Below are 105,894 nucleotides of genomic sequence, written 5' to 3'. Positions count from 1 at the left end.
ATCTGTTCTTGGTTTAATAATCTTCAAGTTTACCACGTGTGGCTGTTTGGTTACAAATACATTGTTGTGTATTGGAAAATGCATATTTATTTTATTCATTTTAATCAACAACTTGCAGAAATGTAATCAGCAAACATGGTTATTTTTGTTTTACTTGAAAATTGCGTGCAACAAAAGTAAAGTATTTTACAGTACTAATAATAATTTTACAGTAATCCAAGCATTAGACTTTTACATTTGTATAATTTTCTAACACCATCGACCAAACCACATGTGTTCATTGGGAAATAGTCCAGTGGTATAGTACTTGCCTGATACGTGGTTGGTCTAAGATTGATCCCCGTCGCTGAACCCATTGGGCTATTTCTTGTTCCAGCTAGTGCACCACAACTGGAACATCAAAGGCCATGGTATGGGTTTTCCATTCTATGGGATGGTGACTATAAATAATACCTTTCTACCAATGGAAAAATGTAGCAGGTTTTCTCTTATTATATGTTAGAATTACCAATTCATTAACATCCAATAGCCGATGATTAATAAATCAATATGCTTTAGTGGTGTTGTTAAACAAAAGAAACTACCTCTTGTCAATGTCATTCTTCTTAATCGAGATTTCTTGTTTTAGACTGGAAAAGTGTAACATAATGACCGATTGTTCATGAAACCAGAGCAGTTCAATATGATCTAAAACACAACACTGATCAATAAGACATCATCTATAATATGCATGATGTAATAATCCTGTATATTTGTTATTTTAAACGTTTGTTATCCCCAGGCAGCCCAACCATGTCAGTGAGAACCCAACCTATGATGTAATAATCCTGTATATTTCTTATTTTAAACATTTGTTATCCCCAGCAGCCCAACTATGTCAGTGAGAACCCAACCAATGATGTAATAATCCTGTATGATATTTGTTATTTTAAACGTTTGTTATCCCCAGCAGCCCAACTATGTCAGTGAGAACCCAACCTATGATGTAATAATCCTGTATGATATTTGTTATTTTAAACGTTTGTTACCCCAAGCAGCCAAACTATGTCAGTGAGAACCCAACCTATGATGTAATAATCCTGTATGATATTTGTTATTTTAAACGTTTGTTATCCCCAGCAGCCCAACTATGTCAGTGAGAACCCAACCTATGATGTAATAATCCTGTATATTTGTTATTTTAAACGTTTGTTACCCCAAGCAGCCAAACTATGTCAGTGAGAACCCAACCTATGATGTAATAATCCTGTATGATATTTGTTATTTTAAATGTTTGTTATCCCCAGCAGCCCAACCATGTCAGTGAGAACCCAACCTATGATGTAATAATCCTGTATGATATTTGTTATTTTAAACGTTTGTTACCCCCAGCAGCCCAACCATATCAGTGAGAACCCAACCTATGATGTAATAATCCTGTATATTTGTTATTTTAAACATTTGTTACCCCCAGCAGCCCAACTATGTCAGTGAGAACCCAACCTATGATGTAATAATCCTGTATGATATTTGTTATTTTAAATGTTTGTTACTCCCAGCAGCCCAACTATGTCAGTGAGAACCCAACCTATGATGTAATAATCCTGTATGATATTTGTTATTTTAAATGTTTGTTACTCCCAGCAGCCCAACTATGTCAGTGAGAACCCAACCTATGATGTAATAATCCTGTATGATATTTGTTATTTTAAATGTTTGTTACCCTCAGCAGCCCAACTATGTCAGTGAGAACCCAACCTATGATGTAATAATCCTGTATGATATTTGTTATTTTAAATGTTTGTTACTCCCAGCAGCCCAACTATGTCAGTGAGAACCCAACCTATGATGTAATAATCCTGTATGATATTTGTTATTTTAAATGTTTGTTACTCCCAGCAGCCCAACTATGTCAGTGAGAACCCAACCTATGATGTAATAATCCTGTATGATATTTGTTATTTTAAATGTTTGTTATCTCTAGCAACCCAACCATGTCAGTGAGAACCCAACCTATTTGTATGTGGATTTAACAACAGGCAAAAACAGGTAGTACATATAAAAATATTGCCTTTCATTTGGTTCAGGTAAAAGTCAATAAAAAACTCCAACAAATACAAATAATAAAAATAATAAAATATGAAATACCATACACACTTCATGGTTATAAAAAGCTAGTTAAAAAAAAAAAAAAAGCCCCACCCCCCACCCCCCCAACATTATTTCATCTGATAAACTGACACACTTAGTTCTACTTAATTTCAAGCTACTGTTAAAGAATATATATATATATTAATCAGAAAAAATATCACACAACTTTAGGTTGTATATGACCAGAACAGTTAGTATAAAATATTCATCCTCACAAACGTTAAAACTAGTTTACAAATAAAACTATGAAGTATTACAGCAACTTATCACAAATGTTCACAACTTGGGATAAGTTGGTGTAAAACACTAAAGAACTAGAAATGGTTAATGTTTTTTTGTCCAGCTATTCCATGCATGTTGTGATTATTCCATCAGTTTGTTATCAGTTCTTTCATGATCCAGATCGAGTACACATGCCTGTATGTATGTGTATTGTGTTCTGTACAACATGTTGTAAAATGTCATGTGTAGCACAGGACTGGGGCAGTGATGGAATCTGTCCACCAATTCTTAAAAGTTTAGAGCCAAATTTAGGAAGCCTATTTTTCTTAAACATGTGTGTGTGTTTAAGCATTTTAAATATATATAGTTACATGCATGCAAGTCAGAAATGTGCTTGGTAAATTCAGCCCTTATTTTCCACAAATTGTTGTCAAAGTTTACTAAATATTTTGAAATGTACACTATGATGTAAATTTGTGAAGTTTGTACTATTTTATTTCATAATAGAGCCGATAACAATTTGGATATTAAGCAATCTTCAGTTATAAATTCTTGAACTTTCATGTTTACTTTGTCCTGTCATCTTTATGACATTAAATGCTCAACATAACAGTGCTGTGTTTTGCGAATGTATACATGAGACATATTCTGCTACACTACTTTGGTTTGGTAGAAAGAAAGAAATGTTTCATTTAACGACGCACTCACCACATTATTTTACGGTTATATGGCGTCAGACATATGGTTAAGGACCACACAGATTTTGAGAGGAAACCCGCTGTCGCCACTACATGGGCTACTCTTCTGATTAGCAGCAAGGGATCTTTTATTTGCGCTTCCCACAGGCAGGATAGCACAGACCATGGCCTTTGTTGAACCAGTTATGGATCACTGGTCGGTGCAAGTGGTTTACACCTACCCATTGAGCCTTGCGGAGCACTCACTCAGGATTTAGAGTCGGTATCTGGATTAAAAATCCCATGCCTCGACTGGGATCCGAACCCAGTACCTACCAGCCTGTAGACCGATGGCCTACCACGATGCCGGTTTGGTTTGGTAGATAAAAAATAATATGCTGATGGTTTTGGAATATCAATTCTAAAAGTACATTCATACACTACTGGACAGGTAGATTCATTCACAAAATGTCTATATACAGTATGGTTGTAGTTACCAATTACATATACATATTTCATCATTAATGTATAATTGCACAAATGAATTTTAAAAAATAAAATGCTACTTTGTTTTTTTATTATATTTTCATTTTTGTAGAATTCAATGAAGCAGCTGTTAAAAATATGTTCTGCACCACTTCTTCTTGCCAATCCAGATTTGACTTATTGCATTCGTCAAATAATTGTCACCTATAACAGTAAATTTCACACTGTACAAATTTACAGTGCCCACACACTGCACTATAAGTCTACTTTAAATGAATACACAGGACGCAACATCCATGTCTTCATCTTGTTTGATTCATACTTCAGTTCACAAATGCTTGGCCTCGTTCAACTTTTGTCATCAGCCGATTTAGCCATTTTGCTTTCCTGTAAACAAAATAAGACAATTTTACAAATACACATACATATGGTATAATTTTCGGTCTACTACTATTACTAGAGTTTGTTTTTCTAAAGACACATACTGCAGTATTGAAAGCCCTTTTATAACCCAATAAAAAATCAATCTCAACAGACATTAGTTTTTGAAAAACCCAGGAGTGCTAAAAATCGCACTCCTCAAAATGCTTACGAGGGGAGTGGAAATGACACTCCTCAAAATGCAGAGGAGGGAAAAATCGCACCCCTCAAAATAATCTGAATTAGAGGCAAGCTTAAGAGTTAATGTTTTGTGTTCTCAAAATAAATATCCTAATTTAACTAATATGATAGTTGTTCTCAAAGATGAATGAATGGGCCATTGCAGTCTTTCACAAGAAAAAGAAACACCATGAACACAACATTTATCGATTTCTTATGTATTATATGCATATTATGTGGCATTAAAATTCCGAATCATGATAATCTGTTGACTATTTATGAATAAAGAACTGAAACTGATTTGTTTGTGTTTATTTTGTTTTATTTAAAACAAGTACAATAATTTTAATCTTCATCGCAGAATATGATTTCTTCATGGTCACAAACCTGTGATCTGAATGTGAATTGGCATTGTAACTATGGTATTGTAATTAAGAATTCTAACTGTAAAATATCTAATAAAACTCACAAAAAATAATGTCAGTAGGCCTATTTGTAAATCATTTAAACTAAAAAGAAATTAAATGTGTAACAACCACATGTCACATGGTTATCACATTTATCATTATATCATAATATACATGTCATGTACCTTCAAATTCTCTATTTAAAAATGATAATAATAATAATGTCATAACAGAGATAATGTCAACATCTACCGTATATCTTCGCCTATAAGTCAAATTTTTTTCACCCAAAAATTATTTTATAACTTGGGGGGTCGACTTATAAGAGGGTAAAAAAATTTCACCAAAAAATATTACTGTTTTGGGGATTATTTTACAAGTTTTATTGTTGAAGTATGCCATGTATTTATACTCAAATATGTTAATTTGACACATTTATTTTTTATAACCTTTTTGTTTTGGCATTAGAACGGTTTTGGTTATGCGAAAAGGCGTACGATCTCAATCACATGCCAAGACAACAGTCCACTTAGTTAATTTAACAGTCATCACTAATAGTAAAAATGTAAACAATACTAACTACCTGTTGCCTGAGTTTATTTTGAAATCTGGTTACTGGCATTAATGGTTGTTCAAACAATGTTTTGGCGGTGATTAACTTCATGAATATTACTGAGCTTTCCCTTAAAATAGACTGATCTCTGCAGTTCACTATCTAGAGCAATAGGGACACACATCATTTGGTACAAAAACCAGTGTACTTTCCAGAGTTATCCTCCTTACATGTATTAATATGGCGGCAAAACGTGATACTTTCAGTTTTATCGTAGTGATCTGTTGTCAGTGTTTATAAATAAAGTTGTTGTCTGTGCACAAAACCATCTGTACAGTACTATACAGTAACAGTCAAACAGCTTTCACTCTCTACTAAGGGAATATTTAATTTTGATGCTATGTAATAATGATAGTTTGATTGGAATAGTCTGATTATATTGCGATGTACAAAACGTGAAAACCGAAGTTTGTAAAATAATTTGCTTTTGTTCAAATATTATTGTTCTCATGTGCTGAAAATAAGAAATATTTCAATATTTATAAGTAGTTTTTCATGGGTCGACTTATAAACAGGTCAATAAAAAAATAAGTTTTCAGGGCTTGAAATTAGGGACTCGACTTATAGCCGAGATCGACTTACAGGCGAAGATATACGGTATTGTTTTCTACCCAAACAAAACCTGCTTTACTAAATTACGTTTTTGTTTGTGTACGCGTTTACTGTAATATCAATATGTATAAACATTATACATTATACAGTAAACATTATATATATTGGACAATGCGCCTATTATTTTTTCTGTACATTGATAAAAAGGACGACAGTGTAAATACATTTTGCAATCATTATGTCCATTGTACGAAATTAAACAAACAAAACCGACGAGATCTTAATAAGAAGTGAACTCCTAGCTGATTGGCTCAGTGTAAAGATAACCAACCAATCGTGTTTCAATATATGTAAATAGTATTCTAGGAAGTTCATTGTGAACAGAATGGAAAAAATTGTGGCGTTGTGGATTGGATTCAATAAACAACTAAAATGGCGGAGTTAAAAAACAAACAACACAAGCTTGATTTGTTCAATTTAGGGGCACGTTATTTCGCGCCCGTCAGATTGAGTTGACGGTGGGGGGGGGTCCACGAGCGTGATAGCGCTCGCGCCCGTCAAAAACAAAGGTCTGACTCAAGTTAAAAAGCAGTCTACCATAAGCAGCATTCTCACGTAACAATTTTTGTAGTAAGGACATGTAGTTGACATGTAGTTGTAACTCAAATCGTATTGTGTGAGAAGATGTTAAGTGAAAAGACTGACGTTAAACAATTTGTCGGAAATTGTAAGTGCATAGATATTTCCACTAAAATAAAGAAAATATTAATGTACAAAACACGTGTACCGGTGTTATGTTAAAAAAACAACCAAAAAACCCCATTCGGGCAATATTAGATTTCATGGTCCCATTAAAATGCAAAAACAAAAATGCAAAGGGACAGAACTCTTGACAGATGTATCTTAATTGTGAAAAGGAAAAGAGAACATGTTCTAACTGCTACGATGTTGTCATGACTTGTAGTACTTACAAAAGTTGTTATGATTTTGAAGTTCATACATTACGATTTGAATCTACTAAAGTTGTTACTACAAAAATTGTAAGGTAAGAACTCCCCTTTTCTTAGTTTATTAAGATTAACAGAAAATTTATGATGGATGTGAAAGAGTGCAATAATTTTATAAATGAACATTTTATGAAATTTATTGATGAGAAAATATCCAAAACTGTTTATTATATTCCACTATCTTCATGTACTTTGCTTTTGATAATACATACATACATACTAAATACAGGCATATAAATTGAACAGTCAGGTCTGGTATGACCAGACAAAGTAATCTAAAACTAACCATGCTAATAATGCTAGTTAAAACTTTAAAAGAGGGCACCTATAAAACCAAAAAAATGCATTGCATACTTATGTATTAGTTAGTGTTACTCTGACTGAAAAGAAATGCACTAAATTAGAAATAAAAACATGCAACACTTCACACCAATGATTTAAGATTAAAGCATTCATTAATGATTCTAAATGTTAGCAATTTTGGACTACTTCTGTATACCTGGATACTATGAAGGTCTGGTGCATGGGATAAACCTATTTCATGATGCTCACTTGGCACACTATAACTAGTCATAATGTGTTCATCTTGAATGTCATCCTATTGGAACAGAATCACAAACATTGTAGAGATAAAAATAGTAGTTTACAAAATTATTCTCACAAGAGAGCTGTTAATGAATTATTAATGTTAACATTTGATCAACAAATATTTCATAAATTTTGTAAATCCTAGAGAATCTGAAAGACAAAACTGTAATAAGCTATTAAAGGGCATCTGCAGAAAATTGGATGGTTTTACACCCTCTCACCCCCAAAATGTGCAAAGTGATGGGTGCACATTGATGTTCTTGGCAGCATTCTGGTTAAATTGTTTTTAATGTTTGCCATTCTCATTCTTTTTATTATTATTCATATATACATATAAAGCATTGCTTTGATTCCAGTATGACCAGTTATGGAATAGTTATCGATTTGCTTTGGATGTTGTGAATTTGTGCGTGTATTGTTTGTCTGGATTTTTCTTTTCTTTTCTTCAAAGGCCATGATATGTACTATTCTGCCTGTGGGATGCTGTGTATAAAAGCTCCCTTGCTGCTAAATGGAAAGAGTAGCCTATTGCACAGCGGCAGCAGGTTTCCTCTCTAAATTATCTATCAGATGCCATATAATCACATTAAAAATATTTTTTAAGCATTGATAAATAAAACATTCCTTCTTATTAAAATTGTACATAAAACATGCAACCCCCCCCCCCCCACAAAAAAGCATCCATGCCATGTAACAGGCTATTCTAGAAACTTAAAACCAATATATCTACACAGCTTTATAAAATCTCTGAAAACAATCAACTCACCTGAATGACTTTGACAGGGGAGACAACTGCTGCAATGTTCTTCAGTTTATTGGACAAGGAGGCTGCAAAGCTTTTGGGTAGATTATAATGTGACTGAGATTTAATTTCAAGTGTATCACTTTTTCTTTCTGTGGAGATGGAACTGCATTCTGGCGGCTGACTAACACTGCAAAAGGCACTGAAAACATTTCTCTCTTCTTTTGGTGGTGAGGTATTGGAGCCACTTGGTGAAGAGATTCTGTCCACTGAAACATTTCTCGGACCTTGAACAAGACTTTTTGCACTGGTTTCTTTTGAGACATCTGAAGATGGACCTTTCAGTGACGTAAGACCTTTATGGGGTACTCCAGTTCTAGACTGGTCAACACTCTTCTCAGAGGAACTTTTTTTCAAACAATCTGGTGCAGGCTTTGAAGTTTTTACGACTCCTACATTTGACTGTTCTGGTAAAGCTGGTCGCTTAAAAGGAGATGACTCTGTGTGACTATAGGAACTTTCTGAATGATTCTGTACAGAAGTTAACACAGAACCCGAAATCTTAGACGGTTGTCTTGTTTTTTCATTGCCCACTGATTGACATTTGTGTTTTGAATTATCAGTAGTATCAACAGGCATAGCATCAAGGTCACTTTGAGCTGAAATGCTGCCTTTGCTATCACTGTCAGTGGGTCTACTTTCTATGGAAATATCACTAGTGACACTTTCAGCAGAATTGTTGGATTCTTCACATAAATGAACAATTTTGCTGGTGACACCAGCTTCTTCAACAGAATCATCACTTGCTGCAGACCGATTATCATCAGATTTATCAACATTCTGAAGTGATTCAACCGTTTTGTTACCGCTAGAAGATTCAAAGGAAACATCTGGCTTTATGGAATCACTGTCATTATGTGTGAAAATGGCAGTGGTTTCAGAGTTATCATGCACTTCACCAACATTTGACAAAGATTCATCATTTGTTTCCAACGAATCTTTAAGTGCTTCAGAATCACTAACCCGATTTGTCTGTAGTTTAACCACACCCTTCTTAGTCAAATTAACATTTTGAGGATACCTAAAGCAAGAAACATAAACATCTTTTAGTTTGTGACTAGGTTTAATCAAAACTGGTGTTGTCCGAGTTGACGCAATATCAATATCAGTTTCAATACATTTAGAATTTTTGTTGGTATCACAGGTTTTATTTTCTTTATGCTCAGTTTCCACAATTTTTTTGCTTTCATCCACCTCAGAGTCCTGTTTTGGATCAATTTCTAGAGGTACTTTGTCTATGGGCAAAACACTAATTTTTTCATCATCTTGTTTTTTAATAAATGCATCACTGGGTAGGTCATCTGCTTTTTCAAGTATAGCAGTGTCCTTTTTTAACACTTCTCCAGTTTTACACACGTTTTTTTCTTCCTTTTGATGAATTTCTATTTTTCCCTTAGGCACAATACATGTATAAACAGCATTATTTTCATTATCAGCTGGCCTCGCCACCTCTGATTCGTCATCTTGTTTTCCAAATTCAGAAATTTCCATCTTTTTCCCTCCAGTTGAACACACATTAGTTTCTTCAAGATTTTTAACACCTTCATTTTTATCCTTTTCAGTGGATGTAATACATGAACCATGATCTTCAGAATTATCTGGACCTTCTATAGTTACATCTTCAGCAAGGTCATCTTGTTTTTTAAGATTAGCAACATTCATTTCTGTTAATTCTTTAGGTTCAGACAAATCATTTGTGTTTTGCATTTGATCAATTTCAATTTTTTCTTCATCTGTGGGAATATTGACCGATTCCCCAGTCTCAGAATCATCTAGATTTTTCATGGAAACATCTTCTGGAATGTTTTGTTGTTCAGGTGTTTCAACTTTTGTGGCCGCCTCAATTACATTAGCTAACTTGTCATGACTATCCTTTTCAATGGTTGTATTATTAGTAGTAATATTCTGAGTGCTCTTGCCATCAAGATCTTCCTTTTCCAATACTTTGACAGATATATCCTCAGGAGATTCATCTTGCTCTATCCTTTTGTTATCTACTTTTTGATCCCTACCACAACCTACAATCTTTGTAACCTGTGATTCTACATTCTCATCCAATTTGGGAGCTTGGACCACAGATTCAGTTTTTGAATCACAGCTCACTGGTGACGGGATTCTTTCTGTGGTCTTGATTCCTAACTGACTCTTTGACTGAAGACTTGAAGTCTTCAAAGCAAGTGGAGATGTGGTGCTAACAAACTCTTTTTTGCATTCAGGCAATTTCACTGGTGAATAAATGTTAGTCCTTGTCCCAGTCTTTACCTGTGCACCAGCTTTTAATGGTGAACAAACTTTTGCATTAAAAGATATTTTTGAAGTAGCAGCTCTTTTTGTATAGACTGTGGAACCAGCAGAACTACAATCAACATCAACGTTGATTGGTTTCCTCAGTCCCATTTGAATACCTCTAACCATGACCTGTGGCAAGTTCCTAACCTGGATGGTTTTGGTAACAACAACCTTGTCTTCACTAGGATTTTTATTTGAGACCAACTCAGTACACACACTGGGAATGGGATCTGCAGCTGCAGCAACTGATGTGATATAAGCAGATGTCACTGGAACAGAATCGGCAGCAGTGGTAACAGTTTCTGCACTGCTCTGGTTTTTGGAGAATACAGATGGTGCAAATGTTACCGATTTCTTTTTCTTAGCACTGGATACGTCTTTTACAGAAACTATTGATTTTGGGACTTTAACTTCTTTAGACTGTCTGGGCGTTGTTGCTGATGAAAGTGATGGTGGACATGGAATGTTTTTTGTTTGGACCTTGGTTTTACTGTCAGATGTCAAACTGTCACTTGAAGAGTCCATTTTGGAAAGGATGGGTGGACCCAAGTCCTCTGCTCCTGAAACATTACCAGTCTCTGGCAATACCTGAGGTGATTGAGCACCACTCAAATCTAAAGTGTAGTTTGACTCGTGATTCAATTTAGATTTTTTGGGTTGTAAATTGTTAATATTCTGTTCATGAACCCTTCTATTTACAACGCACTCGGCAAGTGACATGCGATTATATGTTTTTACGCTTGGTGAAGGTTTTAGTTTTTTGAAACTGTCCAACTGCAAAAGAGCTTCATCTTCTGGACCAGTGTACAGGCTAAAATCATCAGACTGTTTACGTTTAAGTGAAGTGAATGTGGATGTTGAGCACATATTCATTTCAGAAGGAAGTGTATCATCTTCCTCATCAGAATCAGTAATAAGTCGTCTGGCCAATTTAGGAACAAACGGCACATGACTTTCGGGTTGCTTTACAATGCATTCTCTCGCTAGTTTGGGAATAGCATCATCATCTACTGGAACTTCAGCTGGGATCTCTGGTTCTATGTCTACTCTCTCCAGTGTTGGAGGTAAACCATCTTCATCATCATTCTCCAGTTCGTCAGCAAAGAAGTCTGACTGATATCCTCTTTTTTGCGACCTTTCTGAACATTCATCTTTTGTTTCCATGTTTTCAGTTTCACCCAAATGAGGTACATCTAAACTACTACTCTGTTTTGAGTTATCACATGTAGTTTGGTCACAGGGTTTTTGTTCGTCAACACTTTTAGAAGCATCAGATGAGTCAACTGGTACCAATGGTGCAGGCACGTTTTCTGACCCAAACGCACCCAACAGATCACAGCTTTTTTCAGGTTTCACCTCTTCTGTTCTAGCACCAATACCTGTGAGAATAGTGTCATCTGCAGATTTGCTTGGTTCTTTCACAGCACAGGTTTCCTTTTCCTCATTAACCAGACTAGCAGTTTCACATTTAGGTTTCTCCTCACTGGGTATCTGGGCCACACTTTTAGTGGTTGGCAGCTTAAGATTACCCAAGTGAATCACCTGGGTTCCTGTTGGTGTCTTTACCACTATTGACGTTTTACCTTGAGACTGGAATTTCTTAAAATCCTCCAGGCTCATTTTAATAATTCTTGTTTTTGGTGTTGGCGTCTCTACAATTCCAGTTGGTACAATATTCTTTTTACTTGGTGATGTTGTTCTGCCTTTACTTGAACAACATGGTTCCCAAGTGAACTTGTACTGTCTCTGATTCGCCTTCTGAGCCTCTCTTTCCTGGATTCTGTGATGCAAAGGTAATGACTCCATTTCAGGATCAGATTTAACTTCTCCATTGACAACTGTAACATCTGAATTTGGAGACTTCATCTTATAAGAAGAAAATGGAAGGCTGGGTTTACAAAGATTCATTTTAGATTCCAGTGGAATACCAGATCTGGCTAACTTGATCAGTTCTGACCTCGACTTACAATTGAAAGTTTTAAGCAATTTCTGTTCTTCAGTTTCCTCTGTGTTTTGCTCTTTTTCCTGCCTCCAGCTACCATATCCTGACAATCTATGTCTGTTAGTAACAACAGCACGTTGGTGCACAAACTGCCGGTCATTAGAATCACGTATTTTAAGAGCAGGATACATAACTCTTGTTCCAACAGAATTTCCATCTGAAGACCGCTCATCCTGTAATACAAAAACAGATTGTTGGTCATTTGAATATTAAGACTACCCACTTCTTAATTCACCTGTTCAAAACAGATTTTAAATCATTATATTTTGTAGTTTTATTAGTCATTCACATTTATTACCGTCTGCCTATTATTCTCATTATCAACCTCTTTCCATCTTTCTCACAAGTCTAAATCACAATATCCTCAAACATAATTTATCTAACATAGATCTATATGCTTAAGCTGAATTTTAAATTTGTTCTTACTTAATGTAATTTAATTCATGTACCTGAGTCTGATACCCACCGTGTGTTAAATGTGTCAATGAAAGGTACATCAATTAACATGCCCTAAAATATAATGGGGTATTATTAAACAATAATTTATTCATGGGTGCTGAAAGTAAATTATCTTGAAACTGATACATTTGTTGACATCAGAACAGTTGTACACACAAAGCTTGAGTGTATGGTTTACACTCACTAGGCCAGTACATCTAGGACAAATCCAGCTTCCAGATGGGATCTCGGAGAGCGGCGGGATTAAACAGTACGTGTGAAAGGCATCATCACAGTTGTCACACAGCAACATGCAGTCTTCACCATCACCACGCCCACACATGTAGCACTGGTACAGGTCCACCTAAACACAACACAGCATCAGTGTCAATGCATCGTAGTTAAATCAACAACAGCGGGATGTTATGATATAAGCTTTTGAGAGACCAATAAAAGACAAAAGGCATCTTTGAATGTAGGGCTCTAACTGCGAGATGAAGTGTCATAGGTCAGGAGCTCTAACAATGGTGTTTGTTGTCGCTAGATAAAAAGGATTGCCATCAGTTAAAGGACAATTTTTTATTTTTTTATTTTAACGCAAAGTTACTGGCTTAAAGCTGCTGTAGGCAGGTTCAAAATGTGAGAATTTTGACTTCGGCAAAAACTTTATAACAATTGACATAGGTAACAAATTCTTCAGTTCAACGCTATATCAGCATCATTATAATAGTTATTTTTTCTGAACAGTAGGAACAACATATCTCTAGGCTCATACCATATTTAAACAAGACATCCTTCACGAACTACTCTTTTGTACTGACTGGACCCGATCAATGTGTCAGAATTTAATAAATACATCTACAATTCACTAATCTCTCAAACTAGATTCAGAAAAGCATGCAACAACAAAAGTCAATTCAGCAGGAGTTATGTAGGTTAACACTTCATGATGTAAGGTATGTACAAGTGTTTGTTCACAGTGCAGAAGTGATCACTGACCACTCATTAAATGGACAGACTATACACATACTAAATGTGTCATAGATGTTCACAAGAGACAAGCACTTGTTGCAACTGCAGAGACAAGGCTTGGGATGTGGACTTGGGATTGCTGAAACACAGTGCTGTCACCATGAAGAAAAAAAGGTGGATATCAAGGGAAAGGAACAACAACAAAAAGGAGTACTTAAATAATAAAGTAAATTTGTTCATCGTTCCTCTTGGAAATAATCAACAACATAAAAAAAAAAACACTAAAAGGTTTTTAAAATAATACAAGAGGTAGAATTTTTTTTTTTTTTAAATTGAATTAAATATTCCATAATTCTTCTGATAAAATGCTTGCTCAAATTAAAACACAAATAAAAGCAACAAACACTGAAAAACTATTATAAAATCTGTTTAGGTAATTATTTGTTCAAGACTATGACCAACTTACAAAATCATCCATGTATTGTTTCTGTCTCGTGTTGGCCTTTCTTCGCGGATGTTGTCTCCATTCATTCTCGCACACATAGTCTTCATCCGAGTCGTCTACTTTCTCAGGAAGATTCTGCCTAACTCGATTGTTGAATAACTTCTCTACTGTTCGAGACATATAGGTGAAGTCTGCAAAAGTATGAACATGATATAATTTCAAGTATGACACAGATAGCCCAAACAAATAATTGTACTCCAAAAACTTAAAGTTGAACTCTTGCAAATTAACAAAAGAATGAGTAATTATGAATTACTAATTCTAACTAACTATGCAAAAGATGAGAAAAATCAAATTTAATATAAATATATATTATAAAATATAAAACATTTTCTAAAACTTAAAAAAGTGTTTATGTTTTAAATCCAATAACTGAGTCACAGAAGACAAATGCTCAAATGATCGGAAGATGAATTTACAGAACTTGTTACATGCACATTTTTTTATGAAAATATATTTAAACAAGTCAAAACGTAAGTTTACCATTATCTGGACCATTGTATTTTTCACAGTTGTCAAACATCAATCTAAAGTCTTCAATAAATTCCTCCCGTGATGTGTACTCATTTCGGTCCAATTTCTTTTCAATGGTATTTAGATCAATTGGATGCTGAAAAACAAACATATAAACAATAAACAATACATGTATCTGTATTGAGCATCAATCCAAACATCAGTAGTTGTACAAATGTACCATATCATACTATCATACAGAGAGAAACTGGGGTGGAAAATTAGTATTGGCCTCAGTGGTAAAACAGTTTGGATTAGGGCTAGTAAGTACATTTTATATACATATGGAAATTAAGTATTTGCTCAGACTGAGCGACTTTAATGAACTGGTGCATGAAATGTGTCAAAGATTTCCATACCATATGAAATTTTCAATGAACAAAAAGGGATGAGGAGAAACAAAGCCAATAATACCATGACATAATGTGGTTTATTTGAAGATGGTACAGATTTGGGAAATGTCTTCATTTCATTCAAAAACATTACCAATTTCACTGTTGTTGCACAGACTTAACCGTCAGTACCATGCACACATCTGGTTCACGGAATTGAAGAATAATGTCTGGCAAATTCAAATACTGACTTTCCATCAGTACCTCGTGTAACCTCCCTGCACACGAACAACTGCTTCAAGACACGCCTCATTCTTTGGATCAATCTCTGGATTTGATTCTGAGGAATCCTGTTCCAATCCTCATGCAAAGCAGCAGTCAATTCATTGAGAGTCTGGACAGGTGGGTCTCTCTGTTGAACACGACGGCCTAAAATGTCCCACAGATGCTCAATGGGATTGAGATCTGGACTCATGGCTGGCTATGGAATGGTCTCAACAGCATTCTGTTGCAAGAACTGGGTGACAGCACGTGCTCTGTGAGGCCTGGCATTGTCATCCATGAAGATGGGTCTTGTGGTTAGAGGATGATTATCAAAATGGGGGACAACAGCTCTCTCAAAGATCTCCTGTTGATACCGAGGCCCATTAAGGTTACCACGAATGGTGATGAGGTCCATCTTGCAACCCAAGGAAATGCATCCCCATACCATGACTGACCCTCCCCCAAAGGGAACCGTCTCCTGGATATTGCGGGGAACCATGGCTGTGTTCCTTTGTCTCCAGACATGTGTACGACCATCCACCATATGCAATAAGAAACGACTCTCATCAGGAAAGTGAACCCTCCGCCATGATGCAATGTTCCAGTGAACACGTTGATTACACCAGGCAAGTCGTTCTGCTTTGTGAGCTGGAGACAGTTTTATACGCTTGATGGGTCTTCTGGCCCTGTATCCTGCTGCTTTCAGCCGATTCCCGGCGATCCTGTAGGAAATGGTTCTCCCTGGTAACCACTGTTGTTTTAAAGATGTGCTCGAGTCCCATGAACAGCGCCTAACAAGTCTCAACAATGTTCTATCCTCCCTTATTGCTGTCTTACGGGGTCTGCCAGGTCTTGGACGATCTTTAATATCATTGGTAGCCCTGTGTTTGTTCAACAGTCTTGAAATGATGGAAATATTGCGCCCAAGTTGACGTCCAATTTGTCTGAGGGACATTCCTGCATTTCTCATGCCCAAAAATTTGCCACCTTGTCGCCTCTGACAATTTACGACGTGCCATGACAATTATGGTACTGAATATTCAATGCAAATTGACAGGAGAGGGTGTGACATGTAATCATTACAAACTTGATTTCAACACTGTTGAGGGTATGACATTTCACGTGCATTGTTCGTCGTTGCATGTGCATTAAATATCTCCACGAAAGTCATGCTATTCAGCAAGATGCTTCATGTCAATAAATCATTCAAGAAAATGCTCTATTTTCGTAATTCACAGAATTATAGGTCTATGAATTGGGTGTTGCTTAATTTATTTCCATATGTATATTTTAGCAAGACTAAAAAACTGTGACCAATAAACGACTGCAAATATACATTAAAACATAAAATTCAAAGGTGCGATTCATATTACAAAACTTTCTACTGGCTCTTGTTTACAGAATAATACCTTAATAATTTCATAGTAATCTGGAACAGTCTCCTCATTTACTGCTTCCCAGAAAGGCCATGAATCCGAGTGGTTTTTCACGGCTTTCAGCACTTAAAGAAAACATAATCCAATATTAAATTATTATATATACATTATATACATGCAAACACTACTCAAAACAGATCAGAATACTCTAAAACTTGGACAAGTCAGGGATGTGAATGGCAACCGACAAAAACAACTGAAATGTTTTCAAACTATAAATTCTATCGATAGAGATAAAAATACCAACTCTTTTGACATTTTGGCCAAAGGCCTTTACCAAAATGGTCCACATGGGTAAATTATATAGACAGCTCCAAGTATTTTCATGATGAAAACCCCCACCCTAAACCTAAAACTCAATGTTATCATTTATAAGAAGTAGGGATTGAGGGTTACACTGCATACGATCAGTCCAAAAGCATTAGAATAATAAAAGAATGAGTCACAAACCTCTCTTCATTCCTGAAAAAACATCACTGTCCAGCTCTGTAAATCTAAAACAAAGAAACCATTTGATATTTTTACTGTGTTTTTTGTGTGCATTTTACATATTTACATTCTTTTGGTTATTCAACAAGCATTCTGACAGTACTGCTAAAGCAATACATGATCCTTACAAGGTGCAAAATTTGTTCGCAAAAAAAGAAGAAAAACAAAAGGTCCGGAAAAGTTTTTTTCATATCTTCTAAGTTCAAGGAGCATAGCTGTAAAAAAATGGGTAAATTGCCATGAAAGTCAAACCAGAACATGATAAAGCTCAATATCTTGATGCATTGCACACAAAAAAAAATTGGAAAATAAATTTTCTTATCTTTAAATTTCAAGGGTCATAACTGTCAAAAATGGGTAAATCATCATGAAAGTTTAAAGTTTGTTTTGTTTAACAACACCACTAGAGCACATTGATTATTATTCATCGGCTAATGAATGTCAAACATTTGGTAATTTTAACATACATCTTAAGAGAGGAAACCCTCTATATTTTTCCTTTAGTAGTAAGAGATCTTTTATATGCACCATCCCACAGACATGATTGCACATACCATGGTCTTTAATATTATCATGGTGCACTGGCTGGAACAAGAAATAGCCCAATGGGCCCACTGATGGGGATCAATCCCAAACAGACTGTGTATCAACTGAGTGCTTTACCACTGGGCTACATCCCGCCCCTAAATTATCATGAAAGTCAAACTTGATTTCTCCCATCCCTAACTATGCAAGATAGGCCCGGCCCATTCCATGACGTCAGTCCATACGGAATAAATCTTTCTTATATAGCCTACGACGTCAATGAGTTTAACATGGGGAGTATTACGTCCGTGGTAATATATCACGTCATATTAATGAGAGTTGGTTAGTTTAAGATCAATATGTTTTTTTTATTGAAACCTGCATTATAAAAGCTATCTTGTTAAGTTGTAGTGTTAAATTGTATTTAACACATGAAACAGATGCGGCAAATAGGATAGTGTAGTTTATTTATAATAAAATGGTCAAATAAAGAAGTTACTTTTTCAGCCATCTTTGTTTGTTTGAGTAAAATAATAAGTTTATTTATTGAATGGATGGGAGAAAAAGACTCCATCATATGCAGTCATGTGGGACAGAAAAAGTACACCCTCGGTGGTGGAATGTTTTACTCTGGGATTCAGCAAGCCTCGTCCCGGGTTGAACTTTCCACCACCAAGGGTGTACTTTTTATATCCCACATGACCACCTATGATGGAGTCTATTAATACAGCACAATAACTCCAGGCATTGTGAAAAGAACATCCCAAAAATTATATGTGAGACAGATGGACGAACAGACAGACAGACAGAAGGACAGATTGGCAAAGTGGATTGGCAAACAAGTAGTAGTCCTACATAAATGCTTTCCCAATTTTGCAAATAAAATTTACCAAGTATTTGTTGTTGATCCTTGGCAGTTTTAAATATTTCACTAAACAATATTTCTCATATATACTCTTCAAAAAAAGAAACGCAAAAGGGTACAAATGGGTTATAACTCCGATTTTATGTTTCCTACCGGTTCATGCTTTGTGAATATAAGGTCATTGCATGTCCCAAACACATTCCCACGGTTACATTCGATAAAACGCAGCTACTGTAAAATAAAGTTTCAAAATGTGAATATTCGCAAAAACGCAGCCACGTGCAAACCATGTCACCACTGCACGTGCGTTGTCTGCACGTGCAACATGAACACCGACAGTATAAAAGTGCAGGGTGTTCGCTTGGTTGGCCTCTGTATCTGGCCGACAGTTGACAATCCAGGACATGCCACGTCTCAGTGAACCGCAGAGAAACAATACCATCGGCCGACTAGACGCAGGCGAATCCAGAACAGCCGTTGCCAGGGCATTCCATGTGTCCCCAAGCACCATCTCCAGACTGTGGGACCGTTACCAGCAACATGGATCAACACGTGACCTCCCTAGATCCGGTCGACCACGGGTCACTACCCCCGGGCAAGACAGCTACATCCGGGTACGCCACCTTCGGGAACGATTGACTACTGCCACCTCCACAGCCGCAGCAATACCAGGTTTGCGCAGGATATCCGACCAGACCGTACGGAACCGCCTGCGTGAGGTAGGAATTCGTGCCAGACGTCCAGTTCGAGGTGTCATCTTAACACCACAACACCGTCGACTCCGACTGCAGTGGTGCCAGATTCATCGACAATGGCCTCAACTGCGATGGAGACAGGTGTGGTTCAGTGACGAGTCCCGATTTCTGCTCCGACGTCATGATGGAAGATGTCGCGTGTATAGGCGTCGTGGTGAATGTTATGCGGCAAACTGCGTGCAGGAAGTGGACAGATTCGGCGGGGGTAGTGTCATGGTGTGGGCAGCCATCTCACACACTGGCAGAACTGACCTGGTCCACGTGCAGGGCAACCTGAATGCACAGGGCTACATTGACCAGATCCTCCGGCCACACATCGTTCCAGTTATGGCCAACGCCAACGCAGTGTTCCAACATGACAACGCCAGGCCTCACACAGCACGTCTCACAACGGCTTTCCTACAGAACAACAACATTAATGTCCTTCCTTGGCCATCGATATCACCGGATTTGAACCCAATTGAGCATCTATGGGACGAGTTGGACCGACGCCTCCGACAGCAACAACCACAGCCCCAGACCCTGCCCGAGCTGGCAGCAGCCTTGCAGGCCGAGTGGGCCACCATCCCCCGGGACGTCATCCGTACTCTGGTTGCTTCAATGGGCAGGCGGTGCCAGGCAGTTGTCAACACACGCGGAGGCCACACCCGGTATTGACTCCAGATGACCTTGACCTTGGTGGTGTGTCCTATCACTTACTCACAATGGACTAGAGTGAATTGTGAACAATCCTGCAACATTTGGTAATTATCGGACTCACCATTCAATAATTAAATCAATTCTCCAAATGTTACGACAATGTGGTTTTGCGTTTCTTCTTTTGAAGAGTATATGTATATTATACAAAAATTAATGCAAACCCAGAATCATTTCGTCCATGATTTGATCCATCAATGTTCATCAAGTGTGGAGGAATTTCTTTGCCCTCTGCAATTAGTCTGGCTCGTTCTTCCCTTAACTGCACTCTTCTTGCACGCTCTGCAAAGCAAATATGAGATTTGTGATTAAAAACATTATAGAAAACCTGCTGGCCTCTGTGGCTCAAAGGTTATATCATCTAGTTTACAAGTAATAAAAACAAGTGCATCACTAAGATCACTGGAAACAGTAAGCTATATCCACTAGAAATGCACACTATAACCGGTATACTGCAATATAAATGTTGAACAATGTTTTGCAATATTTTTCTAATGTACCGATATATTGAGCTTATATATTTTGTATATGTTAGTCACACATAATATTTTAGAACAAAAAATACCAGATTAAGAAAAGAAACAACAGCTTCACTTGTTCGGCACGAATCATAATCGACTGGTGTAGTATACATGAAATTAGAGCACTTTGTAATTCTAATAGAGAAATTGTCTTTACAATATATTGTGGTACATATCTCAACTCTGGTTCCTACATCGTAGTATATCGCGATACGAAAATGTTGGCAATACCCATCACTAATATCCACTAATCACATGAAAGATATCGTCTTGTCACATAGGCTTCCTATTTTAACACTAACCCATTCATATTTCTCCTGAAATTACATGTCAAGATCAGTGTGCTTGAAGCCTAAATATAAATCTGAACAAAACACTTTGTGCAGCCAATTCCAAAATTGCAACAATACCTCATTTGTATAGCCCATTCCTAATTTATGAATGAAACCTCACATGTAAAGCCCATTCCTGAGTTGTGAATAGAATCCCATTTGTATTTCACCAACTGGTGTTTCATTCCAGAATTGTGAATAAGCCTGCATTTTTCAACATAAAAAAAACCTACAAGGACGTGGAAAAAGAACTAAGGGGACTAATAACAACAAAAATGTGCCTGTACAGAGCATTATTACCTGCACTTGCTCTTTCCCGTTCTTCCCTTTGTTTCTCTCTTATTCTCTCTCGTTCTTCTCTCTGACGACGCTGTATTTCCAATTTCTCTTCTTCTAACCTCTTTCTTCGTTGCTCTTCTTCTTCAGCTTGTTTTTCATCTAGTGTGCTGTCCTGAAAGTGGAAGTTATACAAATGATGCTTTTTTTCTGTTTTCAAAGTAAAAAATGGTTAGAATCATAACAATAAAAAATGCATTTATGTCTTAAATGTTAATTTTATAATAAAATTATTAACTACATGAGCTATGCGGTTTAAATCTATTTGACTCTGCGGTTTAAATCTATTTGACTCTATACTTTGTATTCCCAATAATGAGTAAAAAGTGTTATTCCAAATTTTGCTTTCACAAAGCATCTTACATAATACATGAGCTAACCACTTAACAATCCATACCACTTGTTGCTGCATCTGTTTTTTCTGCTCCAGCCTGAATGATGTCCGACGTGGCAAGCTCTCTAGCAGACGTTTCTTCAACTCCTTTTCCTTCAAAATATACACAAGTTAGCTTTAAGCCAATACTACTTGTATTTAAAACAAACAGGTATATGATTTATATAATTATGTAATCAGTAGTTTGGTGTAAATATTTCTATAAATACTGCCCACCTCAGTGTTCTCGCTGCTCCATGTAAGCGGAGTGGCCCGCCCTACTATTGCATTTTACTGCTCCGCTTTCTTGTTTTGCCATCCTCCTTTTATTGTTCTGCCAGTATTCATTTGCATGTTTGATACACACAGTAAAAACTTATATTTTATCGGTAATCTCCGACTGAAAAACCACTTATTTAGTGCCAAATTTGTCACGTGATCAGAACAGCCATTCTGTCTTTTGTGCCCACTAACTATTGTCTGATATTTTGTCCTCAGTTGCAGATTTAATTGGTTGTAACTGATGATTTTTACTTTCCATAATTTGTTTATTCAGCAATTCTTTATAAAATATTATAAACTTTTCATTTTTTGAGGGGATATCATTGATAATAAAAACAACAGAAGTTCATCATTAATATCATTTATTTTGGGTGCCAAATAATATATACACCACCTTTATAAAAACAAAACTACTTTTTAATCAGCTTGTGATATCAAAGTTATCGATTCATTTAATGAAGATGAAAATAAAACGAACAGAAAAACATTATCCCTAATTAGGGGATCACTTTGAAAAAAATCTTATTATTTTTTAGATATCCTGAAATTTTTATTAAAATAATATTAAAACCTTTGATTGATTCAGACCGACATCTCCAGTTCAACAAACGGTACATAAAAGATGAGTCATCATATTGATACCAACTTTTTTTGTACCAGATACTGAGGGCATAATAAGGGGTCTTTCCACAGTGTCGACCAACACACAATGATATACAGTAACCAAGCTTTACTTTTTTTCTTCTTTTTCTTTTTGATAATTTTTTTTATAGTTTTTTGGAAGGGTAGGGTGGAGTGGGGTGGAGTGGGGTGTCGCGCTGCTTCCCTTCTTTAATTTTCACCCAGCGAGAACACTGCACCTCTACATGTAACAAAAACTGATCAAGACCAGAGTGACTGTAATCCAGAGAACATTAATGTGGGTTATGAGAATCTTTCACAAAAGCTGTAGCCCAGACCTGTCTGCTCCAAATTTCTTTTATTGGGATTTTAGTGAACAAAATTACATACCTGACAGTTTGTTTAGAAAAAATTTCTAAACAATGTATGCATAAAAAAAATGATTATCACTTACTACCACAAAACACACCATACATATATCTTAAAATATAGAAACCAAAGCACAACTTTTATTACTTCAAAAACTTTGTGATGTTTTTTCTTTTTCAAAATATCACTGTACCAATATGATATACACACTTGACTGGTTGATACCGATACTAAAATGGGTTCTGCATTTCCTAATGACAATGATTGCTTTCTACAGATGTCTTTATATTATATGACATGAGGTGCAGTTGTGTTTCCCCATCCCAATCAGTGATTACATGTACCTTTCTTTGACACTCAATAGCTGATGTGAAAAATATCCATGTGGTCCTTAAACCATATGTTTGATGCCATAAATAAATAAAACTGCAGGTCCGGAAATAAAAATGTTGGTGGTGCCGGTCATAAATGAAAATATGTTGAAATAATGTTACTTAGTCCTTTATTAATCATGTACTAGTACATATAGTATACCTGTAGTACTACTTCACATGATGCAGTGAAATCCATCTAAACACCCATGGGCCAAATTGTGCCCAATGTAAAAACAAAAGAAAAGGTCTGATTTCTATGTTTATTCAGCTTACAGGGGTTTAGATTTAAATGTAGGTAAAAGTTTGTGTTGTATTCTGTTCACTACTATGAAGTACTAAAAAAATTTTTTTTAAAGTAATAAAACTGGCAAATAACTACAATCAAATGTGAATAAAATTATGCAATTTATAAGCACTTGGATTGGGGTGGAACGTTTTATTCATAATCAAACAAGTTAACATTTTGTCGGACTTTCTGACATGCTGCAATTTCATTTGGAAATGAAATACAGCTGATTTGGTTAAATATAAGTTTAAAAAATTTACAACTGAAAAATAAAATTCATGACTGCCCAGTCACTGCCACGGACATGTTACTTACGAGATGACAACAAATTCCAATCATGTTCAAAACTGAAATAACATTATAATAACAAAGCTCCTAATAAACAATGAATAATGTGCACTTTAGCTATTGCAAAACAAATATAGGTTTCCATTTAATTTTGATTTCTTAATTGACATTCGTCAAAACTGCAACAAAAGCTAAGCCTAAGTTACTGTTGATAAATATAGACTTAACAGGTAACCCGGAGCATGCACATATCACACTACCTGTCTAATCGGCCAGTGTAAATAATGACTGCTTCCTCTGGGACCATGCGGTTTCAGAGGTACAACTTACATTGAATAAACAAAATAGAACTAGATTATTTGTTGTGTTCAGTTTAGACCGATACATTTTTGTGTTAAAAGATGCATTGGTTGTTTGAGCCATTCGGAACACATTAGCTCATTGAGCTTACTAAGGTCTATTAATAGACGTTCTAGCAACAGTCTATATCAACAGAATATTTTTGTCTCTGTAAAGCTTTATTTCATGTTTTATATTTATTTTTTTAATGATTTGTCTATTTTATATTTATATTTTATGTTCAATGGCTTTTACAGAGACAGAACGTAATCTATATTAAAACTGGGAGACCCAGCGGCCCGTATGGATGGACTCGATTTTCTCACCAGTTATTGCAAATTCCACTCTAAAAAAATTACTAATACATTCAGTAATCATTTTCGCTGTCACAGAATCAATAAAAAAATCACCAAACGTCCCCTGTAGGAATGTAAACACATTTTAATTTTCAGTTGAGACTTCCCTTTCAAAGTAACAAACTCATGTTAAACTTTACAAATTATGGACCAATCAGAAACAAAATTCCGAACGACTCAGATTATTTTCCAGGCCAGTTCGCCACAAGTCAGTCCCCCCCACCAGTTTGACTAGTTTGCTTCAAGTGTCAGTTCAACACCAACGAAGTGTCATTTCGACCCCAACTATTTGTCCTTTTTTTTCATTATTATCTGTTTGCGGATACCAGTTTGGTATTATGCAATAAATTGAAAAACAAAATTGAATATGTCAGTTCGCCCCCAACTATTTGTCTGTTTGCCCCTCCCCCAATATTAATTATGTTAGGTAATAAAGATGATTTTAGCGCAGGTTTTATTTATTTAATTATTTTTGTCATGTGCTCACATGTATATGTACATGTGCGTGTGCGTGTGTGTTTGTATTTTTGTTTGTTTGCATGAAGGATTAAAGAAAGGAAACAGATCTAGACAGTTAAATATTAAAATTTAAAACTATATACTAACACCACAAATATCATATTTAATACAGAAATGTGTTGAAATGTTAGTCATGGAACTAAAACAAATAGGTTTATGCTTTGATGATAATACTATCATTATTATATCCGCTAATACCAAAGATTGCTTTGAACTACACAAATCATGTGGCCTCTGATGTGTATAGGTGGTATTCACTATGCCCTTTCTTTATTAGTGGGATTAACAAAAAAAACACGTAATTTTAACATATTGTCTGTAACCTGCTACATTTTATCAAGGATCATCCCACAGATACACAGGATAGCACATACCATGGCCTTTGATATACCAATTGTTTTGAACTGGTTGGAACAAGAGCGGGGATCGATCCCAAACCAAACACTTTATCACTTGGCTATGTCCCACCCCAATTCCCCACTTACAGAATGGCAAAATGCATACATTTTTTTTTTGCCTCTGGGTCTTACATTAACATTTTCAGGACAAAAGCTTAGCTTTTTTTTTACATGTACCGTCATTATGTCTATTTATAAGTGGATAAGTGAACAGACAGATGGGTGTCGTCAATTTTTCAATCAGAAAACATTCATCTCAGATTTATTCACCGGACTCGCTCGTGTGTGTTTGTCAGGGTGGAATATATTATCTGATGAGATATCTGCCTCAAGTCAAAAGTCTGAACAACAATGGCACTTGTCTAAAGATTACTATGGCAAGTTGTTAATGGAAGAGTATCAAGTTTAATGAGGAAGGATCAAACTGAACAAAAAAAACACCATTAAAAGTTCCAAGATGTTTATTGTACAATTTACATTGTATGATAGTCCTCTGAATTATATATTTTTTTAATGGTTTAAACAAATTCAAGAAAAATTATCAGTATCTATGTTCTTCTTTACACCTAAAAAAATTGTTCTTTTTATATATGTAATTGTGTATTATATAATGGAGCTTGGGTAAATTATTTATGGGTTATGCCAAAAAATTTAAAAGCAACTCATTTTGTGTAACCTAATGTCCACGAATAATGGGTTCTGCATAAAACTGCTGGATGAAAAGGTATTTTTACTAAAGAATGATGCATCAAATCACAATCACTGCAACTCTTATTTATATTTTTATATTACTTATGAAATAAAATCTAGCTTTTACAATCTGTCAATCTACCTTTCAAAATGACATTATTTAAACTGGGGTATATCTTTAACTATTAGTATAGCAAAAATGTCTAAACCACTCGGCCATCTTATTTCTTACCAAAGGTATATACCCTTACTTTTTTCTTTCATTTTTAAATTATTTATAAAAGTTTGGACCAGTCAGAACTTGTGCAGAATTTTCAAACTGATGTATCATTTCATTTCCCTTTCATGCATATATCCAATTACAGTTCATGCATACTGTCCTGGGCATACACACTTCATCAATCTGGGCTGTCCATCTAGGCCAGTGGGTTAGTGGTTAGTGAGAGAGAAGTTGGTGTAGTGGCCTTACACCTCCACACTGAGCCATTAAAGCTGAGTGGGACCAGTACTGGGATGTGATCCTAGTACATACCAGACTTAAATCCGATGGCTTAACCACTACATGCACTGCCGAAGCCAGTTCTGATGTAGCATTGAACAAGTTGGAACAAACTGCCTGTGGGTGGTTCCCACAGGTGTTAACACGAGACAACATTTTATCAGTTGTTAATTAGTTTATTGGATAAGAGACCTGCCATGGGGATGTGGACTTCAATTGTGTGGTAATTGCTGGCAACATAATTATAGGCCCTTGTGTACACAATTAGATCATCAAAGACCAATGATGAGACAGACTAACTGAAGTCAATGTCAGCACCTTGTTGGTGTGAAAAACTGTGTCTATTAGCCTATTTGCATACCAGTTGATGTGGGTAATTACAGTATTTAAGATGTTTATCAGACTGAAGATTGCACCATTGTGTACTCACTTTTTACTATTTTTTGTTTCGTACATGTATGGTTACAGATTCTCCTGAAGAGCTTTTTATTACAAAATCATAAGCAGAATAACACTGCAGGGAACCAACTGTTTTCACAATTTTGATAGTGACATATAATATTAGTATTATTAATAAATTTGGAAACTGATTTAATGGTGCAGTGATCTCTGAAACTGGCATAGTGATCATGTTATAACTGATCAAAATGTTAACTGCACTACATTTACTTGAAAGCATCTTTTTAAATTTAATAATATATTTTTTATAGTTTACCAGTGCAATCGTCTACATGACCCAGGAATCATTGTTTTGGGGGGGTTTTGGTGGGTTTTTTTATAGAGACCAATGACAATTTTACATAATCTGGTGTTATTAGAGTTGGCCATTGTACAACACTAAATATCTGGGGGTGGGTGGGTGGGGGTGGGGATGGAAGTGGTGGTGGTAATAAATACTTTCATAAAATACATTAACACATGACATACCCTTCCGGATAGAATAAAACAGACAAAACTTCTAAGTTATTATTCTGTTCAATTCATTATCTCCTGTAGCATATATAATGTAGACAAACGTGGCCCAATTTTCAGGAAATATATATATATATATTTAATGTAACACTGGCTTGTATAATGCCAATTCTCTATTTAACTGTTCATCATACTCACATTTATTAAATTAGTAAATGCTATATTTTGTTCTATTTTATATCAATTGTTTAAAATAAATAAGGATTTAAAAAAAAAATTGTATCTTACATTTATAATGACTGCAGACATAACTATGTAAAAAAAACAACTTAATGTTTATCATACAATATCATTATTGTAATATGAAGCTTGTATATATTTCATTAAAATGTACACCATGTAAAGATTTTTAAAAAGAAAGAAAAAAGCTGCATTGATTTAACATAAAAATCTTCATGTTTTTTTTTTTACTGTATTTACTGTAAAAACTAAATTTATGAAAAAAAGTTTTGAAAGACCATTTCCCACCCTTTTTTTTCTACTTTATCTTTCAAACAAAATATTTTTCAATAATCATTCACTGATGTGAGAGGTCAACTGTCAACGACATTCCACTAGATGTCACCAACACCATAACAAAAGAACAGAACTTCAACAGATGGAGAAAATGTCTTGCCAAAGGCGACAAGTCAAAAACCCAATGTCACATACAGAATTCTTTTAACAACCAATGGCAACGACCAGACATCACTGTTGTCCGGTGGTCAAAACTAACTAATTAGTTTTCCCCGCTAAGATTTTATCTATGCATTCCTTCACGCCAAGAGAGTGAAAAAGCAAGAGGGTCATGAAAGTTTTTTGTGCAAGGGACAAAAGGAGACACTGGACACATAGGGACTGGACAATGTCTGACCACCAGTTGCCACCTCTGGACACACATCAAAGCACAACCCAACCATCAAAGAATCATTATGGGATTTTGGTGGCCAACAATACTGGACCCCACATCAGTCAATACAGCCCTGTTGGGAGAAAGACCCAGTGACAGTTCTTAAACCTGTGTAAACTTTGTGTCAATACAGTGGTAATCGAAAACGAATCCCCAGCATGGACACCCCTGGATGCTGCTAACAGGACCCATAAAGAAGTTGTGCTTGGACAACTAAATTGGCTCAGACTGTTGCCGCTTGATTACACATGAATGGTTGTAGCCCCCTCACAAGGTGCCCGTTAACTGTTTGATTAGGCCAGTCAGACTCACTGAGATCAGATACACCACAGTTCATTGGACAAAGGAGGATCATTAAAATTCTCTTAAAGAACTCACACATTCCTTCAAACAATTGGCCTGTCAGTTTGTTTACCAATGGCTACTACAGGTAAAACTGTCGTACACAGCAAAGGAGTTCACTTGCAGCTTGGAACGCTTGCTGTGCTTCGCCCAGAGATCAGCACTTAATCTGCTCAACGTTTTTCCCATGAACATAAAAAGGTTTTTTCCTTTAAAACATTAGTTTGTTTTAGATTTTAAAGGAGTAAAACAACTTGTTTTATGTGTGCACAAACAAAAAACAGTTGAACAGAGCACAAACCAAGGGATTTCAGCAGTTCTTTATACTGAATTGGAGAGAAAACATTTCCTGACAACGGAATGACATTTCTGTTCTACCCAGAAGCGATATAAGTAAAACAGTGATATTAATATTCCAAATACCATCACAGCAGACCAATCTATTACAGACGATGTCTGCTTTAGAATTGTTTATCAAGTGGCTGGTCTTCAGCATGTGTGTATGGCATGAATTAATGTCAGTGTTAGCTCAAGAACAAAACATCACCTCGACAAATATATCTAGTGAAATATGTGTTAAACATTTTGACAGAGGAATTCTGAAGTGCATGGAACCATTTATAATGGCTTCTAAATCTTATACAGATGCCAAATTACAAGGCATGGACTCTGAGAAAATTCTGCTGAAGCACCTTTGTTTGTAAGTAGACATATTTTACTGCAACTTTATACAAATGCTCTGTCAACTGTAAATAATACATGAATAAATTTAATGCAGTGGATTGCAATTTAAAGCATTTTTTTTTAAATAATAAATTCCATATACCGCAGCTAATTTAACAGTCACTAAAATATACATGTATGAATGAAAGTTTAGGTAGTTCACTAACAGAAAACAATCCAAATGATCTGAAAAACAGATTTTTAAAAAGCCCAATGTGAACATTAATGTATGTTTCCTAATTCTACTTGGGAATCATTGCTCTAATGCCAATAGTTTAGCTGCTAAATCAGCAATGTGTTTGTTCCTTGCTAGATAAAATATTGACACAAAGGCTTTTCACAATGATGTGCAATGTGACTTTTTCCCAGACAAGATTTGTGTATAAAATCAGGGACAATTGTGTACACAACAGACACAAATTGTTGTCTTATTAATGCTGGTAAATAGTTTCTGTGTATAGAGTCACCAACCAATTGATAGATATTCTACCTAAACTCACTAACAAATAGTTGGCTTTACAGAGTACCAGTTAAGTACTGTATATTTCTGTTGTATGCTAACCATATGTTAGCCACTTCAAACTGAAAAAGTACAAATTAGTATTTGTATACAAGGTAATATATACACACAGATGACATACAAATTATATATTTTTATAGGAGAAATGTGGATTTAGTTCCAAAACATTTACTACTACTAGTACTTTGTAACCAGCAACATGTTAGGAATTCTAAATTTACTTTACTTTAAACTTAATTTAAACTTGTCTTTTAGTAAAAGTGTCTCTCCAAGTGTCTATCTTTAGACAGCAAAACATGTTTCATTAATACCAAAACTAATACATCACAACATAAATTCATTAAAAAAAAAAAAAATTGTTCACTTAAACCATATAGATTTCTAAGTGCTATTATGAACAATACAACTATATGTAATGTGTTTATATAGTTGTGCTAATTATATTTTCATAAAGGATATGTGATGATTTTTATTTTGTTTTAATTATAATTAACCCTGGCTAAATTTGCCAAGAGTTCAAATGTGGACTGGTATGAAATGGGACCCTTGGTTTGAAATGATGATGGATAGATGACTTAAGAAATGTTCAGCTTCCATTTCAGATATGTAGTCAATAAATTCCAACAATTTCAAATACATCTATAAATGTGTATAATTGTATTATCAACTCCTGCAATGGCCCAAGGCAATCGGCAATTATCATGATTTTTTTTTTTTTCTATAGTAATTTTTTTGATGCGAACTGTAATTGCATTATGGCAACATGTTCAATTATTTTAGCATCCTAAAAATGTATTGAAAAGCATATATTTGTTATTTAAAAATCTTATCATTTTTTGTTTTGTTAATTTAAAATATTTTTAAAAAGTAAATAAAAAATAAAAAGAAAGAAAAAAAAGAAGACATTTTTCTTGCTTTGAAGGCTTCAGCGCCCCCCCCCCCCCAAAAACAAAATTTCGAAAAGCAATATAGAAACTTAAAGAAAAGGAGTTTTAGAATATTAACTACTCAGTCCCCCCCCCCCCCCCCCTTCCAAACAGAAAATCCTAGCTACGGCCCTGCACATTTTACATTCTAGTAACAAATATATGCACAATTATGTACTAAACACATTTAACAGCATTAACACATTTATTTATTGCAGTGAATATGAGAAGATGCTTCAATGTCTCCATTCATCACTGGCTAACTGTCCCACACTGGAGAACATTCGCAAGGTACAACATAAACTCGGCACCAACTGGGTGAAAACCGTCAACCGACTCTGCATTATCCAGTCCGACATCAGCAAAATGAAGACTAATCAAACTGATGATAACGCAGCAATACTCAACAAGGAAAACGGGGATATTTCTCACCCAGGCAACACCAACAAACATGTACTCGACAATGCCATAACAAACCAACTGCCACAAAACAAGAACAAAGTAAGTTACTGGAAAAACCTGAAAATGCAAAGACAAACTCTGAAAGAGAGGTTACGATACATGTACAATACAGTGGAACTGGATACTTATAGTGTGATGAACTACTACCAACAGAGGACTGGGGCCCTGACGGTCACTGACAAACCTTCCAGTTCCAGTGGAATACTGATGAACACACTCATTATACTAACCTGTCTACTTGTGGTACATATTAATTACTAGAACACAACTTTCACATATTTCTGGTCAATTGTGTTGTTATGAAGCATGCTACTAAATACAGTGAAACACACTTGTTCTTTTAATATAGATGGAACACAAGATGAAATGGCAATAAAATGTTCTAAGAACTTAAAAAAATTAATACCTATTCTGAGTATATTACCAGATGTTCCTCGACTACTATAGGAAAGGCATAAACAGTGTCAGCATAAGGGCATTAAGATCAAAGAAAAAATGAACTTTGATCAATTCAATTTTCATTCTTGATTTTAGGCTAATACATCATGTAGTTCACCACAGCCACTTAATAAGTTCTAGAGACATTTACATGTCAGATGAAAATACAACAAATGAAAAGTTTAGTTTCTGTTACTTCAAACCATGTTCATCAAACATTTTATAGAGTATATGGATGTTCATGGCAAATACTACAGGAGTGAATCCAATTAAAAAAAAAAACCGGTTGTTGAAGTCACAGTATGTAGAGTTTTATTATATTTAAGAATGAATTTAACAATATATTTTTAATCAAATATCTCACATTGTTGTCCAGTTTAAACAATGAATACATGTAAGTGTCTGCACAATTTTGATCCAAAGGAAACAACAAATTGCAATTCAAATATACCCTGTAACATGTGTACGTACGTGTGTGTGTGTGTGTGTGTGTGTGTGTGTGTGTGTGTGTGTGTGTGTAGTTTTGAGAGATGGTAAAGAATAAATGGCATGTGTTGTCATAGTATGCAGTTATTTGTTAATGTTAAGTTTAATATTGTTATGCTGTAAAAGTATTAGTTATTCTGTTATTTCTGGATTTGCCAATAAAATGAACTGTTAACTCTGTCTCATGTTTGTTTTGTATATCATAGCGATTTCAATAAAATCACAAAAATGTTGTGAAAACTCTGCAAAGCCCAACACAGGTCTCTGATAATTGAAAATATGTGTGGCCCATTTATCGGTTATGCAGAAATAAATCCAAGTGACCCATTTCGTTTTTGCGTAACCTGTTATATCCAAGTAAATGGTGCTCCAAATTTCACACAACAAAAAATAGGTTGTGCAAAATTAGATTTGCACAAACGAAACGATCATTTTCGCAATTTACAGCTAGGCCTGCCATCAGTCGATATTTCATTGGCTGCATTATTAAAGTAAAACTGCACACCTAATGATTTACTATTTAAAAAAGAGAGTGGTTTTCTATGTTTTTGTAAATTATATTTGTTTTCCATTTCAGCAATAAAACAGCTCAAATTTATTCATTACTATGGTAAATATTTTCTTTGTTTAACTACATGAAGTTCAAGAAAAAATGTAAGCCCAGTTTATTATTTGAGTGCAACATTCTCTAGACCAGAAATTTAATTGTCTCAACAAAATTGAGGTCAGTAGAATGAATATCAACATTTTTGTTTGCTGTGACTGTCCATGCATATAACATTTTGAATAATCTGAGATAAAAAAAAATATCATAAAAACACCACAAAGTTAGTGATAGGTTTTGGTCAAATGAAGTCACCCCCCCCCCCCCCCCACCTTATTATTGGAGAGAAATAAAATCTGAAATTTAAGTGTAAGTGGTAAACAATTATTACTTCCAAAGTTCTGCTTTATTTCATAAAATAAAGGACAAATATACTTATTTTTGGTTATTTTATTTGTACCATATTTTCCTCTTATTTATAATGGAGCCATTTCTGTTTTCAATGCTTGATGTTTCCAGGTTTTCACTTCCACTAACAATAAGAATTCAAACAATACTAACAAAAGTTTTTTCTTAAATACCGGGTACAAAAAGAAATATTCAAAGTAAATATTTGGCAAGACTTCCATATTTCCAATCTCAACATCCTAAAAGCTTCAAAATTGATTTTAAAATGTACACGATTAGGGTGAACAAAATATTATGACATTCTAATTATACAGACCACAATATTAATCTGAATTCCAACTCAAGTGGAATAATTGGTGTCTTGTTGAAATAAATGAAAATTAGAGTAACACCATTAAAAGGCACCAAGTGTTTGACTTCATTGTACATAAACAAAGTATCAATTTTGCACCATGTAAAAATGTTTTAAAACAGTAAAAGGAAGACAACAATTGTTAATTCCGCCCCACCCTCGATTAATAAAATGAAAAACACAATCATTTGGCTGGTGTAGCACAAATACTTTCTCAAAAATATTTTGTGACACTATTTTGAATGGCTTTGAAGTTGTGCTCTGAATACAGGAAATTTGATCATTCTAGCTGAGTACACGGTCTGGTTTCCATGGTAAAAGAAAAAAAAATACCCCAAAAAACCACCCTGATAGCAATAAGCACAAGACTGATATAAATTCAAAGCTTTGAGATGTTATCTTGAAAGGTTTTGGAGTGGTGCTCTGAAGACAGTGAATTTAGTCATTCTGCGTTGTGGTTAGGCCATCGGTCTACAGGTTGGTAGGTACTGGGTTCGGATCCCAGTCGAGGCATGGGATTTTTAATCCAGATACCGACTCCAAAATCTGAGTGTTTCGCAAGGCTCAATGGGTAAACCACTTGCACTGACCAGTGATCCATATCTGGTTCAACAAAGGCCATGGTTTGTGCTATCCTGCCTGTGGGAAGCGCAAATAAAAGATCCCTTACTGCTAATCGGAAAGAGTAGCCCATGTAGTGGCGACAGCGGGTTTCCTCTCAAAATCTGTGTGGTCCTAAACCATATGTCTGACACCATATGACCGTAAATAAAATGTGTTCAGTGTGTCGTTAAATAAAACATTTTTTTTTTTTTTTTTTAGTCATTCTGGTTATATTTGTTTCCATGAAATAAAAACTGCCTTATAGTAATAAGCACTACGAGACTACAAGATAGATATGTTTTGTGAAATTATCTTAACGGTTTTGGAATTGTGCCCTGGAAGCAATGAATTTAGTCACAACTCGCTTAAAAGAACACTCAGGTCAAATATGAGCTGAGTGTGTAGAAAAGATGAATACCCAGACAATCAACACATACTGACAGTTTAAGAAATGAAAAACACATCATTTTAGAATTAATAAAAAAAACATCATTATTCCTGCAAACTGGGGGCAGCCATTTTGTTTAGTTTCCATCACGACCAGCACTCCAGCTCGGAAGGGAAGTGACATCAGCTCCTGTCAACTACTGCTGTATGCACAGTGTAAACAAAGGCAGTGATATAAGGAAAGGTGCTTCTCAAGTCATAATTTTAATCTGGTTAAATCAATATTAAATTGTCAAAGATAAAATCAACTGGTGATTTATGTCAAAAACTACTTTTGCATGTATCAGTTTGCACCTGTTATCACTATTAATCAATGATCAATTGATAATTAATTAGATCTGGGAAGCTTAAATCTCTTTACTACTGCAAGTCTACATTTTAGAGGTATAATTTACTCTAAATTAAAACATATAAACGATTTTTTAAAAAGATAGATTAAAACAAAAATCCTAAGTACTCATGTAAATACTATCTGTGTTATTTGTGGATTTAATAAACTGTGTTTCTCAACTGTGGTCTATTTCAATGTAAATAGATTATCACTGTAAACTTATTCAGCAAGGAACTAAACCTCCTCAGAACTAGAAGGGAAGTAACTCTGCACTGTAAAGAAACCTGTACTTGGTTAACTGGTCACAGAGAATCCTACCCGAGTGGCTCCTGGAAACCATTTATCGTACAAGTTGTTTAAAAAATGTATCTACTAAGTGAAAGTGAATTGGATATTTTTAAACAACAAATTATAAGAATAATGGTATCTAACAGACACAAATGTAGTATTATTCTATTTCATACATATTCTTAAAAACCATATTTAAAACAAAATTTAAATGTGTTTTTCAACTAAACTATATTTATGGCATTCGTGTGGCAGTTAACTTATGTCACTGAAAAATCTGTTGTCCTTATTTTATTGGATGGTAGGTATGGCTCTGGTGACCAGTCATGTCTCCAGAATTATCTCCAACCTCTATTAGAGACGATATTAATCTACAATGGGCCATCTCTTACATGGGTATGTAAGAAAAACGGTTCTAGCAAGATATGTTATCTGGAACATTGGTGTTTGCATGACTGTAGAGAATGCCCATTTTTATAGCAAACTATGAAGTAGAGCTGTAAAAACCGTTCAGTGTCGGTATCATGTCAATATCAATTTACCATACCGCAGTGTTCTTGCTAGGTGAAAATTAAAGGAGGGTGGCTGCGCGGCAACACACCCTTCAAAAAAAAAAAAAAAAAAAAAAGGGGGGGGGGGGGGGGGGGGGGGGAGCAGCTTGGTTACCATATTGTTGTGTGTTGGTAGACATAGTGGAAAGACATACTCCTTGTTTTGCCTACATAAAAGTGCAAAAATGTTCATACAAAATACAAGCACTCTCGTTTATTTAATTGAACCGGAGATGTTATCGGTCTAACCTTCACGGGAAGTTCCGGTTTTGCTGAACAGATCAAAGTTTTAATATTATTATTTTAATAAAGATTTCAAGATATACGAAAAACAATAAAGATGTTTGTAAAGTGACCCCCTAATGTCGGATAATTTTTTGTTTGTTATTTCCATCTTCATCGAATGAATCTATCGCTGTGATAAAATATTATCGCCAGCTGGTAAAAAGTAGTTTCGTTTTTGTAAAGGCAGTGTATATATTATTTGGCACCCAAGATAAATGATTTTAATGATAAACATTATCACTTCCATTGTTTTTGTAAGTGGTGATATCCCCCCAAAAATCAAAAGTTTACAATATTTTATAAAGAACTGCTGAATAAACAGAATGACAGAAAGTAAAAATCAGCAGTTACAACCAATTATATCTGCAATTGAGGACAAAATATCAGACAATAGTTAGTGGAAACAAGACAGAATGATCGTTCTGATCACGTGACAAATTTGGCGCCAAATAAGTAGGGGGGTTTTCAATCAGAGATTGTCAAATCCATAATTTTTTTTAATGCTTTCTTTGCTCAAATAAAATATAACTTTTATTGTGTGTATTAAACATGCAAATGGATACAGGTATGGGACAAAATAGAGACTGTTATACAATACTGTTAAATTACGTTACGATAACTGTCGTAAATTTTTCATCAATTGTTTTTTCGTACACAACACGTTATGTGGTTTGTTTCCTTTGATGTCCAGTGTACAGACTGATCGTTGTTTTTTCATGTGTGGAAAAAAGTGTGCATTTGGAAATAGCGGAGATAGGTGTTGGAAAATAAAGAGGGGCGCAGAAAAATAAAGGAGGGTGGAGAACGTGAAAGGAGGGTGGCAAAATGTAATAGCGGGGCAGGGCGCCCCTCTTAAATGGAGCAGCGAGAACATGGATACTAAGCAAATTTTTTAATACTGAAATTTCGGTGTTGAAAAATGTTATCCGCCATTTAGTAAAAACACTAACAATATATCTGATTAACACAAATGGCTGAAAAGAAGAGAAAGATGATGGTCTTGTGTATGGAATTTAATTTTATTTAGATGAAATTAGCTGGCGAGACTTACCTCAGGCATGCATTCAAAGCAGAGTATGAAGAAAATACTAACTGATATTGGTATCGTATCTATACTGAATACCATACAAGTACAGAAGTAAATCACTTTCAAAATACTGATAATGAATCTGAAATTTCAATACATACTGACCAGCTAGTTTTACTTAATTTTTCAACAAATTTAACTACATATACACATACCTGTTCCTCAACAATGCGAGGAATTTCTGGCAGAAAATCTTCAGACAATGTCTTGAAAAGAATTTTGTCACATCGTATAGTAGCATCTTTAAAACTATCAGCCAGTTTCTGCCAATCTTCCAGTGTGCTGCATACCACATGCCATCGGGTTGTGATGGAAATATCGTCCTTGTAAACAGAGATCTTTGGTGGAGTGGGAATTGGTTTTGGTGAAACATCAGTGGCTGCATATTTCTCATCTACAGTTTCATCCTTTACTTTACTATCTTCAGAATTAGCTTCATCCTTTACTTTAGAATCTTCAGGATTGGTTTCATTCTTTAATTTCCAATCTTCAGGATCAGTTTCATCCTTTACTTTACAATCTTCAAGATCAGTTTCATCCTTTACTTTACCATCTTCAAAATCAGTTTCATCCTTTACTTTACTATCTTCAGGATTAGTTTCATCCTTTATTTTACAACCTTCAGGATTGGTTTCATCCTTTACTTTACCATCTTCAAGATCAGTTTCATTCTTTGCTTTACCATCTTCAGGATCAGTTTCATCCTTTATTTTACTATCTTCAGGATTTATTTTCTCCTTTACTTTACAATCGTCAGGATTAGTTTCATCCTTTACTTCAATGTCTTCACTTGTAGTTTCATCATTTTCTTTGCCATCTTCAGGTATTGTTTCACCGCCATCTAAACCCAACATATTTTCTGTTGTCAAATCATTTTCTTGAATATTCACAATTTTTTCATTGGTAGCATCACTGTTCATGTCTTTCTCAAGTTCACATGTGTCCATTTTGTTACTGTTGTCGACATCGCTTTCTGGCTTTTCTGTAATAGTACATTTGGTTTGGTCTTCTTTGGTCACCTCTAAATCCATCTTTTCTTCCTCAATACTACTAGATGTTTCAACTGAAAAATTATTAACCTCATTTAGAGCTGTTAAATTATTTTCTGAACCGGTGCGTGTAGAATTCTTAGAATTGGTAGCACTGGCTGAAGTGCTGTCCAAGCTTTTAGATTCACTGTTTGAGGTCAGAGGACTTGAAGCACTGTTTGAATCTGTAATACTGGCTGAAGTGCTATCCAAACTGTTAAAACCAGTGTCTGTGGTCAGGGGGCTGGCAGGATTGTTAGAATTGACACCACCAACTGAAGAGCTATCCAAACTGTTCAAATCGGTGTAGATGATGGAGGGAGTTGCAGGATCAGTAGAATCCGTAACACTGGTCAAAGTGGTGTTCAGACAGTCGGTATCATTCTGCGTAGTACGAGGACTTGAAGGATCAGCATTCACTTTAACATTGGCTGCAGAGTCATCCAAGCTGTTAGTGGTGGTTAAAGGACTTGATGGATTACTGCTTGCATTAGTATTTGTGGTCAGAGGACTTACAGGATCATTATCATTAATCACTGAAGGACTGACAGAATCATTAATACTGGGTGAAGTGTCGTCTTCTGCTTCGGACACTTCCATATCATTTGCATCATTTGAAGTATTCACCGATGTTTCTACATCTTGAGCTGCAGATTCATCCAACTTTTCACCAACTTCCGAACCAGCATATGCTTTATCTATTTCATTAGATGTGATATCACCTTCTTGTGTTTCTTGTAAGTTGTGACATTCGGCTTGTGGAATGTTCTGAACAGGTTTAATTAAAGAAGCTAGAGGAATATCGTCTTCATCAGATGAATCATTTATTTGCTCCTTTTGCTTCTTTACCTTCTTCCGTTTAGGTCTTTTACTAAAATAGGAGTAAAAAAGCCAATGTAATGTTTTTTCACCAAAAATTACTTAGTTCATTATGCAAATTAGTTCATAACTCTAATTAGCTGGTGCATCTCAACATATTCCATAACTTTCTACCAGATTTCCAAGGATTTTTATACATCAATATAAAAGCACAATTTTGATATCTTTTTGTATTATTTTAAATGGGTAAAAATTAATTATCAACAAATTAATATTTTCCATAATTTTTCATGACCTAATGTCATCATGAAATCTAAAGCAATACCTGTCCCTTACGAGGCCCAACAAATGTTATTATTTCCTAAGTTCAAGGGACCATAACTCTATGAAACATGGGTACATCCAGCTGGATCGATAGGGGACTAATTAGCTAAGTCTCACTAGTCTTCGTCTACAAATAAAGATTAATTGAAGAATATGTTCATTTTTTATTTCAAAAGGATTTGACAAATTCTGTACAAACTATGCATGCCATTGTAAAAACACACACTGTTCTCCATTTATGACTCAAAGTCTGCGACAGTAAACAGGTAAACAGTGGTTTAATTAACCCAAAAATCTAATCGGATTAATTCTTACGAATGTAATGATTTAGAACAAAACTTTACAACACAATTAATCAGACAATGGTACTGAAATATATACTCACAGAAAAAAAGTTCCTGTGCATCATTAAAATTTCAGGACTTACATTTTTAAAATTTAAAAATATTGTGATTTACATAGATGTACTATTTATCTGTTAAAAGTATGGTGATCCTCTCCTGCCTTCTGAACCTGAAGTACTGTCTACACAATGCTTGGTGCGCCGTCGGTGATGATGTAACAGAACAACGTACTGATGTACGGTCATAGTCATACTTTGTTATCACCGAATCGGCGTTCAGTTCTTCCACTAATTGGCCTTAACTTAGAGATGTTAAACATATCATTTCCAAATGATTCCATATGTGCACCCGCTTAATACTGACGATTTGCTGACGTGGCGTCACATGTCGACTCCCTAAACATGGAAGATCCCTAGTACCCCTAAACTGTCGAGAACATCTCTGCAGATATTGCATAGTGTTCTGATGAACACCAAAATTACTAGCAACAGCGTTTGTGCCGTTCTAACCTCAATCATACCCATCGTTCGAAGGAGTCCATTTTCTGGGAGGCGTGGCATTACACTGACGACGATCAGATACCAACAAAAAAAAATTTCTGAGTGATGAGAATCCATACAATAGTTTTAAAGTCCTGGGGAAAGGTCTGGATAAGAATGACTATTTTTTAAGTTCAGTATGGTGCTAATTTGATTATCAATTGTCTTTTTTTTTCTTCAGTGAGATTTGACATGTAAACAAGTCTATCCAGCTGTGATACCCTGTAATTATGTGTATTTTCCTCTCCAGCTCACTTAAGAGTTGTCGTGGGGTTGTTTTATAGTAATGAAATATGTTTGGAGAAAACAATCATTAATTAAAGGGAAATTTATAAATAAAATTAAAGTAGAATGACTGATCAGTTCCAAGTTTAAAATATTATATACTCACTCAGGCATATTTGGTTCTGCATCAGTCATTAATTTATTGGGCTCTGGATTTGATAATCTGGTACTGCGTCTTTGTCTGCGGTCATGTTTATTGGCCTGTCTATCCTGTTCTACATTCTTTTTCTCTCTTTTTCGTTTCTTCTTTTTCTCAACCATTTCTTCAACAAGTTTTTCTTTCTTCTTTTTTCTATTTTCACAAAATAAATCAATTTTTTTTTGATAAAACAATAAAAACAATCAATTCATTAAAAGGTTAGCAAAATAGAAAGGTGATATGCATCCATATACTGGTGACAATTACAATTATTTAAATATATTTTAACTTGTAACGTTTTATCTTTATTATGATTTTTGTTTAACTTATATTAACAAAATTATATCAGTAGGTACCATATATTGCTGTGTATTAGCCGACTCTGTGGATAGGCCAACCCCTCAATATCTGATACAAAAAGGTTGGTATGATGTATAAGCCGACTCAACGTTTATATAGTTGTAATGGATAAAAATGTAGGTATATCGATATAATGTTGGTCTCGTGCAACAGTCAATTATAGCAGGCATTTGTTTTGGTGAACCGATCAAAGTACAGTGTACAAAAACTATTTTAATAAATATTTAAAGACAGCTAATAAAGATTTTTAAAAAAGAGAAAATTTTCTAATGTGGGATGACATTGTTCTGTTCTTTTATTTTTATCTTTCTCGAATGAATTGATCGCATGGACATCGCTGGCTGATAAATGTAGTTTCACTTTTATACGGCAGTGTAAATATTATTTAACACCCACAATAGATAATTGCACTACCTACTTCCATTTTTTTAAAGTCATAATATTTCTAATAAAATGTAATTTCTATTCACTGCAGAATAAACAATGATGGTGAGTAAAAATCATCAATTCTGACCAATTAAATCTGCAAATGGGGACAAAATATCAGCAGTCATAAAAGATTTAATGACCGTTCTGATTGACAAATTTGGCACCAAATACTGGTACTACTTCTCAGTGGCTTTTGCATGATAAAAATAATATAAATTTGTTTTCATTTCTCAAATAAAATAGAACTTTTATTGTCTGTATTAAACCAAACAAAAGAACACTGGTATGGGACTTAATAGAGGCTGTTAAAAATACTGGTTAAATAACACAACAGTACGGTTTAGAAGCCTACAATGACCAACAAATTTTCATTAGTGTCGTATTTTCCTACACGTCAAAATTAATTTGTATTTTCTTACAACCGGCCTCGGTGGCGTCGTGGTTAGCCATCGGTCTACAGGCTGGTAGGTACTGGGTTCGGATCCCAGTCGAGGCATGGGGTTTTTAATCCAGATACCGACTCCAAACCCTGAGTGAGTGCTCCGCAAGGCTCAATGGGTAGGTGTAAAACACTTGCACCGACCAATGATCCATAACTGGTTCAACAAAGGCCATGGTTTGTGCTATCCTGCCTGTGGGAAGAGCAAATAAAAGACCCCTTGCTGCCTGTCGTAAAAAGAGTAGCCTATGTGGCGACAGCGGGTTTCCTCTCTAAATCTGTGTGGTCCTTAGCCATATGTCTGACGCCATATAACCGTAAATAAAATGTGTTGAGTGCGTCGTTAAATAAAACATTTCTTTCTTTTGTATTTTCTTACACATTTTTTGTTGACTACGTATTTGCCAACCTATGGCCAGATGATGGTATTTAGAGGCTTGACAAGTCAGCTAATACATGGCGATATATGGCAGATTAATATTACAGATTGGCCTCAGAATAGTTTAGTCTTGTGGTCAAATATGTTTAGTCAAATATAAGATCTGAATATGTATAAAATTGTAGGGTTTTTTTTGTTTTCCCTCTGACTATAAGCATGGCCAAAGTAATTATTTGGTGGTCTCAGGCCACCATATTCAAGAAGCCCTACAACACCTTGGCATTACCTTACCAAAACTGACGTACTAAGTGCAATACTAATATATTATTTAACAAAACAAACCGTTTGTTTCTAGGTGGTGGTTCTTCAGGTGGGTCCAGGTCTTCCATGTATAATCTAGTCCCATAAAAATACCAGTAGGTGGCGCCTCGAGAGTCAATACCAAGTGGCTCCACTCGTAGATTGTCACCTTCCAATCCCTACAAATGAGAAACAAAAATAGAACTATCTTTGTCAACCGTACACCAACGTTAATCAATCCTGAAACATATGCACAAGGGATTGTTCATCTGGTGGATTATCATGGCAACTAGAAAAACCTTTTATGTGATCCCAGGGTTCATACATTTAAAAATATTTTCATTTCCCAGGACTTTTAAGCACTATTTTCGCTGGGTTCACTGACAGTACATATGCCAAAATTAATTCTTTTTATGTGTAAAATCTATTCTTCTAGTTTTGACGATATACTTCTCAGCGAGGAAGATAAATTTAAATCTCTACATGCGAAATGTATAAAAAGTGTAATCGCGGAGGGGTGGTGAAACAATCCCTGATTTTGTGCATAAATACTTTATGGATGGCCCCCAATTAGTAGTCTGAAAGATCTACTACACATTTTACAGTGAGATGGTGCACACCTCTCTGCATACTTACTTGTGCAAACATGTGGTGGATATTAACAAATGTGACATAATATTTAATAGTTAGCACTCTAAAAAATTTCACCTCCCCCCATTTCAAATTTCTATTTCTACCCGTAACAACAAAACAAACATGTATTCATGTCTTAATGTAGTTTACTTGGTGTCCTTTCCTTTAATATGCCACATGCCAATATTTTAAAGAGATTATTTCACTTAGTGCCCAGAACAGATATATAGTGGTGACCTTTGGTGATCTCAAAATGACCTTGATACTCATAAAAAAAAAATGGAATCAATTTTTTTTGAATCTATGTACAACAGCAATTATAAATATCATTAGTTCCAAAAATTAACATGAAATTCCTATAAATATACATGTTAAAGGCACTCAGTCACGGAATTAGTGAGCCTTAATTTTCTAAATATGGATTATAAATGAAAATTACATTCATTTGGAAAACCAAACCTCACTATTGTATCATCCAAAACATTTTAACTGAACCATGATCGAGAGAATTCCATGACATGCTTAATTTTAAAAATTTTTGAAATTTTTTCATGAAAAGTGATAAAACGTACAGCAAAACCGTGTACCCTTGAATTTCATATAAACGACCACCAGCTATATATATGGCAAATAATAAAAAATATATTATTTCATGATAAATAACAACGAATAAGCTAAAATAAAAGAATAAACTTCCAAACCATGAACTCACACATTTTTTTATCATAATTTGTTTGTTTGGATTTTTTTTTTATATGGAGCTACTGTACACAGGACCACTGCAAGCATGTATGCAGGGATTTTATCAAGGGGGTCTAGACTGAGGCAAGCAAAGTTTATAGTGGGTGGGGGGTGTTGAGACACACTTCTCCTGAAAATTATCAGGGAGAAATAATTGCTGAAGCAGACAGTTATAATTTTTAAATGTGTTTTTTTTTTTTGGGGGGGGGGGGGGGGGGGGGGGTGTTGTGGTTTGTTTGTTTTCTTGGTTGTTTTACGGAGCATGGAATTTAGCTGGCCTGTTATATATAATACAGTTCGTGAGATTGCCACCATTCTTCGAAACTTGCTAAACCGTTAGTACTGTTACTGAATCATAGTTATAAATTATGCTTATTCGTAACAATAATGGCACAATGGTGCTTCAGGTCTGTGCTCGGTTCGAAAACGGGTAACACGTTTTCCTGCGTCGCCAATGTGGCCTACGACCAACCAGTAGTTTTTCACTAAATGTTTACTAATTATTTTGACCAATTCACAGTGGTCATTCAGTTTAATGTATAGCGTAAAAAACAGTGTACTGTAGCATATTTTGCCATCCAAAGATTGTTTTTTAATTATAATTTACCCGTTAAATCCAGTTGTACATGCAGCAGCAAGTTCAGTCTGCCGTTTGTGTGTGCACACACACATTAATCTTCCATTTTTATAACCAAAACAACAAATAAAACAGCTCTCTTCACCCCTAAAAGGTAGTACAGTGAAACTCCTCTAAACCAGACACGCTCAGGACCAAGTAAAACGTCTGGTTTTAAGAGGTATCTGGTTTATAGAGGTTCTCTTCTGCAGATATTTAAATAGGGACCATGAAAAACATCCGCTTTTGAGGGAATTCCGGTTTAGAGAGGTTTCACTCTAGTATTATTATTATTATTATTATTATTATTATGTTGGTAAAATCATGTCACAGTGGGGGGTGGTTGTTACAGAAACATTACATATTTGTAGACGAGGACTTAACATTACTGATAGAAAAATAATTTTGAGTTTCATTGGCCCTTGCAATTTTTGTGCATTTGAAATAGGACTACATAAAGCAAAATAACCTTTTAGTCATATTTACTGCAATCAGTGAAAAATTATTATGTTCAAGCTTTATTTAGTTAATATTATTATTTTATTTTATTATTATTTTTAATCTTTTCTGACTACTGCAGGGGTAATATTACACTATTCGTATGGTAGGCATCTATGGAAAGGGTCCGCTAGATTCATATACACACACCCCTCTCCTGTTCAGACCATGCACTATTCATACTTAGTGTGTATTCCTCCTGTTCCAGATGGTTTGGTAATGTGGATCAATCAAATACTTATTTACACCTATATAAATTTTTGCTGTGTATATAGCCATCCCTCACCAGCGGAGGCTATATACACACGGCCGTCGTATATATAGCTACTTCATATATAAACAGCATTCTTTAAAAATGTAAGAATTCCTATCCTAAGCCAGCTGTAATTACCCATGGGGTTATGGCATATTTTTCATAATAATGAATTTGACAAGATGGAAAATGAAGGTGTTTGTCATCCAGATGTTTAGAAATTTCCATGTAAAACAAACGATAAATTTACCTATACATGGAAAGGTCTAACTAGTTGGGATTGACGTCGTTTAAAATGCTTCTGTTACTAAAATAAATTAATGCATAAGCTTATTATCATTCAGTACATGTTTTTATTAATTTTTAATAACTTATTTTCATTGTTTTTGTTTCGATTTACCTCTGTGGACGGTCAAACGTTCTTGTAACACAAGCTTGGTAAATCATTTTGATACTGCGGTTATTTGGGGGATGCCCGTCGTGTGATTAAAAAAATAATACGTCACACCTCTGCCCTCCAAATAGCCATTATTTTTTGCTGAATTATAGTCTGTCAACATAATTCAATAATTTTTACAAAATATCAATAATAAGTGGAATATGGTGGTTATGTAGATGGTTCAATAAAGTACTTTTAGGTACAAATCAAGCGTATATATTTTCAGATATTTTGTTGGGTTATTAATTAGGTCAATCATCTATGACCGAGTGCCTTTAAACAATATATTTTTAAAAAACTTAATATTTTTATGGATGGATTTAAGTAGCTGTACCACGACTACAACCTATGAAATTTCAGATATAATAATGTGTGTGCTTCAAACAGGTATTAATCTGCATTATGACTTTTATCATGAACATTAATTTTCATTTGAAGTGGTTAAAATGCAATATCCTACTTTGAGGAATTCAACAGCATCATCAGCATCGAGCCTGAAGTCACAGAGAGCATGAAGTATTTCGACCTTCGTTCTGATCGGCAAGGCAAGGAATTCGCAATCCTCCATTGGGTTGACCTTCTGCAGGCCTACTTCCCATCGCTGCTTCAAGATGTCTTTGAGATACAGTTCAAAATTGTAAGATCTACAACAGATAGTTCACTGTGCATTCAATATTCAACAAATAACATATTAAAATATTTTTCTTTTTAAATCAATGCAATATTCAGATTAACAAACAATAATGGACAAATAAAGAGATGAATTATTTTAAAAACATGCATTCTGAGAGTACTGCTAAAGCAATACATATCCCCTACTGGACCCAACAATTTTTTGTATCTCCTAAATTCAAGGCCCATAACAAGAGTATCGGTGAGGTACATGATACACCTGTTGTAAATATAGACAAATTATTTGATTTACTGATTTGTATTACTGTGACGGATCATTCTGTCAAACCACCCCAAAAAAGAGGAATTTGTAACCTCACCCCCTCAGATTTGTCTGGAATTTTTTTTCTAGGGTGGTTTTGGATGATAAAGCTTAATTTTTATCAAAGATGAGCTCAATCTGACCAGCGTTTTGGGTGGCCCTATATTTGAATGTCCATAAATAAGTAACCACTGGTCTAATCTTGATGGGAATGGCATCTCTTGAATGGAAATTGCTGAAGAATTTCAAATCTGCCATTATTTTTTATGTAGTGGTAAGTTAAAGTGTGAAGACTTTTTTACCTTCACTATGACCGTGTTGCCATTTGACCATGAAATAATAATTGGTCAGAATTATAGCCCAACATGTTTTCTACAAAACATAACAGAACCAGAGTGTAATATTCCTCTGTAGTCCACAAAAGCAAATAAAAAAACCTTTGCCATGCAATTTAACTTCAATTTAGTTAGTAACCCATTAAGGATAATTCCCATTGATTATGAGTAGACACTGAATGTTCCTGAAATTTGGTACACATATACTACTGACCACACTGAACAATAATCAATGGAAATAAAACAGTTGACTCTCAGATTTTTGTAGAAGCCATACCCATATTGACGATTTATGGCAAATTGGTCAATAAAGCAAACATATTTAATTGTACTTTCGGCTATGTTGATGACCTCGTAGGGTAGGGCCTCCACGAGTCTAAAATATTGGACTAGAGTACTCGAAGATCAAACTAAGCAACCCGACCAGGGTCGGTAATGGAATATTGGACTCGAGTACTCGAAGATCAAACTAAGCAACCCGACCAGGCTCGGTAATGGAATATTGGACTCGAGTACTCGAAGATCAAACTAAGCAACCCGACCAGGCTCGGTAATGGAATATTGGACTCGAGTACTCGAAGATCAAACTAAGCAACCCCGACCAGGGTCGGTAATGGAATATTGGACTCGAGTACTCGAAGATCAAACTAAGCAACCCGACCAGGCTCAGTAATGGAATATTGGACTCGAGTACTCGAAGATCAAACTAAGCAACCCCGACCAGGGTCGGTAATGGAATATTGGACTCGAGTACTCGAAGATCAAACTAAGCAACCCGACCAGGGTCGGTAATGGAATATTGGACTCGAGTACTCAAAGATCAAACTAAGCAACCCGACCAGGGTCGGTAATGGAATATTGGACTTGAGTACTCGAAGATCAAACTAAGCAACCCCGACCCTGGTCGGTAATGGAATATTGGACTTACGAGGGTTTGGTTTTGGTGCTCTTGAATTTGCAAATGTCCCGTAGGATCAAGGCCAATTAGAAAATGTTGATTTCTTTAAGTATTTCAAAATGTTTTATGGGCAACATGTAGATGCCATTTTTGATGATATGACGCATCAGTGACAAAAATGGCTGCATGTGTTGGTGGTAATTGGTGATGATACAATTTTTATGAACGTAATGCGTTTTGTTTTTCATAAATATGTACATTATTAAAGGAACTGATCATAGTTCTGAGGTACACATACCTTTTCTGTCACTAAGATTATAATAAGCAATTGCCGAAAATATTTAACATTTACCTTGTGTCAATACCTTTACCTCCTGTTGTGTGCTAGAATTTCATTATCTGGGATTTTTTTTATATTATTTTTTTTTTATATTTATAAATAACATTAATAACAAAATACAATCTATAAAATAGTCGAAAAATCGTTTTGTTTTAAAATATAAACTTTTAAGTTCCAGATGCCAGGAAAATGCGTTTTAGGCTTTCAGAGAGCAGGGGATCTAGAATATTTTTAAAATTCACTTGCCATAGGGCCAGTGGATTTGAAAATTCACTGGCCATGGTGAAAAATTCACTTGCCCATTTTTCATACTGAGATCATGTTTAGTCAATTTGTAAATTTATACAACAGATAGGCTCAATGGGCATGCTTTATGGTTTGTTTAGAAAAAATATGCAAATAATTTTCATCAGTTTAGAATAAAGTTACCGTACCTATTAAAATTTCAAACAAATTGTTTCCACTAAAACCACCTAAGTTATAAAAAATAATCCATGTTACCGAGATATTACAACAATTAACAGCATTATTTATTTACGTATGAATGGGAACTCATCCCCCACCCACCCACCCCTCAAAAAACAAAGAGAGAAATGAAACAATTAAGAACCTTTATTAGGTTAAAGTGTACATGTATTGCAGTTTAAGGCTCTCTCCCCCCCCCCCCCCCCCGCCCCCCCCCTTTTAGGCTTATTTCCCTTGGGAATGCATGTAATAATACCGTATTTGACCGGAAATAAGCCCAGGGGACCAAGACAACTCATTGTGAGCTTAGAATGGGGTGGGCTTATTCCCAGACAAGGGGCCAGTTTTGTTGAGAGAAAAAAAATGATAATAATTAAAATAAATAATAATAATTAAATGAACTAGGAAGAAAACAAAAAACGTTCAGTAGCATATCTATTAATTAGTGTTCCATATGTTATTAATAAATAATAATTGTTTATTAATTAAATTGTGGTTTTTTTACTAGTATCTAATTATCACAAAGACACCTTTTATGTTACAATTACTTACCAGTGCTGTTTATTTACATCCAAAATTTAATGCTGAGAAGACTTAAAACAACATCAATTAACAACAAACTCAATAGCTATACACACGTTTCTGACACAGGCAGCCAGCTTACACAACAAAAAATTGTCAATCTAAGGTCATTGTTCTTAGCCAATCAGAATATGGTATTTGCTTAATTAGCATTAACTGCGGACCCAGTGTGGTGGTAAAAATAGACATTGGTTTTTAGTTCATACTTGGGCTTGGATACGGCCTCAGACCACAATTAATTTCGCTATGTTTCTATATAGCCTTAGTGGCTATAACATTTTTATTAATATCAGCAGGCCCATGAAGTTTTGTATGTACCTTTGCCTGCATGGGGGACACACACCCTGAAAAGGACAACCCCTGTTGTCCAGCTCTTTCTCCCAGCATATTGGTTTAAACAGACACACCCTCTAAACCAGGCCGGAGTACACCCATTTTACACAAAAAGCACTACTTTTGTATGGGCCGGAATTACCACAAACAAGTTTTCAATGTCAACAAGTTACATATGTTTACAAACTACATGCTATCCCCTGTCACTTCAGTCAAACAGTTGCCACTTCATAGCTGTCTGCCATGAAATAATCACAGTCAAACAGCAGACTACTTGCGCCGTCATATTTCCAGATTTTGGACAACCAAATGGGAAGATAACTGTAATCTGAGGCCATATTATTAGTATTAGAGTAACAAATCTTTGGATTCCAGTGTCAAAAACAAAATGGCGGCAAAACAATGAACTTTTGTTTTTCCAATGTTTACACTTTATAACTTTAATATTGATGTCATGGATGGGTCAGAGATTACTGGTGGCCAACTATTTGTTAGTGAAATATTGCATGTGATAGCAAATCGAAAGAAGCGACTTGTAGATGTTTCTTTTGTTTTTTGTATGATCGTTGGCAGATTTTTTTTTATCACTTGCCATCGAGATGGCACAAAGTAACTTTCACTGGCCCGAATCAAAAAAACACTGGCCTCGGGCATCGGGCCACCGTATTCTAAAAGGCCTGCAGAGTTAAAATTTTCCGGGGAGGCATGCCCCTGGAACCCCATACAAAGTTTGGGCGCTTCACGCCCTCAAGCAACTTCATATCCAAAAGGCCCCAGGAAATACCTAGTCATACCCTCCCACTCGGTATGCTGGCTACGGGCTTGATATACCATATTTATGAAATATTGACCTCTAACTGACAAATTTCTATGTGTTATAATGAATGCATTCATTCTATGAAAACCTAGTCCACAGATACTGTTCTATGCTTTAGTACATAGTTACATTCATTTAACACATGTGAACCATTAACAACCACATGTTCATCAAATTAACCTTCTGACTACTATAGACGAGATATCTTGACCGACGTCATGCCAATCGACATACTGTACACTATATACAGTGCATTCCCCAATTGATATTTCCCCCATTTCACCGGAAAGACTTGTATAACAGGAAACAGAAGTCAATCCAGCTTCTTGTATTTTTAAGTGTTGTTTTTCTTTGGTTTTCGGCAAGTATTTTCGCTTGACAACAATTGCGGCACATAGCGGTCATTTTCAGGGATCAATAGCTGATTGTGACAGCTAATTTGATAATAAATCTGATCGTTTTACCAACAACGAAAATCACCAAATATTGGGATATGAATCGTAGTTTTTTTTTAAAAACAAATTCTGGTCACAAAACCTCTGTTATCGGAAATAATAGAAATAAATACTGGACAGCTGGCCACAAATGCTGGTAAGTAAATGCAACTTTTTCTAAAAAAAATTGTCTAATTTTAGTTTACATTAACTGATCTAAAATATCATATTTTTTTTTATAAAAACCCACAAAAATAATACTTACCAATTCAAATATGAACTTTATTTTATGTATTTATAAATTATTTAAGTGAATATATGTGAGTAAAAAATTTAAACTTGTACCCACGCAACATGGTTTTTGTCAAAAATTAATCCAGTAGTCTAAAGGTTAAAACAATGGGGAAACTCCTGGGGTGTTTTTATTTCAAATTAACAACTTTCTGAGGCTGTTTCAGAAAATTTAAGTGTGCATCTACTATTCTAAAACACTTCTGATACTCTAGATTGTAACAGACAATAAATCAAGCATTGGTGTAGTGTAATTAATTAAAACATTTTCAAGTTTGTTGGTGTCATTTCATAGATAAACTTGATACATAGTCAACAACTGATTTGATGAAATAATGTTTTACCGTGTTCAATTTATTATCAAAATCAACCAGCAAATGTTAACACTCATGCCAGTTTCTGTCTGGACAAGTATTTACTGTTATTTGCAGTAGACCGTGAAAAATAAGCCACAGTGACCTAGTAATAGCATGTGACACACCACCATCCCAAGTTGTTCCTACATGTGAGATTTGATGGTCCTGTATGAATTTGTACGCAACATATGGTGTGGACAAGGATTCACTATTGTGTGCAGTACACTGTGTAAAAAGTAGGTCACAGTGACCTAGTAATAGAACATGACACACCACCATCCCAAGTTGTTCCTACATGTGAGGTTTGATGGTCCACTATGCATCTGTATGTAAGTTAACAGATGGACAGATGGACAGATGGAGAACGCCATATCATAATACGACACATAGATATGGCCGAATATGCAACCAAATCGGTCGCAATGTAGAGAGCTGTTGCGAGTTAGCATTTTGTTTCTTTTGAAGACCCAACTTGTCACAATAATGCTATGTACACAAATTTTCAGCTCGATATCTTGAGCCTCAAGAGTTGAGGTATTGCACAAAAAAGGTCAGGAATTTTTTTCTTTCGTATCTCCTAAGTTCAAGGGTCATAACGGATAAATCGCCATGAAGCTTGACACCACTAGTACGCCGATTTATTAAATTAATCATCGGCTATTGTATGTCAAACAGTTGGTAATTTTGACATATAGTCTTAGAAAGGAAACACACATTTTTTTCCCATTAGTAGCATGGATCTTTTATATGCACGATCCTACACAGGACAGCACATACCACAGCCTTTGATATACCAGCTGTGGTGCACTGACTGGAACAAAAAACAGCCCAATGGTCCCACCGATGGGGATCGATCCTTTAGACTGACCACGCATCAAGTGAACGCTTTACCACTGAGCTACGTCCCGCTCATATCCAAAAGAAACACAGACAAAATCAGCAAAATTATAATAACTCATAACATATCTGGCTAACAATAAGAAAAAAACTTAATGTAACATGGGGAATAATTTCAAATACACTAATTCAATGTTGGGTTACTTCCCTTGATAAAAAAAAAAAAATCATATAAACATATAGCATGCATGATAGAAACATGTTTATTAATTACATATATTTTTAAATGCACACATATATAAATATAACCAGTCAGGGTTTCTGCCAGAGGGTAAAATGGGTATGGGGCTATTTAATGCATTTTGCAAATGTTATTTTTCTAAGCTGACCTTTTGACAAAATTAATGACTCTTATCATTATTGTACTTTCTTAACCCTAACCCATTTTCTTTCTGGCCAGCACCCCCCCCCCCCCCTCGATTGCAATTGCATTCAGCACACACACTGTAAATGTGCAATTTCATAGCGCCATACCTAAAAATTTCTTTCTGGCAAAAACACTGGCAGTCTAAAAAAAATAAGTATCATAGAAAGATATCAAATGTTTTCCAAATTCATACGTTATGTCTTCCCGGTCATAGCAACCTCCAAGTAATGGACAGATTATGTCGAGCAACAGATGACAGGTGTCCCAAGATGATGATCCAAGCAGCGCATCTTCCAGTTCCTGTAGAAAATTTAGTAATCTTGACTAAAATATTGATGATATTTAAAGTTTTGTTGTATTTTCTTTTAAACAACATTTCTATAAAATCAAAGACATTATAACTTAAACAAAAATTAACAAAATATGATGGTAATTTAATATATTTATTTACATATTAAAAGTACATCCCACCACATACTTTTGTGATTTAAAATTGATTTGTTTTGATTTTAATTTAGGTTTTTTTACTGCACTAAAATTCTTGTAAACATGTATGGAATGCAAATACAATTCTATATTTTTGTAACAAAAACTAATCATAATTTAGCAATGTCAGTTATAATATAAACAACAATGTATATTTATTAAAGAAACGTCTTAGTAAAATTATAAAATATGTGTCAAATGCATTTACGTAGGTTTCACTACAATTTTTAAGTATATGAAAGTTGACAGCTGTAATTAGGGTAATCTACAATGATTTCATTACAATGAATGACAGTACCAAACCAATGTTCTTCCTAAATGCCTACCTCAATGTCAAAATCTGCCAAATTAAAGGCTGCTCTGAAGAGTGAACAAAAATGGGCAATACTTGGCACTTCCCACCACGATCGGATTTCTAAATTAAGAAAATAAAAACAAAGAAAATAATATTATGGCAAATGAATTTGCAACAATTTCTCATAATAAAACGGTATTAATTATTAATCGTTTAATGCCAGATTATAGGCAGTTTCGTTACCATCCATGTTTGTTTGCTCTTCTTTTTCCTTTTGTGACAACAGCGGTCATTAGAATGCCTGTTGTGCAAAATGTTCGTGTTGCCTATAACATTACTGAGTACTGATAATATCTTGCGTTTATGCGCAAACACAATAACGTAACAAACAATTATAATGCAACTATTTCACAATGCATTCGCACATATTCTTCACCAGGAACATGCCTGGAAATCAACTTTCCGACAGACATTGAATCCTGTTGCATTGTGGGAAGTCATTATGATATACTACATTCTAGAGTGATATTTCTATTTTATTTACTTTATTCACAAGTACGCAAGTACGGTCATACATTCTGAACTCGGCCCGTATCATACACGGTATAATATCCCTATTATAATAATATTACTGTTATTGGAAATGTTTGTTCTATTCGGGGTTGTTTGGGTTTTTTTTGGTACATTTAAATAACTAAATAACTAAAACACACGTAACTTCAGATCTATAGCCTGCTTATTTTCGTGCTTATATCCAATTAAGGATCAAACACGCTGTCCTGAGCACACACCTCAGTTACCTGGGCAGTCTGACCAGGACAGTGGGTTAGTTGTTAGTGAAAGAGAAGACAACGTAGTAGCCTTACACCCAGTACCTACCTAGTTATATTCGTGTTTATAAATATTCAATTACGGTTCAAGCACGCTGTTCTGACTGTCTGTCCATGACTGTGGGTTAGCCGTTGATAGTGAAAGAGAAGTCGATGTAGCGACCTGACATTAGGGTATCCACGAGTACTCGAGTAGGAGTCGAATCTAGCAAGACTCGAGTCCGTTCATGGGACTCAAGTACCCGTGCATGGAAGTGCACTGTCAATTAATTATATTTTTTTACGGCATTTTTCCATATGCTTAACGCCAGTTACATTATAGGGCTATAAGACATGGAGGAAAAACAAAATTCGAATGTGTGGAATACAATACAATAGCATAATTGACCATCCATGTTCAGCGCTGGAATTATAATGCATAATTCTATTTGACTTTATCCCTTAGTATCATTATCATCTAGTGGAAGTGTCTGGTACTCGGGTCCGGGTCGAGATTGATCCTCGTGTACTCGAGTCCAATATGTTGGACTCGTGGAGGCCCTACCTGACACTGAGTTGATAAACTTGCTTTGGGTATGAGCCGATACTCAGGATACTGGCATTCGAACCCAGTACCTAAGAACTTAAGCCGATGGCTTAAACACTACACCACCGAAGCCGGTATTTTATCATATTATTATTTCAAAAATAGCCTTGAAATCAAATGATGTGAATTCCTCACAAAGGAAGGGAAAATTTTGATTAGGGTCATATGGAATCGCAATCTGATTAAAATTAGCTCTACTGGTCTACTAGTGACATTTCATCTATAAATAACAATTCAAATATTGACCAATTACACTTCGCCTTTTATAGCGTTATTCGGGGGTATACAAATTCTAAAAATATCGGGCGAGACTAATTTTATGCAATAGGCGAACTTGTTGGTCTATTTCAACGTTACAAAACAGGGGAAAAAGTGCAGTAATAAACTCTGGATTGTATACTAGTATAAACAGATTTTATGGCTATACCATCACGTTTTTTTTGTTTTTTTGTCTTGAAACGAATTTTATATAAAATTTTATATTGAAATTAGTTTCCGGATACTTCGTAATTCACCCGAATCATTTCGTATACCCTCGGCATAATCCTGAATGTTTTAAAATTCTTTTCAAATCACTGGCATGATTTTGCAAGTAAGGTTTTGATTGGTCGAATGAAAGGTTAACTGGACATGAGCTCCAACGAGGTGCTGTTAGATCCACAGGTAATAGTAATTAACCAGTGGATCTAATTTTAATTAGATTGATGGAGTCGCACATATAGTAAAAGACCACATGTAGATAATAATGAGAGAGGAAATCCACCGTCGTCACGAGTAAATCAGATCAGGTCAGGTCATAGGTTTTAACGAACACATTCAGAACAATGGTAGCAGTGGCGGTGATCACAGTGGTGGCGGTGGTGGTGATCATAGTGGTGGTGGCGACATTGGTGATCGTGGTGGCGGTGGTGGTGGTGGTGATCATGGTGGCGGCAGTGGTGGTGGTGATCGTGGTGGCGGCAGTGGTGGTGGAGGATTCCACACCGGCCGGCTCCATCGTCCAGGACAGGAAAAGATTCGGGGGGGGGGGGGGGGGGGGGGGGAGAGTGGGTCGCCCGCGCTGGTATGTGCAAGGGAGCACAATCAGCCCGACCAGGGTCGGTAGCGGGCGAGAGTTGGTATTGGTGCTATTGAATTTGCAAATATCCCAGATAGGAATATTTAAGCCAAATAGAAAATTTTAAGGCGTAATTTAGAATGGTTCATCAAAACTGAAAATGGAGTTAATTAGTTGATTTGACTCAGTTGGTCCAAAGGTAGCTCTCTTTGCTGGAACCTTTTGGAATTGGGTAGTTCGAGCTCGAGCTCGATAAATTACGCCTACCGAAAAGCTGTAATGAATATTTTACATATATATAGTTGGTGCGGGAAAAGAAAAGTAGGTCTTTACCATTAAGATACATCCCGTCTGCCCTAAATTCAAAGTAAGTACAAAAATTAATGTGGAGGTATACTTCTCAGTTTGCTAAGAATCATAAATTCCAGGTCACCAAATAATACATATGTATAACAGGTGAACGTTTAATGAATGGAACATTGTAAGACATCGTTCATTAATTTTTGAGAGAGAGAGAGAGAGAGAGAGAGAGAGAGAGAGAGAGAGAGAGAGAGAGAGAGAGAGAGAGGGGGGGGGGAGGGAGGGAGAGAGGATCAGCGCACCACAATTTTTTTGTTCAGTGTAATATTTTCGACTGATATGTGTAAGAACCCCTGACCTCAATAATAGCCTGGCGTCGTTGTTTGATGCTCTCAGTCAGTCTTTGAATGCGTATCTGTGATCGAGATCGGGCGGGACGTAGCGCTCTCGTGATGCGCGGTCGGTCTAGGATCGATTCCCGTTGGTGGACTCATTGAGCTATTTCTCGTTCCAGCCAGTGCACCACGAATGGTATATCAAATATTGTGATATGTGTTGTCCTGTCTGTAAAAAAGATCCCTTGCTACTAATGGAAAAATGCAGTGGGTTTCCTCTGCAAGACCATATAAGTCAGAATTACCAAATGTTTGACATCCAATAGCCGATGATTAATAAATCACTGTGCTCTAGTAGTGTCATTAAACAAATTAAACTTTAACTGATCGAAATTGTTCAATTTCTACAAAAGTGCAACTCATAGGTCCTGTAAAATCTGTGGCTGCTCCTGGCGGTGTGAAATGTAGCATGTTTAACAGAAAAACCAACCTCCACTGAGGGAATTCTAACCAGAGACCCTTGGTATGAGAAAGAAAGAAATGTTTTATTTAACGACGCACTCAACACATTTTATTTACGGTTATATGGCGTCACACATATGGTTAAGGACCACACAGATTTTGAGAGGAAACCCGTTGTCGCCATTACATGGGCTGCTCTTCCGATTAGCAGCAAGGGATCTTTTATTTGCGCTTCCCACAGGCAGGATAGCACAAACCATGGCCTTTGTTGAACCAGTTATGGATCACTGGTCGGTGCAAGTGTTTTACACCTACCCATTGAGCCTTGCGGAGCACTCACTCAGGGTTTGGAGTCAATATCTGGATTAAAAATCCCATGCCTCGACTGGGATCCGAACCCAGTACCTACCAGCCTGTAGACCGATGGCCTGCCACGATGCCACCGAGGCCGGTCCCTCGGTATGAGAGTCCAGCGCTCAGCCAACTCAACTGAGCTAAAAGGAGAATTCCCACTAGCTAAGTAGCAGTACTGCCAGTAGAAGCACTTTACAGCAACATTACTATATACTCCACCTCAAATGAGGTTACGTCCTGGAATTGTGGGCTATTAGGAATTAACTGTTACGGGCCCTGATTGGGAAATAAATCAACCTCCACTGAGGAGATTCAAACCACGGACTCTCAGCTCTACCAACTGAGCTAATATGGAAATCTCCAGTTGGAACACTTTATTATATACTGACACACATGTTCTGCTCAAGGTCCGGAAAGCGAGCTAGGTACTCCATTGACAGACACTATCAGACTATGGTTTCCGTTGAAGATAATCATCAGGGATCCTAACGTGATTTTGACGTGATCCTAGCATATGTACAGCCAAAGGAGCACACGTGTAGTAATTATATGTAGATAAATACTGATATTAATCAAGACTATATTTAATTTGTGTTTTATGAAAGGACATTTTATAACACAAATTAAATATTGTCTTGATAATATTCATAAGCGTTATGCTAAGACACAAAACGTGTATTGTTAATTTACTCCCAACCCCCCCCCCCCCCAATGTAATTATGCTTGTTTTTCCTGTGAATAAATCAATATGCTCAAGTGGGCTATAATAATACGATATAGTACATGTGTGTAGGTTACATACCAGGGATATTACCTAATTAAAGGCTTTATTTTTAATTTGAACTACTATATAGATAGTAGTATATTGGGATGAGAATTTCACAAGATGGCGGTGAGTTATTGGGTACTTGGTTTTCTAATGTCGATTCAGTAATGTTCTCTCATTTTAAAACCCTCCAGTCAGTAATGACGTTTAAGTAATATATTCTGTTTCATTATCAATTAAGGAACATGATGTTGGTATTGCATGTCTTATTTTTAAAACTGCAATGCAATTAAATTCGTTCTGGTTATGTGTTCCCGACATAAACAAGTTCTGCCTACAACTGGTTGTGACAACCGCTTAATTGCGTTTGACACGTACTACACTCATTTTTTTGTTTTGTTTTACAAATAAAACTATTATGAATATTGTGTGTGTCTAAATGAATCATTTTCTGACTTTGTAATTTTTTCAGAAATATTTGGGCTGTGATGATATAATTTTTAATAAGTTAAAATGTATTTTATGCTATTAAACTTAATATGAAGCCATGTCCTACTGAGTACTATTAATATTAACTAGGTGAAATCTAAAAGCGAGCGCAAGAGAGACAAATTAAATATGCTGTATAAATACGGTAATTAAAGGTAGGTGAGTAATTTATCTTAGTTGTTAACAATAAGGTTTGGACTTTTATAGAGCGTTAGGTGATTATTGAATGGCGGGATGGAAGGTTGTAACGTGTATAACACGTCATGAGATGTGTTGATTATGATATAATGCAATTGTGATAACGTCACATTAATGAGCCACATACTTAAGAGTCTTCCAACCCTCTTGAAGAGTATTCCATAAGTAAACTGGCAGAATGATGGCGAGAAATTATGTTTTTTGTCCTAGGAGATCTCAGCGAAATCGATATAGATGACATGGTTACAATCCGATATGTGAAATAAGTGTCATTGTAATGTTTTCCCCCACGATGTCTGTGTTCACAGATGTGAGGAATATATATTGGTAATTAAAAGTAGGAGAGTAATTTTTCGTAATTGTTAACAGCATGGTTCGGATTTTAAACTGTTACGTAATCGTTAAACAGTGCTATATATATGTCTATAATATTATTTTGTAATGGCTACACCTATAGTCCGTCCCACCAATCTACGAAAATGTTGGGTATTTTTTTATTTTTTTTAAAATAATTTCAGTTTGGTTTGACGTCAGAAGAAAACTAAGTGTTTTGTAAATAACAAAACAATACTCTTTTTTCCCCCCAAAACACTTACTTTTCTTCTTACATGAAACCACACTCAAATTATTTACAAAGATATTTTTGTAGGAGGATAGGACGGACTACACATCATTCATTGTAGGCCTATTGTTAGTGCTGTTTTGATAAATGTTTAGTAATTGACAAAGTAACAATATATTATTTTAACCCATTTTAGTTGCACCATTTATGTACCGATAGAAGACTCGAGATGGACCAGAATGTAATATTAACAATGTTAACATCGTGCATCCGAAGTGTAAATATTGCATTTTTCAAATAATAAATACTTACTGAAAACGAAGTCAGTCGATTAGATAAAAATATTGTCAGATTCCTTGTGCAAACTTAATTTTTCAAGAAAAAAAACAACAACATTGACATGATTTAGGCTGGATACTATTTACATTATTATTATTTGTTTTAAATTATCATCACCTAAAATTGTGTCTTTACGAATCTTGTCGAAACATTCCATAAATTTTCGTCTGTCATATTATTTTGTTTGTTCATATATTAATAGACCACAATACGTGGCAAAACACATTTATACTATTCAAGTATTTATGAGTAAACTGATTTAATTTTTTTTTTTTTTTAAAGTCTCACCCACAATGCATATGTGAATCCGCCATATTTTTTCTGGCAAAAATCCTATTTTAAACAATTAATGCATTCTTGTTTTGCACGATAATGTATCGAATGTATTTTCTAAAAATATATCAACACGATTCAGATCATATGGTATTTACAACAGTAAGATTAATTAGCCTTTTTCTGCATTTATCGCAGATCTGCTAGCCATTTACTCCGATTTTTGGTTTTTTAACGCAATTTCACTTCCATTTTGATATTTCGACAAAATTTTCTATGCCTTACATAGGTAATTTCACCTTGTCATAAGAGCTTACTGGCGCTCGCTATTAAGCCATAGTTTGAGTGTTTGCATATGAGCACTGTTGCAAGAATTAAAAAACCCCAAGACTTCAACAGCTCAATTTAATATTACGGGCATACAGTTGAGTATTTAATCTTGAGACCCTAACGTTCGACTTGATCAGAAGAACCATACTTTGAAACTGACAACAATACAAATGTCACTTACATGTACATAAATATGTTTATAGTAATTTTAAATGAAAATAAAGTCCACTGGAACACTGCTAATATAATAAACGCCGTTCTAAACACACTCCCCCTAAAACAAATGGTGTCCAGTCAAGAGTAAACACAAGAGTTACTTTTTATGAGGTCACTTAAAAGAAATGTTTTGTTTTAGGAACATTTTATTACATTTCTGTTATATTAAAAAAAACACCTCCCCTTTTTTAACCAACTGATGAAAAGGACAGTAAAATTCATAAAACAATGAATACTCAAACAAATTTTTTTAAATGGTGACAACTGTGGAAAAGCTGAAAATCAGTAGGGAACATGTTCATTGTTTTGACTATTGAACCTACAGTGAGGGCATAAGAATTGATTAATCTCTTCTAATCAATCACTCTTTGGTGCAGTATGTACATTAAAAGCAGAATTTATGGCATTATAACTGACTCAAGTAATATGTTGGTGCTTTATTTGCTGTTTATTTGACAAGACCCCCCAACTCTGTTAGTACCCATTTAATTACTTATCATGGCCTTACAGAGTCCCTCCCAATGTGTCACGTGACTGAAAGCTGTCATTTTTGCTGTGCAACCCAAACCATTTTTGTCTACTTCCGTATTTTTTATAATGTGGGGTTTCGTTTCTGGGGTGAAAATAGGAATTAGTAAAAACAGTTAAAAATATATAAGCCAACATTTTGTTCTGGTTATATCTGTTTGTATTGCATTGTTTCTGTGAAACTTGTTCGTAACCTTTTGGTGTCTCTTCTGATATTTTTATTAGCAAAAACAATGATTGAAGTGCAAGCGTTCTCATGAATTTGACGAAAATCGCTGTCTCGAACTTAGAATACTCTCAATTTTACAATACTCGACCATATATAAATATTAAAAAAAAAATTGCTGCTGCTACAAAGTGAGGGGGAGGCACATGCCCCCCCGCTGCCCCCCCCCCCCCACTTCTACGCCAGTAAATATGCATGATATATGATTAATAAATATATATATATATATATACATGTATGCTATAATGTTTATTATTTGTGGATGTTCTGTAATAAAATGTAGGTGCTGTACAAATAACATTTAGTTGCAAAATAATGAAGTTTGCAAGATTTCCAGCTGATAGCATTTCATTATTGTTGAAAAAAAATCTCAATACTCCGTATTATTTGAATTAACATTGTTGGTATCCAAGTTTCTACTCATAAAAAAAAATTAATGTGTACATAGAACATACCATAGGCATTGTAGGTAGATATATGGATGACTGCCTAGGACAGGTTAATGGATCCTTATCATTATCCTGTTGGGTCTCAGGCCTCTGAAAATTGTGACAACAGTTGTTTCGTTTGCACATTGCTCGTGCAAATCTAATTTTGTGTAACCTATTTTTTGTTTGTGCAAAATTTCTACCACCATTTACATGGATATAGCGGGTTATGCAAAGAGGAAATGGGTTATGTGGATTTATTTCTGCATAATCGATAAATAGGTCACACAGATTTTCATTTCTCCAGGGTTGAAAATTAGCATGAAAACCATGGTCGCCAGCAGGGCCAGTTCAAGAAAAATCTTACTGCTGGCCCTTCTTAAATTCAACTAGCCCTCCAATTATCACACTGAAATTTAACTGCACAGCCAAAATGAAAACTAGAATATTTTTTGGGAATAATAACCATAGTCTGTTTGCTTGAAAAAGAAAACTGATGAATTAGCATGTAACTTCATAATGAATAAAGTTAAAATTTATATAAAAACATTTTCTCAAGTTTTAACCCCATACCAACTTAAATAAAAAAATTTGAAAAAAGAAATTCAGTATAAATAAAAGTGTTTCTTTACAAATTATCATTAAATTATATAGATTAAATGTCATTTTTAATACAGGGGTGAAGACAAAATGCTAGAACAGCCAAGTAATGCACCTTGACTTGCATTGCCTGTGAAGTAAAAAAATGCAGTATAACGAGAATAAAGGTAGCACTGCGCATGCTGTAGTATATATAAACTAGTATGGTGTGGCAGTCCTCTTTATGGCAATGCAAAAGGCATGCAATAAACTGGCGATGCAAGAGGGGGTAAAATCTCCAGTACAGGATTTCCTCGGGAGTAGCTGTTCTCCTATAGACAAAGCACCCATTTACGTGTACATTTAATATGAATATTATAAATACTACAGTAGAAGGATACTAATAAATATCGAAAGAAAAATAAACCTGTGAAAAACTCCCACAAAAAAACATTTTACCAAAATATACGATGTACTTGGTTATCATATTACAAAGCGTAACAAAAATGTACTTATTGTTTATTACAGTAATATTTGGACAGTTATGGCATCATTTAAGTTTTTGTGTCACTTTAGATCAGTTCTTATTTCATGCAAATCGCTTAAACTTAAAAGAATACCGACAATGAAAATCAATTAACTGACCTTCGTAATAAGCCCTGTAGTAATGAAAAATTTCATTGTTATTTATATATATGTGTGCATGCGCTTACGTTGCTGTGTTAAAACTACAAGATTTTGATTTTGTCCTAGAATAATGTAAGCTAATTAAATTTGATTCCTTTTTACCACAACAGTGAATAACAATTGTCAAATAGTAGCTCTGCTAAATAATTATGGTGTATCCAGTCCATTCCAATAAACCAACAACTTCCAGATTTTAGAAATACATGCAGTGTCTTCAATACGTTTTGAGCTGTATTGTCAGAAAGACCTGGCAAAAAGCCACAGACGCTGAGTCTGTCGCTGTCAGAATATAGAGTATGTGCCATGTATTCTGCTACCAGATCTGTAGTTTGTGCCAGCACAGATGTTTTGTCACATTTGGTTCAGTTTCGGTGTCTTTCTTTTTTCAACTGGTACCATACTCGCCAGACTAAAATCGATGGTCGCCCAGTGGACTACCTTTGTAAAATTCTTAGTCTCCCTTAGCCAATAAAGGTCGTCACAGGTGATAGGACAACTGTTAATTTTCAACCCTGCTTCTCGGGCCTGGGTCTGGGATCTAGCCGATGCAAACATGTCATGTGCAGCAGAATTGTGCACTGTGAATGGATGAAATGCCTTACTGTGTCATCAAGATTTCTAAGAGAGTGCAAGCTACATCAAAATAACAGCCTTAAAGCTGCCTATAAAGGTTAACTTTATAATAAAATTATGAACTATGAGTTGTGTGGTTTAAATTCACACATGTAGTTTACTGTATATTTTGTACAGTATTTCCAATGATTAGTAAATAGATGATTCATCACAAGTGTTTTTTAATATGGAAAACAGAGCTTCTAGAATTTTTATAAACTCCACTAGCCATGGGATCAGTGATTTTTAAAATTTACTAGCCATGATTAAAAATTCATTAGCCCTACTTCTCTTTAAGTTAATAAAATTTTACTAAATAATAATAATAATAATCAGATATGTCACCAAAATGGGGAGATAAGAGCTTAAAAACACTGACATTGGGGGTTGGGGAAAGGATAGGATATTCATATTTACAAAATAGATTTAACTGCAACATTTGACCAATAGAAGTAGTTATTTACTAGCCCAACATTGAATATCGCTAGCTATGGGAGTGGGGCTACCATAATCTAGAAGCCCTGGGAAAATATCAACCAAGTCTATATTAATTGGTATTTGTCGAGGCTCTGACAAGGTTGATATTTTACATATTAAAAAACATGAGGTGTGAAGATAACCATTCTATTTGATATTTAATAAATTACAGTGCTAAGTCACCTCCATCGATAATATGATATCACGATTAGCACAAATTAATTTGACATCACACATTTTAACTAAATCTTATGAAAACGTTCTGCTCAGGTATACAGGTCTTGTTGGCTTGTAAACTAATGACTCATTGACAGCAACACCTTTAAATTTGCAAACCATTATTAACCAGGTTAATACACTAAATTATCATGTGGGTTTATGGCATGGATATCATGGGTAAGTTATGGGATAAAAAGTGTTATTCCTGTTTTTTCTTTCACGTAAGTGCTGCTAAACATGTTAAAAATATCTACGCTAAACATTCTGAACTTTATTAAAAAAACAAGGATGTCTAAATTGTAATGTGTGACATCATTTAACTGTTTTCAGTTTGTGTAAACTATACATTTGTATACAAATCAAACAAAGTACGTTATTCAAGAGAAAATATTAGAAACGACGTCACTATTCAAGGGAGTTAACTCTTGGGCCTTTTTTTCCTTCCTTTTAGCCAAAAAGGAAATTTAATGCAGGATTTTTTTTTTTTTATAGTTTTGTTTATAAAACTGAAATAGCCTTTATGGGAAATAAAAACATACATGTATAATATCATCTTCGGATATTTGACTATTAATTTGGCACAATTTTTGTTGTTGTGGTTTTATAAAGTTAACCTTTACGGGGGAATACATGGAAGCACAAGTTCACATGACCCCAACGTGGACAAAACAGTTGTTTTCACAATCTCTGGTACAAGCACTGGTTCACAGCAGGGGCAGGATTTAGCTCAGTCAGTTGAGTGCTTGCTTGTGGTTCAGGATCAAACCACCTCAACTGATCCATTTAACTTTTTTTTCTCTTTTTCTTGTTACTACCAGTGCACCACAAGTGGTCAGAGGCTGTGATATATGTGCTTTCATGTCTGTGGGAAAGTGCATATAAAAGGTCCCTTTCTGCATTTGGAAAAATGTACCGGGTTTCCTCTTTTTTGACATCCAATAGCCGAGGATTGATTAATCAATATGCTCTAGTGGTTTAAATCTGGTTAATTTAGACCCAGCATATATATATATATATATATATATTTTTTTTTTTTTTTTTAATATGGTAACAGTCATCTAATTAATAGTTGGGAGTATGGGGAGAGTACTATAGGGTTGTAGACTTTCACAAATGTATTCCAAGTTATTTTAAGCTAATTGCATCTGAATATTTCAGTGATTTTGAAGAGAATTGGTTGGTTACGTAACATGCCTAAATACTTTATATCTTCACCTTTAGTCAATCTTGGCTTTAAGTCAAGTCCCTAATCTTAAGCCATGAAAATATAATTTTTGAATTGACATGTTTATAAGTTGACTTGAGATGAAAAATAGCCAAAAAATATTAAAGTATTTCTTATTTTTAGCAAATAAGAATCCTTACTGCATGATGCCTTTTTTATAGTGCGTCAGCATATGTGCCTATTTTTTCATTTGGCGACTAAATACTTCATACTAGCTATATAAAAAGTAGAAGTAGGCGCTATCTAGATGTAATAGTTTAAAGTTGAAGTCTGTTCATGTACCAAGGCAAATACAAACAGTGGCATAACCTAGTAAAATGTTTCAGGGTGGTTTGTCTTATCAAACAAATTCCATTACTATTACTTAGTATTATTATTAATGTTCTGCTCAGTAGTTGATCATGGTGCTTTGATTAACATGTTCATTTAAAACTGGTGGTATATGATTAATTTCTTTTCTACTGGTATGTAGTCCTTAACAAAAGTTAAATGTCAAAACTTGCATACCGGTAGGCCCAATTAGCACACTGGCAGTGCATAAACATAGGGTCATTTATTGTCATATTTTATTGACTTACTGATTTATTGATGAATATAGAATAAGCATGTGTTTACAGGGTTTTATTACCTATGTTTTTAGACTCCGATGATCGGTACCATTCCTCACCATTCCTCACCATTCCTCAAAAACTATGCCATTTTTTATTCCCAATTTTGGAGTAAAAAATTCCCAATCGATGTAAATAATTCTTATTTTTTATTAGTATATCGAGACATATTTTGAAAACAATACTTAAGACTAGATATTAATTTGAATAAATACAAGTATATGCATAGTATTAGTCTTTTCGATTATAATAAGGCTTATTAAGATGTTTTTTAAATGAAACTAAAAATGTCCTAAATTTTGTAAAACAACGCTAAATGTTAGACCACTTAAATATTGGTTGACTCAAAAAAAAAAATTTCATGGCACAACTGGTACATCAAAGGCCATTGTATGTGCTGTCCTGTCTGTGGGAAAGTGCATATAAAAAATTCCTCTACTGACCCTAGTTGGGCTGCTTGTGCTCCCTTGTGACCCCCCTCTCCCACCCACCCCAAACCCTTTCCTGTCCTGGATGGAGGACTTGGGAGCTAGTCAATGTGAATAACTGCACCCATGACAGGTGTGTGCTACAACAGCTTGTTTGAATGTGCACGTTAAAATCTGTGACCTGACCTACTAATGGAAACAAATGTAGCAGGTTTCCTCTGAAGACTACATGTCACAATTTAACAATCAGTGTGCTCCAATGGAGTCGTTAAACAAAACATACCGTAAACAGACATTAACTTTGTAAAGATTTAGCTCTGGTTTGTCATATGGTGGCCATCTTCAGTTTTGACAAGTTCTTGTGATTATTAATTTGTTAACAGATATGTTTCTTTTGCAGCCCACCAATGATGCTTACATAAATATATGACATTTGGATAAAAGTGAATGGAGGTTTAAGCAGCATGGACCCAAATCATTGGTCCAACTATAACCAAGCGTACAGTCGCCTTGCCTCAGGCACTTTGCCTACAAGCCATGGCTTTCCACTGTTGGAACAAGCAGCAGGTAAACAGATTTTAAAATTAGTTTTTTTAAGAAGTACTCTTTGTTATTTTTTAATGGTCATATTTTGCAGGCAATGTTTATATTAAACATTAAACTGGATACTATTTAAAGTGCATGGATGTTAACTGTCCGTCATGAGATGGATTTCTATCGTGAGATAAATTGTGCAAAAATAAGAATCGCTTCAGCCATTTTTTGTTTCTGCATTGTCACCCTGATTGCTTCGGTCTCTGTATTGTCACTTCGAAGTTGTTGAATGATTAAAAATAACATCGCTTGATCCTGTATCCATCAGAACTCCCTCTGCAATTTTAACTATATGAATTGCTTTTACAAAACATTATGAGAAAATCCCGATTGAAAGATCAACTTCATTGATTGGGGATTCCAATTGCATCCAATATGTTTATTGTCAGTTCTTAAAAAAAAAAAATGAAAATTTAAAACACAATTTGTATTTGTATTTATTTATTCAAGCATGTAATGTGACAGGAAACACATCCAAATGTGTTTTATATTTACTAAAATTCTTTAACTGTATTGGGGGTCATTGGTCCCCGAAACCTCCAAAATTTCTGTCACAACATTTTGCCACAATTACGGAAAATTTATGGCTGGCAATTCATTTTATATAGTGGGAAGCAATGTTTGCTTCTCAAATGGTAACGTGGTAGCACTGTTAGAAAGTGAGAAACATGTCTAGAAAGCAGACTGGAAATTATACAGTTTATTAGACTTGCTATATAACTTTTCTTCAACAGTAATGTGAACAAAGTTGAGACAAATGCAGATAAAAGTTTATGATTTCTGAAAATTAGGAATTCTGGTACACTGACACCTTGATACCCAGAGTTTTTGCATTCAGATTATGTATGGTAAACATTTAGTTTGTTCCCATTATTGTCTTCATTGATAAATATAATACATATTACAAATTGTCAATTCGATCCACACGGTTAAGCACTGTGCCTTGATCATATATTACGGTTTTGTCATTCAGATTTAAACTGGTCAGAGTATCAGTCTTTATGGCTTAACATTTAAACTGGTCAGAGTATCAGTCCTTATGGCTTAACATTTAAACTGGTCAGAGTATCAGTCCTTACGGCTTAACATTTAAACTGGTCAGAGTATCAGTCCTTATGGCTTAACATTTGCAATTGCTCCCGCTCACCCGTGTTTTAGCAAACCTATTTCCGTAATTTATGGGGATAATGAAACAGGCATGCGTCGAAATGTTCTGTAATAATATCCATCCCAGTAAGCTATCAATAGGAATAATCATGTTTTTTTTTATTAATTCTAAAATTACGTGTTTTTCATTTTTTATACTGTTAGTATGTGCTGGTTGTCCAGGTATGCATCTTTCCAACACAACACATAAGGCTCATATTTGACTTCACAACCCCTTTAATTGACATTTAAATCTGTTGGAAGCAAAATCAGTTACGATTTAAAATGTAGTAAATATGTATGTTGTGAAAAGTATATTACAAATGATGAGTTGTGACATCTGCTTGCAGGTTTGGGCCTGGGTGCATCACTTCAGACCCATGGAGGAGGTCTGGGATCCCGACCTCTCGGTGCACTTCCGACTGTGAACTACCCTGGTCATCCGCTGCACAACACCATGACACAGTTCCTCGACCCCATTGGATCACTGCCTTCATTGTCAGGACAGTCAGCATACAAATCCATGGCCATTGGTCAAAGTCCATTTCCATTTGATGCCTCTGGACGATCCACTGTTGACTTACAAGTAACATATGCACCATCCCGTTACTCATCTGCTACACCAATCCCTTCTGATGCAAAACCATCTCTATTTGGAAATGAGCAAGTCTCAAGTAAAGAACAGTCAGTACCCGCTTCTGTGTATTCAGCGTCTCTCTCGCCAGTCAGCACAGAATCAAGTCCTAAAGGCTGGGGACTGTCAAATTTTCTTCCTGCCCCTACAACACCCTTTGGAAATGTTTCAGAATCCTTGAGCCCAGAGTATGGGCCAACCTCCCTAGTGTCCACCCAGCTAGTTCCACCTCCAGCTCATAACTCTAGTGGATCCCGTGTCACGACCATTCAGCGAAACCCGTACTCAGCTGATATGCTTTTTACTTCAAGCACTCGAAACGTAAAGTCATCACAACCTGAAATTATTAATTCATCTCTTATGCCATTGTCTTACAGACAGAGCAGAAGTCATAATAGTAGTTCGGCATCAAAATCCTCACATTCTCACATGTCTCATCACTACTCTGCATCACCTTCAGAAATTGAGGACCTCTCTGCTCCTGCTCAACTGTCAACGTCTCACTTGTCTCGCACTGAGTCACAGTCCCAACTGTACAGCAGCTACAACATTGTGTCCTCTGAGTTTAGTTCTGTTGGAGCAAACAGCCCTGTTTATACAACCTCACAGCTTGCAGCTGATATGAACTATGATCCAGTTAGTCCAGCCACTCCAGAGATTCCTGCAGATGCTGACCATGCTAATGATAACCCTTTTTCATCTATGTCTCTTCATGATCTGGCTGCTCTAGAACAAGCACAGAGAAGTCTGTCTGAGAAAGTTAATCATGAACAACAGAGTAGGGAACTTCATCAGAGCAGAGACTTACATTTACCTCATGATTTACATCAGAACAGGGAGATACACCAGAGTAGAGAATTAAATCGAAAAGAAATTCATGAAGTTGGAAATCTTCTCCATAGAGATCTTCTGCAAAGCAGGGAAATCCTTCATCCTAGGGATTTGCTTCAGAGTAGAGAGATGCATCACAGTAGAGATGTACACCAGCTGTCTGAAGAGAGGAGCCACCTTGTAAATATGGTTCAGCAAATTGGCATGCAGCACACTCCACCAGGACTGCATAATGGTCAAAATCCACAGAATGTCCACAGCCCAACACAGCAATCTCCAATAAGTAGTGGCAGCCCTCAAATACCTCTTAGCAGCCCACATAGTCTAGTGCCATCATCGTCAATTGTCCAGGCGCCACCTCCTGTGCAAGCGATGGCTGATTCTACAACAAAGCCAAAACGTGGTCGCGGAAGCAGAGGACCAAGAGGTGCAGCAGCAGCAGCAGGAGTAGTAGTAGGAGGAGGTGGTGGAAGTAATGGACGGGGGAGACGAAAGAAGTCAAAAGACCTTGAAATTGCAGACATGAATACCCAAGCATACATTGCAGACCTACAGAAACACCAACAGGGATATATTAGGGATTTGCCACCTCAAACACAATTACCTTCTCAGCACCAAAGCTGTTCTGACATCCACTCACCAACCTATAGAACTGGCATGTCAGAGTCTGTTACACCTGGCCTACATAGACAGATGTCTTTGAATCAGTTGCCAGAACACATGCAGAGATCACCAATGCAAGAACCTCCTCTTACTCCTAGCCTTCAACAAAGTATTGTCGAACAGATGCAGGGCAGTCACCATCGAATAACTAGCCTTGCTGAGGATATGCTCAGCAGGCAGTCTTCAGTTTCATCTCTGAACAGTGGTCAGCAACAATCTCCACTACAAGAAGCGATGGCTATGATGACCAGTGGTCAACGTCCACCATCTGTGTCAAACACATCACCATCAAGTCATACACCAATGTCCATGGAGAACATGGTAACAGGGAACACTGACAGTGGCAGTCTCCCCGGTCATTCAGACTCTCCTCTCGAACACAGGCAGCTCAAGCAAATAGGAAATGTCCAAGATGATTCAGTGTTAGGATCCATTGATTCCAGTGGTTATTCAGTGAATGGATTTGAGACTCCTTTTATTGACCAGCTTGGAGAAAGTCCACATCATCATCAAATGCAGTCTTATTCTTCAGAGCAACTTCCCATTCGATCTGTTTTAATGTCACCTGGAATTAATTCTGTCAACCAGTATCAAGAAGCCCTCAGTGAAGGAATGTCGGTTGGTGCGTATGGCCATCCCTATCACATGAATGCTGATCACCACCATGTTGCCGACATGGATGTGAATACTGTGGAATCCACAATTGATGAAGTTACTTTTTCCAGCCTTATTGATGATTCATCTGATAAAAATAAACGTAGTCGGACCAAAGCTGAACAGAAACTATTTCCATCACTGACAGTTACACCTGCTATTGATCAGGATGAGGACCTTTGTCACTTAGCAGTACCTCCTTCTTCTGACCATTCTGTTATTAAAAGGAAGGAAGAACCAGTTAGAAAACCCTTTGGTCACTCATTCCAAGATTCATTTTTGAACTACTTGATGGGTAAAAAGCAAGATACACTGGAAAGTGTTAGCAGTAGCACCGTTCATAAAAAACCTCAGTTGCCAAAGTATATTCCTGAACCTCCCAGACCAAGACCTCCACCAATAACCACTACTAAAACTGATAGCGACTCTGATCTGGACAGTAGTTCATCAGGTGTAGAATTTTCAGATAGTGACAGAGAAACCAATAAATCTTTGTCACGAGCAGTAGCAAGTGCTATATCAAATCTAAGTGATGATGATACTGTCCCTATAGTCAGCAAACCTAAAAGTATTGCAACAAAAACAGGTGATTTGAAATTAAAAATTACATTACCTCCAAAATGTGTTTATAATGCTAGTGATGACAGTAAAATAAAAGGTGGTCGTGCTAGTAAACCGGCTGTCAGTCCAAGGGCTAGTAAACCAGGCACTGCTCCACGAGTTGGACGGTCAAAGGAGGAGGAGGAGGAGGTGGTCGTGGAAAGGGGAAGAGAAAGAGCTTTGACCAGGAGATGGAGTTCACAGTCCCTGAACAAACTGTTCTTGAAGACATCCCTGTAGTTCCAGCGAGAGAGAAGATATCACGGAAAGCCAAATCAGTAGCTCTCGAGAAAAACACGAAAAAGAAAAGTAAGTGTACTTTTGGAATTGTGGTGATTTAATAACAGACACTAATTTATGTTTTGAACATATACAACTCAAAAGCTTTATAGAGAATTTAGTATTATGTGCTTTACATGGGCAGCTAAGACTATATGTCAGAATTATCAAATGTTTGATATTTAATAACCAATGATTAATAAATCAATGTTCTCTAGTGGTGTCACTAAACAAAAGAAACAAACTTTTAACTTTATGTGCTTTCCATATGTTTTAAATAAAAACACTGTAGAGAAATGCATTGGAAATCGGCATACATGCCGTTTAAACGTAAGCAGCCTTTTATTTTTAAGATTTCTCCAGAATCGTGAAAAAAAACCTATATATAAAATATATTTTGATATTCCATCTCAAAATCATCTGATTTGTAGAAGCATGTATCCTGCTAAATTTGCAGCCTAAGTGTTTTTGAGATCGCAAAATGTTGTGGAAATAAAATTCATGTGTTGCGTAATGTAACAAAAAAACCTTGGAAGTAAAAGGTGGCAAGTGTCAATAATTACTTGGTTATCCAGTATCTGTATCAAGACAAACCTTTATGGTTAGTTTTGAGTGATTGGAAATAAAAGTCAGAATGTGTTTTGAAACTGACAGGTGAGTGAAATACAACCTGTTTAAATAAACCTTTTGTGGACTAGGCATGCTGTGATTTTTTTTTTGGATTTTTTATTTTATTTTTTAATGAACATGAGAACCTAATATGTCATAACAAGCAGGAAAACTCCATATACTATGCCTTGGCATGGACTTGGCAGATTAAAGAAACCAAATCAATCTCAGTATATGTCCCAGGTTTTAATTTTCAAATGTCATGGTGCTGACAGGCTACAGTGTAGGCAGAGTGTAGAGTAGATCATCAGCTATTTATAATAGGCTATGACAGACTGTAGGCATCAGCCGTGACCCTGGTCTAGTGACATTAAACATCAAATTCTAGACTCAAGACTTTAATAAAAGTGCCATTCTAAAAAATAATATATAGAGAAAGCATGGACATTTTGATATTAAGTAGACTGGGCCCATATTTTTGAAGCTATCTTAACGCTACGAAATCATAAAACCATTGTAGGCTATAACGTCACAACAGCACCCACCATAGTGATATCATAGCTTACGATGGTTTTACGATTTCGTAGTGCTAAGATAGCTTCGAAAATATGGGTCCAGGACTTTTTATTTAAAGTTTTATATGAATTCTAGTCAGCATATCACATCGCAGGGTGTTCAAATTACTCTGAAAGTTATCAACATGCACTGTTCCCATGCCACACAACACTTATGTCAAGGTCTGTCACTGGCATTACAAATGCAAAGAAAAGGTAACCAGCGACATACATTTAACATAAGCACGGGTAACACTTTTGGCCTTGTGATTTAAAATACACAGGCTTGCTAAAAAAAAATATCCCACCTAAATTGGCATACAGGCTGGGTGGGCTGTTTTTAACATAGCTAATATCCCTAAAAATATGATTCAGTTGTCTGTTTTTTAAAGGGTTTTTTTTAATATTCTCCATTTTATGAAGATTCCTAGTAGTTCTGTAGATAGAGAATGGTTGGCACAGGCAATAGCCTGCCTTAAAACACAAGGCTTGTCTATTGGTGGGCATTCATCCCGTGCAGTTGCCCATGGTAATCGGCAATGCCATGGAGATTTTACTTTGGAGTTTTTAATTCTCCATGGCACTTTTTGGCTTTAAACTATATTCAGGGTTTTTTTCAATGGCATGTTTTTTGCCATGGACATTTTCTTAATTGCAAAGGTTGGCATTACTCTCTAAAGTGTACAACATTACCCAGCTATGTTTATTATTTTCACTGACTTAAAATTCAACACACAGAAATTTCAAAAGAACTCCACAAACAACATTTGCAGGATTTCTGTAACTTTTTGTTTTGTTTTTCAGACTCATTTATGTTTTTTCAGTTAATGATATAAATTTATACAAAAACTGTAAGCAGTAGAAATAGAGACAATTACACAAATCCTTTAAACATGACATGTTGAAATTTCCTCAAATCATCATGTGGTACCAACAAGACCATTTGGTAGTATCATCAAATAACATGGTATGTTTTATCAGTACAGGTACCAGGTGTGTGATATTTTCTCGATAAAAAACCTAATAAGTAATACAACATGTATTTTCCCCATTCAGAATATACAGAGGTTAAATAAATATTTTAATTGCATGAAGAAATGTATTTTACATATTTAACAAATGTTTTTATATACCCAGTACTATTAATCAGAAAATTGTTGCTAGCATGAAATCATTTCCAAAATGTTTGGGGTTTTCATTTGCATTATTTAGTTATTTACTTGTTTATATTTAATATTTATAAACTCTATTTATTTGTGGTCTCATTAATTGAATACAGATAATCATTCCATAATTTAATAAATAATAATCCTGTGGAAAAAATATTGGTTAAAACTGGAAATAACATTCATTGTAGATGTTTTGGTTACATTATAGAAGTTTAAAGACATTTTTGGAGAAGTTGTGAAAAGTTTGAAAATAAACAGAATGTAATTTTGATTTAGAGACAGTAAATGATGTTTCAGAGTGGTACAACTCGGATGTGAGTGACTCGACAGATGACGAGTACATGCCCAGCGAGCCCGAGCCTGATGTTGAAAAAGACTACGACTCGGACAAAGACCCGGCTTGGATGCCGGTTGAAATGGTAATCTTAATGTTATCTGATGTTAGGCACTGTTTTTTAGATGACAGTACCAGCTGCACATTATCTTGGATCTCCGCAAGCTAAGGGTTCTGTTCTTAAACATTTGTTTATTTATGTGTTTACATCCAAGTATTGTTCAGACACGTCCACCTAGGGTTTGGCCTCTGGATAGTCACTGACCTGATCCGGGGCATCTTCTATTCTGTGACATTACTCCATGTAATATTTTATGAAAAATTATATTCTAAAAAAGATACTAGTGAAATAGATTTTAATGAATTATTTGATGAAAATGCTTTTTCTAAACTTAATCAAGAAGATGCTGAAAAACTTGAAGGTAAATTGACATATGATGAAATACTAATAGCTTTAAAAAAAATATGAAAAATGAAAAGAGTCCAGGACCTGATGGGTTTACCGCAGAATTCTTTAAAAAAAATTGGAGAGACTTGAATAAATATTTATTAGGATCATTAAATTATGCATATCAGACAGATAATCTTTCTATAACTCAAAAACAAGGTACCGTATTTGACCGGAAATAAGCCCATGTCTTTGAATAAGCCCCCCTCCGTTTTGATAGCATTTAAAAAATTAGGCCCTCATTCGTAAATAAGCCCACCCCCAACTTCGTCACCTTATAAATAACACTAAATTGTAAGTTTGCTCAAATTTCATTTAAAAGGTCATACCTCCTGCAGATAATTAAACATAAATGTAACACAATATTTTACCACCAGTGAGATTTAGCAGTCTAACAATAACAGTGTGTAACATTGTTTTCAATTTCATGCCTGCAGTATTTCTTTGAAGTGGGGCCTCAGATTACAGTTATCTTCCCATTTGGTTGTCCAAAATCTGGAAATATGACGGCGCAAGTAGTCTGCTGTTTGACTGTGATTATTTCATGGCAGACAGCTATGAAGTGGCAACTGTTTGCCTGAAGTGACAGGGGATAGCATGTAGTTTGTAAACATGTGTAACTTGTTGACATTGAAAACTTGTTTGTGGTAATTCCGGCCCATACAAAAGTAGTGCTTTTTGTGTAAAATGGGTGTACTCCGGCCTGGTTTAGAGGGTGTGTCTGTTTAAACCAATATGCTGGGAGAAAGAGCTGGACAACAGTGGTTGTCCTTTTCAGGGTATGTGTCCCCCATGCAGGCAAAGGTATATACAAAACTTCATGGGCCTGCTGATATTAATAAAAATGTTATAGCCACTAAGGCTATATAGAAACATATAGCGAAATTAATTGTGGTCTGAGGCCGTATCCAAGCCCAAGTATGAACTAAAAACCAATGTCTATTTTTACCACCACACTGGGTCCGCAGTTAATGCTAATTAAGCAAATACCATATTCTGATTGGCTAAGAACAATGACCTTAGATTGACAATTTTTTGTTGTGTAAGCTGGCTGCCTGTGTCAGAAACGTGTGTATAGCTATTGAGTTTGTTGTTAATTGATGTTGTTTTAAGTCTTCTCAGCATTAAATTTTGGATGTAAATAAACAGCACTGGTAAGTAATTGTAACATAAAAGGTGTCTTTGTGATAATTAGATACTAGTAAAAAAACCAATTTAATTAATAAACAATTATTATTTATTAATAACATATGGAACACTAATTAATAGATATGCTACTGAACGTTTTTTGTTTTCTTCCTAGTTCATTTAATTATTATTATTTATTTTAATTATTATCATTTTTTTTTCTCAACAAAACTGGCCCCTTGTCTGGGAATAAGCCCACCCCATGCTAAGCTCACAATGAGTTGTCTTGGTCCCCTAGGCTTATTTCCGGTCAAATACGGTATTATTACATGCATTCCCAAGGGAAATAAGCCTAATTTTTTTTTTTTAATTGGAGGCCAATTTCATTGTTAAAAGTTTCATATAAAATTGCATCAGCTGCTATAGCACAAAGAATAAAATTAGTGTTGCCTATTATAATTAGCGAAGAACAAAAAGGTTTCATGTCAGGACGATATATAGATGAGGTAACAAGACTAATATATGATATCATGGAGTATACAGAAAATCAACAAATTCTGGCTTATTATTGTTAATTGACTTTGAAAAGGCATTTGATTCTGTAGACTGGGGATTTATTTCTAATATTCTGAAATATTTTGGTGTTGGTCCTTCAATACAAAAATGGATTTCAATTTTTCATAAAGATTCTCAATCTACTGTTCTTGTTAATGGTTTTGCTTCATCCTTTTTTAAATTAGGAAGAGGTTGCCGTCAAGGGGATCCGATATCTCCATATATATTTCTCATTTGTGGTGAGATTCTTAATAGGATGCTAAAAACTAAAAATAATATAAAAGGTTTAACAATTGGAAATATAGAATTTTTATTAACTCAATTTGCAGACGACACAACAGTAATTTTAGATGGAACAGAAAAAAGCCTCTATGGCGTTCTAAATGCATTGGAGATTTATGCGAGATTTTCGGGCCTTAAAGTTAATGTGGAGAAAACTAAGTTAATATGGATAGGTTCTAAGAAGAGGAGTAGATACAAATTATGTAAAGAATGGGAATTTGATTGGACACACACGTTTGATTTATTAGGTATAAAATTTGATATTGACTTAGAAAATATGGTACAGATTAATTATAAGACTAAATTAAACTCAATAAAGAATTTGTAAAAAATTTGGTCTAGTAGAACTTTAACACCATTAGGGAGAAATATAATATTAAAGAGTCTTATTTTACCAAAATTAAATAATCTAATTTCAACCCTTCCTAATCCACCAGATGACGATATTCAACTACTACAGAGACAATTTTTTTCTTTGATATGGAATGGGAAACCTGATAAAATTAAGCGTATTCAAATGTCAAAAAATATGAAAGATGGTGTTATTAAAGTTACAATAGTCAAAGAATTTATTAAAGCACAAAAAATTGCTTGGATTAGAAGATTAGTTATCACCGACTCTAAATGGAAGGGATTGATTATTCACGAGTATAAATGTTTAGCTAATATAATGGATTTTGACTCTGAAGAAATAGGAAAACACTGTCAATATATTTATAATTATTTTTGGAAAGAAATATTAACAGCATGGGGAACATATCTTTAAAAATGCAAATCAAACTCCGTATTTGAAGAGATACTGTCAGAATATATCTTGAATAATAATGACATAAAAATAAACGGAAATTCAATATTCTATAGAGATTGGTTTGAGGGAGGGATAAAATTTATTAATGATTTAGTTAACGAAAGAGGTAAATTTTTAACTTATAATGAATTTAAACTAGTTTTTAATATCAATATTAATTTTTTTAACTTATCAAGGTGTAATTAATGCGGTAAAACAATATTTTAAATTGTGTAAAGTCGAACTGAAGGGTGTATACTACCAAATCAAATCCCATAGATGACAATAGTAACATATGTGGCTAAAACTCCTATCTGCAGCGTATCAATCGACATAAACACCACGGATATAAATACTACCACCCCTCACACTTAAAGTGAATCGGAAAAAATTGGGGGTCAAGCTGCTTGTTTCTGAGATAACGGGTAGCGTCTATGACTACCCTAGTTCCGCACAAAATTTGAGTACTTTTTTTACAGGTACCCCATACATGTTTCAAGCACAAGGCTACTTGACACATTGGTACTAGATGAAATAAAATTGCATATTTGTTTTACCCAGATGAAACTATTATTTTTTACAACCAACACACTCACATTTATAACCAATCACAGGACTTGGGATGTTCACTTCTCTATCAAAAGTTGGGTGCAACTCGAACTTTGACCCAGCCGGAAGTTATTTGGTTTAGTACTACCTGAAAAATAAACTGCCATTTCCCATATTACCATATAATATTAGAAAGTTAAATATAACAGTTAGAGGAAGTAAACATTACTATAATACTTTACTAAATTCGTCATTCTCAAAATCGGCATACAATTTAAAATGGGGAAAACATTTTTAATTGTACTTTTTCAGATTCTGATTGGAAAAAAATAAATATAATTCCTTTATGCTGTACTGATAGTAGTAAATTGCGCTGGTTTCAGTTTAAAATAATTCATAATATACTTCCTGTTAATACCTTCTTATATAAAATTGGTTATATTTCTTGTCTGAAGTGTAATTTTTGTAATTTAGAACTTGGTACAATTACCCATTTATTTTGGGAATGCACTTTAGTCAACTCAATTTGGAATGATATTCAGAACTGGATTAATGTAAAAACCGGTAGCAATTTTAAATTTAATAAAGAAAATGTAATTTTTGGCTTTAAAACTAGAAATAATGATCCCATTAATGCCATTGTACTCGTTACAAAACACGTAATATTTAAAAGTCATTTTAATGCATATGTACCCAGTTTAAAATGGATCCAAAAAGAGTTGACCGAGTACTATTATGTTACAAAAGCAGCGGCTTTTTCCGCGTGCAACTATGATAAATTCACCAAATTTTGGTCAATTTGTCACAATATATTTAAAACCTAGATTGTATTTCTTCTCTTCTTTTTTTGATACTTATTATGTCCTTAGTCTCCTTTTGAATTTTTCATACATGTATGTCTGATTGTCAGTCACATATATTCAATCTTAGCTAAATAGCTCCTTAGCTACTTCGGTTTTTTTTTTTTTTCATGTGGATCCTTTTATCATATGTACTGTATACATCTGTGTGTAGATATCATGTCAATAAAAATGGGAATAATAATTATAAAAAAAATTACTCCATGTATCTCGATTGGGCGAATTGCACCGCTTGTTACATTTTGGTTACTATAGTAAACAACAATGGCTGCATCTCTATTTGTCACAATGCTTTGACCAAAACTACAAAGCTCATATAACTCTTTTTGAATTTGAATGACATAACTTTGGACGCCTCTGCTTTAACCTTTTCATGTCTATGCTGGAATGATGTCATGGACTGAGACTTTATGTGATGTCCAACTATTAGTGTAGCACAGTGCACCATCACTTCCACAATATAATTAAATTGGCAGTGTACAACACACCATCATGCTACATAAAGATTAACACTGAAATTTTCAATGTCATGTTACTTTTGGAATGTTTTGTTCAATGATTTATGAATGCATCTAGTTGTGTTTGAACAAAATATTATGTATGTAGACACATTGCCTCCTGTTAAATGTTAGCCATGCTGTGATTGTTCATCAGTGCAAATATGGCAAGGAACATAACTGGTTTTTCAGATTGATAGTTATTGGATGGATGTCACTTCCAACACCAAAGGTCTGACAATATGTGCCAAGTATGTATGGTATGGAGTAGGACCCTTGGCTTGCAAAGATGATTACCTTATTGTAAATACAGTAAAGCATACCTAAAAGTGCACTACTTCCATACTTCTAAGGACTTACATTGTTAGTCACTGATGCAAGCCAGAATGAATGGCAAGGTTAATAACGACTTGCTCTGCTTATCATTAAATCTCACTTTATTCTTGACCTCAACTCATTTGTTGTAAAAGAAGTATTATTGAGGAAAAAAATGTTTGTTCATATTATTTTTTTACATCATTTTTCTCTCATGTTAACTTATTTAATTGTAGGATATTAAACCAATTTTGCTCATACTTTTGTCATTATTCTAAATTGTTTTAACTCTTTGTTAATTGTAGGATATAAAACAGACGGGATATGATGAAATGATTGACAATCGACCAAGAAGAAAGAGATTTCCTTCAAAAGGAAAGAGGTCTGTTTTCTAGCTGTTGATTTGGTTTTACATATCATTTCCTTAATATCAGTGTATGATTTTATGATTATGATCCAGTTATTCAAACTTCAACAATTCAAGGTTTATTGTATATTACTTGGTACTAATGAAACCGGTCTTAAACATATATCCTTTTTAGAAGTACAACCATTTAATTTTAGTGCTCCTATAATTATTAGAATTTGAATTCAAGGCTCACCCTGTACATTGTCAAATTATCCAGCTGCTAATTTTTAAACAAAATGGCTACAAAATTTAGTGATTAGCTAATACAATTTTGCTTAAATTAACTACATTTTAATAAATACCAAACTTTGTTCCAGTGTGAGCCCTGTGAATTCTAATTTATATCAATATGCATTTGGTTAATAGACAATATCTTAGGCATTGACTTGTTCGTTTTCATTGTGATGATCATATTCCAGGTCTTAATACATGTATATCATTTCAGTACTGTTTTGTTTAACAGTCGAGCCCCAAGAAGTCGCAATAACAGTGGCCGGCGACGATCATCAGTGGTGGAAACTGATCCCCAAGTACAAGAGCAGCCTGCTGACGTTTCTTTAAATAAAATCACTGACCGAGATTACTTGGAAGACAGTGATTCTAAGGATGAGAAATGTAACGATTCAGAGAATTTCCAGGTATAAAGTCAGCTGTTCAATCAGAGAAACGTATTGGAGCTGGATTGTTTTAATATTTTCTGTTCTTTATAAATTTGCCATATAGTTAGTTTTCCGGATGTTTTTTAAACAGTGCCCTGAGATACAGAGCTGACAATTTTTTTTTATAGCTTTATCATGTACTGTTACAAATCAAGATTAACTTTCATGGTGATTTCTCCATTTTTAACTTACTTACACATTTTAGATTGAATTTAATATCATAACTTTGAATCATACATTTTAGGACATTAATGTAAAATGTTATAGTAATATTTTTCCTAAGGTCTTGTTTTATTAACAAAATAATCTTATTGTTTTATATATCATTTAAATTTTTATTTTTTATCCATATTCTTACAAATATGTCTTCATTGCTAGATTGGAAGATTTCTGATGGAAAAGAAAGATTTAGACAATTATGAGAATTACCCCATCTGGAAACTGGAACAGGGTCGAATGATACACAAGTACGAGTTTTTCATTGAGGATGGCAAGATAAAGCACAGAGACGTGTCCACTGTGAGTGAAATAAAAGTGATTTACATTACTCAAACAGACTGCAGTTTTATCAGTAGTGAAATACAAGTGATTTACATGACTCAAACAGACTGCAGTTTTTTCAGTAGTGAAATTCAAGTGATTTACATTACTCAAAGAGAATGCTGTTTTGTGCATGTGAAATATGATGTCATTTTGTCTTCTCCTTCTACTTATGGTTCAGACATGTTGAGGTGGTCCTTGTTAATGATAAAAAAAAACCCCAATAATATGAATAATAAAGAAATTATTGCCCTCGCGTCAGGATTTATGTATTGCTCTCGCTTGGGCAATACAAAAATCCTGACACTTGTTTGGTAAAATCAGTACGACACACAAGCTCGTATAATTATATATGCTATACCATGAAATTTCAGACATATAATAACCTCTATATATGCTATACCATGAAATTTCAGACATATAATAATAGTGTTTTCCCTAGAAATTTGGCAAGGCATGGTAGACTAAACATTTTTGAGGCATTTTTAACATTTTCAGGGCATGTTTTTTTATTAAAGACAAAAAAAAGAAAATAATTGAAATAAAAATAAATGTAATTAATGTGCTTGCTTTAATAAATGAATTGCAAAATATATAAGAGGAACATTCTATTAATTAATCATATTTAATTTTTAGTGTTTTATGAAGGCAATTTTAGAATTAATTATTGAAAAAGGCTTGTTTAATCTCAGGGCAGCATGATGCTGATTAAGGCAAGATGGCGCTAGACTATTGAGACATGGTGCTGCACCATGCTAAAACATGCTAGGGAAAACACTAAATAATCTCTATATATGCTATAGCATGAAATTTCAGACCTATAATAATCTCTGTTTATTACCCATATGGTTACAGATATATTGTACAGATCAAAGTGATACATCCCACTAGAATGCCAAGTGGGACGTAACACTTGACGTCACACGATGACGTCATCAATTGGCGCACTACAACCTGACAGGAACATCGACGAAACGAGATGATTAATATAAATTAAAATCGATTATGGGTAATAAATAAGATATTAAACTCACTACCATTTCATATTATGTTTATATCCCTTGTGAAATAATTTTTCACTCGGGACATTAACATGATACGAAATGGAAGCTCGTTTATATCCTATAAATATGCTATACCATAAAATATTTCAGACCTATAATAATCTCTATATATTACTAACATGCAGTACTCCAGCTGGATGCCTACCATGAAGGACCAATTCTGTCCAATCAGAGTGCGGGTTTTGTCGGTGAACAAGAGTGGTGCCGAACACAAGGAGATTGTGGAAGTATTGGAGGAATACCAGCCAAAACCACCCGTAGATGGCAGGTCAGTGACGCCAAGAAATAAAACAATCATTTCAAAATATTATTTTCTAGCTGTAGATGACCACTTTTTATTTTTCTTGTTTGAGCCCCGAAAGCTCTGTTTAAATTCTTTTTGTTGTTCAAATGTTTTGAAGAATATTACATGTTGATAAAAACAATATATTTAAACTGAACGAATAAAATTATTTTACTAATACATGAAATTGTTATTAGTCAACATCAGTTTGCACGTGCCATTTTGCTAGTTATAATGTCTGATCAAATATCACAACAAACCTTTTATTAGTCCCCTACTGGACCAACTGGAGGTGAATATACATTTCACCTCCTATCTGTCTGTCTGTCTGTCTGTCTCTGTCTGTCTGTCTGTCTGCCCCACATATAGTTTTGTGGACTTTTTTTCCCCCCTGCAATTCCTCGAGATATTGAACTTTTGTGTATAGCCTTATTATGTGCAGGTACAGATCAGGTTTGACTTTCACAGCGATTTAACCATTCTTGACAGAGTTATGGCCATTGAACTTTGGAGATAGAAACATTTGTTGGATCCTGTGGGATACATGTATTACTTTAGCAATACTCTCAAACTGCTTGTTTTGTTCAGTTTAGAAACAAAAAAACATCTTAATTGTTTTTGTACCTCAGTACATCTCAGATGATCTGTTCTGCCAGTGTTTCTGGGAACTACTGTTGTCCTAAATGATGTTATATTTTATTTCTGTGATGGGTGTGTTTTGTCCCGAGTGCTGTCAATCAAAACATCAAACTGTACAATAACCATGTTTGCTCACTTTTGTCAGTGGTACAAAATTTTATGGATTATTATACTGAATGATAGCATCTGCCTTATAATATGTATACTGACACACAATGAAAACGCAAAAATAACTTTTCTTTGCAAATAACGACAAACTATTAATGAATTGATGGATAATGTAATATGACATTAATGACTGGTATTCATGAGATACATTCACATGGAAACATGGCCAGTTATCATCAGTAATCGAGTTGCATGCGTAATCGAAAAGTTCAACCCCCCCACCCACCCATATCAAGGTCAGTATCTGGTGTGTCCACCATTGGACCGTGAGCATGCATGAAGACAACGGGGAAAGGATTGGCACAAACATCTCAAATAAGCCACAGGAATGTTCCTCCACTCCTCCTGCAACGCCTGTGATGGCTGGCAGTGACGTAACAGGATGTTGACCAGGTCGAGCTCGATCACAGACACTCCCGGTCTGTTGATGACGTTCAACAAGTCGTCCAATAGTTGATGGATGGACTCTGAAAGTCCTAGCAACTTGGCTTTGCGAAGTCCCCCTTGAACTATGCCTAACACTCGCTCCCTTTGTTCTTCTCTGAGTCGTATTCTTAATGTGACGAGGAATATGACACCGTTACGTGACTTTTATGTGTCCACATACTGGCATTTCACGTGCATTTCATGCAGCATGATTGAGCATGTAGTGAATGCATTTCACACCATTTTGTGTGTTTCTGCTATTGTATGTGTAACGAGAACAAAACCAGGATTAAAACCCAGACAAAAGTACCAATCAATGGCTTCCTCTCATAAATTGTTATTTTAAGTCCAATAAATATATTTTTCATTAATCACAACAAAATATTGAAAATATCTGTTTTGCGTTTTCATTGTGTGTCAGTATATATTGCACTGGCACTTCTGTAGCAGATGAGTGGATGTTCTTATTCTGTTGGAACCACTCTGCTCAGCATTGTGAATGTATTTTTATGGGTTTTTATTTTCACTTTTCAGCCTGGAAACGAAGTATGAAGATGATCCATTGGTTGATCTGTTCAACGTGTATCTACAGATCTTTCTCAGCCAGTCTCTTGAGCCCGGCTTTCTCAATGCTATCACAGAGTCACAAGGTACATACTGATCTAGGTGCTCAAATAGTAAGCCACAACATTTTGTCAACATTAGCACAAATTTAATAAAAACTATTATATCTTACCATTTATAAGACATTTTGCAGTCTTCTGTAATCTGTGTATAGGTGCTCAAATATTAAGCCACAATATTTTGTCAACATCAGCACAGATTAAATAAAAACAAATCTATTATATCTTATCATTTATAAGACATTTTGTAGTCTTCTGTAATCTGTGTATAGGTGCTCAAATATTAAGCCACAATATTTTGTCAACATCAGCACAGATTAAATAAAAACAAATCTATTATATCTTATCATTTATAAGACATTTTGTAGTCTTCTGTAATCTGTGTATAGGTGCTCATATAGTAAGCCACAATATTTTGTCAACATCAGCACAAATTAAATAAAAACAAATCTATTATATCTTATCATTTATAAGACATTTTGCAGTCTTCTGTAATCTGTGTATAGGTGCTCATATAGTAAGCCACAATATTTTGTCAACATCAGCACAGATTAAATAAAAACAAATCTATTATATCTTATCATCTATAAGACATTTTGCAGTCTTCTGTAATCTGTGTATGGGTGCTCATATAGTAAGCCACAATATTTTGTCAACATCAGCACAAATTAAAAAATATATATCTATTATATCTTATATATAAGACATTTTGCAGTGTTCTGTAATCTTTGTATCTCATGAAGTGTAATAATGTTATTTGTATTTGTATATTTTCTTTCCCCAGATAATTTTTACTTGTCAGCTCTTGAAAAGATTGACAAAATGATTGGGCTGAAGCTAGAAGATGTAGATAGAAAAATCAAATGGAAACCAGCATTCAAGGTATTTTGTTACAGTTTTGTTTATTACAAGTTTTGGTCAGTCATGTCTGGATAAAACTGGTTGTATAATTCATTTTCAATACTGATCATAAGATTGAAAAGTAAAATGGTTATATGTTTACAAAGGCAAACTGGTTATTGTTTATTTTATTATAATTACAATGTCAAGTGAAATTTCATCTGCATTTAATTTTGGTAAATTTATCTGTAGACTTAATAATATTAATCACAACTTAAGATAGCATTTTTACATATTATCTTTGGTGGGTTTTAAAGTAGGTTCTTTTCTAACCCATATGTTAAATAATTGGAATATATTTAGATGATTGTTCAGCATGTTAATATGTTTTAAATTTCATGTATTTGTTCTTTTTAATTTAACAAGGAATGCTTAAAATCAAAGCCAGAACTCAGAGAGATTGATCGTCCGAACCTCAAACAAAGCTGTCAGGTAAGTACAAGCATTGACTCAGTGTTTTAAATAGTGATTCTAACAAAGCAAGTTTCCTTAATGTTGAAAATACTGATTCAGAAAGTACAGTTGCATCCATAGCCAATGTGGCAGTCTGTATGTTTGCATTAAGGATTCCTTGATCATGTATTTCATATTCAAAATACTCATTATAAAGATGTAATTTCTTATTTAAAAGGGATAGACCCTAGTTCTTAAACACTAAAGCATATTTTTCACCTAGACCCTAGTTTCAACCCGTAAAAATGGACACTAAGTTTGGTTAATTTACAAATTTGGATACAACAGAGTGAAACAAGAGTCTGTGATGTTGAAATACCCTTAAAATAGACTAAAACACAACTCCATAACTGCTATTTCTCAAACACATGTGCGTTTTTAAAAATATGAAAAATGCATTAAGTGGTATTAGAAACACCAGGATGACCAGAAACCCTTCGGTTATACGAAAATGGATAATCTAAAGAATAAAATATAAGTAATGTTTGATTTCGGTGATCACAAACAGCTCTAATAGTGAGCAATATGCCTTAGTGTTTAAAAACTAGGGTCTGTCCCTTTAACATAAAATCAAATAAGAACTTCCACGTAAAATGAAAATGTAATTTGAAATTTTTCTTATTTCAGGCTTGTGAAAATTCTAGTCCACCAACCATCAAATCGGTTCATTTTACAGGCATGCTATACGACAGGTTTGACCTGGGAGAATTGCCAGATGTGGTCGACCACTCAACGTCAGCGGTCAGTTAAATACCTAGTCAAATATCTTCTCACTATTGTCCGAACCAAATTGTTAACAACTACAGAAAATTACTCTCCTACCTTTAATTGCCGTTAGATTTCCTCCAAAGTTTGTCCAGACACAAATCGCAAAAAAACCACTACAAATATACAGATTCCACACACGAGACTGCAACGATGTTGCCGATATCATTTTTGCTGAGATTGCATAGGGAAAAATACATGCTGCTTTCTGCCATCTGCCATGTTGCTTGTTTATGGAATACTCTTCAAGATGGGTGAAAGCCTCCGAAGTATGTGACACAATTAATATGAAATCAGTGATCTCTAGTGGTATCATTAAATTTTTTTATAATAATAATAAAAAATATTAATAAATAATATGACGTCATCACGTTTGCTTTTATATCATAACATGTTATGACTTTGTTAGATTAAGTCCTATCCTTTCACCCCTCTTGAAGAATAGTCCATAAAAAGTCAAAATGGCAGCTGGCACAAAATTACATGCTTTTTTCCCTATGCGCTCTCAGCGAAGTCGATATAGGTGACATAGTTATCATCTGGTATGTGGAATCTGTGTCATTGTAATGTTTTTTTCAAGATTTCTGTCTGGACAAACTTCGGAGGAAATCTAATGGCAATTAAAGGTAGGAGAGTAATTTTTTGTAGTTGTTAACAATTTGGTTCGGACAATAGTTCAGTCTTATAATATTAATAATGTCTATATTCATATGTACTTATGCAGGATAGCTATTTTACCATCTAGCACATAATTTGATGTCAAAATATGTTCTCTTGCATGAAAATGGTTTATTCTAAAAGTATAAGCTGACAATAACAATATACTTTCTTCATCGAGAGTGCTTTCTTATTTCTGTGAAGAAAAAAAAAGCATTACCCTATGCCATGATTGTTGTGTGACACAACACAAATGTGGTCATAAAATGCATCCATCTTGTATTGCTAGGGATGAAAGAGTGATCATTTTTTATTATTGGAAGCAAAGGTGATTTAAAAAACCAAGACAAGATGAATTGTGAATGAATTTAGAGAACTGTTCTGTTGGCATCAGTGTGTTGTTATTATTCTTATGGTTCAAAATGAACACTGTTCATATAATCATGCCCACTGCATTTCAAAGTCTGTGACTAAGGGTAAGAGTGGGGTCCATCTAAAATAAATATCAGTTGACTAGTTACTAGCATTGTTTATATGTTAAAATTTGATACTTTCGTCTTTTCAGGAATTTATGATTGGGAAGACTGCTGCTCAATTTGTGAACATTTATCACAGTTTATATCATTTCAAATATAACCTGTATAAGAAATGTCTCTCAAAGGTTTGTATGAGCTGTGTAGTGGACCTAGTTTGACGACATAATTGTAAAGATGAAGTTCACTGCAATAGCTTGTTACACTTTCCTCAACTGGATACACTAACCAGACTTTCAGCTAGACAGTAGGTAGCACTAAACCAAATAACTTCCGGCTGGGTCAAAGTTCGAGGTGCACCAAACTTTTCATAGAGAAGTTAACACCACAAGTCCTGTGATTGGTTATAAATGTTAGTGTGTTGGTTGTAAAAAAATTTTAGTTTCATCTGGACTAAAAAAGTATGTAATTTTATTACATCTAGTACCACTGTGTCAAGTAGCCTTGTGCGTGGAACACGTATGGGGTCCCTGTAAAAAAAAAGTAGTTAAATTTTGTGCGAAACTAGGGGTGTTGTAAAAACATCTGGTTATACCGAAAATGAGCCATGAAAGGTGCCAGTTTCTGCAGTTAATACTTTGAAGTAGGGTTGTAGTACTGATATTTATGGGTCATAGTTTGGTTGATGTATTGCATATAGTGTTTTTAAACACAAAGGTTAATATGGACACCTATTGGATTTTATTTGGTATAGTCTTACCAGTAATACTGTTTACATTTAGGTAAATGTATGATAATATTTTCCCCAAATCCAGTTATTCTTAACCAAACAAATAAAAGTAAAAACCATATTAGACTTCAGATACTGCAGGCAAATTACCTTGCTGACATCAGTGAAGTCACTATTGAATATTTTATAATGGCTGACTTACATTTTTGTTTTTCTATAAGAACTGGAAATTTTGAGTTAAAAAGGTGGTTTTTCTGTGATTGTTTGGTCTTGACAACTTTGGCAGAAGGTCTTAGTCATTTTGAGGAATTGACCGTTGATTGTAAAAGTTAATTTAATAATAATTTTAATTGTTTTGCCAACAAGGAATGTGTTGAAATATTATAATTTCTAACAGTTTGTGGTCAGTAAGATGCATTGATTAATAATAATGACAGTGAATACTGGACATCTGGCCCGAAATGTGCAAAAGTAAAGCTGACTTTATATTGATTTTCTGAATTATTTTAGACAATTTGAACTGCTCTAAAATATCTCGGTAAGAAAAAACAACCAAGGGACTTTTATTTTCCATACAATAATTTTTTTATGTATTTAAGAACTTATAAAAGTGAAAATATGTGAGCAAAAGTTATAATATTGTACCCCTCAGTTTTAGAAACAAAAAAACATCTGAATTGCTTTCGTACATCAGTACATCTCAAACATTAATCTAGTTGTCTGAAGGTTAAACATGCTCACTTTAGAATGAATTTTTTGGTGAATCTATAACGAAATAATTTGACAATTTCAATTCACAGTTGGTGGTTTGGCATTGTTTTTAATTACACTTGTGTTTACACTTAGCTTTATATCTTGTTTACTAACTTTGAGATATGAGAGAGATATATTCTACTTACAGGTGAAGTTAATGAAGGAGAGTATTGACCAGCTTGGGAATGAAGCTATCTTAGACCAGTGTCTTCAGAATAGGGCTTGGGTGCTGAAGGTAATGTAGTTTTCTTACTAAGGTGCTCAATATTCATGATGCATTAGCTCGGTTTACAATAGTTGCAGTTTGAATGTATTTAGCACGAATATAGTATTATTGGTACACAATGTATAATGTAGTCTTTGTCTTTTCCCCAGATATTTGAAGAACTGAAACGACTACTGGACAGAAGCTGACGTGGTTTTTACTGAACATAATTACGACATGTTTGCCTTACATAGACCTTATGTTCATGCATGGACATTCATGATGGAGCCCACTTGTGCACAAGTCAGCGAGACCAGCTTTAAGACAAATAGTGCTCATTTACCAATATTTTAAATTGGATTCACTTTTACGATGTTTTGTGGTGGACAACTTTTTAGTATTTTTTCAACTCGTCTTGTGATAATATGAATTAATAAGTTTAAAAAAAAGTTCATCTTTTGTACTACTAGTGAAGGGATATGCTAGTATATACATCATTGTGTAAGTAACATGGTGAGTAGTTTCTGTTCTTTTCTTTTCCAGGTTAGGAACATTCTGGCTAATTGCCATTAGCTGTAACTCCTGGTATGATGATAATTTAATTATAGGTGCTTTAGTATTTAGATTCTAAATGTTGAGGAATTCTTCTGTGATGGGTTCATCTGTGTTGGACACTTTGAGTGAGATACTGTATGAAATGTAAATGTTTTATAGATATTAAATTTATATTAATATGAAATGTAAACTTGCAGCAAATATTAAATGCATAAAAATCATATTAGATGACAAACGTGTATAACTGTTCAACTCCACATTTTAGCAGTATCACCAGAGTTCACCAGGTAGACATTTTTTATGATTACATGGAACTGATTTCTGTTATTTACTAAGATTGTTTCTAATTTACATACATTTATATAAAACATGAGTGTTTTATATGAGACATTTGTTTTTTATATATATATATATATATAGAAAGTATATTAATAGTGTTTGCTTCCTTTCACCTACGTTTGCCACTGTTGCAGTGTTTTACTTGAGAGAAGTATTTTAATGTGGATTTATAAATTAAAATTTTGCACACATGAGAATACACATGCCTTGTGTGTAGTTTTGTAGGATGATGAAGTTTCATCCATTGAAAATAAATTGCACAGCAAGTTTGAGATACTAACCTGTGCAATATCCCTATTACCAGGTGATGCCCTCGGCAGAGTGACTCCCATAGAGTGTTCAGTTGCTTATAGTATACCATGTGATACGCAGTCTCTTTCGTATTGGCAAGCTGTGTTCATTCAAATAAACCTTTGCTGCATAGTATCTCTGATTTTGTAATGTTATAGTTAATTTAGAGGTCACGAATTCTGAAGTGATCTTTAATACAATTATGTATTTATTTAGATTGCCTGTCACTTGTAATGGAGGAGCACTGAGCTATGGTAAAGTTGAACTTTTTAAAACAGTACTAAAGGACCTGTCTCAAACACCTGAACAACCTAACTCGTGAACCCCACTCTCGACAATATAGTTGTAACCATGTAATTCAAACTTTTGATCAATGTACTTTTATGACATTTTATTATATTTTTGACACATTATTATCATACAATACCATAACACAAAATATCAACCATTAAATGAAATTAGTTTGTTAAAGTAAAAAAAATTTTTTTTTTAAATATACCATTGGTGAATTTAGAGAGTGGCAAAGCTAGCCTGGCTATAGTTTTATGGTGATATGTTTCAGTGTTACATACCATAACATGCAGTGAGTATGCACAACCTTATTATAACAGTTTCACTAAACTTATAATTGGTTTATCTGATTCTTGCATTAAAAATATCTTTGTTTTTAATACAGAATGATTTAGACTTGTTTAAATGTCTGCTATCTGAAGGTTGAGAAGCAAAGTGTATTGTGTAAGATTATGGATTGTGTAAAAGGGAACGTGTGTACTGTGACCATGTATAAACATTTATATAATATTGATCGAAGAGAGGGGTGGTGCTGAAATGTAATTTTTGTCTTTTGTTGTACATGTTGCATAATCAGAAGAAAAACAATTTCTGGCTGTAAATATTCTCTCATAATTTTACATATTTGCATGCTGCCTATCAGTGTATATACATGCGTGTATGTTTGTGTGATATAACATGCATACTATTGTCAGGATTATTTAAAAACAGGCTCTGTTTTTTTTTTTAAGAAAACATATTTCTATACCCAGTCTAATATCCAATTATGTTTTCCACCGTAGGGGTCGGAGACATTGCCCATTCTGTGTGTTCTTTTCTGGAGCTTATAGACATTTTGTTTCCTGCCTTGCTCTGTGAGTCACTGCAACTCACTAAATTGCAGGAACCTATTTTGTATACCATTTGTATTAAGGTTATGTGTAATTTGGTTAAATAATGATAACCAGGGGTGTCATCAAGTACACAGAACTCTATAAAAGAAACCATGTGTATTATGATACATGTAATTGATGTAGTGGGATTCAAGTGGTCATTGCTTTAGTTGTACAATATAGGGAAAGGTCTTTACATGGGCTACGCATGTTCCCGTCTGTTAATATTAACAGAAATAAATATTGTTTACACCAAAATGGTCAACAAGTTGAAGCAATGGAATAAATATATCTGCATTTCTATGCCCCCAGTATAAACGAGTTATAACCAGCTTCTACTTCACAAATGTTTTCTCTTAGTAAATGTATATAATAATACATCTATGTATTATTTATCTAAAACCTCAAAGTTAGTTTCATTTTAATATATTTTTGACATCTTCGTGAGCAAGAGGTTAAAAAGAAAACTGTAGAAGCATTGGGTTTTTACTCGGACACCATCGACCTTGTGTCATATTTACTCAAATTGGACACTTGGTTGGCACTTTTGTTTATTAAACGGTGTCTGGAAGTGGCATTGAATGTTTCTTTTTCCTTCATTCAACAAATGGTGCACTGCAGACTAGCACTGGATAAAATAGTGGAAGCCTTGATGGTCCAATCTTTGTTACTTTGTTCAAAATCTTGGACATCCAATAGCCGATGATTACTAAATCTTGTTATGTTGTTAAACAAAACAAACTTTTAAACTTTGTTCAAAATCATTTTCTTGTCGGTCACTATTTTCAAGTCATTATATTTACTGTTATTTTGACAAAGAAGTAATGATAAAATTGTTTTTTTAAGAGACTTGTTTTGTTGCAAAACCCCCTAAAACAAACATGTTACAGAATTCCAGTGTTTTTCATATATGTAAATTCAAGTGTGACAAACCATATCACAGAGATGGTTTGCATACCGTATAATTTATTTCTAGTCACAGATTTATGTATTACACTTGAATTAATCTTTTAGATATACATTTATTATCAAATTAGATAAATTATTTATATTATTTTCTGAAATAATGAAAACCCAATCACCATATGGCTATAATTATGATAAAAAGTATATTTTTTGCCTTTGATTCTACTGTTGCTTGGAAGAAATATTCTATTCAGTATAATGTAGATTGTTAAACTCTAGTTGTGGATGTATGCTTACCTCATAGACAATTTGCAGAAAAGATATATTAATAAAAATTGTACTATGATTTTATTTATTTGATTAGTTTTGTGATTGTTGATTTTCTGTTTATGGTCAGAGTAGAGCTAATGATGTGATTTTTAGAGTAACATTGCACGTTTGGTTCTCGTCAGTAGTGTAGATTTTAAACTGTGTTGGTGTGAAATCATCATGGTATTATTTAATGTTACTGTTTGTATTCATCTGTTTGTTAAATAAAGCTGAGCAGCTGTGAGACGGTTCAGTTTTGTATTGGGGAATGTGTTACATGTGTGTGGGAATTTGGTGAACACAACAAACAGGTGTTGTCTGGTAGTTTCTTAATTGTGAACTGTGTCATGGGGAATCCTGCAACTTATCATGATAATATGTCAAATGTAACATTAAATAATGGATATGTTAAAACTCCCAGGGTACATTTTTATAAAACTTCAGAATCTAGACTCATCTTTAATGATGTTACATGCATGCAATGTGCATGGGTATAGAAGGTGCCAAAAAGTGGGGGGAGGCATACACACACATGTATATATAAATACATGTATCAATATATAAAAAAACATCGCTGCTCCCACAAAGTGAGGAGGGGCATATGCCCACCTTGCCCCCCCCCCCCCCCCCCCCCCCCCGCTTCCTACACTAGTGATGTGTATGGCATTGCTATGATGTTAGTCTTGGATGTTTTTAGTGTCTTGAATTTAGACTTAACATTTTATGAGCACCAGGCCTGGTGCCTATAAAACTTTTAGAGTCTAGACTCTAATAGAATCTGAGACAGTAATGTCATGGCAACGCCATACAAATTGCATGCGTGTGGTTGTTTGAGATTGAGTCTGGACTCTAAACGTTTTATAAGAATGTGACCCAGGTCTGATGTTGTATTTTTATTAATTGTCACAAGTACACTGAACTCCACTGAAAATGTACCAGTCAGATTTGTGGTTGTACAAAGGATATGAGAAGAAAAAATTATACATTTAACTTATTTTGTATAAATGGATGTATTCTGGTAGGTGGCAAATAACCCAAACATTTTGTACATCGGCTCGCATATGTGATACCAGTAACAACTGAAAATTGGGTGGTGCATTTTCAGTGGAGTTCAGTATAATTATGTATTTTTCAATGTTCAAATCTATGACAGCTGATTTATTTCCTCTTTCCTCATATTAGTAACTTTACTTTTTACCACAACTCTGTAGTTTGCCCCATGACATAGCTCATGTAAAGATGTTTAGTTGATTATGCTGTATGTAGAAAAACAAAAACCCCTCATTTCTTAACAAAATCAAATCAAATTTTGATAAGTGTCCAGTTTATTTAGTCTTGCATCATAAAAGGTATGCTCTTGTATGTATAATTGATTGTATTGGAAGTATATATATATTAGTTTTCAGTGGAATTTAGAAATATTTACAAATGCAGATTGAAAAATCACTTCTTTACACCCTAACTTTATACAATAACAAGATTAAATAAATGGAATCTACTGAATGAAGATAGTTTACTATTTGAGAGAAATCTCTGATACATGTGATATGTTTTTGTATTAAGCACAGTCATGAACTTCTGCATGATGACGTAGTGTTTCAGTGAGTGGACGTCAGCCAGGGTTATTAATAAATGGGATCTGTTCACGATACTCGCAGGTGTGACACTGTCACTGCAGTGTGATCTGTTCACGATACTCGCAGGTGTGACACTGTCACTGCTACGTGTTCTGTTCACGATACTCGCAGGTGTGACACTGTCACTGCTACGTGATCTGTTCACGATACTCGCAGGTGTGACACTGTCACTGCTACGTGATCTGTTCACGATACTCGCAGGTGTGACACTGTCACTGCTACGTGATCTGTTCACGATACTCGCAGGTGTGACACTGTCACTGCTGTGTGATCTGTTCATGATACTCGCAGGTGTGACACTGTCACTGCTACGTGATCTGTTCACGATACTCGCAGGTGTGACACTGTCACTGCTACGTGATCTGTTCACGATACTCGCAGGTGTGACACTGTCACTGCTGTGTGTTCTGTTCACGATACTCGCAGGTGTGACACTGTCACTGCTGTGTGATCTGTTCACGATACTCGCAGGTGTGACACTGTCACTGCTGTGTGATCTGTTCACGATACTCGCAGGTGTGACACTGTCACTTCTGTGTGATCTGTTCACGATACTCGCAGGTGTGACACTGTCACTGCTATGTGATCTGTTAACAATACTCGCAGGTGTGACACTGTCACTGCTATGTGATCTGTTCACGATACTCGCAGGTGTGACACTGTCGCTGCTGTGTGTACCTTGCAGACAAATACAAACCAGAGCAGCTACATATTAATGTAATATATAATGACAATATTCTAGATATTAACACGTGAAATGTAGGGAAAGGTCTTAATGTAGGCCAAATCAATAGTTTTTAAAATACCCTGAGTTGAAAATTAACAATGACTATTGCAGTTCACGTGTTACATACTAATATAGCTATAGGGATATGGCCATCATGTTGAATAAGCAAGAGAACACAGGTGTTCCATTTTATTAGTAACTGCACTTCGTCCTATAAAACGTTGATGCAGTATTCACTGAAAACAACTGCTATACAAAAGATGTAGCAAATTTCTTTAATGAAACATCAAGTGACTTGCATAGTTTTGCTGCCATAATTATGGTAGGCCTCATCAAAATGTGTTTTATACATGTATTTAGTGCAGATTTTAAAGATATTTTTCTAGCACTGTATTCTGAGCTTAAAAAGCATTATTCAAGAACAGAATTTGTCTGTAATCAGAAATAAACTTTAAATGCAGTGTCCAGATACTGCACATAATAATCATTTTGTATGTGTTTTGACAGCTTTCTAAGTGTACATACCCTTTTTATAAATTAATATATTTATCAAAAGACTGTTGATATTGTTAGTTTGTTTTACCATCCACATGTAACATTTTCTAAAAACTTGCTTGAGATAAAATGGTTTACAATTGTTGTTTGTTAATTTCACAACAAAGGTCATAAATAATTTGTTTAATGTAGGAATTTCATTTTATATAACTATGTGGTCAAAGTTTAAACGGTTTCATTTGGAATGTTATTTAAAATCTCAGAATATTTGGAGAATTACATACCAAACTGGAGTTAACTTCACACTCCAGGCAGTCCATTTGAGAAAACTAAGCAAGTTTATAATGCTTTATTTAACGTGAATAGTACAGAACACAGATTGTCTTTTCTAGTAATTAAAGTAATTGTTTACGAATCAGTTATGGAGAGGTTGTAAGTGTAAATACACTAATAATGATATGATTAACAATGATACAAATTGAATTTCAGTGCTATAATTAACAGCAGATATTAGTATGTTTTGGTATTTTTCAGAATTTATGATAATGGCATAATATTTCTTATTTTGTATATTTTTTTCACGAATAACATTTGAAAATATTTGCATGTATTTACACATCTGCTGCTTCAGAATATTTGAACATTTATTAATGTTGTTGTCATTACTTTAACTTACTTTGTCCTATACATGTATTAGGTCTTCTCCAAATTATTCTGTGTGGTGGTGCTTTGTATTTACCTGTTCGCTCTTTACTGGTTTCTTTACATCTGCAGCCATTTGGTTTGTACTACACTTGACAATACCACAAATGACACTTTATTTCTTCAGGCTGTAGTAGTTCAATAAAGTAAAGTTATCAAAATGAAATGGAAATCAGATTTTGGGGGAAATATTTACAATGTTAGGCAGTTTACAGGCTTTTCTTCATTTTTTTCCTCTCCCTCTTTTTAACTTTCAGTTGTTTTGATAGTAACCATATGATTTAAAAAAAAAATTAAGACTATAAATTATTTCATTAACAATATGCATAATGTTTAATGTTAGTTTATTGTATGTATGATGCACATTAGTTATTTCAAAACCGTGCGTGTGTGTGTGTGTGTGTGTGTGTGGAATCACAGAGTTTTCAAGTCACACCTGTCTCCATCTACTACTGTGATTCAGAAGTGTAGACTGTTTAGCTTTTCTAGAACTGAAAGTTTTAGCTGGTCTAATGTAATAAATCAAACTTTTATTTAGTTACTGGCACCTGGTTTACTCTGTTTCTTTGGTTTTTGTATCATGCATGCTCTATCTTGTTATTAACAGTAGCTATTTACTTGACAGCACTATTTGTTGTGGAACTACTGTAGGTATTGGCAGATCATGATGGCCAATTAAAACATAATAAACTGCTATTGTTGAGTGCTTGCAAACAGTTTGACTGGTACCATTGTCATCTTTCACATCACATTCATGTAATGTTAGGCACAAAAACCAGTCTAAGAAGTGACCGTGATCACTCACCCCTGAATATGCCTCAGTTTATTACTTTCCACATGACTTTTGACTAGATTGTTGTCATGATATACATAAAACTTGTATATTTATTTTTTGGGATATCAAAGTTAACATCTTAAAAGAACAACATACTACAAAATACTTGATTGTTTAGAGTAATTGTAGAAAATTTAGCTTGCATATATCAATAAAATTTCCCCATTCTTTTTGTAGGCTTGCATGATAAGAACAATAACATGTCATTGATGAAGGGTATCTAACTTTTTTCAGGACGTTTTTAATTTGCCATGGGTATATAAAGGGTAAAGAGCAGTCAACATTTGTATTTATCTGCAGTTAGAATGCAGATGGTGCATGTCATGTGAACAATAGGCTTTTAACAGTAAGTTTAATAATGCAGAATTAACAGCACAGGTGTTCCTTTGTAGCAAAGTACAACATTAGTATAATGATACAATAATTATTGCATAATATCAGATGGAAATTTTGATGGTTTCTTTATAAAAGTTAGAAATTTCCCCATAAAATTGTTTAGAAAGCTTAGACTGGTATGGAGAAGCATTTGTAAACATTTAAAAGAAGTGACTGAAGTTTTGGAGTCTGGACATAACGTAAAACAGCAATATTAATATGCTTGAACCTTAACTGGATGCAAGGTAAAATTAATGTTAAGGGGGTCACATTATTATTTTTTTTTTTTTATCATTGATGTACCAATCACCTGTATTAAGTAGCCAAGTGTTAAAGTACTGTTAGTTGGCCTGCTAAGTTCAGGTTTTACAGTCAAAATGTTGTCATATTTAACATAGAGAATACTACATGAGTGGCAGATAGATACCATTTATGTTACATGTTGTTTCAAATATGTTTTTAGACAACAAGTTGTAAGATAAATGATACGGACATATCCTAAAAAAAACCCTGGTTTAAGATAATTATTAAAGTGTTTTCTAACTGCAACTGGTTGACAGCCTTAGTGCTTGTAGTTCACTCATGTGTCACATAGTAATCAGATTTAGGTCCAGTTAGAATCACAGAGTAATCAATTTTGATGTGCTTTTTCTTTCTTTTTTTTTTCATTGGATAATATGGCTATGGCAGCTGGGTTATCACCAAAAAGTAGTCAGTTGTATGTCTTTAAATTGTGTCATTAGTATGATTTATCATTAAAAACGAATGATATTCTCACCAATGGGTATATAAGCAAAACAACTAAAACAATTGAAGTTGAGACAAGTATTGAAAGTCTACATAATTAGAGTTGCCCAATATAGAGGTTGAAAATGTCTATTCAGAAATCAAAAAGAATTATTTTGTTAGATACCTATTGGATTTTTATTTCAGATTGTGAAACCGCTGCATTGTTGCAGCACCCATGTCGTAGATAATCATGATTATATATATGGTGTTAACAGTTTTGTAGTCAAATTTTGTATATTGCAATTGTCATATGTAATCTGACTGTTATAGCTTGCACAATCTTTCCCCTTAGGGGCTATCTATTTAGGGTATATGCGAATTTCTTTTAGACAGCCCATTCCAGGTACTTGACCCACTCTCCTATGGATGTATGTTATCAATATTTATTACCCCAGTGGGCACTCATAACCAGGGAAATAAAAATCATGCATTGGCGTGACGTACAATATTACTGAGCAATTTGGCACTTGCAAACCAAACACCCTGTTGGTACTAAATATAACATTTTGATTGGCAAACACAAACAAATGACATCATTTTAAGTTTCCAGTTATGCCTCTTTGTTTTCATTGTAAAATGTATGGTTCTTTGTAAAAGAATAAATAGAATTTTAATTTTTGAAAATTATCTGTGAACATGAATAAAATCAAATGTTATAGCAATATTCAGATATTAAGAGCAGGCTGTAAAGTATTTTTTGTATATATGAATGGATATACAAAAATAAAAGGCTTTTAGAGAGGAAAAAAAAAATAGCTGAGGTAATAAATATAATAACAATATAATAACAAACTCTGTACTACTTATCAAAATTATGTCCCCAGTGAAGTAATTTGTATTATTCACTTGCTAAAACATGTGACAAGTGAAAATTATTTCACTTGTGGCATAAATTTGATATTAACTGACAACTTTAAAATGTTAGTGATATTGAGAGAGATTTCTCAATGTATTGCATATATTTTAATATATTGTCTTTTCTCTCTTTTTTTTTTTTTTTTTTTTTTAGACAACATGCATGCTTTAATTTACGAGAAAAAACCCCTAGCATGATTCATCATCATGGAGCCACTGGTGGCAGTGCAACATTACACTTTAGGCAGTTATATTTAGGTCCGTTGAGGACCCATCACATCCCTGAGCATCTCTGCAGATTGTTTGGAGACTCAGTTAATCGGATGCTGGTTCAGTTTACAGACAAATTTCCTGGTTTCACCATTACTGTCGTGCAATCAAGACAGTTGTCTGCTTTTTTCTAGAAATAAAATGCATGTTATTGGGTATGTAGAAATTTGGGTTCATTGCAAAATGATGCCTTGTATTGTGATTCTGTGATTAAACAATATAGTTTTGTCCTTAATAAATTATGCAGTGATGCTGCAACTTACATGTTGTTTTGTTCTTCATCATAGTGATATCATACTAAATCTACAAATGGTAGTAGCTTAACTGGCATCCATGGGTTTTTTCGTAATCATATTAGACGACCAATAGCCATAGTTTTATTTGCTGAGTGAAGTGACCTTAAAGGAACAATATCTTTCTGAGCGGGATAGCATCAGTCTCTGTTGGTAGTAGAATGCTGTTTGAGGCGCTTCAGTCTTGTCATTGAATCCCCTCCGTGGACCTATTCTCTCAGGTTTTTACCCCATCCAGTACACCTTGACTGGTGTATCAAAGGCCATTGGTATGTACTGTCCTGTATGGAAAGGTGCATATTAATGGGGGAAAATGTGGGTTTTCTCTAAATATGTCAGAATATCGATGATTAATAAATCTGTGCTTTAGTGGTGCCGTGAAACAAAACAGTTTTATTTTCCTTGCAGGACCAACTATTATTACAGTTATGTTGGACTACAGTTCCGGGACAGAATGTACTGAGAACACTTGGCTGCTTTCTTTTCTTTTTTTTTTGGGGGGGGGGGGGGGGGGGGGAGAGAGAATTGGCTTAACACTGCCATGCTACACATTTGGTGGTGTGATAAAGTTCACAGAGAAAATTGCACAAGACATTGATAACCTTTCTAATATTCAGTTCCATAGCATACATAGTGTGCTTGGTCCAGTACTAGTATAGTGTGCACTACACCCTTTCCTATTTGGACATGTTTGACTTAAAAACTGCAAACAGATTGACTCAAATTAACCATGGAAGAACACACTGTGGGAGGGAAGTATGTGTATGAAAAGATGAGCCTTCAATTTCCTTCCACCTTGGTTTCACAACCAGTGTATATGTTCAACCTGTCATTTTAAAAAATAAATTTCTGCCATGTTTGGCAGTTACCAGATTTCTACATGAAACTGTTTTCAGGAAGTTAATGACTACAGTTATAGTATTGTTAAGAAATTAAAAATGTTTGTAGGAGACAGACAAGTTTGTCTTAATTTTTACCTGCCCATCTCTGACGGGTTGTATTGTGGTATGACACAACCTACTTTTCACGTATCATGTAATTCACTTTGTTGTTTTCCCATCAAGAAGGATCGGATACCACAGTGGATAGTTAAGCTCATCTACTTGTAGACATGGTTCATGTTAACAACAGTGCATTTCTATGAATATGTAAGAAAAAAGTAAACACTTCGAATAATGAAAATGAAATTTTTCTTTTATTGTTTCAACCCACCACCCTCTCTTCTTTGAATCCCATCTTATTTCTTCCCAATCAAACAGCTCTGCTTTCATATTCTTTTGTTATCCATTCTCTAAATCCCAATTCTAATCTTGTGTCACAAGTTCCCATCTGTGCCTTCATTCATTTTATCCTGTCTGTGAGATGGTGCATATAAAAGATCACTTGCTGCTAATAGGAAAGAGTAGCCCTTTGCGTGGTGGCAGCAGGTTTCCTCCCTCAATATCTGTGAGGTCCTTGACCATATGTCCAACACCATATAACTGTAAATAAAATGTGTTGAGTGCATCGTTGAATAAAACGTTTCCTTCCTTCTTTATTCGTTGGACCACTTTGGAGCGTGGTCAGTTGTAGCATTGTTGATAAGCATCTGTACCCACGTACTGTACTCCAGTACAGGTAGTCATTATAGGGTGGTTCTCCACTTGATGGGCTTCATTTCAAAAGGAAGCTATTGTGTCATAAAGAAAGAAAGAAATGTTTTATTTAATGACACACTGAACACATTTTATTTACGGTTATATGGCGTCAGACATATGGTTAAGGACCACACAGATTTTGAGAGGAAACCCGCTGTCGCCATTATATGGGCTACTCTTCCGATTAGCAGCAAGGGATCTTTTATTTGCGCTTCCCACAGGCAGGATATCACAAACCATGGCCTTTGTTGAATCAGTTATGGATCACTGGTCGGTGCAAGTGGTTTACACCTACCCATGCATTGAGCCTTGCGGAGCACTCACTCGGGGTTTGGAGTCGGTATCTGGATTAAAAATCCCATGCCTCGACTGGGATCCGAACCCAGTACCTATCAGCCTGTAGACTGATGGCCTACCACGACACTACCGAGGCCGGTCTATTGTGTCATATGCAATAGCATAGTTTGGGGGACATAGAATATTTTAAGCCATTGTAAGGCCTTATGCATGTTTCGATGTTCAAGTGCAATGATTTCATAATTCCAAACTGGAAACCAGTTTCATCACATAATGTTTGGCCACCAAGTCCACCAGGGAATCTATCACCTGATTGTGAAGTGCAGTGTGACAAGATCATATGAACGGACTTGTAGAATACTGTCATGTATGCCACAGACCTAGCTGGGATACATTTTCCATCTTTTTACCCAATTTCAGGGGTGAGGTGGGGTGCTCTGAAAAAAAAGTTTGTTTTGTTTAATGATACCATTAGAGCACATTGTTTTATTAATCATAGGCTATTGGATGTCTAACATTTGGCAATTTTAAAGGGAGGGTCCACTCAAATATGAGCCTATTGTAGTGTTTTCCCCAAGTGTGTTTTAGTATAGTCTAGCACCATCTTGCCTCAATCAGCGCCATGCTGCACGGAGATTTTTCAGTAATTAATTCTAAAATTGCCTTTATAAAACACCCAAAAAGGTATTATTAATTAATAAAATATGCCTTTTATATCTTTTGCCATTCATTTATTAAAGCAAGTACATAAATTACATTGTTTTTTAATTAATTTTTGTGTATTTTTAATGAAAAACAAGTGCCTCGAAAATGGTGAAAATGCCCCAAAAGTGTTTGGTCTACCATGCCTTGCCTAATTTCTAGGGAAATCACTACTAATGTGTTGGAAAGATGCATTCCCGGACGGCCAACACATACTGACACTTTTAGAAATGAAAAACACGTAATTTTAGAGTTAATAAAAAACCATAACTGGGGGCAGCCATTTTGTTTTGTTTTTGTGACATCCGATGGTATAGCTTGGGGCGAAGTGATGTCAGCTCCATCCAACCTCCTGTATGCACAGTGTAAACAAATGCTCTAATTTATGACAAGGCACTTCAATTTCATCAACCCGACTTGTAAAACAACATAAATGACTTGATAGTATAATAAACTATTTAACTAAATATATTTCAATTTGCATCAATGTAACGAAATGGAGTTACAGTATTTTTCTTTTAAAAAATCCAAAGAAAAATAGCATATTATTAGGCCTATTGGTAGGATACGTTCGAGCAAAAACAACCACTCACAATACCAAAGTGATAATTTTCTTTTCTTTGGGACTACATAATTGGACAGTTTGGTGATTTTAGAAGGGAGAGTCTACTTGATCAAGGGTTTTACAGAATTACTTACAGTAGTAAAGCAGGACAGCTGATAATGTCCATTACGATTTTAGGGGTGGGTGTCCGTGCGGTTATCACACAATACCCTGTGTTCTTAATAAAAGAGACACATCTTTTTAGTGTTTCTGGGGACCGTCTAAATATACACCTGCCAATCAGGAACCACAGGTACAGGCCACGGAAAGAAAATACCAGTTAACCAAGAAAACACTTCGATTATTATTTCAGTACATGGGTTAATTTATGTACAAAACATAATAGTTATTTCAACACTTTGACAATGGTAATTTATTTTGTATTGAAAAAAAATATATACTCGTTTCTGGCTTAGCTTACTGGGATGGACATTATTACAGAACATTGCGATGCATCCGCAAAAATCAGGTATGTTTTGTTTCTTCAGTTCGAAGACCAATTCCTGACGTGACATGTTAGGTATTACATAACCACCAGCTTGCCAGAGGGCGTATTCACTGGGATGGTACAAAATGGCTGCACCCATTATATATAATAGCCGTCACATTTAACAGTTTTATTAATTAACCATACGATTATACTTTTTGATATTAAGCAATAATGTGCATTATATATCGTTGACTATGCACACCAGGCCAAAGAAATAAAGTAATGTTTTATTTAACAACGCACTGAACACATTTTATTTACGGTTATATGGCGTCAGACATATGGTTAAGGACCACACAGATTTTGAAAGGAAACCCGCTGTCGCCACTACATGGGCTACTCTTTCCAATTAGCAGCAAGGGATCTTTTATTTGCGCTTCCCACCGGCAGGATAGCACAAACCATGGCCCTTGTTGAACCAGTTATGGATCACTGGTCGGTGCAAGTGGTTTACACCTACCCATTGAGCCTTGTTGAGCACTCGCTCAGGGTTTGGAGTTGGTATCTGGATTAAAAATCCCATGCCTCGACTGGGATCCGAACCCAGTACCTACCAGCCTGTAGACCGATGGCCTAACCTGCATACCAGGCCAAATGCCTTAATTGTCCCTTCCTTCAACAGTCTTAAGAGGAAACCAGCTGCATTTATCCATTAGTAGCAAGGGATCTTTTACATGCACCATCCCGCAGACAGGATAGCACATACCACTAACTCTGATGTACCATAGTGGTGCTCTGGTTGGAATGATCATGGTCTGAAATGCTGAAAAATGACCAAGTATGGTAGTTTTTTCTTCAGTTTGTTTTTAACACTTATTTTAAAATATTTATCACATCTCTGATCTAATCGGCACAAAACCTCACATGCCATCCACTGGCGGATACAGAAAATTCATTTGACAGGAGGCGGAATGCCAAGGGAACTTTGGGGGAGGTTTGGAGAGGGATTGTAAAAAAAAATTTTTTTAATTAATATTTAATAAAATTATAACTCGCAAAATTTAGGGGGGCCCTTAGATCTGCCTCTGCCATCATTAGAATAACTTCCATTTGCTGTATCCCAGCCCATCATTTTAGGAATGGCTTCACTACAGAAGTTGGTATGTTGTATTTTAAAAAATGAATTAAAAAGAAATGAATCACAAATGGAAGAGAAAGAGTTGGGGTAATTTTTAAAAGTCTGGTGGGACATACCGATTGTAAACAAATGTGTCAAGGATGACTCAACATAAAAAGGAAAACAAAAACTGTCAAAATATTTCAATTTTTTATTTATTTTTTTTCAGCTTGTTTTTCAGACGAGCAACAATATATGATAAAAGTGCAAGTCCTGCTTAAGATGAAAATAAAACATCCACTTACTGTTTAGCAGAGTTTATGAATGGTAACTGATTTCAGTCAGCACTTGTAATCAACAACGTTAAAAGTTCGCTAATGGGGCAATTCCAAGCTGTCCTGTTGTTTTTCCTTTTTTCAG

The 105,894-nt window shown here is 35.0% G+C and overlaps 2 protein-coding genes across 3 annotated transcripts; one reads left to right on the top strand and one right to left on the bottom strand.

Annotated features, from left to right (window-relative positions):
• Positions 1 to 3,324: 3,324 nt before the first annotated feature.
• Positions 3,325 to 54,256, bottom strand: LOC121381963. 2 transcript variants are annotated; one of them, XM_041511398.1, is made up of 18 exons: positions 54,041 to 54,256; positions 53,829 to 53,917; positions 53,210 to 53,316; positions 46,428 to 46,611; positions 42,830 to 42,966; positions 40,848 to 41,033; positions 37,558 to 39,301; positions 21,752 to 21,841; positions 21,319 to 21,469; positions 20,330 to 20,447; positions 17,286 to 17,329; positions 16,809 to 16,900; positions 14,774 to 14,900; positions 14,252 to 14,421; positions 13,019 to 13,177; positions 8,049 to 12,548; positions 7,194 to 7,292; positions 3,325 to 3,902 (listed from the first exon to the last, which is right to left on the bottom strand). In XM_041511398.1, exons 1-18 carry the CDS (start codon positions 54,045 to 54,047, stop codon positions 3,864 to 3,866), a joined length of 8,043 nt encoding a protein of 2,680 aa, XP_041367332.1. In that variant the 5' UTR covers positions 54,048 to 54,256; the 3' UTR covers positions 3,325 to 3,863. The 2 variants fall into 2 exon arrangements, with proteins under 2 accessions (XP_041367332.1, XP_041367333.1); XM_041511399.1 differs by lacking the exon at positions 7,194 to 7,292.
• A 12,828-nt stretch (positions 54,257 to 67,084) lies between these two features.
• Positions 67,085 to 93,950, top strand: LOC121381528. The gene is made up of 15 exons (XM_041510854.1): positions 67,085 to 67,478; positions 69,002 to 72,269; positions 73,868 to 74,004; positions 74,921 to 75,063; positions 80,705 to 80,781; positions 81,254 to 81,446; positions 81,846 to 81,986; positions 83,197 to 83,339; positions 85,122 to 85,237; positions 85,995 to 86,092; positions 86,477 to 86,542; positions 87,191 to 87,304; positions 88,551 to 88,646; positions 90,090 to 90,176; positions 90,317 to 93,950. Exons 1-15 carry the CDS (start codon positions 67,376 to 67,378, stop codon positions 90,353 to 90,355), a joined length of 4,821 nt encoding a protein of 1,606 aa, XP_041366788.1. The 5' UTR covers positions 67,085 to 67,375; the 3' UTR covers positions 90,356 to 93,950.
• The last annotated feature ends 11,944 nt before the right edge of the window (positions 93,951 to 105,894 follow it).

This window comes from Gigantopelta aegis, chromosome 9 (genome assembly GCF_016097555.1).
Source record: "Gigantopelta aegis isolate Gae_Host chromosome 9, Gae_host_genome, whole genome shotgun sequence".
NCBI classification, from domain to species: Eukaryota; Metazoa; Mollusca; class Gastropoda; order Neomphalida; family Peltospiridae; genus Gigantopelta; species Gigantopelta aegis.
Note: the sequence above shows the minus strand (reverse complement) of the source record. Positions and strands in the feature narration are given on the sequence as shown.

What these genes read in the sequence shown, in the direction of transcription:
- LOC121381528 (XM_041510854.1), top strand. Translation starts at nt 67,376, where the DNA reads ATGGACCCAAATCATTGGTCCAACTATAACCAAGCGTACAGTCGCCTT. An exon ending in CTTGGATGCCGGTTGAAATG is followed by an intron (nt 75,064 to 80,704) that starts GTAATCTTAATG and finishes TGTTAATTGTAG; the next exon opens with GATATAAAACAGACGGGATA. An exon ending in ACGATTCAGAGAATTTCCAG is followed by an intron (nt 81,447 to 81,845) that starts GTATAAAGTCAG and finishes CTTCATTGCTAG; the next exon opens with ATTGGAAGATTTCTGATGGA.
- LOC121381963 (XM_041511398.1), bottom strand. An exon ending in ACGGGAAAGAGCAAGTGCAG is followed by an intron (nt 20,448 to 21,318) that starts GTAATAATGCTC and finishes TTTGCTTTGCAG; the next exon opens with AGCGTGCAAGAAGAGTGCAG. An exon ending in CATGGACGAAATGATTCTGG is followed by an intron (nt 17,330 to 20,329) that starts GTTTGCATTAAT and finishes TCTTTGTTTTAG; the next exon opens with ATTTACAGAGCTGGACAGTG.